Source organism: Amaranthus tricolor, chromosome 14 (genome assembly GCF_026212465.1).
Source record: "Amaranthus tricolor cultivar Red isolate AtriRed21 chromosome 14, ASM2621246v1, whole genome shotgun sequence".
NCBI classification, from domain to species: Eukaryota; Viridiplantae; Streptophyta; class Magnoliopsida; order Caryophyllales; family Amaranthaceae; genus Amaranthus; species Amaranthus tricolor.
In genome coordinates this window covers 7,394,080-7,523,277 of record NC_080060.1, presented here as the reverse complement: position 1 = coordinate 7,523,277, position 129,198 = coordinate 7,394,080, and the positions used below count along the sequence as shown (strand labels likewise).

The 129,198-nt window shown below is 32.6% G+C and overlaps 11 protein-coding genes and 1 pseudogene across 18 annotated transcripts; 7 read left to right on the top strand and 5 right to left on the bottom strand.

The window, feature by feature from the left end:
- The first annotated feature begins 4,499 nt into the window (after window positions 1-4,499).
- LOC130799917 (protein LURP-one-related 11-like) lies at window positions 4,500-5,596 on the top strand (annotated as a pseudogene).
- A 5,419-nt stretch (window positions 5,597-11,015) lies between these two features.
- Window positions 11,016-17,079, bottom strand: LOC130800099 (uncharacterized). Of its 2 annotated transcripts, XM_057663452.1 has the most exons (9): window positions 16,619-17,079; window positions 16,250-16,450; window positions 15,879-16,001; window positions 15,739-15,788; window positions 15,517-15,628; window positions 12,698-15,283; window positions 12,353-12,508; window positions 11,579-11,670; window positions 11,016-11,491 (listed from the first exon to the last, which is right to left on the bottom strand). In XM_057663452.1, exons 1-9 carry the CDS (start codon window positions 16,685-16,687, stop codon window positions 11,263-11,265), a joined length of 3,618 nt encoding a protein of 1,205 aa, XP_057519435.1. In that variant the 5' UTR covers window positions 16,688-17,079; the 3' UTR covers window positions 11,016-11,262. The 2 variants fall into 2 exon arrangements, with proteins under 2 accessions (XP_057519435.1, XP_057519436.1); XM_057663453.1 differs by lacking the exons at window positions 16,250-16,450; window positions 16,619-17,079 and having other exon boundaries at window positions 12,698-15,278; window positions 15,879-15,967.
- A 2,583-nt stretch (window positions 17,080-19,662) lies between these two features.
- LOC130800100 (DEAD-box ATP-dependent RNA helicase 8-like) lies at window positions 19,663-36,544 on the bottom strand. The gene is made up of 10 exons (XM_057663454.1): window positions 36,000-36,544; window positions 25,982-26,042; window positions 24,732-24,966; window positions 24,365-24,603; window positions 22,949-23,200; window positions 22,695-22,875; window positions 21,313-21,401; window positions 21,151-21,224; window positions 20,979-21,078; window positions 19,663-20,136 (listed from the first exon to the last, which is right to left on the bottom strand). Exons 1-9 carry the CDS (start codon window positions 36,326-36,328, stop codon window positions 21,000-21,002), a joined length of 1,539 nt encoding a protein of 512 aa, XP_057519437.1. The 5' UTR covers window positions 36,329-36,544; the 3' UTR covers window positions 19,663-20,136; window positions 20,979-20,999.
- A 3,454-nt stretch (window positions 36,545-39,998) lies between these two features.
- Window positions 39,999-49,163, top strand: LOC130799237 (acyl-CoA C20 Delta5-desaturase-like). Its single transcript, XM_057662344.1, has 7 exons — window positions 39,999-40,380; window positions 44,639-44,779; window positions 46,004-46,102; window positions 46,892-47,023; window positions 47,680-47,786; window positions 48,027-48,230; window positions 49,109-49,163. The coding sequence occupies exons 1-7, from the start codon at window positions 40,066-40,068 to the stop codon at window positions 49,161-49,163; spliced, it is 1,053 nt and encodes a 350-aa protein (XP_057518327.1). The 5' UTR covers window positions 39,999-40,065.
- A 2,536-nt stretch (window positions 49,164-51,699) lies between these two features.
- Window positions 51,700-72,817, top strand: LOC130800538 (uncharacterized). 6 transcript variants are annotated; one of them, XM_057664131.1, is made up of 10 exons: window positions 51,700-51,903; window positions 55,491-55,586; window positions 57,011-57,118; window positions 57,894-57,998; window positions 59,992-60,090; window positions 61,148-61,294; window positions 61,716-61,814; window positions 61,968-62,066; window positions 62,380-62,526; window positions 70,306-72,817. In XM_057664131.1, exons 1-10 carry the CDS (start codon window positions 51,823-51,825, stop codon window positions 72,439-72,441), a joined length of 3,117 nt encoding a protein of 1,038 aa, XP_057520114.1. In that variant the 5' UTR covers window positions 51,700-51,822; the 3' UTR covers window positions 72,442-72,817. The 6 variants fall into 6 exon arrangements, with proteins under 6 accessions (XP_057520114.1, XP_057520113.1, XP_057520118.1 ...); XM_057664130.1 differs by having other exon boundaries at window positions 61,716-61,820; XM_057664135.1 differs by lacking the exon at window positions 61,148-61,294 and having other exon boundaries at window positions 51,730-51,903.
- A 997-nt stretch (window positions 72,818-73,814) lies between these two features.
- LOC130800537 (uncharacterized) lies at window positions 73,815-76,028 on the top strand. The gene is made up of 2 exons (XM_057664129.1): window positions 73,815-73,966; window positions 75,407-76,028. The coding sequence occupies exon 2, from the start codon at window positions 75,410-75,412 to the stop codon at window positions 75,638-75,640; it is 231 nt and encodes a 76-aa protein (XP_057520112.1). The 5' UTR covers window positions 73,815-73,966; window positions 75,407-75,409; the 3' UTR covers window positions 75,641-76,028.
- Window positions 76,029-77,490: 1,462 nt separating this feature from the next.
- Window positions 77,491-81,592, top strand: LOC130800536 (bifunctional UDP-glucose 4-epimerase and UDP-xylose 4-epimerase 1-like). The gene is made up of 9 exons (XM_057664128.1): window positions 77,491-77,843; window positions 77,951-78,000; window positions 78,668-78,803; window positions 79,335-79,436; window positions 79,537-79,764; window positions 79,848-79,929; window positions 80,540-80,622; window positions 80,718-80,809; window positions 81,267-81,592. Exons 1-9 carry the CDS (start codon window positions 77,649-77,651, stop codon window positions 81,349-81,351), a joined length of 1,053 nt encoding a protein of 350 aa, XP_057520111.1. The 5' UTR covers window positions 77,491-77,648; the 3' UTR covers window positions 81,352-81,592.
- A 1,656-nt stretch (window positions 81,593-83,248) lies between these two features.
- Window positions 83,249-87,897, bottom strand: LOC130800535 (DEAD-box ATP-dependent RNA helicase 47A). Its single transcript, XM_057664126.1, has 2 exons — window positions 87,712-87,897; window positions 83,249-85,426 (listed from the first exon to the last, which is right to left on the bottom strand). The coding sequence occupies exon 2, from the start codon at window positions 85,335-85,337 to the stop codon at window positions 83,700-83,702; it is 1,638 nt and encodes a 545-aa protein (XP_057520109.1). The 5' UTR covers window positions 85,338-85,426; window positions 87,712-87,897; the 3' UTR covers window positions 83,249-83,699.
- A 2,089-nt stretch (window positions 87,898-89,986) lies between these two features.
- LOC130800534 (RHOMBOID-like protein 2) lies at window positions 89,987-95,369 on the top strand. The gene is made up of 5 exons (XM_057664125.1): window positions 89,987-90,676; window positions 92,721-92,884; window positions 93,019-93,182; window positions 94,094-94,344; window positions 95,002-95,369. Exons 1-5 carry the CDS (start codon window positions 90,384-90,386, stop codon window positions 95,111-95,113), a joined length of 984 nt encoding a protein of 327 aa, XP_057520108.1. The 5' UTR covers window positions 89,987-90,383; the 3' UTR covers window positions 95,114-95,369.
- A 2,591-nt stretch (window positions 95,370-97,960) lies between these two features.
- LOC130800532 (uncharacterized) lies at window positions 97,961-109,776 on the bottom strand. Of its 2 annotated transcripts, none has more exons than XM_057664123.1 (15): window positions 109,161-109,776; window positions 103,261-103,642; window positions 103,064-103,168; window positions 102,904-102,966; window positions 101,858-102,344; window positions 101,660-101,700; window positions 101,495-101,563; window positions 101,318-101,418; window positions 100,677-100,755; window positions 100,483-100,581; window positions 100,321-100,389; window positions 100,107-100,156; window positions 99,743-99,824; window positions 98,676-98,770; window positions 97,961-98,563 (listed from the first exon to the last, which is right to left on the bottom strand). In XM_057664123.1, exons 1-15 carry the CDS (start codon window positions 109,427-109,429, stop codon window positions 98,446-98,448), a joined length of 2,109 nt encoding a protein of 702 aa, XP_057520106.1. In that variant the 5' UTR covers window positions 109,430-109,776; the 3' UTR covers window positions 97,961-98,445. The 2 variants fall into 2 exon arrangements, with proteins under 2 accessions (XP_057520106.1, XP_057520107.1); XM_057664124.1 differs by lacking the exon at window positions 109,161-109,776 and adding an exon at window positions 104,568-105,376.
- Window positions 109,777-116,015: 6,239 nt separating this feature from the next.
- On the top strand, window positions 116,016-124,439 carry LOC130800531 (plant UBX domain-containing protein 8-like). Its single transcript, XM_057664122.1, has 11 exons — window positions 116,016-116,381; window positions 118,833-118,894; window positions 119,008-119,548; window positions 119,655-119,702; window positions 119,808-119,920; window positions 120,973-121,210; window positions 121,383-121,580; window positions 121,649-121,792; window positions 123,424-123,567; window positions 123,801-123,857; window positions 123,931-124,439. Exons 1-11 carry the CDS (start codon window positions 116,298-116,300, stop codon window positions 124,036-124,038), a joined length of 1,737 nt encoding a protein of 578 aa, XP_057520105.1. The 5' UTR covers window positions 116,016-116,297; the 3' UTR covers window positions 124,039-124,439.
- A 2,191-nt stretch (window positions 124,440-126,630) lies between these two features.
- Window positions 126,631-128,533, bottom strand: LOC130800530 (protein DETOXIFICATION 49-like). The gene has a single exon (XM_057664121.1). The coding sequence runs from the start codon at window positions 128,404-128,406 to the stop codon at window positions 126,736-126,738; it is 1,671 nt and encodes a 556-aa protein (XP_057520104.1). The 5' UTR covers window positions 128,407-128,533; the 3' UTR covers window positions 126,631-126,735.
- Window positions 128,534-129,198: the final 665 nt, after the last annotated feature.

Sequence of the window (129,198 nt, the reverse complement as noted above, 5' to 3'; positions counted from 1 at the left end):
AACTTTTAAAAAATCCACGCGGTAACCTTGAGGTTTACCAAATTGCTCCACCATGACTTTTTGCACATAAAACGTTAATTTCGAAGCTTTAAAGGTTGCTGTACGCCTATTTATGCGATTCACCATTTCAAATTCAATCAGTTTCAACCTTTTCCCTTAAAATATAAACCCTAACTCTACCATTTTTCATTCAAATCACATTTTCCCCCAAATTCAAATATAGTATTGAAATGGTGAGTTAGGGTTTATGTTTTGGGGAAAAGGTTGAAGCTGATGGAATTTGAAATGGCGAGTCGCATAAATAGGCGTACTACAGTCTTAAAGCTTTGAAATTAACGTTTGCTAACATTTTATATGAAAAAAGATCACGAAAGAACAATTTGATAAACCTCGGGGTTACCGCGTGAATTTTTTAAAAGTTTTTGGTTACCACATGAAAAACCCAAAACTCACGTGGAATTTCAAAAAAAATAAAATAAAGATTGTACTTCACTTCGATAAAACAATTAAAACTACTTATAATTAATACTTCTTTATATCTTTTCATTTAACATATAAAGGTTATTAAGTTTTTAGAATTTTTGATGAACTTAGATTATTTTTTTAATTTAATTATAAAAATAATACAAACTAATTATATGCGTATTAATATTGGACCTATATATTAGAAAAAATATATTTTAAATAATTTTTATTGTTTTAAAAATATTTCTTAAAGAATTATATTTATAATCGTTCAATCTTATTCTCGAAAGCATGTCATTTGAAATATTCATAGGAAGAATTTGACATTAATCTTATATCTATAATCTATAATTTATACTCCACTATTATCAAATAAAAAACGATGACATCATCAACACTAAAAACTTTTTACGTGTCAACTTTACATGAGAAAATTGCATTTCAATTTTATTTAATTGCGTCATCACCAATTAAACTTACAAAGCAAGGAGTTATGATATTCACTACTGTATTATTATTAACTTCACTTGGTATCTCATTTTCCAAAATTATGGAAAATAATATATTTTACACTAAGTATAAGTTCATGATAATTGCAATTATTTGCCCACATTATTATCATTTATATGCTTCTTTTGGGTGTTAAGTGGCGTTTTAGGATCGTTTTTAACTTATTTGCTTTAAATTGATACTCCATGGCCAATTTATGGGAAAGTAAGTTAATTATGACAAATTTTAGTTGTTTTTGTGGCTAATGTTGTGTAAAGGACTCAAAGATCAAATCAAGCCGTTGATAGTATCAAGCCATGAGAAGTAAAAGAGCAAAAAGGCCAAGTTTTCTAAGTCATTCCCTCCAGAGAGCAAAAGCCGAGTTGGCTGAGGAGTGACTTTGAGCCTCGACGACTCGGAGGGAAAGATAGAAAACCAATGCAGTTTCCAGTGACAAAAGCCGACTCGGTTGTGGGTGAGAAAAGACGACCACCAACTCAGCGGTATATGCTGACTTCCATCATTTTCTCCGAAAGACAAAGTCGACTCGGCACACAGGGAAAAAGGTTGACCGCCGACTCGGCGGTAGGGGCTGACAATAATCCAAATTTTTCAGAAGCTAAAGCCGACTCGGCTGAAGGTATACATTCACGAAAGCCAACTCGGCGGCAAGCCTTTTTCAGCTCGGTTTGTTTGCGGCGCGTTTTTCTTCCGGTTTTCTCCTAAGGGTTTAGGTTAAACTTCTTAATTAGTATAAATACACCCTTAATTTTTGATTAGGGTTTCTCTCCTTCTCCCTTCGTCTAGACTTAATTACTCCTGTTTCATTAGTTCTACTTTTAATTACATCCTTTAATTTAGTTTCTCATTAAGTCCACCATTAATCTCTCTTTGAGCATTGTAAGTTTTCTTTAGCATTTAATTTTCCTTGTCTTTAATTCCTTGTATTAGTATTAATCTTCCTTAAGTGAACTTTAATTATTGTTATTAATCTTTTTTTAATAAAAACTAGTTATTGTTCTTCATTTATTGCTTTTTGGTTTAATTGTTTTGTCTTAGTATTTAATTATTGTTTCTCTTGAGATTTTGCATTATTTTCATACTTAGTCATGTCTAGTATCATTTTAGGATTTGTGTTTATTGCTTTTACCATGATTAGTGAGTAGATTTATTTTCCAGGGTTAGGGTTTGAACCTATATGTTAAATATGATTTGATTATTGAAAGTTTCTATGAATTAGGATTAAAGTGGTTGAATAATTGTGCTGATTATTCTAAACTAAATATGCTTTGTCAGACTAGTCAATAGAATTAGCGTGTGAGATTGGGATCGACTTTGCTTTAGGGTAAATTTTAGTTAAATTTTTATTAATTTGTTCAATAAAATTAGCGTGTGAGAATCAAATTAGTAGGTCTAAATCTAATAGCAATCAACAGAGGGAGAGTTTGAGATAACAAAATCATATTTAACCACGTAATTAATCCTACATTTCATAGATACTAATGAGAATTTGATCATACCAGACTTTAGGGGATTCCCGACACCCTAGATCTCTTCATCATATAGCTTTAATTCCTATTTCTTATCGCATTTGTAGTTTAATAGATAAACAATCAACCAAACATTTTTCATCTTGAGTAATATAATTAGTAGAAATTAACAAGTTTCTTGTCCTATCCTTGTGTTTGACCCGCGACTACACGTACACCGTGTGCTTGCGGTTATATAAAATTTGCACATCAGTTCACAATTAATTTGCAAATTTAATATAAAAACATAATTATTTTTTTGGATATTATTATTTTTTATATTTAATATTTAAGTATGCCATTAATAATTGAAACATTTGATATAAAATAATATTTATTTTTATTACCAAAAATTGATAAGTCATTTTATTAAAAAAAAACTCATAATTATGGATTGTATAGGTACTAACCATTTCACCCTTTATTAAAAAAAAACAATTAATATGATCATATATTTAATAAATAATCAATTCGTTATCATTTGGTATAAAAGAGAATATAATTACAATGTACAAATTATCATTGAATTTTTTTAACCTCATATTAATACAATATAGAAAATAAACAAAGTCCTACATTGCTCAATGTACTATCTAATTGATTACTATTTGCTAAATAAACCAATTTGTTACAATGGAGCAAAAACCTATTATTCGAGCACTGCCCTAAAATTAAGGGACCATTTTCATTGGATTTGGTAATCTATGATTAGATATATATTATGATTAAAAAATTGTTGAGACAAAGGGGATTTCAAGTAATTAGTCAATACCATCTTCCAGCATAGCTTATTCACCACATTAAGTGCCTTAAGATTTTCTTTTTTTTTTTTTTGGCACCTTAATTGGAATATGTTGTCTTGTTACTTTTGGAACTTGGAAAAACGGAATAAGAAATTTTCCTTGACATCTAATTGTACACAAATAATTTTCAATAACCAACTTAATCAAAAGATTAAATTTATGGTTGAGGCCCTAAAATATGTTATATACTTTAATACGCTCCCTCACACAAAAACCTTTTGAGCTAGAAGTGTGGATGCAACACATGTTCTTCTCATACCTGATGCTAAATATTCCACTTTAAATGAAGGGTTGTTAAAATTCAAACTCATGACCTCTTGTCACGCTGGCTCTGATATCATATCAAGATTATAATTCAACTAAAAGTTTAAATTTATGGTTGAGGTCCCAGGATATATTATATAATCTAATAATAATTTCATTAGAATTCATTATATAGCATACCATTTCATACCATCATACCTAGTAAATCCCTATTTATAAACCTAGAGTTTAGGGGTAGATGACGAATAAACCATACTCGTACCCCTTCTAAGAAAGGGTAGGAGATATGTAGTCAATTAGAATGCTTAAATATTGGGGATCAATTAATGGTCTTTTTTAGAGGGAGTCGGGCTAGATATATATTTTCTACAGATAAGAAAGTGAAGATGTGAATATTAAAAATCAAATTCTTATCATAAGAATGAAAGAAAAACGAGAATAACTATTAAATTAATCTGAAATTTTGAGGGCTTAGCTAAATGTTGTTGTATTTAGTTGATTTGGAGTTGCTACACGTTGGATGTGTTGCATGTTTTATGGAGTGGAAACATATATACTTCCATTGCTTATCCATTTTGTAGCGTTGATTTGACTTGGCCGGTGGCTTCTTTTGGGCACCTTTTAGTGGCTGGTGTTTATTATGGTCTATGGATAATGCATGTAATTGCTGACGTTGTGTAATAATGATGAGGGTTTAAAAAGTAAAAGCAGAAATCCCAACAATTCATGTAACTAATTCGGACCTGTTTTCTTTTTTTTTTTTATTTTTAATTTTCAGTTTTTAAAAACTAAAAACTAAATATTATAAATAGGAAACCACAAAAAGTGATATTTACTTTTAGTGGTTAGTTTTTTTAAAATTATCATATTCTTAATAAATTTATTATACGATATACATATCACATGGTTTTAAAATAAAAAAAAATCAAAAATTAAAAAACTACGATAATACCAAACGGAGCCTAATTCTTTTGGAACTTGGAATATGTTGTCTTCTTTAACATTCCCTTAGAACCCTTAAAAATTTGGACCCGACCCTAAACAAATCTCTCTAAACTCATTCTTCATCAATTTATATTTGAAAGTTCTAAACATAGCTCTTGTATATCCATGGCGAAAACTCACCCAGATCTTTTACCTTCTTCACCTTTGTATTCTCGGTCCGAAGAGAGAGAAACATATACAGTTTGGATGAAGTTTCTTATCTTCAATAGCCATGGTTGTACCATCTTTGATTCTTGTGGAAATACTGTTTATCGTATCGATAATTATGACACTAAGTGTGGCAACCAAGTATTCTCGATCGATCTGAAGGGGGAAGTCTTAACCACTTTCCTAAAAAAGATAATCATATAAATACCCTATACCCCTACATCTATGGGTGGATTTGTGGCCCGTTAATATTGTCTACTGACAACATTTAACTTATGTAAAATACCATAAACTAATTAAATGAATGTTTTTATAATCTATATACAAATCACTTAGATATAAGGATGTATTAATGCTTAAATTTAAATATTGTATGTATAATTTATATTATATATATCCAGGGTCAATTTAAGATATTAGTATAGGATAGACCGAACATTCATATATACACATGTGATAAACCAACATGATTGTCACTCTTAGTGTTATTGTGATAATAATTAATAATAGTTTTGTTATAAATTTGTAGAAAATGAGAGTAAATGAGCATTGGGATGGCTACAAATGTGACAAAATTAAGAATGAGAAGCCATGGTTTCAAGATAAGAAGGTAAACAAAGTTTTTAATAAGGGGGATGAATTTTCATGTCAAGTTACAATTGAAAGTGATGATTCTCAAGCATTATCTTGTTTTAGAATTCAAGGAAGTTATCAATAATAAGAGTTCAACATTATTAGAGGTGATGGTCTAATGGTTGCACAAGGAGGAAACAATCAAAGGAAAGAGTATTGTTAGGAGATGATGTATTAAGCTTGGAGATTGAGCCTAATATGGATAATTCTTTTATAATTTCACTTCTCGTACTTCATGGGTTAATGTCTCATAAAATATAATCTCATATACAAATCAAACCCTTCAATTAATTACTCTCTTAATCTCCAAAAAAAGCCCTAAGAATGGGGAAAAGAAAATATGTAGTAGTATTATTTTTGTTCCTTTAAATTTACTACTGAAAGTGACATTATATCACTTTAGTAGCAACGCACAGATAATTGATTATGTATAATCTAACAATTCTTTTAAACTCATATTTTTGTAATCATTCTTCTTCCATTTTTTTTTACTTGCACTCAAACTAACTTTTGCATTATTCACCAGAATATGGTATTTTACATATTATTCTATTTGCCCTTTAGATTTTTCTACAATGATTTTCATTTTGAGGTGTACTTTTGATTTTTGTTTTACAAATCAAATTTCTGCAATGGTCTCATATTATTTCTCCTAATTTAATCCACATATTTCTTCTATCAAAAATTCTTACTTGAGATTGTCTTTTCTAAAGACGGTTCTCAAAAGTCTAGCCCATTATGTTAATTTTAAAAAAACTGATGCGCGCGTGTAAGGGTAGTGTGAAAAGTCACATAATATATTGGGGTTATAACATAATATATTTGGTGTTATACCAACATATATTTGAGGTTTATAACATAATTTATTTTAGATTATAACATAATATATTAGAAGTTATAACAAAATATATATATATATATATATATATATATATATATATATATATATATATATATATATATATATATATATATATGTATATATATATATATGTATATATATATATATGTATATATATATATGTATATATGTATGTATGTATATATGTATGTATGTATATATGTATGTATGTATGTATATATATATATATATATATATATATATATATATATATATATATATATATATATATATATATATATATATGTATATATATATATATATGTATATATATATATATATATGTATATATATATATATATATGTATATATATATATATATACATATATATATATATATATATATATATATATATATATGTAATATATATATATATATATATATATATATATATATATATATATATATATATATATATATATATGTATATATATATATATATATGTATATATATATATATATATGTATATATATATATATATATATATATATACATATATATATATATATATGTAATATATATATATATATATATATATATATATATATATATATATATATATATATATATATATATATATATTTGAGGTTATAACTTAATATATATGGGGTTATAACAACATATATTTGTGGTTATAACATAATATATTTGGTGTTATAAAAATAGTATACCCTCAAACACAGACCATTATATACCGAACTATATATTATATAATAACCCCAAATATAATATGTTATAACCACAAATATATGTTGTTATAACCTCATATATATTATGTTATAACCTCCAATATATATATTGTTATAGCTTCAAATATATTATGTTATAACCCCAAATAAAACATGTTATAATCCTCAAATATATGCTGGTATAACACCAAATATATTATGTTATAACCCCAAATAAATGTTGTTATAACTCCAAATATATTATGTGACTTTTCACATTACAATTACACGCGCGCGTCAGTTTTTTTTAAATTAACATAATGGGCTGGGCTTTTGAGAACCGTCTTTAGAAAAGACGGTTTCTCAAGAGAGAGGCCGTTCTTCTATCCACTTTTATATTTTTATTTTTTTTTACCAAAAGTTTATAAAGCAAATATATACTCTTGTAACAAAATAAAAGAAACAAAAGAAGTATGATTTCTAACAGTTTTTCATGATATTGAGAAAAGATATTGGATCCATCCATAATTCTTGACTTAATAAGCCCTATTTATTATAAATATTAATTAGTTTGGTATATTTTTCATTAATAAAAGTATATATGTTGTATTTTGAGTTCTATTTTTATCAAAGATTCAAAGCTACCTAAATATAATGGGCATAGTCATCTTCCCACCGGCATTCATTATCGGTTTATAACCGGAAGAAGAGGTCAAATTATGACCTGCTCCACATAAGTCATCTTCTACCTTTATATTTTTGTCTTCACCATTACTAAACCAACTCCTTTTATTCTTTTCATTTCCATGTAAATTTCTTTCTTTTTTCTTTCTTCCTCCATTTTTTTCCCTCTTTCATTTGCTCTTATTTTCTCCTAATATTTTTATTCACAGTTCCTTTCAACTCAAAAAAGACAATTTATCTGGCATCCCACCAAGATACTCTAACCCTACAACTCCATTTCGAATGCCCCATTACACTAAAACTTCAATTTAATTTACTCACAAAAAATAGCCTAGAAACAAACAAAAGTCAAAATTATATCAATTGTGGATTAAAAAGATTCACCATTGGAGTAAACAAGTAAAACAAACTTTAATTTTGATTTGTAAATAAATTTGGAGAAAAATAAACCGAAAAAGAATGAATAAACTAACTATTACATATTCGCGTTGTTAAAGGTAATAATTTAGCTTGGTGATCTTTGTTGTTCCTTCTTTGTCCTCTTTGGTTGTTCAATGATCAAGAAAATTATAGTAATTTGAATGAGGCAGTAAAGAGGGTGAGAGAGTAAAAAGACTTTATTATTTAATTCTTAAATAAAAAAGAGAGTAAAGTGATTGTCTTAACTGGTTATGGGTAAAAAGGCATGCTGGTGGGAAAGTGAAATTAAACTTTGTATCATTCAAGGTTAATTGAACGTATGTATTATTATAGAAAAATTAGTAAAGTTTGTATTATTATAGGAAAATTAGTAAAGTTTGTATTATTTATGATAATTTTCTTTTTGATTTTTAAACCTACTTTTAAAATTTCATAAATTACCATTAAGATAACCATACTTATACATATTGATTATATGTATATTGGGATTATAGCCATGCTATGCATGGTGTAGGTTCACTTTTGTTTTTATAAATTGTTTAGGTTAATAACATGTAGGACCTTTTACAGAACTCAATAAAGTCCTCATATAAAATCTTTCACCATTTCCTGATAATGCATGATAATTATCAATTAAGCATTAGCAAATTTATACTTGGTGTAATCATAATACATAATAATACTTTATTAAAGTGCTAATGATGTTATCATGCATAGTGATATAGTTGAATAGTAGTATGATTGGATATTACCTCTTAAATTGAATGCTAGAATTTTATCTTGGAAAGAAATACATAAATTAATAAAGTTGTATGTTTTTTATGACCATTAAAAGTAGTAGAAGTTGAAAATCTACAATTTACCATATATTCATACAATCGTACCATATATGACGTTGTACTAAGGGTAATTTTGATGATTCTTTTATTGTGAATTTATAAGCTAAAATTAGATTGCCTTTTTTTTTGTAAATTCTCAATTTATATTGCATTGCATTAGGGAATGTGAAGGGACTAGTTAAAAAAAAAACTAACATAGATTAGCTTTACATCAATTTATGAGTTATATTCTCTTATAAATAAATTGGGCGCAGATATCAGTTGGGGGGTTTCATGACTGCGTACATCACTCTTTACTCCCTCATTGGGGAAAATGGTATGATTTGTCCGCATCTTTTAGGAAATAGAAAAACCCCTCACCCGAAACCTGCCTTGTGCAGGATACTAGGAGTGCCCTTTACCTTTACCTTTTCCTTTTTTATTCTCTTATAAAGCTAAAAAAGACATTATTAATATTAATATTAAGTGCTTTCGAAATACATTGTATAGTGACACTTGACACAAAGTGCTTATGAATAAGTAGATTGTATGATGATGATGATATGATGATTATTAATATTAATATTAAAATTGAAGTGCTTTCAAAATGCATTGTATAATGACACTTGACACAAAATATTTATGAATTAGTAGATTGTATGATGATGATTAAATATGGTCCGAATTGACTATTGATTAGTTTAGTTGTGTGAATTTTATATAATTGATATAACCAGCGATTTAAAATTTTAGTTAATCAAAATGAGGGACGGATTAATATTTAGGCTAACTAAAACTATTTATTTTTTAAAAAACCAATTGCATGCAAGTTGCTCGAATGAGTATAATCCATTGAGCTTCATCAATAGAAATGCTAACTAATCATAGAGCTAAATAAACTTTAATTTCCTCTAAGAAACAAAGATTATGATGTCCCAATGCTGCATGCAAAGCTAGCTCCCCATCAAGTAGTGCCATAGGGGCGGTTTTGGGGTGTGTGGAGTGTTCAACTGTACAGGATTCTAAAAGTGTAAGGCCTCCTATATCTAAAAAACCATACTCTTATTATAATAATAATATTGTAATAAAATAAAGTAGGTGATTATATTTTTACTTAACATATCGATGATTATAGGATCAAACCTATTAATTACTTTTTTCTCTAATTTTTCAATCTCTTTTTAAATAAACTCTTTAAACTTCATAACATTTTTTTTTTCGTCATATTTAATTTTATTTTTCAACTCTTTAAACTATTAATTACTTGCCAACTAGTATTAGATTCAAATCCATTATTAGGTATGATAATTAAGTAAAATTTTATCCCCATTGTATCATATTTGATTGAATTGGACAAATATGATTATGATTTTGGTAATTAATAATTGGATATGATATTATTCTCATAACTTATTTCTTTAATATTTCAATATCCAAACATAATTCCCATTCAACATTGTAGGGAACGATAATTTCCATTTTTCCAGATGAATTTTTATTATTATTAAAGTTTCAAGAGAAAATCACCATCTATAAAATTGTTGAACCGCTATCTAAGATGATGATTTGTTTTCTGGTTCTATCATTAAAAAAAATGAAAAATTACCAAATCACCATCTCAGATGACGGTTTGGTTCTGAGTTAAATAAAAATTGAAAATTAAGAGCATCAAGAATCAAACTCACAACCTCCATTCTTATTTATGCGTTTCCTCAACACCAACTGAGCTAGATGACTTAAGTATTTTGTTACTTAGTAAAGAGATCAGAGCAAGCAAGCAACCAACTGAGCTACAATGTGCGTGTGTGTGTGATATTTTCTAACAATTAAATACAAAATCTCTTATTCTGCCAATATAATGGGCAAACTGCCATTTCAAATAGCAGTTTGCTTATAACTTTTTTTTAAATGTATTTAAACCGAACTGTTATTTTAGATAGCCATTTACTCAAATATTTTTTTTAACAAATTTGTTTAAATCATCTTAGGATAATGATTTGCTTATAAAAAAATAGCAAACCACTATCTTAGATTGTGGTTTTTTTATAAAAAAATTTGCGCACTGTCCAAAGGGAAATGAGTTTTCTTATAATACACAATGGGAATTATGTTGTAAAATAACAAAATTGGAGGAAAAGCTTCTTATTCTCACCAACACAAAGAGGAGAGAAAAACAAATAAAGAAAAGAACAAAAAATATGTACATAAGATATTATTCTCACCATAATTAGCTCACTCACCCAATTTTTAGTTTTTATTGTTTTCCAAACCTTAATTATACACCAAGTATCTTAATGCTCAAAAACTTGGACAAATTTGAGGGAATCGTGTTCTCATTTCTTAAGGTTGCACCATTATTCTCAGTGATGTCATAGTATACTTAAAAACCTTTACAATACTGTTTTCAATACGGTGATGCATCCTTGTTTTTGCACTACGGGCTACACACTTTCAACATAAGTTGTTGCCGTTCGCCTTCTACCTCTGCGAATTTGACGCTTTTCTCTGAGTACCTCTCCTGCATTTCATTTAGTTCAGTTTCCATGGAATTATTCATTTGCTTTAACAGGACCATCTCCTTCAGTAAAACATCTATCATCTGCTGGTTTTCAGAATCATTGTATGAAGGCATTGGTTGGCTATCAGCTCCTGTTTGATCATTTCTGGAAAAATTCGGAGGGCGAGGGAATCATCTATATCCTGAACAAACAATATAAACAAAGATGTATATACCTCAATGATCAGACTACCTGTTCGGCTGCATATTGTTGGAGCTTTGGTCTGTGACCGAGAGGGTATCTTCATTATGACAGCCTGCTTGTGTCCCAATAGAAACCTTCTCCTGAGTTAGAAAAGAAACAAAACATTCAAGGGCAGTTCAGACAGATGTTGGAGAGGACGGAAAGTGAAAACTGAACACCATTATCGGGGGAATAGGAAACACCATCATATCCAAGAACCACCTTTGAATCTAATACCATATTAGGCCGTAACAACTCTTTACATGATCACCCGGCCCACTTGTGTGGACACACCCACAGAGCACCCATGGACTCGGGCCCACAAACCCACAAATAATGAGCATTGACTTGCACACAAGACTTGAAGAGTTTTACTATTTCCCAACACCATATGATATTAAGAGGACAAACCCAATATTTTAGCTAGGATTTTCCGAAGTATTTCCAACAGGTGTTCCGGTTATTGATAACAAAAAGTAAGTAAAGACGGCATTAAAAATTTGTTTGATTTGTTGAAACAGAATGTGAACTCCAAGATTCTTGAGGACGAATAGCATTACTAGACTTTCAAGCAAAATTGTGAGTTTCTTTGGATTTCTGAGTTTCAAAAATGGAAATGTGACCTTCTTGACTACATAAAAGCAATTATACTCAACAAAGAAAGCATAGAGAAAATGTTAATGTCGGATAGCTGATCAAGTAGAGTCAGTCATTCACAATAGATGAAACGAAACATCTATCAATTATAGAGTAATCGCCAACAGAAGAAACAAATCCACAAACCTGTGGTATTGCATCATGGCCAATGTACCGGTTATCATGACCAAGTATTCTCAATTTACTTTCTAGTTCCATAATTTTTCCATTAAGACCCTTCTCTTTGGCCAAGAATGCATTCGCGGAGATCTCTAAGGAAACTTCTTTCGACTTAATGTGCCCCTACCATAACAGAACACAACATCAGTTCAGAGTATTCAAGGATAACAGTCAGTGTTTAAATGAATAAAGTGATTTTCATGTCAATATACTATATAGATTGAAGACCAAAAAGAAGTATACCATGTAATTCTGTTCACATTCATGAAAATATGCACAACAATTTTACTAAATATTGAAAAGAGTTTTTACCTCAAGTAATTTTATTCTTTCTTTCAATGTGGCTACTTCTTTAGAACCAACCTCTTTAGGACTACGTTCAAGTTTTGAATTTTTTGAAGTCGGTTTCGATTTGTGTTGATCTATGGCTCTTGCATTATACTCCTTGAACTTCTTCTCAATGGCAGAAATTGCTTCATCCTTCTTATTTAAATCAGCTTTAAGTTGGAACACCTGCTTCCTTAATGTCTCCTTCTCCAACTCATCTTCGTGTAGAGAATGCTTCAAGCTGTCACACTGGGCTCTTCGATCTTCCAGTTCTAATTTCAGACTCATAACTTCGTGCTCCTTCTCATTCTTGATATTTTTCAGCATGGTCAAGACCTCAAGTGACTTTCCTGCCACTTCTGTGTTCCCCTTTTGAAAAAGCAGATCTCGTTCTTTGGTCAGTGCTAGCAGCTGTTCAGCTAGTGACTTGTTTTCTGAGGCAAGTTTCTCTATCTCTGATTGATGATCCGAGTGCTGAGCTGAAATACCTCTCTGGAGTTCATCAGTTTGTTTTTTCTGGATTTCCATTTGGATGGTCTTCTCTTGAATTTCACTTTCCATTTGCTCTATAAGAGAGCACTTCAATCTGATTTGGAGATAAAGAGCTTCTAGTTTTGTATTGTATTCATCTTTAGCTGACTGAAGCTGTTCATTAGTTTTCTGAAGCAGATCTTGCAGATGACGATTATGCATCATTAAATCACAAGCTTCAGTCAACGCTTTGCTCGAAAGCTTCTCCTTCACTACAAATGATGAATGTATCTGTGAGGACAATCGTTTGAATTCATCTTGAATTCTTGCAGCTGTATTAGCATTTCTCCACCTCACCAATCTAAGCGCTTCTTCTGCTTGAATTGCTCGCTGCTCCTGCTCCACTTTGGAACGACTAACAGTTTCCAGATCAGCTTCAAACCCTTCTGCCTTTTTCTCTAGTTCGTCTTCAAGGTTCTGTATATGAGATTCAAGTTCCTTCACTATAGTCAAATTATTTGTAGACTCTTCTGAATGCTTTTTGAGTTCGGTCTCCAGCTTCTTGATTTGGGTTTGAAGCAGATTCAGAGTAACACCCGAATGGATAGCATCTTCTTCAGCTTTCAAAGCACGCTCCTCCTGTTCCTTTTTTGCAAGCCTTAAAGATTCCATATCAGCTTTAAATCTTTGCGCTTGTATCTTGAGTTCTTCCTCCAGATAACAGTTGCGACTTTCAAGATTGTTTATGGCAGCAAAAGACCTTGACAACTCTTCTAAAGTGTCCTTATGTTCATCATTCAACTTCTCAATTTCAGCTTCAAGTTCACTTATGATAGCATCAGATTCATCAAGGGATGCTTCTGCTTGTTCAGCTCTCTGCTGCTGTTTCATGTGGGCACTTTTGACAGCTTTCATATCAGCTTCTAATCTTTGTTCTTGCTTCCGCAACTCTTCTTTCAGAGTTATATTATAAGCTTCAAGATCTTTTATTTCTGCTAAACAATGTGACAGTTCTTCAACTTTTACATTAAGTTCAAATATAAGCTTTAGTCTTTGATCTTCTAGTTCTCTTATGACAGCATAAGTACTAGATCCATCATATAGCATCTTTAGCTGTTCTTGGAGATGATTTTGCTCGAGTCTGGTAGAGAATTCATGTTTCTCTTGCTTCAATATTTCATAATCAAGCGCAAGCTGCTCCATCTGAATCTCTAATTCATCTTTATCTCGCCTATACATTTCGATTTCACTGCACAGGTCCATGATCTTTTGCTCAAGCATATATGTCTCCTGAGCATCACTATGCTGTCTCACTAGATCTTCCAGAGCTTTCTGTGCTTCATCATCATCACTTTGGCTCTTACTTTCTTCCGATATTGTTCTGTGTGACAAATGTGATACAACTTTACTGTTCTTCTCCAACATCTCCAAATTTTGTACAGCACACGTAAGCTCTTCATTGGCGTCCTGCGTCTTCTGCAACTGTATCCGAAGACTGGCATTCATTTCCTTCTCGTAATTGAGCTCTTCTCTGCTTACTTCAATCAGATTCCACGGATCCCCCTCAAACTGATAGTTGCTTTTAACTTTTAGATCATCAGAACAATTACGTGAGGCCTTAAGATTTTCACACTCATCCTTCAGTGCATTTCTCTCCTCCTTCAAGCTGCTAATTTCTTTCAACAAGTCCTGGCTCTTTTTGCTCTCCTTCACTATCTGCTTTCGCAGAGTTTGCAACTCTAACTCCGAAACTTCTGCCCTCCTAGATAAAGCAATAAGGTCGGCTCTGAACTGATCAACAGAATCCTTCAAAGCCATCGGAGATCTCAAACTAGGAAAGAAATATCTAGGGCTGTTCATCGAAAATTCAGTACTCGAGTCATTGATTGCCATATCTCGCCAAGTTTTCTGCTGTTCTTGATAACATGGACTGTATAAAGTCTGATTTTTACTGATGTTGGCATCTGTTACAAGTTCTCGTGGAGTATTCAGTCCCGAGCTGCTATCGAAGCTCGACAATGTAATGTCCGATCCATTGGACCCTTGACGTATACCATTCAACCCCACCGATTGAAATGCCTCCTTTCTCAATGAACTGTCCTGGATACATAACAATCCTCCCCAATAAAATACCAAGATTATACTTAAATTAAATCACCAACATTGCCACAACCTCAAAAAATCTAATTAAATTAGAAAAAACACAGTATAACAATTCTGAATAAGTTGATTGCATTTCTTCATTTCAATAAAAACATGTTCATATTGTTCAATGATAATAAATCTCACAGAAAACCACATTCAGTCAAAAACAGTAAAATGAGAGAGCTTACTTCAACAGAATTTGATTTGCTCCCTTGCTCAACATCTTCATTGCTAAAATGTAGTCTCAAACTGATATTACGGTCCTGCTTATTTCTTACACATTCATTTTCTTCAACATCTCTGCATTACCCACATTCCATGTCAAGAAACAAAATTAAATTTTACAATTTTCCTGTATCCTTTGTATTGAAAACCAAAAAAGAAATGCAGCACAAAAATATAACACGAACCTCTGAAGTTTACTGATATTACTATTTTCCTGTATCCTTTGTATTGAAACCTACCACATTAACCAATCGCATCGATAAATTCACCCAGAAAAGTATAAATCATTCAAAAACTTTGGAGGAGACAGAAAGGGATTACTAACATGCAAATAAGAGTCGGACTTGGAATTCTTAAATGGAAAAGCAACTGAACAAGTTTTTGATGCTCCTATATAATCTGAAATATTTACAGAAAACTCTCCAACTAAACTAGCTTTAGGGGATGCCTGCAAAATAATTCATTATACAAAATCAATCTCTATCAGAGTGAATCTAGGCCTTTGCATGTATAGGTCATTGCTCGAGTCTTATTTGGATAGAAAATCAGTCATATTGAATTGTGTAATGTATAGCACAAAAGCTGAATTGATTCAGCGTACAACCATGTACCGGTATCCTGAATTCGTGACTGCTACCAATGATTTCAATTTTCAACGATATACAAATACAAGTGCTAAAATTTGGAAAAACGTACGGTAGAGATGAGAAAGTAATAGATTCTCTCCTGAATCTTTCCAGTTTTAGGATCTTGAATAAATTCAACTGTTTCATAAACTGCATTCTCCCAAAAACACCCGTTTTCTTTCACAACTGATTTCTCTAGTCTTGCTGTTGGTTTCCCGTTCTCTGCTGGGACTATTGATACCACCAATCCATGACCTCCATACTCAGATACCTAAAAATTACCCATAAACCAAAATCAAACAGCATCATCACCATAATAATATATTAGTCTGAAAATCATCACTTAAAAGTAAAAAGTAAATAATGGATTAATTAAAATAATGAAGATAAATGAATGCTGCCGTCTGCCGACACTTTGTAGAGGAGTAGAGTATAATACCTGAGTAGCATGAAACTGTAACTTGAAAATGGCAATGATCCTACTTTTCTTACTTTTCCACTTAAACATTTTAACTGGTTTTACCTACACGCCGGATTAGTTCTCCATTACCGGAGCTCCGGAAAGTATAGCCGGAAAATGCTTGTAATAATGGAAAGGGTAGCACATTCCGGCATGAAAATAGCAGATCTAGACAATGTGAGAGTAAAACGAAAACTCTTTCTGAAATCTTTGTTTGTTTCTCTCTCAAGAAGTAACGTTCGAGCATGCAATAGTGTTTTCATTGAAATGGACGACTGAACATAAAATAAAATAGAGGAAAATGGAGATGGTGGACGGATTAAAATATTGGTGAAAAAGCTTCTTTTACTCGTACTACTACTATTTGTCCCATTGGTTACAATTGAAAAATTTGAGAAAATTAGATAAAATAATATTTTATAAAAAAATAGAAGAAATAAAATATAAATGCAAGTTAAAAGAATATAAATAAAAATTTAAAAGGAGTGTGAGTCATGTCAAAAAAATAACAAATTTAATAAAACAGGCTATAAATAAAAATTGTATAAATTTTGTAGAACTAAGGAAGAGAGTAATATCAAAGTGAACTGGTGATGAAAATTAAGAATTTTGAATAAAAGTGGTAATAAAATAGTTATATTTTATTAAGTAGTGAAAAAAAGTATATGAATGAAATGAAAATTTAAATTAAATGCACTGAAAATCACTAATTCTTAAATGAGACGATTTTACAATGAAATTATCTTTATTGGTTGGCCCAATATATATTTTTTGTCTTAAGTGCTCACTTTAACGTTAAAGTGATTACTTATAATTTTAAAATAATTACTTTTAATAGTTTTAAAGTGAAAACTTATTCTTAAAATGATCACTTACAATCTTAAAGTAACTAATTAAAATAATGGGCTAATTATATGGGTCTGTCTTATGGTGAGATGATCTCATATAAGATAAACCGATTCAAAATTAAAAAAATATGAATTAAAAAAGTTGGGTTAATTCTATGCACATGAAGTATTTTTTTTGAGTGCTAAGCTTTAGGGTTATAATAACATTAGCTAATTGGACTATTGGAGTGTTGATGTGATGATTGGGTAGAGAAATGAGAAGATGTATTGGAAAAAAGTAGTTGACGGTAAAGTAGGAAAGTAGTAGAATTAAGAGTAGACAGGAGTATAAAACTTCAAACTATAAACTATGGAGTAAAGTGAACTAGTGGAGTACATTTAGAACGAGATAGGTTGCGAAGTTTAGTGTAACCAACGGTTTCTTGTGATCAACTATTTCTGAAACATAAAATTTATCTCACCTCTTTTTTAATTTATTTCATCTGCCCAATAGAGTAATAAGGTTATAGACTTGGGGATGCTGATGCCAAGATGGTATGTTATAAATTTTATCATAAAAATACATTTTTAATGTGTCAGCCAATTGGATTTTTTAAAAATAAAAAAAATAAAAAATAGTGTAACTATATGCTTATTCGATTGGGTTTTAGGATATTTCAAGTAAGCTTTTAAAATATGTTAAGTAGGGATTTCACAGTATGTCAAGTAAGTGTTTTAAACATGTTGAAGTTTTCAAGTAGGTGTTATGTGCTGTAACTGTTTAAGTTATTTGTTATAAGGGTATAACCGTATAAGTTATGTATTGTAGGTGTTTTTATTATGTGATGTAGGTATTTTGTTATGTACTGTATGTGTTTAAGTTGAATGTCATAGGTATTTATGTTATGTGCAGTAGGAATTTATGATATGTGCTGTGAATGTTTAGATTATTTGGTGTAGGAGTTTATGTTATGTGTTGTAGGTGTATATGTTCACTTCAGTATATAAAATACCTACTAAAAATTATAGCAGGTATTTTGTACAATGTGTGCGCATAGTAGATGTATTTTTTAAAATAATTTGGGCAAAACTTTTGAAAGTCCTCTCTCAAAAAAACGATCTCTCAAAAGACCTACTGTATAAACTTTTTCATATTTGTGTTGTATGGAATACTCTATTGGTCCTTTAAATTTGTCTCAATTATTCTTGGGTACAAAAACTAAAGCCCCCTTGTATAGAATGAAGATCAATGGCTAATCTAGAATTTTAATTATGAAGGGACCATTATAATCACCCTACATGTACGAATAGACTTGTATGGTTATTTGTGACTTTTACTTTGCATCACTAATTCACTATATACAGTTAGTAGTATTTTAATAGGACCTCTTATTGTATTTTCTTAAAATTATTTTTTTTCCATTATAAATTTTCATTTTTTTATTTTAAATGAGGTCATAACACACTAGAGTCCCTTCATAGATTCATTACTAAAAAAATTAGCAAGTCATCTGAAAACCCAAGCCATTCAACCATTTAATGCATTAAGTGAAGAGAAACATAACAAACCTCGAATGGTCATCTAAAAAACCTAGTCATTACAATTGAAATTATAAAAACTAACAGGATTCAATGGACCGAACAAGTTATGAAAATGGAAACCACAAACCAAATTGAGGAATTAATTAATCATTGTCATATAATTTACTAATTTTCTTGCGAATTGCAAATAAGAAAAAGGAATTATGGCCAGTTTTGGAGTATTATTAAATCACTTTGAGCGAATTGCGAATTTATTAAGCGAATTAACTGGCAAATACTTTAAACAGCTTATGCAAATAAAATTTCACAGCATCAAGGGGTGACATCTACACCACCTATCCTCAACCAAAAACCGCTCACGAAATTTATGCTCCTATCCAAGCTTCATAGACTAATGGTGTCTTAGCAGTTTAAAAGCATATCAATGATGGTGGAGAAACATAACAAACCTCAAATGGTCAACGATAAGCATGGCACTATCCAAGATGCACTATTTGATGATATTCGAGGACATATGATAAGACAAGCAAGCCTTGAAGAATCAACGAGGAAGTTCGATCACAGCATTAATTTGCTCAGGGAGCTCTTCCTATGATTGAAGCAATCCATTTGCGGTATTTTATCCACAGAGGAACTTCCTAACCATGACCATTATAACAAAATGCTGCAGTTTTGCTGAAATAAATATGTATCACATAACACTGTATCCGTCTTCAGTTGATATGCAAAACAGATACAATCTTAAACAATTAACGATACACAACGAAACAATAGCTCCAAGGGGCCTCTACATGCAACGAGATTAAATACTAGCCTACGCCTACATTTTTATTGTTTTTGGGTTTTTCTATCTTTTTTTTCATTTTTTAATTTTTCAATTTTTTTTCCCTTTTTTTTTGGGGGGTGGGGGGGGGGGGGGGGGATTGCAGTATACATAAGTAAAACGGAAAACACCAAAGTTACATAAACCTTTTTCACTGCTTGGAAATCTGATCTTCATAAATAGTATTCAAGCATTTTTGAACTTCATTAGTTTCAACAAAGTCCAATGGACAGCTCTCAATCAGCAGATATCTGCGGCTGACCCTAGTATAAAGATTGCTATCTTCTCCATCCATCCATTGATCTCTGAACCAAAAACAAGCTCTACTTTAAGTGCACCCCATTCCAACAAAAATTAGGAGGCACGAATTCGGAATCAACATAAAAGCACAATAAAAGCGCCTTAAATGGAAAGGGGGAGGGGGTCCGGAGTTGGACAAGGGGCGAGAAAACAAAAGCTTCACCACAAAATATAATTTAACTACAGCAAACTCGATGCTTACGGAATATAGAAACCAGATATTTGCAGGAACCATGTGCAATGTAGGTAATAAATCACTTTAATGACCAACATAAGCTCAACCAACCCAAGCAATTGACAAGAGTAATTTATTACAATTGTTATGTTCTCTTTTTCTAGATGTTGAGTCCTAACACAAACACAGGGCAAACACAGTAAGACATGACGGTGAAAACAACCCAATGAACACATTAGGAATAGGGGCATTACTTGTATTGGGAGTAAATGTTTAAGGGGGAGAAAAAAGTCAAACTATGTAAATTAAAGCGAGTATTGGTGCATTTGAAAGGGAAGAGGAAGGAGAGAAAATATAAAATGGTACGAAAAAGATGAAGGAAAAGGAGCTTATTATAAAGGGGAAATATCTCCCCTCCATCCTACTAGAATAAATATATTTGCCCCTAAAATGAAGGGACAAATTTTTCCATTCCTCCATCTCCATTGTTTTGCAATCATTTCCTCCCCTTAACAGTTGTATTATCTTTTTTTCTATTCTGTAACAGTCTTGTTTTCTTGATATGACTTTTATTTCTCCCATAAATATTTACGCTTTCAATTCAAGCATAGCCTAGGAAGTCAACATTTGAGGAAATAAAGAAATTGCCAATATTTGTTTTCACTCACTCACCATATGACAATGTCTGCATTGTCACCTACAGTAGATACCCTGATCTATATGCGGAGGAATTTGCTTGATTTCAGTCCCAAGCTCCTGTTCTATTTTGTATCTGAAAAAAAACAAGACTTGCTTAGTATCCCAATTGAAGTTGTTCCCAAGAAAGCCAGTTATCAACACTTACAAATTAAAGCGATCCTCATATGTAATTAGATTAACAGCCAATCCAAGGTGTCCATATCTTCCAGAACGACCAACCTGGACGGCACATAGATTAATAATTTATAAAGTACTTATCAGAAAAGGCAAACATCTGACCAAAATAGAAAGAAAGAACATAACGTACTCTGTGCAGATAGGTTTCAGAGTTCTTTGGGAAATCAAAATTGATTACAACATTTACGGCTTGAATGTCTATACCTCTGGTAAACAGATCTGAGAAACCAAGAACACTAACTGTAAGAATATAAGTTGATGCCACAAAGTACAAAATTAAGGAGCTACTCAAAACCTTGCAGCACAAAGCAGCAGTTAAACATGCACTTTCAGAAATGTCCAAATAAGCAGTTAGAGGTTCACAAACTACAAATGGCTTTCATCGAATATATTTGGTAGGAATTACAAATCAAAACTGAAGTTTCATAAGATTTGTATCAGTAGATTTCTTGCACATTGGTATCCAACTTTCACTTAGATTAGTAGATTTCTTGTCCATCCATCCATCAAAGGCCACACTCATCAAGTACACAAGTCACAACAATGCTAAAGCCTAGATCCCATAAAATTGGATTGGCTACATGAACAAATAATTCAGTGCCAGTGATAGTCCATGTAAAATCTCCTCCTTCTTGCACATATATCTCTTTTAATATGGACTTCTAGGCTTAAATATCTTATATCCTTTATCACGCCAGTCAACTAAGTCATCTTTAGCCTCCCTCTTCCTCCTTTTCAACCTTTCTTAATTTGTTCTTGATAGGTTTCTGTTGAATATAATGATACTCAACATATGCACCATCCTAGTACTCAGTGAGATCAGCATATGAGGGACACCAAACTACAGCAACAGCAATATTATACCAGGGTCAGCAGCTGATGCAAGGAGAAGCAGAAGATCATGATCACCAATATGCCTATCAAGCCACTTGTGCAAGGGTTCCTAGTTCAGCATCTAATAAGGATATGTGTTACATAGCTGAGTTAGTTATTAAGGAATTACTAAGATAGGCATATTGTTAGTTAGTTAGAAGTTTGTTACAACAATAAGTTTGTTATAACTGATTTTTGTACTTCTGTCTTTTGCCTCCTTGTCTTATATAAGGGGCCTTGTACTCTTCTATTTGCATTTCAGTTTTGATGATCAATAAGAGAACTCTTCTTTTCCTTTAGCTACCATTTGTGACATGTTATCAGAGCCTATCAGGCCATGAATCGTTCGATCAATCAGAGGTTTGAAGGAACAAGTCGATTACAAAAATACCAATATCCTCATGGACAAATCACACAAGTCACTCATTAATTGTTATTATAACTTAGCAAAGGAACAAGTCGGCAAACATTCAACCCACTAACACAAGCGGAGAAAATATACAAGAAATTCCACGGGCATCTAACCAAGTACTACTGTTGAATTGAAATATTTCAGTGACCATAATAGGAAAAGTGCAGGCGTCAAAACCGAAAAATATTAGGCTTAATTGAGATGAGTCATCATCTAAATTGAATTACCTGTGCAAACAAGATTCCTGCAGGCACCATTACGGAAATCATGAAAAACCCTGTTTCGGTGGTCCTGGAGCATCTTAGCATGAATGTAAAAGCAAGAATAGCCAAGCTCTGTAATTTTCTTGGCCAACAATTCGACTCGATTCACAGAGTTGCAAAATATAATGGATTGATTTATTTGCAGCTGAAATTCAACCCATAACAAAGTTAGAAATCTTTCAGGCATAATGTGGACAAAACTTAAGTTGATGGCAGACCTTCGAGAAAAGTGTGTTTAGGCAGTGGACCTTCTGTCTTTCTTCAACAAAAGCATAATATTGTGTAATACCTTTGAGGGTAAGCTCATCCATAAGGTTGATGACGTAAGGATTTTGCAAATATTTTTCTTTGAAATCCTTGACAGTTACAGGAAAAGTAGCTGAGAACATCAAAATCTGCCTATTTTTAGGCAGAAAACGAATCAAGTGCTCCACCGAAGGTTGAAATTCAGGAGACAATAGTTTATCAGCCTAAAGAGAAAAGTAGCACATCAGATACATCAATACCAATAGAGCTCCCATCATTCAGTACTTGAATTAAAGAGCTTCAAGAAACCTTTCTCAAAAGCATCTGGAGCCATAAAGCCCAGAAATTGTAGCCAATATGGAAATGACATTAATGCAATTTTACAAAATCAGTTAGATGCATATTATAATATTTTTAAAATGTAGAGTTATATATGGCCATGGATTATCCATTTTCAATGGAGCCAAAAATCATAGTTCTTTGGTTTATGTTATGTGCAATTTTTATTTATGTAAAATGGCAAGGGTCACTTGGATAAAACGTTCTTTCTATTACAAAGGTAAAGTTGCATATATCCGAATTCCGAACCCCCAAAATCCTGACTAGTTGGGAGCTGCTCAATGGCATTTATGTAATGGAAAGTTGTGTTATATACTGATTTTTTTTATAGAATTTGTCGGGAAATAATTTCAGGAAAGTAAATGCATTGCAATAAAAGCATAACTTCCAAAATATCGTCACCCAAAAGTCATTTCCTAACTGACCAGTTACACAATTATTAGAAAGGCTAAAGGAGTAGAGCACAAAAGTGGATGGATGGAGCCATATACGGGCCCAGTTGTAGAAGACAAAGTAGAAAAGATATATTGGGTTTTTTAAAGTGATAAAATTTCCAAAAAGAAAGATGAGGCAAAGAATGTTTTCCTGGAAGAGCAACACAATAGGCGCTTACATTCTAGTTACAGAAAAAGGAAACTAAATAAACAATTAATCTGAAAGAAGAACTAAGAGTGAATTTTCTATTGATAGAAGAATCAGAATAAAGGACAAAAATAAGCGAGAAACCAAGGCTTTTACGTACTGGATGCATTTTAGGAGTTTTGCCATCTGTCATGTTTTGGAAACACTATGTCATAGATATTTCTATGAATCATTGATCATAAAATTCATCAGCCCTAGAATGATCCCCGATTCAAGACAAAATTCTCATCGAAAGTAAATAACGGTCAGCGCAAACCAGGATCCAATATGAAAACAAGTTCAATGACAAAGTGATTGGACAAATGTGCATTCATGAAGGGCTTGAGGTAACAAGGAACTTGGAGGGGCTTCAAAATGCAAAAAACTAGAGGGAATCACAACCAAAATTCAGATCAGGTTACAATTACCTCATCCATTATAAGCATGGAACAGTCTTTCAAAACACAGATACCCTTCTTTGCCAAATCTAGTATTCTTCCAGGTGTTCCAACAAGCAAATGCACTGGTTGATGCAAACGCATAATATCATCCTTCAAACTAGTCCCTCCTGTTGTAACCATAACCTGAATCTTCAGATGCTTTCCAAGCTCTTTGCATACCTGTGATGTTTGAAGGGCTAACTCTCTGGTGGGAACAAGTATAACAGCTGCAGTGAGGCAAACCAGGACAACTATTGAGCCACTAGAAACCGATGACAAATAGATTTTGCAGCTGAGGCAGGTGCAATAAATATTCAGAATAATTAACATATCAAATCAGTTCATTAATCATCACCTTGAATCACATTGTTGTCTTGGTCAATTTTTTCCAGTGCAGGAATGCAAAATGCAGCTGTTTTACCAGTTCCATTTTTAGCTCTAGCAAGAATATCTCTTCCAGTTAAAGCAATTGGGATACTTTCTTCCTGAATTGGAGAAGGACGTTCAAACCCCTTCTCATAAATTCCCATAAGCAGTTCGCGTTTCAAGAAATAATCCTCAAATTCATTTCCCTTTGTAGCAGTAACATCCTGAAAAATGTGAAAAGTAAATAAGCAAAAAAATTCAGCCAAAAGCATGGAAAAGGAGAGTCTTAAATAATTAATCTCAATCAAAGTTCATAAAAAGAAATAACACTTAAATTAATATTTAGGAGTGATTGATAAATATGAATACATAGCATTAGATGAAAATACTCTTGCATTGAGTTTCTCCAAAAATTTGGGGCTAATTATAGCTAAAACCCAAGCAAAAGACAAAATACCTGATATTGGAAACAGATACATAAAGCATCTGGTTTACAATAAATTAATTCACTTAGTTCACTACAAAGAATCAAACTGGCATGAATTCTCATCATTAAGTATTTTGTCTTTCATATAGTCCATGCTGAGTTTTTTGCATGTTGTTTAGATAAGAAAAATTCTCCATCCAAAGGCCAAGCTAAAACAGGCAAACATAATGAAGTCAATCAATTAGCAACTGGGAACATCCAGCACACCCCTCTCAAGGAAACTGTAACACAAAAGCAAAAAGGCCCTAATGAGTACAATGTCTTTGCCTAGACTTCATTTAAGTTATCCATGAACTTCCTAAGAAAATTTACTACAGATATACTAAAACCTGCTATCCCAATTGCATTTAAGCTTAGCCATTCTTATTTCCTAATCATACCACAAATTAGTTGCAGGATTTCTAGGACACCGCTATTCTCCTCTAAGACAGTCGAAAAGAATTTTGCAACACCCTATATTGATCGGAAACAAAGTTCAGAAAGCAACAATGACAAAGCCTTACTCACAGCATATGGAGTCTGTTAGCTAAAAAACTAATGAATGTAAGAGATCGTTGGTAACTATCTTTTCTTATGAAAATTTACCAGGTTATGTTCCAATAAAATTCACTGATGCAATTTAGTTCTTAAGCTCCAAAAACAATCAATCAACTTTCACTACATGAACAACAGATATCCAGGTTAACTGATTCAATGATCATCATGCAACTGATGTCAAACAAGCATTGTATTACAAAATTACTATAGATTACCTCTGTCTTGTAACGAGTGTCAGGAGGTGGAAGCTTTAGGCTCGCCTTCCAATCCTGAGAGCTGAAACAAAGGTAACGATGAAATCACATGAGCTGCCTTCATAATTAGATTAAATTTTGTTTCTAAAAAAAACTACATAGTTTTGAATAGTTTTTGGCCCAATTTGATATCCATAAGCACATAAAAAGAATTCTCAATGTGGTGACCAACAGGAGTGATACTTTCTGCTTTAAATAAGTGACGCTTTCTTGACCATGATATATGTCAAATAGAGCGACAACATTATATTTCTCATTAAGTACATTATCAGGATTATAATCAGACTCGCCTATACCAAGTAAAGTCCCAACCCCCACCCCAATCCCACCTCCCACATACAAGAAAAATGCATTGTCTCTGGTGTGTGGAAGGAAGGTTTTGTAACCAACCATACTTTCCTTAAACTCTATAAAAATAATGTATCATGTACGTTGTATACAATATGAATCTATGAATATGCTTCATTGAACTTCTCTAAGCACATTTTCCATGAAACTCAAGGTCAAACTCAGTTTAGCCTCAATGAGTAGATATAATAGCACTATAGCATCTCACAGCGTGACAGCGAGGATAAAGTTAGAAGACAGGGCACCATACAAGGTTATAAGGATCACAGTCCTACTTTGGATCGGTAAGGGCGCATAGAACTCGTAAATTCATATTATAATTATAATTATAAAATATATATGTTGATAAAAATACAATTCATATATGTTAAATTAATATCATATAAGTGAAAAATAAATTTCTAATACTTGCACAAATGTTGAGCTATAAGATATTAATAGATACTACACACTTATAATCATTCAAACATTAGTATTTAAGTTATTTTAGTCTTTAAATTTATGAAAGGATGATAATAAATATGTTAAAAAGTGAAAAGAATTATTAATACTATATCCTTTTAAAATACTTGTCATTATATTTTGCTTGTATAAAAATATAAGTGCAAAAGAATAAAAGAAATTTTAAAAAATGAAAAAATAAGTTGCTTGTAGAACTGGTCGCACCGATTTTAAGTGATATGCTTGTCTCCAATTCTATGACCAATTTGGATTGTTTGGACATGAAAGGATCGTGGAATTGTACGATCCCACGATTCTAACAGTTATCGAGCCATAAGAGAAAAGAGACAACATTTTATTATCCTAACAATGACAATAAAAGCCTGTTTGGTTAGTGGTAATTGATGGGTGGTAATGGTAATGAAATTTTCATTACCAACTAAGTAATGTTTGGTATGCTTACACAGGAATAAGTTTAAGTAATGAAAAGTAGAAAAAATGCTTTATTACCTCCAAAAACTCTGGTATTAGGAGTCAATGGTAATGGTTTATTACTAGAGACAGAGCAAATATCTCAGGGGTCCGATTCAGTTTTATATTTACATTTAAAATAGGGTCGTATATTAACAATGAAAAGTCAAATTTTCAAACTTAAATAAATACTCAACACTAGATATATCATCAGATTATATTCAAAAAGTAAATTACTAAAATTGTAGCCCCTAATACCATTCTTGAGGAGTTGACAAGTGAACATAAAAAGTTTTAAAGTTAACCATCTTTGGGGAAGTATAAGATTGGAAACTTGATAGCTAATGCCAAGGTGCATAAACAAAACTAATTTGATCTTTACGAAAGCATCATGCAAAACAGGACTTTGAACAGAGATAAATCCCTATCACTATTAATTACTCTCTCCGTTCCTTAATGAAGTTCCCATAAGGAATGTTCAAGAGAATTAAGAAAAATAGAACCTTTTAAATAGTGGATATATCATTTTATTGAATGATAAATTTGATGGAGGAAAAGTGGGGACCATAAAATAATATCAAAAGTAAGTTAGTGTAAAAAATATGAGGACCAAAACAAATAAAAAAAATATTCTTTAGTTACTAGCAAACATGTGTGGACCATAAAGGAATATAAAAATGTTAAAGTGAAGTTAGTGGAAGATATGTGGAGACCATAAGCATTATTAAAATATTAATGAGGATGAACAAGGTTATTTTTGTCCAAAATTTATGATATAAATAGAAAGATTTTTTATGGGAACAACAAACTGAACACTCAAAATGGTAAATGAAAACTTCTTTAAGGAACAAAGGTTAATAATGCAGAGTATTTTAATGGAGTATTTATTGTTCGATAAGTTTTGTTAGAATTTGAAAGGAAATTTTAACAATATGATGTCAGATACAAGTAAATAGTGTGAGAATAGAGGAGAAGAAACACTATGGAAAGAGATGCAGTGAAGAGATGAAAGAAAAGAGACAAAGAAAAAAATTCAGCGATATGCATGACAAATAGGAATGTGAAAAGTCATAGTGTTGTATACTTATTATTTCCAAAAATGCTAATAAGGGGATTTGAACCTCGAACCATTTGTTTGTAAGGTGAAATGTCAACTGGTTGCTATACCACCTTCTAATGTTATAGTGGTGAGTTAATTATATACGAGACACCTTAATTTGGAGGCACTGTGCGATTGAGCGCGTTAAAAGTGCTTAGAACTGCCCCTTTTTATTACTAATAGAATGGAGGCACATGCACGTGACTTCATTCAGAAAAATCTGCTCCTCATTTCTTCATTTCATTTCATTGTTTCTTTGTTCTTTTCTTCATTTTGTTTCTCTCTCTACTCCCTATTTTCCCTCTTTTGTCCTCACCTCTCTCATAAAACGTAATTTCTTCACCAAAATCATGGCAATAGCGGTAGATTCAAAGCAGATAGCCAAAATCTCCATCTAAGGTACGTTGTTCATTCTCTCTTTCAATTTTGTTGAATTAATTAAAGTTGATTAACTGATTAGAATAATCTTAAATTTGCTCATTTATGCAATTTAGGTTCTTCCTTTTCTATTTGTGCATTACATATATGAAAGTTCATTATTCTCTTTCATATTGCTCTATTTATTTCAGATTTATGCAATAGTTCTGAGTTAGTAGATGCATTAATTTATTGAAATTTTACTGCATGTTTTCAAACACGTGCGACATGAATTTGAAGCGCCAACGTATTTGATGCATCACGTATTGTGTATAAGTATTACTCTTTACTCTAATTCTCAAACTTAAATGTTTAAATTGTAATTTCAATGGATGTTATCATGTTATACTGGATGTTCTTCAACGTATTACGTGATGTTGTATAGGTTTTTCTTCAATTTTTACACTTGAAAAGATCGCTTATGGAGAATTGATTCTCAAACCATATAGAAATGCCACTATGAGAGGTCATAACAAGAGTATTGTGTATTAACTCTTTAATTTTAGCCTTGCAATAGCTGACCCAAACTGCTAACTCGACCTAAACCTAACACTGAATAACTGGGTTTGGGTTGTTGAGACTTTTGACCCTATAGATTAAATAGGTCGACCCAATCTGATATGTTTATTAAATGGATTAGGTTCAAGTCAAGATTTTAAATTTAAACAAAGTTGTATAACTCATTTAATTAAACGAGTTAATTTTGAGTTAAATCTATAAGTATTACCTAAACTAAATTCATTTAATATTTTCTTATTTTCCATAGTAAAAACAAAATAAACAATTATAAACAAAAAGTTCAAAATGAAGGCCTTAAAAATTAGATATAAATATGTAATTAATGTGAAAAACCTTAAAATTAAAACAAAAATCTTTAAACGGGTTAAGTGGATCAAAATCAGGTCGACCTAAGTTAGGTCAGATCAAGGTTGTGATTTTCGACCTAATTAACTACACGGTTTAGGTTTGGTTCAAAGGGTTTTCGACCTCTTTATATATGACCAGAACCCGAATTCAACCTAACCTGATCTGGGCTACTTTATTTTGTTTCTTGCAGAATTGGTGATTAACCACAATATTTACATTTTGCTAGCTTTACAAACTATTTTCCTAGTGATACACAGAAGACCGAGAAACATGTCATTTTTACTTTTTTCGATGAAAGGACTATTTATAGAAACACCTTAGCTACAGGATTGTACAACTCATTCTTGGCGAGGAGGCATTAAGAACAGTTATAAAAACTTGACTTTGTTCTTATAGTAAATTCTTTCTCTAAAATACTTGATAGGCCAAAAGCATCGTATAGCTTCGAACAACATTATCGGCTTGTTCTTAAAGAAATTTTCTTCTTTGCAATGCTAGGCTATTTTTGACTTTTGATTTCAATATCCTTTGTTTCCCTAATTGTGTGAAGAAATGCTTTGTAATATATTAGATTTTGTTTATTTTTGTGATTATTTGCAAAGTAAAGTTGAAGCAAGTGTTATTCTTGATGTAAGTGAATGAGCACTCAAGTAACCAATAGTATAGAACACAAAGATCATATGAATTTTCCTAGGATGCATGTTGTTCCATGAATTGATATTTTGTTTGATTGAAGATTGACCCAATCATTTGTCACAATTTCAAATGGAAGATATCATCACTTTCTTCTTTGTAAATATTTTTGACTTAATTCATCGACTGTAGAAGTGCTTTTGTATATGTTAGGATTACGCATTGAAAGTGAGACAAAAATGGGTGATGATGTTCGAGGTAGAGGAAGAAATAAAAGAATGTGGATTTCACTTGAGGAGAATGCTCTTGTGGACATTCGAATTGAGATGCAGCACTCAAACTGGAAGTGCGACACGGGTCACATTGTGAAGAAAATGATTTGAGAAATTCCCTTACAAGGGTAAGCCACATGTTGAATCAAAAACTACGATTTTCAAAAGACAGATGGGATATATTCTTAAAATTCAAAAGCAAGTCAATGGTATTGAAGGGATGAAGTCTTCATGAATTCGTGGGATGGCAACTGTAAGAACTACTTCATTAGAATTCTAAGGAAACAATTGTGCCATAAAATCAGCCTCTTCATCCACATACAGAACATAATATTTGGAGCAACAAAGATTTGGTGCATTGTTAGTAAATATAATTTTTTCTAATTTTCCATATCATTCTATCAAGTGCATGGCATGGATACATTACTAGGCAACTCTTCTTTTATCATTATTAGAATCTTTTTGTTTCCTTCATCTTTCAAAGACATTGTAGGATAGCCTTCAAAACCACAAACAAAAAAAAGAGATTAGATCAGTATTGTCTCTGTTCCAAAGAGATTCTCACACTTTCCTTATCAGTTGGTCCCTTTTACTTAATTAGAATTTCCTTTCATCGAAATGCTTTCACCACTTTCTTATATTCTCATCAACACATTTGAACTCTCATTTAATATCATCCACACAGTTCAGATTGTTTACAATGTTAGTATGTTAGCAAAGTGTTGCGTTATAATTTTATTTATAATGCTCAGCGGAAAGGTGGAGCTTCCACTTTGTATTGTAAGCCTTTTCCTCTTTATGAGAAGTTGTGTGAGATTTAATCCAAGGATCGTACAAACAGAAGCATGTGTAAGCGGATGGAGATAATGAGGTTGAGAAGAATGGGGATGTTGCTATAAGCTCTTCAAATGTGGCAAGTGGTCTTTCAAGTGATCGGGGAGATTGTAGAAGAAGGAAAATGGAGAACAAGGAGCTTAGAGAATTGGAAACACTGACATCATTGATCGATGTTAATAAGGAGTCAACTTTAATCTTGATTAATATGAAAATATCATGTATGCAAGATGTTGAGATTGGTGAAAAGAGAATCAATCTTTTCGGTGTTTTGAGTGAACTATAAGAATTGACACCAATAGAAATCGTTGACGCAGAAGATGGATATCTTTTACAATGTACCAGATGAGTCTAAGATTAAGTTCATAAAAGCCTTACTGAAAAGAGCGGCAACAACACTAGTTTCTATATGTAATAACTAATACACTCATCACAATTTTTCTGTAGAGATTTTTGCTTAATTTCATTGAGTAGATAAAATAGCTATAATACTCAAAGCTACATGCATGGTTGTAATCTAGATCATTCTTCTCCATTTGTATTTTAATTTACCTATGATGAGTAATTGAAATCTATTTACAGTAATTGTTTAATTTTTCTAATTTAATTTTTGTTGCAATTATTATTTTTTTGGTATAATAGCAATTATTTGTTTAATATGGTTCAAACAAACTCATTCATAAATTAGTAATTCAAAATTTTAGTAGTGTTAGGAATTGATGGAGTAATCTTTTTTGACATTACTATCAACCAAAAGCAACAAGGAATGTGTCATTCCATTACCACACCTTAGTGATGCATACCAAATGAAGAATTTCTATGACCAAATCTCATTTCCATTCATTCATTACCATCTTCGTTACTAAATTTCATTCTTATTACTTTTTTACCAACTACCAAATTGTCGTAAGAGAATCCCTTCTAGGCTCCCACCTAGGTAGAGCCTTGGGGTTTGATGTACACAACCTTATTCTTGTAATAACAAAAAGATTGTTTGTGATTGAAACTTGATACTCTACGACTTCACATAGACAAGAAGCGCACACGATTCAATGAGTCAGTTTTACTTTAGTTCATTATAATATGAGATTAAAGAGCTAAATACTTGGCCTCATCGAGAATGATTAACCATACGAGAAGAGAGAAGTTCATAGTTTGGTTACCTCAAATAGAAACAAAAAACAAGTATTTAACCTTATCAAAAGACATTTGAAATAAGAGGTAGATTAGAGTCTAAGTTCAATACTCAAACTCTAATATCACCAAGATCGAAAGGTATGTAGTACCTTGATGAACGAATCATAATTTCAATAAAAATGACAATGTTTATAGGAAATAAAACAATCCAAAAAGAACACAAGTATTTACGAGGTACGCCCAATGTAAGCTACGTCCTCGGAGGTGTGTAGTATCTTTGTTTATACTATAACAATGGAGTTTCAACAACTCTTACAATGAAAGATTACAATTGAGAGTAAAAGATTACAGGCTATATGTTTAGGCTATGGGGTTTGTGTTTGATGTGTTTGATGATTACAAATGAGCATATAAGCTCCCATAGGAATAATTGCATTGATGAGTATACACAATTAAGGCCTTGAGTTAATAACATAATAATCACCATTAAGCCATATGTTTAAGACATACTTTAATGCCTTCATAACTTCATGCATTGAATCCCATTCTTAAACACCACTTTAACACCCATCATAATTAACATCTTAATGCACTCTATTAAGACACACTTAAATACCACTTTAACTCACATTTAACTCACACATAGGATTTCACATCTCTATGCACACATCAATGCATAGACTTTATTTGTGCATTCAAGTCACAATTACTTCAAAAATGTTAATTATAAGATAAAAGCATACACGTTTGAGGATGGGGAATTATTGAGAGGAATAATGGCTTTAGGTGATCTGACCATTTTTCTTATGTTAACTTCAAGCTACAAGGCCAACTTGACCAAGACATAATAGATGTCTTTCACACGTCTTATTCCCAATATGCCGCCTTACAAACAATATCACCTACGTTTCTTCCATGAAGACATGAAATACTTTCTCCATCCCTAAAGAAACTCCTGGTTTTCAACATCTATCCTAAATATTAAGCTCTCTAATTATTCCAAGAAAATTTAAGCATATGAAAAATGTTCCCAACCTGAATCCTCAACATTAAGCAAGAAACAAACGTTTCATTATACCCAGACATGTTGTGCGGGTAGAAAGTACGCAATTTACTCTTGTAATATTACTTGGCAAGAAATGCGTTAAAACTCTTGGTGACAAAACCAGTCAAACCAACCAAAACACTACATGATAATAGACAATATCTTCATATTAGACCTCAAGCAGATTAAAACAAAAGATATTTATGATAATCTTCGACTGTACCTAAATTTTTTTCTTGGTCACGAACAAAATATGTTTATGCTTATTCAAATGTCGTAAAATAAAAATCTTCCAATTACTTACGCGATTAATTTAATAACATGAATTCCAAACAGAGTACTAAGGAGAAAAGGATGACAAAACAATTACATAGCTTCAAAAACATTAGTTTCAAAAATTGTAAAACCACTAAAAGATCAGATACATGTTGAATACAAGCAACATATGTGCATTCACCAACTGAAAGGATTTGGAAAATTAACAAGCATTTATAATTTGTTATCAATGTCATTCTAATGAACCACTGACAGAAAAAATATTAGGCAAGCACATAAGCAACTTAATCAATTTCATCAAGAAGTCATTCTCATCTTAAGAATAATATCCTATAGAGTCTGCATCATGAGACTATGCTTTAATAGCTTAACCATGAAAATAATATAGAACTCTCCCATAGAACGAGAAATCTAAACCAAATTAATTTAGATTGGACCTTATGATCAAAGGAACCACAATCATTATAACACGCCTCACAATAATCTCATTACATTACATACTCTCATTTTGCAAATTCTCATAAGTGAGGTCTTAATAATTGAAACCCTTATATAGGACTCACTTAAACACGCACTCATTCTTAACACATAAGCATTCACACACTTGGCTCATACACTCACACACTTCGCTCATTTAGCACCCACAATACCTCACTTAGACATGAGCAGACTTGAAATCATTCTCGTGCTCACTCTCCATGCTCACTTGGCTACACTAGCACACTTGAACTCTTCATCAAAAAAATTATGTTAATCACCACTGTATAAGGGTGCATGTCGACAAGATGTTTCTCGCTGGAAAATGAATAGTCAGTGCACATACTAGTTGATGTTTTACATGAATTTGTCGACTATTAATTAAAAAGCCAAAAAACATCACAAATACCCTCAAAAGCTAGATATTTTCACTAGCATTTATCATAAGACGTTGGATGTCATTTTATCCACGTATTTACAATATTCCAACAACTGGTTCCTTCAAGCCTTCTCTAAAACTTTCTTATCCTCTTTTTTTAATTTAGTCATTTTCAAAAAAATAATTAAAAACTAGTACTTGGAATTTCTGGTGATTATCCAAATGAAAAAAAGCAACTTATTCAATACAAGGAAATTACAACCAACACGTAACTTGGCCATTTATTAAGAGGGGATAAAAACTTTGTTGAATGAAGGACAACACTCAAAAGAAGTAACAAACCTACCCCTAGTTAGGAACAAATCCTCAAGCACCATAAAATCCTACCCTCTACGATCATCATATATGGGTGTCATACAGAGAACTCAATCAAAACAATGGTTGTTAACAAAGGAGGTGAGCTGCTGAAAAAGGCAAGCATCTAATAACTTCCCTCATTTATATTATATACACTCAAATCCAAATCAAATGGACTAAAACGCTAATCAAAAACTTCCTCATTGTTCTAATAACCCCTAAATAATGTCAAACATGAAAATTCCACACAAAAAGGTCCAATCTTGATAAACTTTCCCTAAATAACAGGGTTCAAACACTCTCCAAGAGACAAAGCCTTCCATACAACAACAAAACCAAAACCTTTTGGGTTCGCCTACATGAACCAAAACAAATCAACTTTTAAGATTGTCCGCAACTATCCTTTTCGACATATATAATTCTGTAGGCCTAGTTCCCCTATATCCTTCTTCATCAGCCATTGATCCCTTTTAGCCACTTTAAAAGTCTCTGCCCTTCTATCGCCCAATAACTTTACTAACAAGATCGTTACAAAGTCCTCTATGTTTGACAAAGACATATATAACATGTAAATAAGAACTGTGATCATGCACTGATACACGCACCAGCAGAATAATCTAGGCTTGGGCGTGCTTCCTGGTAAATTTACAAAAATAATAAAAATAAAAATAAGAACTGTATTGATGTTAAATTACGTATTATGTAACATATAAAACACAAGAATGAGTTGGCTCAGCCCACATGCAAATTTAAGTGTTCGACCAATTGTGGATTCGCCAAACAAAAACATCATCTCTCTTTTTCTACAACTAAAAACATCACACAACAGCAAGGACAACAACAAAACCTTAATAAGAAAGCTAAAAACATTACAAAACAAACAACAAGCCCTAAAATTGGGACAGAGAGCGCGAGATAAAGAATACCTAGAATCAAAATGAGATTGAGGAGATTGAATAACTTCAGTAGATGTAGACTGAGTAGTAGCAACAGAAGAATTACTATCAGTAAAATTAGCAGGACGTCTCATCATCCATTGCTGCTGCTGCTGTGGTTGTTGATGTTGATTTTGGTATTGATTTTGCTGCGTAGAATTTTTCTGAACATAGTGAGGTTGATTATGGTTTTGCTGCTGATGATGATACGGAGGCCGACTTTGAAAATTAGGGTTTTGATGCGCATAATTTCCACCAACACCGCTGCCGCGGCCATTTCCGATCCCTGGTGGATACCGAGGTCGAGAGTTGTAATTCATCGGAATCTTCCAAGAGAGACGGCCGGAAGGAAAAAGGAAGAAAGAGGTCAAAGGCAAAGCAAGTACTGAATTAACAATGGCTAGATGATTTGGATCTCGGAAGAAAAGCAATAATTTTTTTATTTGATATGAGTAGGACTGTAGTCTGTACTCTGTAGGAGTTATGAGTGTTTAAAATGAAACATAATTGGGAGTTTCCGAGTTGAGAGTGCGTGTAAAGTGGGTAATGCCATTCAGTCTAAACATGTGAGAACTTTAGATGAATTACGTTAAGAGTGATAAATTATAAAAATTTGATATCAATAATCTTTGCAATGACACGAATTAAATAAGATTTTACTTGACTATGTTTTAACCTAAAGATAAAAACTAATCACTAATTAAGAGTGATAAATGAATAGTGTTATTTTGTTTAATGTTGTAGCTAATTTGGAACGGAGGAAGTATTTGAGAGCATAAAAATGATTTGGGGCAAATTATAAAGACAACAACCAACACTTAATAAGAGTAAAAACTTCAAAATAGTAATTAAAAGAAAATTGACAAGAATTTAACGAAAAATGCTACGGCAGTAAGATAATGCATAAACTAAATGCTATCATGTGGAAATATCTTACAAAAGTGCTATCACTGACATTTCATGAAAGTTAATTCGATGTCAGCATGTGGAATTTCCATATTTTATACTACATTCAATTATATTTATTTTTTGTTTTTGGTTAAATTAAAGAGTTTTCATTATTATAATTTAATTTTTAAAATATTTTTCAGTGAGAATTCTAGTGACTTTGCTGCAACTTTTGATGATAGTTTGGATTCAGTGAATAAAAATGAGACTGCAACTTTTGATGATGAACAACTTGTAGAAACAACTCTAAAACTCGAAGTCAAGAAGAAGAAGAAGCAATTCAAGAAGAATAATTATTTGTAGTCTTTTCGTTCTGTTCTTTTTATTTGGAATATTCTACTTTAAGAAAAAAGAAATTTAATTAAGGTTTTTGAGAGACATATCAAAAATAGCATATATCCATATAAGATCTTATTAGATTTGTCTTAATATATATTTTCTTATCATATTTTTTTACAATTTTTATGATGCATATTTAGAGATATTGTGACTCGAAAATTGCTTTGAAAATTTTACAAAAAGTAAATGAAAAGAGAAAAAAAAAAAAAAAAGTAGTATTTTAGGATCAAATGCAACCTAGCTCTTTGATTACCATAGGAATTTCACATTACCATGTTGGTTCTTTTTGGATCACTTTTCATGTAGAATTATCGTTAAATCTTTAATAAGATATTAATTGTGTTCTTAGGGAAGGAGATGTTTTTTTTTCTAACTAAAGAGTGCCCGTGAGATGCATGGCTTTATTAATTTTTTTTACTATATTTGTATAAATTAAGAAATTAAATTGTTAAAAATAATTTGTACATCATAGTTATATTTTGTTTCACTCTGAACAGTTGTGTACATTACGTACACTACATCATATTTTGCATTGTGCGCAATATAATTATATTTATAGTTTTTTTTTTGAATAAAAGAGCAAATGGATCGTACGCTGAGTACAATACGAAATTATGAGTTTTTTTTAATAAAACATAACATACTAATTTTTGCTAACAAAAATAACTATTACATTAATTTATAGAAGTATTAAATATTATTACTATTAATATAACACACTTTAAAATCAAATATAAATACATAGAAATATGTAAAACTATTTTATTAGTTTAAACGACAAAGATAATTTTTTCTCATAAAAAATATAAGTGACTTATATACAGATAGTCACAACCTAAATCATATTAAAAATAATCATTGCATTTAAGTAATCAAGAGTATAAATAACAAAAACAAATCCTAATAAAAGTATATTATGTTTTAACCATCTTAAAATATTCAATACACTAAATAATATTCATTTAATAAATAAAATTGAAAACATTTTATAAATAATTGAAATAAATGAAATATAATATATAGTTTTCTAATACATTAAATACAATTTGACCTAAAAAGTAAAAAAAACAATTAATAATAATAATAATAATAATAATAGTAATAATCTCAAAATAAGAAAGTAGTAAGTCAAAGATAAGCATAATAACAATGAGTCAATGACATCATCATTAAATTTTAGGGGGAAAATTGTTAATGAATAAACACACGTAAAAAATTTTAAAAGTTGATAATGTCAGTCGTATTTAATTTTAGTAATAGTTATAGAAGATAAATAGATTAGTTATTAATTTACCAATAACATTTTACTTACCACATTTTAAATCAGCAATGAACCCAATATTTTTATGAGAACAATTTTCATATAATACAACCATCAGATCAACACAAAACATCATAGTTTTCCCTCAATTTACTAGATTTTTAATTCTTACACAAGATCTATTAGTTTTAAAAAAATTAAGTTTAATTAAATTTTAGTTTTGAATTTATCATTTCTATTTAGAAAAAGTAAATGTTATTCATGTCACTGGTTAGAATACCCAATGAAAAAAATGACTTTCAAAGTTCAACCCAACGTATGCGATTAGAAAAGTTCAGTGTATTAGTATTAGAGGGAGCAAAATCGAGCCCAATTACAATAATATGTCTAAGAGACAATTACTCGTTAATCCGACTCTCATATTGTCCTACAACAAGTAACACTTTCATGTAAAGTCTTAGTTTCGATCCTCATTTAGGTCCTTTTCTTTCGAAGCCGACTTTGTAATAAAAAAAATAAAAAACCTTTCTCTCTCTCAATAAATATGCTTCATTCCATTTTAATCCGTCTAGATGAATTTGTCTAAATTCTATTTTTTGACATGATTCCATCACTTTTACTCTATTTTTTCTATTATTTCTAAATACTCCACTCCCTCATATTCAGTCAAAGTGTCTCATTTGACTGCATATTTGCCAATGCATGATTTCTATCATTAATACATCTAATTTTGTATAATTAATAATCATAAAAAAATTAATATTAGTATCTTTATATTGAGACGAATCAAATAACATCTAGCATTATTATGTTATAGCTTATAAATTAAGAATAAAATACAATTTAATAGTAATTAATTAATAATATCAAAAGTCAAATGAGACACTTATGCTGATAAAAAAATAGTGCTATTATTTTAACTCATTATATCCAATTTATTATCCTCCTCGTCATTTAACAAAGAGGCAAATTCATAAAGATATATGGGGCATTTAGATGTTGGTTTTTACATTGGTTGTTGACTTATTATCCATTTTTTTTCAAATAAACAGTCAACAATCACTAACTATATTTATCAAACATCTCAATAAATAATTGATTGTTTTCAACTTGCTTTAAAAGACAACAAAAACAGTCAACATTTTCGGTTGATCAAACAAATCAACTAAAAACCAACAGTTAACAGCAAACAATAACCAACAGCTAATTGTCAAACTCCCATAATCACATAAGAGTAAATAACAAGTATATCATCCACATTGAGTTGCATAATGGTGTAATTTTTTAGATAAATTCAAGTAATAGACGCAAATAATGTTGATCAACCTACATATCTACTAAACCAAATCTATTACTCAACCACTGCCATATATACATAATCACTGCCATATTTACAGAACTACTACCATATTTACTGAACTACTGCATCATAATTATTCACTATATATTGCAACATTTTTACTTGAATATAATCGCATAAACACAAATAAAGAGCAAAGAAATAAAGAAATGGAATCAAAATCCCATAAAATTTGGTGGTCTAAAGTTACAGTGAAGAACCCTAAGAATGTGTTTTTGGGTAAAAGGAAATGGAATTCATATGATATTGGGAATTTAATTCTATTAATAGTATTCCATGGATTAGCTTTGTTTGCTCCATTTACCTTTAATTGGAAAGTTTTTTTGGTGTCTGCAATTTTAACTTTCATAACTGGAGTGTGTGGTGTTACCCTTTCTTATCACCGTAATTTGTCTCATAGGAGTTTTAAGTTGCCTAAATTGCTCGAGTACTTCTTTGCTTATTGCGGCCTTCTTGCCTTCCAGGTTTCTTATTTTCTACTCTTTACGTATCACTTATTTAATATCATTTGTTATTTTGGTCTATTTTATTCATTTTGTGGAGTATTATTTTAACTGGGATAGAAATTCATGCAGTAAACGAATTTTTAAATATATTAATATTTTAATTAAAATTTTAGATTGCAAACCATACTTTACATTTTTACTAAAATTCATAATTATAATTATGGTAGTCTAACAATATAAATGACTGATTTTAATGATCAATAAATTAAATTTTATGTTGTTTTAGTTTTAAATGACAATCGATGGAAAAATGGGCTATTATGTACTCCCTCCGTTCTTTTTTGATCTTTCATATTACTATAACGGGTAGTTTCAAAAGTTCTTCCACTTTAGAATACTTTCTATTTTTAGAAAGTTTTTATCCCACTTTTACCCCTTAAAACCTCTCATTTTCTTTTAATGTACCCCTTTTCTTTTATTTATAATTATTTTCTCTCTCATACTTTCAATACAATCATTACTTCTACGCGGTGTAATTTCAGAATTTTATCAGACAATATATAATGTTCTACACAGTATATTATATATTTTCCCTTATAATTTTTTAAACAGTGCATATATATACAACTGTCTAATTGAAACAAGGGAAATTCCACATGGTACCATCAAGTTTTTATGAAACGTCAGTAGTACTTTTGTAAGATTTTTCCATATGGTAACATCCAATTTATGCACTATCTAAGTGTCGTAGCATTTTTTGTTAAATTCTAATTAATTTCTGTTTAATTCATCATTTTATAAGATTTTTCCACATGGTAACATCAAGTTTTTGCTCTCAAATGTTTAATTCACTACTTTAATGTTTAATTCACCGATTAATTTATCAATGCTCTTAAATATTGGAACAATTAAGTAGATATATATTAGTGCTTGAAATGCACCTTTTGAACTTATGAAATGCACCCTTTAAGCTTATAAAATGCGTCTTTTGAATTGTTTATTAGTGTTTGTAATGCACCTTTTGAACTTTATAATGCCAATAATTTGAATAAAAATAAAATTGATACAATATTTAAGGGTGTTGATAAATTAATCGATGAATTAAACGTGAAAATGGTGAATTAAGCATTTGAGAGAAAAAATTGGATGCTACCATGTAGAAAAATCGTACAAAATGATGAATTAAACAGAAATTAACAAGAATTTAACGGAAATGTTACGGTAGTTAGATAGTGCATAAACTGGATGCTGTGGGAAAATCTTACAAAATGCCTACCACTGACGTTTCATGAAATCTAGATGCTACCATGTGGAACTTCCCTTGAAATAATTGTGATTTATTACATCCATTAATGTATGAGTTTTTTTCCAAAAATATAAATTTATAAATATGATAAGTGTACAAAATGCAAATCAGTCAAATTCCATTAATACTAACCATTGAAAAAAAGACAAATGACATTCTCACAATTAAACTTCCTTTTTGCTATTATACAGTAAAACTAATAGAATGTATGATTTTCCCCAATTTAATTCTCCCTTCTAGTTTAAGCACAAATATAAAAAAAATAGGTGGACCACCTAAAATAGTAGACTCATGTACAATATTGAGTATTTTAATATTAAGAAAATGAGGGGACACCTAAAATAGTAGAGCCATGTGGAATATTGGATATTTTTAATATTAAGAAAATGAAAAGACCACTTAAAAATGTACTTATGACTTAAAATGGAAATGGGATAACAGAGGTAAGTGCTCAAATAACAAAATGGAACAACTAAAAAGGATTAGAGGGAGTATTATATTATTAGACATAGAAGAATTTCTGAACATGTTCAACATATTTGATCGCTTAAGGCCTCAAGTATTAAATTAAGTAGTATATGTTAAGAGTTTAAAGATACAAAGTTGTAAGAAAAATGTCATTATTTTTTGACAATAGCGCACCACTTTTTCCTTAGCTCTCTTAATTTCATTCTTATAATTTACTAGTAAAATACCTTTGCAATGCACGGTTTTTATGAAGTTTAACATTTATGAATACTCATGCGCAAATGTAATTCATGACTATTTAAGACTTGTAATTTTGAGTTTATGAAGTTTGATGGTCATGTATTTAAAATCATTTTTATATTATTGAGTAATCAATACTTTAATAGATCTTATTAAGTAACAGTTTTTTTAGGATAAAAAAATAACTTTCTATTAATTGAGTATAATGTAAATATTTATGTAAGTAAATCAAAATAAACATATAAGAAAAATCACATATATATCTAACATTGGTAATATAAATCAAATATTTGATTTAAATTTTTTGATTTGCTAGAATATCTTAGAAAACTAATATAATATAATTTTTTCTAATTTTAATACATAATTAATACTTTACCAACATTCACAAAAAGTCAATTGGGTTTATTTTGGATTTAAGAAGACTTTATTTTTTACAATTATTTATACACTCCAAGTTAATTAATACCATATTATTATTAAGTTAATTTATTTTTCCTTTATTTGGTTCAATTATATATTCTTATATACATTCAAAAAAATAAATATGAATTTTTATATAAGTACAACATCTATTAATGTTGAGTTAATTTTTTTAATTGTGCTATTTAGACTCACACTTATATGACGCATACATAATAAATATTAGATTAAAATTTTTTTAATGTCATATACTAATATTTGGAATCAAATATTATATTCCAAATTAGGTATGCATAATGATATATCGACATTTTAAAAATATACTTTATTTAAACTTACCATCAAAGTAATTTTTTTAATATGGAAACTATTTTTGTTGCTTCTAATCCAATTAAATAATTCCAATTGGAAAGATTCTTATAATTTTACCATTTGTCATTTTTCTTCAAAATTAATAGTATTTATGATTCTCTCTTCATTTACACAAATTCTCATATGAGACGGTTACGATCTTTAGTGGTTGACCCAATATACATTGGTTATTTTAAAGTAATAACTAATAACCTTAACATAATCACTTATATTTTAAAGTGATCACTTTTTATAATTTTAAAGTGATCATTTACAATATCGTAGAGTGATACTTAGAGAAATTAACTAATTATATGGACTCATCTCATTGTGAGACGGTCTCATACTGTTAGGCCCACTTATCTGGACACACCCACGGGACACCCGTAGACTTGAGCCACAAACCCACGAGTAATGAGCGTTGACTTGCATATAATACTTGATGAGTTTCATTCATTCCCCAAAAACCATATGGTATTAGGAGGATTACTCATCAAGCATTATTTGCAAGTGCACAACCCAATATTTTAGCGATGTGGAATCTTACTCATATGTGAAGTATTTCCAACACATACAAGACGAGCTACTTCATTTATAATCAAATATCGACATACACATGCACCTCATTTCTCTTTGCTACTAGTTCAAAGGACATGATAGTATTTATACATTGTACCCAGTAATTAAATAGACAAGAACTACCTATTTGTTTCATATTATTTCACACATTAATCAAAACTGTAAGATCTTTAAAAATTATGTCTTGTCTCAGTTGGAAAGTAAGTAGTACCATTTCATTTAAAGTCTTAAGTTTGATTCTTACATGGTTATCCCTTTGCTGCAGCCTACCGATAATAAAAAAAAAATTATAAGCTCTTTTAAAGTGTAAACATAGGAAGTAAATTAATAAATATAATTTTTTTGTTAGAGGCAAAAAGAATATAAGAAAACAAATTTAAAAAATGCTTTAAATGGAATTTATCAATTTATAAAAGATGTATACATAAATATTGCATGTGATAAAATTGTAACATACACAAAGTTTATGTTAATCTCCATGATATCTTCATGTAAGTAAAATAAAACATACAAAATAAAAATATAAAAACTGATTAGTTTTTGATTCTTAAAAAATGATGATGATTTTAAATTTTTAATTATAAGTGGCTAGATCTATAAAGGCAGATCTAAAAACAAAAATCAAATGATGTTGACAATATAAAATATTGTGCTTAATAAGGGTTGAACATATAACAATATTGTTCATTTGTTACATATCAAAGCTCTTATCAACTGAATTAATCAACACAGATTAGTATCTCTCGGTATATGATTGTAAATATAAGTTGAATGTTGTTAGTTAATAATGTCATTGATTGGACATAGATCCACCCACTATTTAAGTATATTTTCTTTATTCTAATTTTAATAAAAATTATCATTTATATGTTGTTATATTTATGTTTCAAATTGTTGTTAAACCTACAGGGAGATCCAATTGGGTGGGTGAGCATACACAGATATCATCATCAATTTACTGATTTAGATCAAGATCCACATAGTCCAATCAAGGGATTTTGGTTTAGCCACTTCACTTGGCTAATTGATACCGAGCCCACTGCTAAAAGGGTAATATTTACTACACATTGTTTTTAATTATACAATTTTATTATAAACTAATATAGAAACTTGTGCAATTTATAAATTTATTAATATAAAATATACAAAATATAACTTCAAAAAATAATGTATATATATAATACATGACTTTTTTAAAGCAAAAAGTAAATACTGATTTTTTTTTAAGTATTTATCGAATATATTAATTTTTCATTCCATTACATCTATCAAATTCTAGGTTAAGTGTACAGAATTGCTATAGTAAATTATATAAGTACTTTATCCAATTTAACTCTAATATCAAAAAAAAATCAAATTCTAAATTAGGTAAATATTGTCATGCTATTAACTATTGTTCACTAAAATAATTCTATTTGTCAAAGCTCTCTTAAAAAAGACATTTATCATTTTCCAATATTTTTATTAATATGTATGATACTTTTTATCTTGCTCTTTAATTTGCTTTATATATTTGTTAGTACTAAGTCTAGTTAGAATTATTGCTACGTTTAAATAATGGTAAAAGTTAACCAAACGCCCTCCGAGCGTATGTTAACAATGATAAGTAATATATTAGAATATGTGATTTGGTGATAAATTTAAAATTTTATGGAGTACTTATATTAGGTGATATATATAGCTAATGTTTATATAATTAATAATTACAAGTTTTAATATATTTTTGTGTAATATATAAAATTGATTTTATTTTTAAATAATAACTACTTACAATGCATCAATTTAAATTATTTTACTTTTTATTCTTTATACATAAGAAAAAATATAGTCAAGTTAGATATTTTCTTAATGATTTTTCTAACCTGTGCACTAGACAATAAATTTGGTAACTAATTTGAACTTAAAACAAGATATCTTCTCAATTAGGTAAAAATAATAATATTTTAGAGAATATTCTAAATAAAATTTCAAATATTTACCAATTTTATTATCTAAACATATGCCCCTGAGCATTTATTAAAAAAACCGTTTTCTTAATATCAAGTTTTTTAGAGTATAATTTTGAATTTACATAACTAAATATAGTGATTAACAAAATAGTGCACTAGATAGTGTACGTGAAAGTAAGAAGTATAGCAAATAATTTTAGTGAAGAAACATAAAGATAATCATGTATGTAGCTTAGAAATTCAGGTTTTTTTTTTTTTTTTTTTTTTTAATGATAGAAATTCAGAGTGTAAAACTTGTTGTTTGATTTTTGCTTCCAAATAATAGCCTGCAGGAAATTTTGGCGAAAACAAGCCACTGTCTCTCAAAAATTCTAAACCCCAGCAAGGCATATCACTTTTTGGTTTATCGTTTGGCCACCCTGAGGTAAGAAATGTAGCTTATGTGCTAGTTTACAGTAAATTAGTGTACTCCAATTTTAATATTTTTCCATTTTTTTAATTTAAGTCACTTGAATTTACTCGTTAAATGGAAATATTTTAGTGTAGACTAAATTCATACAAGATTTATTTTTTTAATTTGTACCCAATGTCTGTTTTAGATTATCTAACGTAGTTTACAAAATTTTCTCTTTTGGGTATGGTCTATGTATGTAATTTTTTTTTAATCTCATTTATAAATTCATCATCTCTTTTAATCTCATATGCTTATTTTCTTACTACCCAACTTGTTAGTATTTGTGTTATTCACACTACAAATTACTAGACTTGTCGATTCGATGAAATTTAACTCACTAGGACATAAATTTATTATTATTATTTTAATCTTGTCGTTATAAAGTAGTTAAAAAAAATACTATGTTCATTTCCTATTATAATTTTAAAATTAATTTTTCTTATTATAATAGGCCAAAAATAGAATTCTAAATCACAATTGTAAAATCATTTAATGACGATGGACAAAAGAATCACATTAAGTTTAACCTCGAAAATATAAATATAAAATTCAAAAATTTATCAAATGTTATAAAAATAAATTAAGATGAGCGAGCCAGATTCAGTTGGGTTTTTGGGTTGGTCGGGTCAATCAATTAGAGTTTTCGAATCGGGTTAAAACTTGGCAGGTATATTTGTAAACTAAGGTGGTGTTAGGCAATAAAAGTCCATTTATACTATAATTATTTAATTGTTAATTAATAATATATTGTTTTTGCAGTATGGCAATGTGAAAGACATGCAGAACCAGCCTTTTTATATGTTTCTTAGAAACACATATATTTTACATGTACTTACATTTGGACTGCTTCTTTACACTTTAGGAGGATTTCCCTACTTTGTGTGGGGTATGGTAAGTAATTTATTCAAAATTATTTTTTTTATTGAAGATTTATATCAATACATCTCATATTTGGGTGGTATATGTGCTAAAAACCCTCAGATATAATCTTTGTGTATAAGATCTTAACCTAATGATTTCATGTTCTAGTTACTTGTTACTTTTACTATTTTTAATTTCAATCTAAACTATATAAAAAAGAAAATTTAGCAAAGGGATAAAAAAAGCAACATCCTTAAAACCCTCCCTCACTCTATACAAGGCAACAGTTCAATTCGTATTAGTTTCGGTCTGGTTTATGGTCCGATTCAGTCAAAATGAGACATATTTTAATTGGTTCTCCATCAATTCCGGTTTATTTTGGTTCTATTTTCAAGGCTCCAAGTGGAATTTGTGCAAGTTTTGACTGTTCCTGATCGGTTCACACTGGTTTAGCATTGTTTTCAACCTTTTTAAAAAATATTAATTAGCAATAAATTATAATTATTATATATATCAATTCAACAATGATATAAAATATACAATAATTCATGTATAGCTCTCTCTCTCTCTCTCTCTCTATATATATATATATATATATATATATATATATATATATATTACTACATAAAAATAAAAAATAAAGTTATCATAAATTCTAAGAGATATTCTTCAAATTTTATTTGTAGGGAGTACGATTTGTATACTTGACTCACGTAACAGGACTTTTGAGCTCAGTTTGTCATGTGTGGGGAAATCAAATTTGGAATACCGATGATTTATCCAAAAACAATTGGTAAATATTATCTTCTTTACATTATAAATTGTCGTATTCATACAATTAAAACATCAGCTCATTTTGTACCAGATCGTCGCACTATGAAACGGGACCATGTAATTAGTCAATTTTTCTAATTAATCACTTTAAAATTATGAGTAATCAGTTTAACACATTAAATGTATATGAGTCAGCCTCAATGAAAATAGTCCTACTATCATAAGTCCGTCTTATTTAAGAATTTGTATTAACGCTTAGGTGGGTTGGATTGGTTGCGGCCGGTGAAGGTTGGCACAACAATCACCATGCTTTTCCATACTCTGCTCGACATGGTTTAGAGTGGTGGCAAATTGACGTAACATGGTATATTGTGAAACTTCTTCAACTTCTTGGTCTTGCCACAGATATTAAGCTTCCTATTGAAACTCATAAGCAACGCTTGACTTTTAAAACTGAGAAAATGTAAAGCTTCATGAAATATTTGTTGCATTTTAAATGTTGCCATGTATAATTATTTTATTTTATTTTATTTTATTATAATGCGTACTTATGCAATGGTATTGTACTAAATATTCAATTTGAGTCTTAATTATATTTATTATTTGAATGATTACCTAGGTTATATAGTATGGCTTACTTATATATAAAAAGTGAAATTATACTCTTAAGGAACAACTCAACTAAAAGCTTAAACTGATGGTTGAGGTCCACGATATGTTATATACTCTAACATATACTTATATGTTGTGTCAACCAAGGTTGTTAGGATCGAGATTCTATTTAGGATCGTTGAAAAGGTATGATCGAAATTGTTAGAATAGATCGTAGGATCGTGTGACCCTACAAATATGCATTAATGTGCTCTGGATAAGTTATTATCAATAATATTTGTTCTTTTTTTAATGATTTAAGGTGTAAATAAAAACTTATCAGACTTCATCTATTAAATCTTAAAATAAAATACTTTTAATAATCATTTTAAACTGCGAATCAAGAAAAACTTGAATTTATAATGTTATTAAAATAAAGCTTCAGAAACAAAAGAAGCGAAAATGAGATGAAGAAGAAGGAAGATTTTAAGAGTCACGTGAGTGTCAACGGCCAAAAGTAACGGTCAACAAACGAAATCCGTTAAAAGGTAGTCTTTTGCAAAGATTTGTATTATATAAGGTAGTTTTTTGCAAAAACTTTTACATAAGGTAGTTTTTTAAAAAGGGGTATAGATTAGGTAGTTTCTTATAATTTTGCCTTAAAATAATTATTATATATATACACACACACACACACAAGTGAAAATTGGATTATATGAAAATATTTTACGATTGAAACTACTCTTGTAGGATCGGATCGTTGAATCATAGGATCGTAGAATCGTGTTTTGATCCTACAATCTAAATTCTTGAGCTAAATTCTACCAACATTAAGATTCTACCTACAATTTAGATCGGTCGCCTATTTTTGGATCTTAGGATTGTAAATTTGTTGATTTGTGGATCAGGATCGGGATTATAATAACCATGGTATAAAGTATCATTTTTAATTATATACATGTAAGAGGAAATATAATAGGTGAGAATCAAAGTCAAGAGTTAGAATTTTATTACTTGCTTCGATTAAGACAAAATCAAATTCTAAATTGCAAAAGTATCGTGATTGAAAGAATGTGACCTGAGTGTCTTGTTACTCAAGTTATGTTGTTACAAGACAATTGAAGTGTAGAAGTTTTTGAACTCTCAAAGGTTGGTGCAACAAACCTTATGCAAGACCTTGACATTATCTGAAAGGTAAAGACACTCATGACTTGGGAATAGTACACACACAGTTGGTGTGTATAAAAGATGTACATGGAGTGCTTTAAATGGGATTAGCCTTGATCACTAAGGCATATTATTTACACACACCAGCTGGAGTAAGCCTTGGAAGCAAAGAGGGGACCAAAGGATCACGTGGCAAGATTAGAACGTGGACTAGAAAATGCCCTGGACCACATGCTCGAACGAGCACCTTGGCTAGAGGCCCTTTTGGCCTTTTCAACATTTGCTTCTCTTTGTATAATACATGCCCTAGTTTCCCCTTGTCCATGTATATGTTTTATATGCTGTATGTAGTAGTTGAAGAGCCAAGCAATATGCTTGAGCCTCTCATACTCTATCCTTAGCACACTCATTAATTCTCTGCTCATGTATAGCTCACACAAACACTCATTCCTATTAATGTAATCTATTTAACTGTGTATTGATCTTCAAGCTCCTATCTCCTCTAAACACATAATAATACACTAATCTAGAATGGTGATGTAGCCTCCTTAATGATGACCCACCTTAAGTCATGGTGTTAATGTTTGCATTAGTTTTGCTGCTTAAAATCACCTTAATACTTGCAAAATGCAAATAACCTTAGATTGTTTTATTAGTGCACCTACAAGCCATGATCATTAATCCTTCTTGGCACCTTTAGGCTACTCTAAAAATGATTAAGCTTATTTATACCTATAATAGTTCAACTTAGGGATTTCACGTCTCAAATATAGACATATGGTCAACTGGTCAAGTATGATCAACAAGTTGGCAACAATTATGGACAAGCACAACTTACTTAAAAGACGATCACTAACGCGTCAAAATCTAAATTGCAAATCAAATTAAAAAACCAAAGAAAAAAATCATAGTAAAAAAACTTTTAGGGTTTATTAAATAAAGTGCAGCTATGCAAGTGAGTAAAATTTCTTTTTAATAAATTTTAGGGTTCGATTTCGGATTTACAGGGCGGGTCTAGGATCTAGATTCAGAGATCGGGTCTGGGTCCATGTCTTGGTCTGAAGGTTTGGACCCAGATTCAAGCCCATTATTTTTTTGGAGATCTAGATCCGACCTAAATTCGATAGGTCTCAAAAAAATCAAACTCAAACCTTTAAAAAGGGACAGATCCGAGGCAGGTCCCATAAAATCCTGAGCCTATGAAAATTCCTAAGCACCCGCTATAAAAGGAAAAATGTTGACGTTTTTCTTTGATTTTTTTTTTTTTAAATTATCGATATTACTTGCTGTTTTTATTTTTAGATTCACCTGTTCTTTATTACATCGAAAAGTAATACGTCGCATGCAAACAACATGCTCCCAGATTAATTTAGTATTAATATAAAAAAGTAAAAACATGGTTCAATTAATTTGTAGGTGTAATACCATACATCAAACGAAGATGTTTATTTCTGAATTAATTAACCCCAAATTATTTCTAAATCATCTGTATATCTCGTTCATATATATTAAGAGATTTAACATACTTCTAACATATAGTATCAAAGATAAAATTTGTGTTTTTATTAAGGAAATTGTTATTTTTTTTGTAATAAGTGAACATAAAAAATGAAATATAAGGATAAAAATTAAAATTAAAAGAGATTTAAAATGTATAAATGAAATTTAAAGAAAATGATGGATTATTATCCAAAAATTAAATTAAATTAATATATTAAAAAGACAATTTTTAAAAAATATGCTAAATGAGAGACATATAATTACGAAAATTATCAATAGTACCCCTGAGTTTTGGCACCTTATCAATGGTACTCCTAAGATTTTTTATTTTATCAATGATATCCTTGTATTATTGAGCGTCTTTTAACCATAACCTTTTTTTTTTGAAACTTTTTTCTTCCAAACTTGTCCAAAACATTTAACTTTTTTTTATTTTATTTTTCAATTTGAAATATAAAAGAAAGTTAACGATTTTGGACGGAAAAAGTTAAAAAAAGGTTACGATTATAAGATGCTCAATATAAAGATATCATTGATAATAAAAAAACTTTAAGATATTATTAATAAAATAGCAAAATTCAAAAATACCATTGAAAATCATTTGGTACAAATTAAAAAAATAGAAATGGCAAAATAAATGGTACTTTTGAGTTCTGACCCTTGACTTGAGTATTGTTTTATAGAAGCTGTCCGAATTTGGATCCTGTTTTTATTAATTTTCACTTTTTCATATTTTCTTTCTCTCTACAGTCAAAACACTGGAAATAATGAAGTGAGAATTCACAAAAGATCTTTCAATGGAGTTGAAGAAGAAGTCAAATTGGCCTCCTCCTGCTTGGAAAGAAACTATTAAGGTTAACAATGGCCGTAGATACAAGGTATTCTTTCATAATCATTGACTTTGCTCTTTTGTTTCAGATGGTTTTGTTATTGCTAAATTAGGGTTTTCTGTTTTCTGAATTTTAGGGATTTGCCCCCTCTATTGAGTTTCTTTATTTGAATGCTTGTATATTGAGATCGATTCATTGAAATAATTGTCAAACTTGAAAATATCAGGAGTTACACCAATATATTTGCACCACATTCCATTTTAGTTTGTCTGATGGATTTTACACTCTTTCCTTTTTTTTTTTGGCAATGGTTGCACCCTCCTACTTTTAATCTATCTACAAATTTATAGTATCTTTCTATCTTAACCAATCATTTCTATCATCCACTTGCTTTTTTTCATTTTTCAACCCAATTCTTCTTATTATTAAATTTCATGCATTTTGCAACTTCTGCAAAATGAGAGCGGCATAGAGAGCAAATGTTTGTGGTTGAGTATTCTTATTAATGTTAAAGTATATATACAAGTTATTATGGATCATGCATGAAACGACACACTTGTTGGTCGACATAAAAAATATCCAACTAAACACCGATTGAGTGTTGGATCTTCATATGAAGGTCCAGATTCATGGCTTAGCTTGCCGGAGGTATGTACATAAGTCGGAGAAGATTTTCTTGAATTGCAGCTTGACATGCCTACACGCTCTAGTATTTCAGGGAGTAAGAATGATATCATCGAAGGATTATATTCACTATGCCAAGACAATAGCTGAGAGGCTCTAAATTTGTCATGGCATATTCAGAAAAACCAATCTTAGCAACTAAATCGACAAAGCATTGATATCGTGTTTGTGATGCTTGCTTATGACCATATAATGACCGTTTCAGCAAACCAACATGATTACGAGTTTATGACAGTTGGGACCACAAAAGCCCATAGGTTGATACATATAAAAAATTTCATTTAAGTTTTGATGAAGAAAAGCATTCTTGTCATCGAGTTGATTAATGGACCTAGACCTCGATAAGGCAATGCTTAAGACTAAGCACATAATTGTTGCTTTGGCAATGAAACTGGAAGTTTCCTCGCAATTAATTCCCTCACATTGAGACTTATCATCTCCAACTACTCGTGCTTTATATCTTTTAAATGGCCTATTCGCTTTTTTGTTTTATACCAAAAAATCCTTAAAGAGCGAATAACTTTCACATCCCGAAGTCACGGAACTAGTTCCTAAGTATTATATTCAATTAAAGAATTATATTCATCTTGCAGAGTTAGTTTCCAGATCAAGAAGCACTGTCATGCGTTTTAAGGTAGAGGGGAATGGAAGAAGAGCTGGTGTGTTTAGTTAGGGTTGGATTCATGGAATACAAACTCCTATGCTACGTACGTAACTCCGTTATATAACATATTTGAAAGTTGTCGTGACATTAAATCCCGTTATATAATAGTGCATGAAATTTCACAGTCACAACGCCGTATTGAGTGTTATGTAATGTATAACGCCCGTTATTTTACCGTTATAACGATATTTCACCGTTACAACGTTGTTTGTCTTCCTATTAAAATTTCACTAATACCCATTAACTTTAATTATTACAATTACTTAAATTATAGTTACTCATAATTTTAGCTGATAAATAAAATACATAACTTATAACTAATAAGTTAATTAGTTATACACTAAAAGAATCGCAAATATTGCAATTGTAATAGCTAGTTGCATATCATTGCATAATAATAGTAGCTCACCAACAAAAATGCAATTATAAGTTCAAAACTTTGTTGATGAGATTTTTTTTTCAAAAATCACACCGCATCGGTCGCGATTGGCGTTATTTTTCCGTTATAGCCGTTTTCCACGACATCGCAACCATTTTGAAAACGCATTTGCATCGGCTGGATTTGTTTCTGCCACGTTGACTGTGAGTAGTCATGCGTGGTGCTTGTAGAGGAAGCGTGGGTTGTGTTGGAGGATCGCTTTAAGCGGGTTGGATAGGGCTTCCACTGTTGGGTCCAATACGAAGATGAAGGGGCGGGGTTGTTATGTAAAGTGGGAGTTGGGGAAGGAGACATGGAGACATTGGTTGGACTTGCACATGGAAAGAACACTTGGGGAGCACGAGGCTTGTGGATTCAAGTTTGAAACTCGGGGTTGTGGGCTTTAATTTCCAATTTCATATAGGAAATGCAAATTTGGCAAAGGGAGATGATTCTAGAGAAAGGAAAAGATGACTCGTCAAAAGTCAAAACCCAAATGTCGAGCAATAATCCTTTTTCGACTTGATAGATCATAACACTTATATCTTCTAAGATTTGGGGGATACCCCAAAAAGATACAAAGGAGTAGATCGAGATTAAAGCTTTTAGGAATGTGTTTAGAGTAGAAGAGAGGAAAATAAAGACACATGAACACTCGAAGGTGAGAATATTTAGGGACTTTTTGATAAAGAATTTTAGTAGGACTGAATTTCAGATGGAAAATTGTTATTTGAGACGGATCTTCTCTTAAACTCAACTATTTTCCCTTTCTCTAAATCCTTAAAACCCATCATATGAACAATCAATATCATTTTGGGAACTCCCAAGTCAACAAATTATCTATATAAATGGTTAGAGCCTTGAAAGGGTGGAAAGAATATGAAGAAGTACCGAAAGATAAGGACTTTGCTAGAGAATCAAAATTCTTAAAAACCATTGATTTGGAGAGCCAAAGTTCCAAACCCAAGTCACAACGAGGTCTTCATTGCAATTTGATCTTTCATTAATGGAGAGGGATAAAGATTGGGAAGTTTTGGATACTTGTTTGAGTTCTAATGATATGAGGCTTGTTAGTAGTGCTTATGCCTTTCTTAAGGATATGAGGCATAATTTAGCAGCTATCCTAGGATTGGTTCATTAATGGAGAAGGATAAAGATCAGAAAGTTTTGGATACTTGTTTGAATGATAATGATATGAGGCTTGTTAGTAGTGCTTATGCCTTTCTCAAGGATAGAGGCATAATTTAGCAGCTATCTTAGAATTGGTCATAGTAGACTCTGTTTCTTGGCGGAACCTGTTTTGCTTGAATATCTAGTTATTGGCCGCTATATATGCGTCACATCCTTGTCCATGAAATTGGACATCTTTTGATTGCATCCCTTAAATTGTTTTGTATTCTATCGGTAATGTAACGTAGTAAACTTGCGATTTACATGCATGAAGTTGAATACTTGAAAGGATGTTTACAATGTGGTTGTGATGGGTAAATGCAATTGATATGTTGCACTATGGTTTCTAGTAATCTATAGACGGAGGTCGGAGAAAGGATGTCAATGTCTAATACACTATATATTTGTAATCGATATGATATATCTCTGAGATATAGTCTTGTGCCTGATTCACACTTTACAATGCTACGTCAATTCAAAAACACGACAAAAATTCTACGCAAAACCTAATGTGCTTCAGTGCATTAAAGATGGATGCGTCAACATACTCAACAATGTAAAGTTTTTCATTAGTGAGCACGCTGAAAAGAATTCTGCAAAGGAACAGATGCGTGTGAATTGTATGATTGTCATTTTATCTGTTTTGGTCTTGTATTTTTCATTTTTTGATTTGCTGATGACTTGATTTCATGTGTTTAGGTTGTTAAAGCAGATTGTCCTGAGTGGTTACCCACCAGTTGGCTCATAGAAAGGAGAATCCGGAAGAGTGGTACCAAAATGGGAATGGAGTATAAGGTACCAAATTCGTGATTATGGCAGTTATATCTCTTGCTTGTTTCTTTTGTTGATAGTTGTGAGCTTTGGCTTGCAATAGAAGTTTTGATTTGAAAACTTTACTCATTCATAGAAATTTCATTAAATGCTTTATGGGAAAGACCTACGGTTGGTGCTTCTGTTGATAAGTCTTGTATCTATGTTGTCAAAGGTCTTTTATAGGTGTTGAAAGTTATGTTAAGCTTAGTATAAAGTGCAGAGCTTATTACGTAGATGTTGCATAATTCATCTGTTGTATTTTTGGGTCGTTCACCTGTACTGTAACACTGTGAAGATGTTGGTGTGTACTAGACAAATGTTACTGTTTAAGTTGTTTTAAGACAGGGTTCTCTGTGTTACTTTTAGCTTTATATTATTCTCTGCATTTATTGCAACTTGTGTCAAAAACATTATAAAGGGTGGAAAAAGAATGGACCAGCAAGGAGGTGGATCTTAGGAAAGTAGAAAATCTATTCCTTTGGATAAAAAAAGATGAGCGAAGGAAAAGTAGGGAGCTGTTAATATTCAGATCTTCTTCCTCCGTGGGACCATGATGTCTTGCATCGAAGTGATTTTGTTATCCTTCCATTGCTCCTTCTTCGGCCAAGGTCTTGCTGTCACAGACACAGTTGCAAACTCTAATATACTGTTTTGACATGTTGCTGCCAAGTCGTATCTGATGGACTAGCTAGGATTTATGTTCTGATTTTTAAAAAACTGCTGGATGCAAGACTACCTGTAGTCTTTTCTTTCTCGTAAATCTCTCCATTTTCTCCATTTCCCTCGCACCCTTAATATGCCATCCAAACATGTGAAAGCACATTCCTTTTTTTCTTCTCTTCTTTTGCCTCCTATTTCTTCTATCCAAACAAAGTGCTATTAATCTTCCGAATTTTCATTTTAGTCCATTCAGTATTGTAATTCCTAATTACAGTTATTCTTATTTTTGCACACTTTCCCTTGTATGGCATACCTTTTTCTCTGGCTCTCTCCCGAAAAGTATGTATGTGGAGCCACTCCCTCATTCTGTATTTTCCAAATGGAATACTTAACTTGAAATATCAATGGTGTAAAATATGTTTGGTCATTCTTAAAGGAATGTTTGGTTTGGTTGGAGTTCACCGCAAGTTTTGGAAAATGTATTCCCACAAAGAACAGGTTGTGGTATATCTTGATAAATTGTTGCCAGGAAATATGGTTTTATGGGTTTTCCTTTCTGTTTTATGAATCAGTTCTTTGTTTTTACCTTAAACGGGAACTTGTATGCCTTATTTTTTTCGATATCATGAATTTTGTGTTCGTATTTTCCCTTGTAGAAGAGATAATGCTGTAACTTGCACCAACCTGCTTTTATAAAGAAGGAACTGTAAGGGTGTTGTTCGCTTAATGTACATATCTCTTTGCAGTGTTTTATCGATCCATCTACTGAAGCTAAATTCTTTTCGAAGCCTGAAGTATTGCGATATCTTAAAAGTAAACAACGCAGTGCTGGATCATCTAGAAGAAAGAACAAGGTAAGTATCAGCCACTCTTCCTGCAATGTTCGTTTCATTATCTTTTGAAACCATAAGCTGATTGACTTAGCTGTTATTATTCTGCTGCAGTTTGTATGTACTATCTTTGTTTCCCTTCCCTGTATGGAACAAATTCTTTTGTTCTCTGCATCACAACAGATTTTTGGAAATTTATCTTGGATGTAGGATTCAGGACAACTTGTTATAATATGTTCTTATTTCCAATATACCTGTCTCATGGTGTATAATTTTGATGTGACGATTTTTGCAACTTTATCAGTCTCACTCATGATTTGGATTGAGATATTTATTAAATTTCCTGTCATTTGTGTATGTAATAATTCTTGCATCTCAAATCCGTGAACAATGATCATAATTGGGATTTGAAGATGTATGGCCACATGCATAAAATGCCTTTTATGTTCTTTTCTTCTGTTAATGAATGTTAGGATTGCCTATCGATATTGCATGTAATAAGTTTAGTTGTAGGTAATATTGTGTACAAACTGTTCAATAAGAAAAAAAAAATGTGCGTCAAGTTTTTTTTATTTTCTTTTAATTGTTTCCAATTTTGGTTGTTTAGGAAAACATGAAGTTTTTTCAGATGCTATTAATTTTCAATATTAAGGAATTCAGTATGCATGTCCTTATCTGAAATGCCTATGTACTTTTGTTTTAAGAGAAATGTGATTGTTCTTAATCTTAAGTAATATAGCTAAATGTGATTACCTATTTTGTTTGAGCATTTCTTACATGAGTAAGTTTTTCATGATAGGGGTTTATTGATCAACCAAGAGTTCTCAAGTCCAATTTAGAGCGAGAAGTGCCAAAAGTCATGAAAGCACGTGTTCGAAAGAGTACTCCTTCAAGGAAAGTAAAGGTTGGGCGTATTCTCTTATTCTATATATATATATATATATATATATATATATATATATATATATATATATATATATATATATACTAGTTGTGTGGTCGCGTGCTACGCACGCGGTCCCCCAAGTTATTTTACACTTTTATTAACAAATACGAATAAAAAATTGAAATATCAATGTATTACAAAGATGTGAAGTATGCAAGGGCTGCAGGTGTACGTTGGGGTGTCGCTGTGTAGTTGATGTGTCATTGGTGCACAGAGCTGGTGCGATGGGTTGAAATGATTGTGAGGAGATGATGAGAACTGGTGTGTTGTTTAACGTGAGCATGTGGATAATTTATACTTATAGGAAAAATGGGTAATGGTTACAATCATAGTTTTAAGCTTTTTTAAACATCATAATAGAATGTTCTCAGTATCAACAAATCAAACTTTAGATCAATATGGGGTCCAAAGAAACCTATAAAAACCTAACTGAAATACCGAATGTGATCATACCAAATCAAAATTCACAGTTCAATGTCCTCCCTTTTCTGCATTTGTTTCTCTCACATGAAATGTCACTCCAGGGTGCAAGCATCGGAACCATCAAAACAAATGCCAATGTTTGCTGTGTTCCGTTTCCCACAGATTTTGGACCTAAAAATGCTAGTAAATTAAACAAAATAATTTCAACACATTGATTTTCAAACACCCAAAATCAAATCCTAGAAAAACGCAAATCCAACCCACAATGAAATTCAATTGACATAATTGAAAAGAAAATCCCAGAAAAACTTACGAAAACCTAGAAAAAGATATTGAAGCAAATAACCAGATTTGAGTTATTGTGAGAAATATAGAAGTAAATAAGATTGGAGAAATTGAAGCTAATAATCAGACATGAGTAATATTATATTGATTTTCAAACACCCAAAATCAAAACCCAGAAACACGAATGATTTCAACACATTGATTTTCAAACACCCAAAATCGAAACCTAAAAAAAGCAAATTCAACCCACAATGAAACATCAATTGAAAAGAAAAACCCAGATATAAATTTACGAAAACCTAGAAAAAGATATTGAAGCAAATAACCAGATTTGAGTTATTTTGAGAAATATAAAAGTAAATAAGATCGGAGAAATTGAAGCTAATAACTAGACATGAGTAATATATACATTGATTTCCAAACACCCAAATCAAAACCCAGAAAAGCAAATAATTTCAATACATCAATTTTCAAACACCCAAAATCAAAACCTAAAATAACGCAAATTCAACCCACAATGAAATTCAATTGACATAATTGAAAAGAAAAACCCAGACATAAACTTACGAAAAGCTAGAAAAAGATATTAAAGCAAATAACCAGATTTGAGTTATTTTGAGAAATATGAAAGTAAATAAAATTTGAGGAATTGAAGCTAATAACCAGACATGAGTAATAATTTAAGCTAATTTTACGAAAAGAATTAGATTTGAGGAATTGAATAAGATGAATACAAAAAGATAAATGAATTGAACATAATGAAATTAGGGTTCATCAAAATTAAGGATACCCTCAATGTCAATTTTGATTTCAATCTCATATTAGCACAAATAAAAATATATATTTAAAGTTTCAAAAAACTTGAGAATGAAATGGAAAAAGCGAAGAACAAGCATGAAAATGAGAGGATAAAAAATGAAAAAGTAGAAAAATAGGAGAAAAAAGAGAATGAATAGTGAAAACCCTATTCATTTTTGTTGAAATGAATAGTGTTTTCACCTTAGCCATATTTTATAGATAATAGAAATAGATAATAGATAATAGATGATAGATAATAGATAATATATATATATATATATATATATATATATATATATATATATATATATATATATATATATATATATATTTATTTTTTTTTTCAGTGTGTCTGCTGCTGTAACTCTGTAACTTCCTATGAGGCCAATCTTTGAATTAATGCTATTTCTAACTATGCAACTATGTTCTTGGAAATGTTATGTAGTTTGTTTTGGAGAAGACTTCAGATGAAGAGTTGCCATCGGGATGGATTAAGGAAACAAAAATTAAAATGCGTGGGGATAAAGTTCTTAGGAGAGATTCAGTAAGTAAAACCTCCCTTATGAAACCAAGGTTTGCTTTATATATATATATATATATATATATATATATATATATATATATATATATATATATATATATATATATAGGAAGAAGTTAACTATTCTTATATGAGAACCATGAGAACCAATCTGCTTGACAAAAAAGTGTTACTTTTTTACTAAAAATGTGCTATTTTTAGGCAAAAAAGTGTTACTTTTCCTTTGACATCAAAGATGATACTTGTAGGCAAAAAAAGTTACTTTAAGAAAAAAATTCTGAAAAAAAACTCAGAATAAGGTGTCATTTTTACCATAAAAGGTGTTACTTTTTGAAAAAAATGTGTTATTTTGTATTTATATTTTTTTTTCTAAAAGTAATACTTTTTTGCTAAAAAGTACCAGATTTTTTTAAAAACAAAAGTAACATTTTTTTGTCCAAAAGTAACACCTTTTATTTGAAAAAGTAACACATTTTTATCAGAGAGATTGGTTCTCACGGTTCTCATATAAGCTTGGTTCTCATTGGAACTTGACTATATATATATATATATATATATATATATATATATAGGGAAGGGATCCAATAAGAAAGGTGTTCGAAATAAGAAGGATAAGAAGTATTCTAAACCCTTAATTTCAATAAGATAAAAAAACCTATGGTCATGATCGATTCGAGCCAAAAATACTTTATTGCAAAAGTCACTATGTACACAGAAAAAGATACTATGTTATAAATATGAAAAAGTGTTCTTAATTTATAATATACTATCCTTTTCTGTATAAATATTAACTAAAAGGAATCCTTCTTATTTTATGTATCCTTTTTATTTAAATCTACATCTCTCTCTATATATATGTCAAACACATTTGTGTTGAAGTGTGACATGGCTATTTTATGATGAACCTCCTGAGATTTTGAACCAAATTGAAGTGTCCAAATGTCTAGCCCATGTCCAATTATCAAGATTTCGACACGGTTACTTGGGTAAAAGTAAAGAGTTTCATTTCATGTTACTATAAACAAGATTTTTAGCTGATTATGAATCAAAATTATTACAGTATTTTCTTGATCCTGTCAGTAGACTGGTTTTTCAATCGAAATTGGAAGCACTGCGCTATGTGGGAACGGGAGAGATTAGTAGATATGCATATCGGAGGAGAAATCAGATCAGTGTTGTAAAAGATTTTGCTGATGGACACATCTCTGTAAGAATTTTGTGATAATACTGAACAAACTACAGCTACCTTTCTGTTGTGTAGTTCAATTAATCTCAATCGAGGAAATGCCCTTGAAGTTGGTTTTCGAGCTCTATGCCTCTACATGATGTTTGCAACTTTGTGGTTACTTGCATTTGAGTTACCAAAAATTGTTTGTTTTACTTGGAGACTGCTTCAGTAAGGTTCTTGCATCTGAGCTATAGGTTCTTATTACCCATCTTTTGTGGTAGTTTGCTTTTGAAGGATTTCTTAATCTGAATATCTATTTTGCATCATGTTGTTGCTCTTTGTTTAATGCCCGTGTACTTTTGTTTTAGAAATGTGATGTTCTTAATCTTAAGGTATATAGCTAATGTGAGTTACCTATTTTGCATGAGTTTTTTTGAGATGAGTATATTTTCCATGTTAGATGTTAATTGGTCCACCAAGTGTTCTCAAGTCCAATTTAGAGCCAGAGGTGTCACAAGTTATGAAAACACGTGTTCTAAGGAGTACTCCTTCAAGAAAAGTAAAGGTTCCCCTTATTCTCTTTTGTTTCATATGTATACTTTTTATTTTCTTTGGCTCAGTGTGCCTGCTGCTGTAACTTCCCATGAGGCTGGTCTTTAATTTAAAGCATCACTAACTACTCCGCAGCTGTGTTCTTGGAAATGTTATGCAGGTTGTAATGGAAAGGACTTCTGAAGAAGAGTTGCCATCTGGATGGATCAAGGAAACCAAAATTAAAATGCTCGGAGATAAAGTTCTAAGGAGAGATTCCGTAAGTAAATTATCCCTTATGAAAACCTAGGAGGTTGATATGATTCATTGCATTGTCTATTCAACTCATATTAATAGGACTCTTGTATTTAAGGGCATGTCAAACACATTCGTGTGTTAAGTGTTTGACATGGCTATTTTATGAGAACTTCCTGAGATTTTGAACCAAATTGAAGTCCAAATGTCTTGCCCATGTCCTAGTGTCAAGAATCCGACTCGTACTTAAGATAGAAGTGAAGAGTTTGAGTAACAGAGTTCATTTCATGTTGCTATAACCAAGATTTTTAGCTGACTATGAATCAAAATTATCACAGTACTTTCTTGATCCTACCAGTAGACTGGTTTTTCAATCGAAATTGGAAGCACTACACTATGTGAGGACGGGAGAGATCAGTAGATATGCACGTCGGAGGAGAAATCAGATCAGTGTCCGAACAAATTTTGCTGCTGGAAACTCTTCTGTAAGACTTCTGTGATAATACTAAATAAACTACAGCTACCTTTCTTCTGTTTTAAGTAGTCCACTTTACTCTCAAATGAGGAAATTCCCTTGAAGTTGCTGCAAGGACTCAACGGGGCCAGCCCAATAAACCACCAATCTTATTCACATATACAAGGAAGAGGACAACTAAGAATTAATTATTTAATATTTTGAATATATTATGATATCATTATTTTGTTAGTGATGTCAGCAGGTTGTTATTTTAGTTCTGTTTAAATACCTGATGCATGCATTGTATTGGGTATCAAAAAAGTTTGTTATTTAGCTTGCTCAATTTTGGGAGAGAGCCTCCTCTCGAAGTGAGGTACACTATCCTTGTTATTCCATATTCACAGAAATATACTCATACAATCTTACTGCTTGCTTCTGGAAATTTTCTTTCTGAATATCTTATATATTTATATAATTGATTCGTTACAAACCTGGTATCAGAGCATCGTCGATCAGTGAACAGGGACAATGGCACCTTCCACAGTGAATCAGAGGATCGAACAACTGGAACAAGGTATGACGGAGATGCGTTCAATCGTGGCTGAGGAGATCGCAAATGCCCTAGCTAATTCACGAGTTGAGCAGCAACAACAGCTATTTGAACACCTCCGGCGAGGGCTGACTGTCCTTTCACTACAGTTGGAGGGGAAGGTGGCGCACAGTCGCGAAGATCAGGAGTGTTTCCAGCGAGAGGTGCGTGACTCGTTGGGAGCCCTACGCTCTCGTTTCGAAGGTGAGTCAGGAGAATCAGATGCTAGGGCACCACCTCGGGGTTCGCCAAATCAATTTCGTAATCATGATGATGGGGCTATGGGTTCGAACCATGTTAACAACGCTAACTGGAGGTTCAAGAGGTTGGACATGCCCGCCTTTAATGGTGAGAACCCAGATGGGTGGATCCTCCGTGCTGAACGTTTCTTTAAGTTTTATCGGCTCTCAGAGGAGGATAAGTTGGAGGCAGCGGTGGTGGCGCTGGAGGGTGACGCTCTATTTTGGTATCAATGGGAGCACAAGCGTCATCCTATGACCACTTGGGGCGAAATGAAAGGATTAATCCTGAGAAAATTCCGATCCACCTCCACCGGCACACTCCAAGAACAGTGGTTGAACAATCGCCAGTTAGGAGAAGTAAATGAGTATCGCAGAAGATTCATCGAGCTCTTGGCTCCATTAGAAGGGGTTCCTGAAGAAATAGCTATGGGGCAATTTATAAATGGTCTTAAGGAAGAAATACGGGCCGAAATAAGGTTGCTAGGCCCAATAACCTTAGACCACGCAATGGACTTGGCGGCAAAAGTGGAAGAGAAATTGAGACTTGGGCCTCCTCGCAAAAATACAGCCCAAAACCTGACTTTCCCTCTTTCAAAATATAACCCAAAAACCCTAAATACCTTTCCCTCATCTTCCTATTCCACGAATCCTTCCTCTACTTCTCATAACCAAATTATACCCCACCTTCAAAGTAAAACCTTCACTCCCACAAATATAAACCAAAAACCTGGAGAAATAAGGAGATTAACGGAACGGGAAGTCCAACAGAAGAGAGAGAGAGGATTATGCTTTAGATGCGACGAGAAATGGTTCATTGGCCATAGATGTCGTCGAAAAGAGCTTAGTGTGTTGATTTCACAGGATGATGAATATGGAGAGGAGTCGAAAGTAAATATAGAGGGGCAAACAGAGGAGATGGCGAATACAGAGATGACGGAGGAACTACAGCCCGAAATATCCTTCAATTCGGTGATGGGATTTACAAGCCCTCGCACTCTGAAAATGCTGGGCTATATAAAGGGCAAGGAAGTAGTAGTGATGATTGATCCGGGTGCTACGCACAACTTCATATCAAGGGAAGTGGTCGAAACGCTGGGTGTTCCACTTTCCCCTACAAAATCGTTCGGCGTGTCATTGGGAACAGGGGAATCCGTACAAGGGACAGGGCTGTGCAAAGGAGTTAGTCTGCAACTCCCAGGTATGGCTGTCATCGAGGACTTCCTTCCTCTTCCCTTGGGAAATTCTGATGTTATTCTAGAGATTCAATGGCTGGAAAAGTTGGGAACCATAATGACTAATTGGAAAACCCAAACCTTAAAATTTCAGCTGGGGAGTGAACACATAACTCTTAAGGGGGACCCTTCACTGGGAAGGACTAAAATTTCATTGAAAGCCATGATACGAACCTTGCAGAAGGAAGGGGGAGGGTACTTAGTGGAATTTAACCAAATGTCAAGTGATCAACATAAAAATGATGAGCTGGATATGGGGCAAATTCCCTTAGTACTACATGTGGTTTTGCAGGAGTTTAAACACGTTTTCAACATGCCTTCGGGTTTACCTCCTAAGAGAGCCCATGATCATGCCATAGTACTCAAAGATGGTACTGATCCTATTAGCCTGAGACCTTATAGATACCCTCAAGGACAGAAAAATGAGATAGAGTCCTTAATTGCAGACATGTTGACAGCGGGAATAATTCAACCCTCACAAAGCCCCTTTTCCAGCCCGGTTTTGTTGGTGAAGAAAAAGGATGGGTCATGGAGTTTTTGTGTGGATTACCGGGCACTCAACAAGGTAACTGTCCCAAACAGGTTTCCTATTCCGGTCATAGATGAATTATTAGATGAGTTGAGTGGTGCTACGGTGTTCAGTAAACTTGACCTAAAATCCGGGTATCATCAGATACGAATGAGACGCGAGGATATCCACAAAACTGCCTTCCGTACATACGAGGGTCACTACGAATTCTTGGTGATGCCATTCGGATTGACCAATGCTCCTGCCACATTCCAAGCAGTTATGAATGAGGTGTTCCGACCTTACTTGAGGAAGTCTGTATTGGTTTTTTTTGATGATATTTTGGTTTACATCAAGTCATGGGAGGCACATAAACTGCATTTACAACAAGTATTAGAGTTACTTTCTAATCATCAACTATTCGCAAATTGGAAGAAATGTGACATCGGGAAGAAGGAGGTGGCGTATCTGGGGCATGTTATTTCACAAGCTGGGGTGGCGGTGGACCAAACAAAAATCTCAACAGTTACTTCATGGCCTGTCCCTACAAACATTAGGGAGCTCCGAGGATTTTTGGGTTTAACGGGCTATTATCGCAAATTTGTGAAGGGTTATGCCTCCATAGCAGCTCCCCTAACTGCCCAACTCAAGAAAGATCAGCTCGGATGGAGTGTTGAGGCCACCCAAGCCTTTATAACCCTAAAGCAAGCTATGACCCAGGTGCCGGTTTTGGCCATGCTAGATTTTAATCAAATGTTCATCATTGAAGCAGACGCATCTGGTTATGGGGTAGGAGCGGCTCTTATGCAACTAGATCATCCATTAGCCTTCTTCAGCAAGGTATTGGGGCAGCGAGCTCGGCAAAAATCAGTATATGAGAAGGAGCTGATGGCAATCGTCCTGTCAGTGATGAAATGGCGCCAATATCTTTTGGGAAGGAAATTCATTATACGCACAGATCAACAAAGTCTCAGGTTTCTTATGGCTCAGAAAGAAGTGGGATCGGAGTATCAAAGATGGATGAGTAAATTATTGGGTTATGAATTTGAAATTCAGTACAAACCGGGGGCTCATAACAAGGTGGCCGATGCGTTGTCCCGTAAGGAACAACCCGAAATAGTTTGCAACACTCTTATTTCAGCTGGAGGAATCAAATGGGAAGAATTCCAACAGCAACTACACACGGATCCATTTATTCAGCAATTGGTTAATGCCATTCAACAAGGAGAAGTGGTGCCTAAAGGCTATAATATTGAGCATGGTAATCTTAAATACAAGGGCAGGTTGGTCATTCCTGGTGATTCGAACTTGGTCAAGAGATTGTTGGCGGAATATCATGACTCAGCCATAGGTGGTCACTCGGGGGATTTTAAAACTTATCAACGTTTGGCTAGAGAATGGTATTGGCCGGGGATGCGGCGTTGTGTATCTAAATACGTATCCTCCTGTGTTATTTGCCAACGCAACAAACACTCAACCCTTAGCCCGGCAGGATTACTACAGCCTCTACCCATCCCATCTCAGGTTTGGGAAGACTTGACTATGGATTTCATTGAGAAGCTGCCAAAATCTCAAGGTTACGATACGATATTGGTGGTAGTGGATCGCTTAACTAAATATGCTCATTTCATTCCTCTAAAGCATCCGTTTACGGCCCAAGGGGTGGCAGCAGTGTTTGTTCACGAGGTTGTCAGATTACATGGTTTTCCTTCCACTATCGTCTCAGATCGCGATAAAATTTTCATGAGTCACTTTTGGCAGGAGTTATTTCGCCTTCAAGGCACTTACTTGAAAAGGAGCACAGCGTACCACCCACAAACGGATGGTCAGAGCGAAGTGGTGAACAAGGGGGTTGAAACTTATCTTAGGTGTTTCATTAGAGATAAGCCTAAGGGCTGGAGTAAATGGTTGGATTAGGCAGAGTATTGGTATAATACTTCCCATCACAACTCAATATCATGCACGCCTTTCAAAGCCCTATATGGTCGAGACCCTCCTACCTTGATCCGTTTTGAGAAGGGTAGCACTGCAAATTCATCTCTTGAAGAACAGTTGCAGGAACGGGATGCCATACTCGATGATTTGAAGGCTCATTTACTACGGGCTCAGCAAATCATGAAACACCAGGCTGATGTTAAAAGGAGGGATATGGAATTCGCTGTTGGGGATTTGGTGTTTCTGAAATTGCAACCTTATCGCCAAAAATATGTAGTTATCAGGCTACATGAAAAGCTTGCTGCTCGTTACTTTGGGCCATTTGAAGTATTGGAGAGAATTGGGAAGGTGGCTTATAAGTTAGCCTTACCTCCCGAAGCCAAGATACATCCGGTCTTCCACATCTCGTAGCTCAAGAAAGCAGTAGGTTCTGCTCAGGTGAACCCTACTATTCCTACTCCACTAAATGAGGATATGATGGTGGTGGCTGAACCAGAGGAAGTGTTGGGGGTTCGTAATGAGTCTATTGGAGGAGCTGTAACTGCGGAAGTGCTGGTCAAATGGAAGGGCCTTCCAGAATTTGAGGCCACTTGGGAGGACTATGCTTCTCTAGATGCTCGCTTTCTTGACTTTCACCTTGAGGACAAGGTGGCTCTTTGTGGGGGAGGTGATGCAAGGACTCAAATGGAAGGGCTCTTTGAGGAGCTGTAACTGCGGAAGTGCTGGTCAAATGGAAGGGCCTTCCAGAATTTGAGGCCACTTGGGAGGACTATGCTTCTCTAGATGCTCGCTTTCTTGACTTTCACCTTGAGGACAAGGTGGCTCTTTGTGGGGGAGGTGATGCAAGGACTCAACGGGGCTAGCCCAATAAACCACCAATCTTATTCACATATACAAGGAAGAGGACAACTAAGAATTAATTATTTAATATTTTGAATATATTATGATATCATTATTTTGTTAGTGATGTCAGCAGGTTGTTATTTTAGTTCTGTTTAAATACCTGATGCATGCATTGTATTGGGTATCAAAAAAGTTTGTTATTGAGCTTGCTCATTTTTGGGAGAGAGCCTCCTCTCGAAGTGAGGTACACTATCCTTGTTATTCCATATTCACAGAAATATACTCATACAATCTTACTGCTTGCTTCTGGAAATTTCCTTTCTGAATATCTTATATATTTATATAATTGATTCCTTACAGTTGCTTTTAGAGCTCTGCATGATGTTTGCGACTTTGTGTTTACTGTAAATGACATTTACATCTAGCTTAATAACCAACAAACGGATCAAACAATCCAACTAAACCGGCCAATAACCCATTGCTTAACACCCTATTGGTCTTGATTGGTATCGTTTTTTAAATAAGCAAACTAGGGTTTGCCTATGATATCTTAACTTTCAATTATGACCAGCAACAATATCATCATTAACCATATGTTTCTAGCTTCCACGTGCGGCGCATCATCTCGGGAGTAGCGGAGATAAAAAAAGTGATGTCAACAATATAATAAAAAGAAAATTCTCATTTAACAATATTTTGATTTGTCAATTGTTCGGTACGAGCAAATAACCAACTATTACATATCACATTATGAGAAGGCCGGATGTGAACTCTTCATCTTCCGATACAAGAATATAACAAACTTGTCAAAGAAACCAACTCAACCAAAAACTTAAGCTTATGATTGATGCCTCAATGATATGTTATATACTCTAACAAACCATCACATATCACAAACAATTGCATAATCCATTTGGTGAAATTTTCTTACTAAAATATAATGGTTAATTAATTGCTTTGTATTCAAGAATGAATAAGCATAAATGCTGAGACGAAGCAAATCAAGAATTAGATAAAAACTAATATGGTCATATTCATTTGAAATTTAAAAATAAGCAAGAGATTAAAGTAAAATATAAAATTACGGACCTACCCAAATTTGATACTCAAATCGAAAAACGACATACTTCTAAACCAGATTAACTACTAATGCAAGTATAAAAAAGTAATAGAGTTTAGGGGAAATTAAAACAGAAAAACTAGAAGATTCTTGAGAGAAAGAAGCTGTCCTGCGCCATCAAAAACATCGACAACCAATGGTGAAGCCACGCCAGGAGAATGCAGAATTCAGTGAGCAGTGAGACAACTGCCGACTGGAGGAAGTTTCAGTGCCAAGGGAGTTTCAGTAGGTGGGGAGACATTAGATAGGCAAGCGAAATGGGTCAAATGATTTAGGGTTAGCTGTTCAAATGTTTTAAAAAACGAAAACATAAAAAAGATCTTAAAATGAGTCGCACGTGGTATTCGGAACTGAGTACTCTTGGTTACCATAGTTAATGTTTTACCAACTCTTATAACTTCTTATGTTATTCTTTATTACTAGTTTTTCATCTAAATTTAAGTGTTGTCAGTTGCCTACCTGTATACCCAACTTTATCAGTCCTGAGAGGGAGCTCATTTGTATGGAAGATATTCTCTTATGGACTTTGACATCATGATCTGTTAGCTTGTCACTTCACCTTACTTTGACTTTTATTCTATAAACTACCAAAGTAAATGAATGTTGAGTGTTCAACTTTTATTGAAAAAGGAGTAATGGATAATATTGATGTCATTCCAATAAAATTGTACTTCCTTTGTACTTTTTGCAATGGAAGCATAGGAAAGGGCATCATAGTGCAAAAGCAAGCCGCATCGATCACGTTGTAATGGTTTTTAAAAAAAGAACCGATATTTTCTGCGCTTTGAAGGTGTTGTGTTTTAGACCGTAGCAAGGGGTATCTCATACTTTTGATATATATTTACGTTACGATGACTGCATCACTGCCGTTAGGCTGTTACTGCATCACTATTCTGCTATCGCAGCTGTGGCTGTTATCGCATTTTTGCACTATGGGAGACATAAATTAGGATACCATGTGAGAAAAAGAAATGAAGAGTGTTAAGGATGTGATGAGGGGATAGAAAGAATCTATTAGCCAAATGAGGTCGTAAAAAGGAAGTGCCATAATTTTGGAAGTATAAACTTCGTGTACACTATTGATGTCTAATTTGTTTTGGTCATGTTTATCTCTGTCATAATCATTTGCACTCTACATGTAAATCTTTATTGGTATATAATTGACCAATTTAGTATAGGATTTTTGACAAAAAATGTCTTTTTGTTATACTGGGTCTTTTCCTGATAAAAAATCTAGTGGCCATTTAGAGCTTTTGAGCCCCGTCTGTGTGAGCACTTCTGTTTGGGTATTACTTTGGCTGATACCTGCATTTTTTTTGCTTTCTTTTGTTTTGTTAGACATCCTTTTGTAACTTGGAAGAGGCTCTGGACAGAAAATCCACTATACAGCTCTTTGCGATTGAAGGATGTAGTGGACCAAGTATCCAAGTATTGCCAGAAGCTGGAGTCATTGAAGAAGCTGGAAGCAGAAAACGCAAAAGCTCCTCCAGAGTAGGGAAACGGCCTTCTGCTGGTGTTTCTACTCGTAACCGGAATACTGTCTCATCTAGATCCACCGGTAATTCCAAAGAGCTTGTAGTTGTGAGACAATTGCTGGAGAAGGATTCTACTACTAGGGAAGCTGCAGATGTTACCAAATGCACCCCTGTAGAAGTCCAAGATACTGATGTAAAATATGCCTTTCCCCGAAAGGGTGAACCCTTTTCATCTCCTTCAACTGGTGTATTACTCTTGGAGAGCCCTGGTGCTGTTTCTATACAAGATGGCAATGGTGGGAAAACTCAAAGTAGCATAAAAACTAAGAATACGAAACTTTCTTATGTGCCTTCTCGGTCCTCTAAACGACTTGCTGGTGTTGATCCTGAAGTAGTGTTCCACAGAATACCCATTGAGTATGCTCTTCGGTCCACATCTCCTTCAAATAGTGTATTACCCTCAGACAGCTCTGTTGCTGTTGCTATACAAGATGGCAATAGTGGGAAAGCTCAGAGTAGCAAAATGAAAACAAAGAATGTGAAACTGCCTTATGTGCCTTCTCGGTCCTCGAAACGACTTGCTGGTGTTGATGCTGAAGTAGTGTTCCACAGAATACCAATTGAGTATGCTCTTCGGTCCACATCTCCTTCAAGTGGTGTATTACCCTTGGACAGCCCTGTTCCTGTTGCTATACAGGATGGCAATAGTGGGAAAGCTCAGATTAGCAAAAAGGAAACAAATAATGTGAAACTGCCTTATGTTCCTTCTCGGTCCTCTAAACGACTTGCCGGTGTTGACGCTGAAGTAGTATTCCACAGAATACCCATTGAGCGTGCGCTTCGGTCCACATCTTCATGTGGTGTAGTACCCTTGGAGAGCCATGGCAATAGTGGAAAAGCTCAGATTAGCAAAAAGAAAACAAAGAATGTGAAACTGTCTTATGTGCCTTCTCGGTCCTCTAAACGACTTGCTGGTGTTGATGCTGAAGTAGTGTTCCACAGAATACCCATAGAGCATGCTCTTCAGTCCACAACTAGAAAGATGTCCAGAACCAAGCCCGTCTCTTGTTTAGGATCAGCTCCAAACGAATTACATCAAATGCATCAGGATGTTGACAGGAAAAATTTGAAAGAGGATGTGCTTCATGCCACAAGTAGAAAGTCCTGCACTGTGGAATCAGTCCTAAAGAAGTGTCATGAACGGCATCAGGCTTTGGATACACAAAATGAGCTTACTTCTCAAGAAGTAATTCATCACCCAGTTGATCTGAAGACAGATTTGCTTGCAGCTCAAGGAGAACAGTCATTGAAAAAGTTCGATGGAACTTTCCAAGAAAAAATGCATCGCACGGACATTATGCTTGCAACTCGTGAAGAACAACCGTCGAACAGAATTGATGACCTGACATTCCTAGATAAACAACGCCACACACTTGATATCAATTTGCTCCCAACTATAGGAGAATCATTGAACAAGATTGACGACGTACCATACCAAGAAGAAAAGCAGTTCACACTTGATCTGAATACGATAACTGTGCATGCAACTCGAGGAGAACCATGGAACAACATTGATAAATCAACCAAAAAACCTATTCTAGTGGATCTCAATGATTTGCAGTTGGAGACTCCACCTGGCTTCTCTGAAAATATGAAGCAATCATCAGAGCTCTCAACGGATACATTGCTGAGAAATAAGGCTAAGAATGTACTCAAGGGGCAAACAATGCCAGAAGATCGATCACAGGAACAACTGACCAGTATTGACAAGCAAACTGAGCAGCCCCAATTTGAATCCTTCTTTTCAGCAAGCTTGTGGTCTGATCCGTGCCTTGATTTTGCCTTCAAAACTCTTACTGGTGTAATACCAATTGATGATAATATGGCTTTCAAGGATTATATCCAGCAACAAATCCGCACTTCTGAGCCGTCCCCAAGAAATGACAAAACAAAGGTAGTAACCCAGTCAACAGAAGGGTGTAAATTTCCCAAATCCTAATGGTTGTGGCTCACCAAATATGAAGCAGATGAAGAACAAATGATTATCTTAGAGTTGCTAATCCATGTAGGATACTGTTGTAATTTTGTATTGTACAAGTATATATATAGTGTTTTACCCAAAAGGGTGCAACTAGGCCAAGTTCTAACTGTTGTAATATCTGTAAGTCTCTAACCTCCCATCTATTTGCTTATGGTAATTTGGAAGATGGGTGAATGCTGCTTCTCACCCTGGACTATGCTGGGACCTCGCGCCTCGTCTATCACAAGCAATAGACTATCAGTCTGTTTGGTAGTCGGTATTAAATAGTGGGAATAGTAATGAAAAATTAGTGTAATTTTGATAGAAAAATCTCATGATACTTGTTTTACTTCAATCATCTTGTTTTACTTAATTTGGGTCTCTTCATGAGCTGGACCGTAGGCGGTTGCATCTCAAAACTACTCTCACGAATGGCTCTAAATGAGAACATTTATTTTATTTGTTTTGACAAGAAACACAAAGGTATTGCTTGTGATAGAGTCTACACATTTAACTATTTTTTTGTCTCATCCACAAATATCTCTCAATTCCCTTATAAAATATTCATTTGCTCCCCCCCATTGCTTTGATTCGATACAAGTCGCTAAAAAGCTAATACCTCACTGCTCCAATCCCCCAAAACTCCCTTTCCTCCCCACTAGTTTTTCATTTCACTAACCTACATGAATCATTCATTACATGAGATGATACATACGATAATTGTTTGATCATGTCATATTTTTAAAGTTTTGATGATCAAACAATGAATGTAATTGCTCTTAATACATTCACTTAGGATTCATCTAGAAAATTCAGGTGAGATAATGATTTAATCATTCTCTCACTCAAAAGAACAAAATATTGATTAATTCGTAAATGTTATTGTGTCACGTGTCATGATTACATTAATTTTTTTCCATCTAAATATGAAGTTATTATTAATAATTTACAGTAATTATTAGTAAAAATAACCTAGAATAATTTAATCATTCACTGATTTCCTTACAATAATCTCAACTTTTGATTAACTATGAATAATCTCAATTATAAAGGGTCTTTGCTATAAATGCACTAAGATTACCTCTTACCTATCCTACAAGTCATTTGATTTTTGGATTTTTTTTGTGTGACAATTAACCTGTAAAAATCGGTCACAATTTAGGCAATAATGTTTTTAGCTAAGTAACTCTAAAATTCGGATTATTTATGATCAAAAATTGGTATTATTATAGAAAAATCAATAAAAAATTAAATTATTCTAGCTAAATTTTCCGAATTATTAAGAATACATTAGCATAATATCCTTAAAGTTAATTTGAATATCATTAAAAGTAATTCCCTCAACGAAATTAGTCCATCATCTGATAAGAAAAAAAAAATAAATTCATGAAATTATTTTAATTACTAGCTTCAAAATTTCCCTTCGGTGAGGTGGTGATTATCATTTGATCATTCTTCCTCTCACTCCTCTAACCTCTACAGATCTCAAAGCCTTGGTCGCGAGGTACTCATCTCTTTCATCCCTTTTAATCTTCCGATTTTCGTTGTTTTTTTTTGCTGCACTCAGCAAATCATTTTAACGTTTTGATGTAATTTGTTTACAATTATTGCAATGAATTTTTTTGCGCTTTTTACTTTTCAAATAAGATCCGTTTATTTTTGCGCATAGTTCCCAATTTTTGGCGATTTCGTGCTTTTCGATTTTAATTTCTTGGTCTTTGATGTGTTTAACTTGATTTAAATTTTATTCCGTATTTGTAGGATTTAGATCACTATATATATATTCTTGATTCTTGCAATGCTGTGTATTAGACAGAGAAAATATATTGGAGTACATATGAGTTTGCAAGATTATGTTTTTAACTTTGCAATTGTTGATGCGATCTATAACTGCTGAGCATACCAGATGCTAACTCTACACAGCCACCAAAAGGGCCAGGATGCTACTATAATTAAAGATAGATTTCATCTTAATATTGATCCTTGATTGCCAATTTGGTCGTAAATTGAGAGGGAAATGAGGTATTGTGGGAGCTTTCAGAGTGACAACTGTCTGAATGTCTTATAAAGGATCAATTTTCATAATTTATTGTAGTATACTCACAGCACTAAATGGCCGGGAATGGTAATGTGAAGATTAGTGTAAGTTTTATTGGAATATCTCTTGACAATAGTCATGCTTTTTCTTCTTTAACAATCTTATTTTCTTCACAAAGTTCATTCTATTACATTACCATTTGATTATATGGTATTACTTGGTAATGAAAAATTGTGAAAAAAAATAATTTTTTATGATCAAACTTTCATTAACATGGCCATGGGAATGTTTTGATACATATTATGAAAATTTACACTACAAATCATTCGCATTACCACCAATTAGTACTGTTTTAAGCAAATGGAAAGTTCAATTTTGATGTTAGTTGGTTCCATGATCAGGGATTTAATGATGTTATACTTACATTTCTTTATGAGATAAGCATTGCAGAGGTAACTAGATACTTATTGGTTTGAATTTGGTTTGAAGCTGGACTTGTCGGGTTGAAGCTGCCTGCATTATATATCAAGTTGATTGAAACTGTCCTGCATTATATAAAAGTGCTTTCGTGCGCTTGAATAAAAGCCGGAGCTGCTCAAAAACAATTTGACGACAGACAGATACAGAACAGTGTCATTAAGCAGTCAAAATCTGGATTGTTTTGTTTTGTAACTCCATTTGATTGATTGGTTTATTTACGTTTTGATGCCAATGTAGCATGATTAACAAGCTAATTTGCTTTTGAATTAGGGATTCGTTTAAAATGGCTAAACAATTTACAAAAGCTGACCATAATTCGCTTTTAATCTGCAATTTGAGGGAAGATTTGTGAATCATGTTTCAATGCTATGTTGTATTTTTGAAAATTTTCATCTATTCAGTTGACAGAATTCTTTTGGTTCGCAGTGAATGGGTTTGTGGACGCTGATTGAAGGGCTCCTACTCTTTGCAAATGCATTAGCAATATTGAATGAGGATCGGTTCCTTGCACCAAGGGGGTTGAGTTTTGAGGCTATAGCGGGCAGGAGAAAGTCGCTTAAACAACGAGCTGTGGAGCTTATATATTTTGCTCAATACATGAGATTGCCCTTGATTATCACAAACATTGTCATCATCGTGTTAAAGCTGGTTTCTGGATGAGGTAATGGAAAATGAAATTCAGCAAATACATCTGGGCATATTGTATGAAACCAGTTGACATAAAACTCATTGACATAACTGAAATGGAGGCAAGAATTCTGTTCTTGGTTTGTAGTATTTTGCTTTGAATCAATGTATACCAGAATCTTAATAGCATCACAATTTCTTTTACTTGCAAGAATAGGCGTTTGTAGAATTAAAAAAAAAAATCTAAATCAAGGAAAAGGGCTAAAGGGGTAATTAGGAAACAGGTATTAGGCGGACATTCTGTTTCAGATGGGATTCCTTTAATATTTTTTTTTCTTTATTTTTTTTATATTTTTTTTATTATGTTGATTATATTAATTTAGTTTAATTAATGTGAATCTATACAATCTGTTAATGAATGCTTTTATTTGGTTTATTAAATATATAGTTTTACTAAATGAAAAATTATAAAAATTACATATTAAAAAACTGGATTTTTAGAAAAATAAAGCAAGATTCCATATGATTATATACTATTTCTTATATATGATTCCAAAATTATGGAAACAAGATTTGAGATGAATGGCATTAATATTGAAATGTAGAGTATTATAGACTGAAAAACATAAAATTTATTTTTTTTTCAAAAATAGCTTGCCTATACAACAAAAATTAACGAAATGAATCAACGAGCCAAACTCATCAAAAAAATTCACATTTGAGAAAGAGCCAGTATGTTAGTATAAAACCAAAGAAAATATTTGATGACATAGAGTGGTTCCTGTTTCCAACCAGATTTTTTCCCAAAATAAGTTTTTTCTGCAAATTAAGAAAAGACAGAAAAAAAAATGAATTTTTGAAAATATTTAAAAAATAAATACTCCGTTTGAATTTGCAACAAAAATTAAGAAAATTAAGATTCAATATACTTTTATCTATTTTATCCTTATTTGGATGGTAGGTGAGTAGGGTTGTAAGTTTTCTTTGGTTTGATTCAATACATAACTAAATAAAACCAAATTAAATTCGATTTTGATTTTTTCAGTCTAAATCCAAATTATATTTTTTTATATAATTCAATTTGAACAAAATCGATTTATAAAATGTCAATTCAAATTGAACCAACTTAATCGAGTTTGATCAAATTGCACATAATTGATCGATTTAAATCAAATTGATTAATTTGCACCGAAACGACTAATTTGCACTATACATTTAGAAATTTATAACAATATAATTGTGGTACGCAAAAATTGGAACAAAATATTTCAATTAAACTTCTAATTGTTTTTCAATTCCCATATATAACACCAAGTTATAGATCAAGCCAAATAAAACTCTGTAAAAAATTTCTCATTTTAAAACATTATCAACACTTTCACGCTTTATCGATAATTGTTGCTTCACAAGAAAGAAACTACCATTGTCCACTAGTTTATATTTTTTAAGACTTTTTTAATCTTAACTTTATAGACTTGTATTTTATAAACCCTAAAATCCTACTTGGTGTTATATTTTTATGATTTACAAAACTGTAAACCAAATTCAAATCGAACACTGGAATGAATTCAAATTTCAGTCCATATTAAACCGAACAAAAAAATAATCGAACCAAATTTTTTAATTAATTTGGTTTGATTTGGTGTTTAGTTGTTTATGAGTTTATCAAGTATGTGATTTGTGAGCATCCAAAAAAGAAAATAAAGACAGGTATTATAGCACGAAGAAGTAGTGGATTAGATAAAAAAATAAACTAAATTAAATGTGTAAACATCAATTAATTATAAAGAAAAAAGATGGATTATGACAAAAAATTAGAAATTGAAACAAAATAGTAACATCTCGTGACATATTTTACTATATTAGTGCCTCTGTCTTGCTGTTCTTATCTAGCCTTACGCAATAAAAGCGTCAATCTTCATAGTAATGCTCACATTCCCTTTCATTGCATTTTCTCCCCTGTTTCCTCCTCCCAAATCCCAATAATAATTCTATTTTATCTATTTTTTTATCATTTTTACTTAAAAAAAGACAATTTAAAATGGGTTTTGAAAGGAAGAACATTCTGGTAACTGGAGGTGCTGGTTTCATTGGTACTCATTGTGTTGTTGTGTTATTAAAAGAAGGATTTAAGGTTGTTATTATTGATAATCTTGATAATTCTGTTGAAGAAGCTGTTCATCGGGTTCGAGACTTAGTGGGTCCTGATTTATCTAAATTTCTTGAATTTCATCTGGTAATTATTTAAATAATTAAGTTTATCTTTCTGGGTTTTTCAATTTTTGGCAAATTATGCTTCTAAATTAAGAATTATTGCTTTTAATAGGGTTTTTTTATTTGCAGGGTGATCTCAGAAATAAAGATGATGTTGAAAAGCTCTTTTCTGAAAACATGTATACTTTTTCAATTCTTCTTTTTTAGTTTTTTCTTAATCTTGTGTTTTATGGGTTTTGTTAATCATAAAATAAAATACACAAGTAGGAGTTGTTCTTTTGAGTAAAGAGTCAACCTCCTTCAATAAGGACATCTGGTCGTATTGATCATATGAACGAGATACACCGGCTACGAAAAAAATATAGAGAAATTTAAATTTGAAAAATTGAACCTCAAAAAAACTATCTCCTTTAGAAATATCATGGCTTGAGCTCATGAGAAAAATAACATTCTTACTTTTTAATATATCGTATTACTAATAATAGGATATATTAACAGCAAGCTAAAACAAAAATAAAGGTAGGATTATTCACTAACGAACTAAAAAAAATATTAAATATTATTAGTAAATAATCTAAAAGTAAGATTATACACGGCAGATAGATGAAAAGTTGGATTATTAATTTTAATTTTTACTTACTTTATAATTTCTTAATATATAAGATAAATGGAACATTAATAAGTATTTTATTAGTTTTACAGAAATTGTCATTATTTATTGGAATTTCTTTGAAAAATGAAAATGATGTTCTATTTTTTAATTTATGTGATGGAGGTATAATTTTAGAAAAATCTTAGATAGATTAAATGTGTAATAGTATTAATGGTTATTGTTGCCTATAACAGATTTGATGCAGTAATTCACTTTGCGGGACTTAAGGCTGTGGGGGAAAGTGTTGCTCATCCATTTCGTTATTTTAATAATAATTTGATTGGATCAATCAATTTGTACCAAATAATGGCCAAATATAATTGTAAAAAGGTCAGATTTCTGCTCAATTTTATGCGCAATTGTCTAAATTATTATTACGCTTTATGATCGAGTATATAAGAAATCATGAGTCTTCGACCAGGAGCTTAAATTTTAAAGCCCACGTTACAAAAAATAGATTCGAACCTCACTTAAATATTAAACGCCAAGTATAAATAGGGTCTACATACACATTTCTTGCCCCAAATCATTCTCGTGTGAGAGGGCGTGGAGTCTTAATGTATCATGAGTTTCAACCATCAGTTTCAGCTTTTGATTCCTTCGAAATTTTATACATACTAAGGATTCTGAACGGGTGAAACTAATTCGCAATATGACCCTAATATATCCCAAAACAACCATAATTTCATTTTTTTACCACAATTCGCAAGGAGATTAGTGTATCATGTGACAATTTTCTTAACAATTATTAGATTTTTGAAAGAATGAACAAATTCATCTTTGTTGTTGTGTATTAGCTCTTATGATAAACTACTTTAATGCAAATAATGATAATTGAAATTTAGATCATCGGATGTATAGTTGGTTTTTTCATCTTCGGCTACAGTTTATGGACAACCAAAGAAAATTCCATGTGTAGAAGATTTTGAATTGAAGGCTATGAATCCATATGGTCGCACCAAGGTATCAACTCGAAAAGCTCTCGATGTTTCTCATCTTCGAAAAGCCCAGTGCCGAAAATGATTGGCTCATTTCGCCTATTTTTCCTTTTTGCGATTTCCAGCTTTTCCTTGAAGAAATTGCCCGAGACATATCAAATGCAGACAAAGAATGGAGCATAATATTGCTAAGGTACTTCAACCCTGTTGGGGCACACGAGAGTGGTAAACTCGGTGAGGATCCTAAGGGTATCCCAAACAACCTTATGCCTTACATCCAACAGGTTGCTGTCGGGAGGCTACCTGAACTTAATGTTTACGGTACTGACTATCCTACACGGGATGGTACTGCGGTATGTAGTATGTTATATTGCTTCTGTAATGGTTAGCCTAGTGATTGAGCGGTTTAGTTCTGATAAAAAATTTCTGTTCATAGATTCGAGATTACATCCACGTGATGGACTTAGCTGATGGTCATGTTGCTGCTTTAAGGAAGTTGTTTACTTCTAAGAATATAGGTGATCTTAAGCCACTCTCTTGAAAAAATGTTAAGAGTTTTCAAGTGGTGAAGGCACTATTTCTCTTTTGCTCCGTCTTTTTAGTAATCGTTACCTCTGTTAGAGTATATAAGATATTCTGGAGCTTCAACCATCTTAAGCGTTTTCATCTTAAGCGTTTGGTTGAGTTGGTTCCTTGACATGGCATTAGAAGCCAGTGTGACAAGAGGTCACGGGTTCGAATCTCACTTGTCCCTCATTTAAAGTGAAATATGTAGCGCTAGGTATAAAGAGCGTCTATGATGCATCCACGTTTCTAGCCCTATCTTGAAAGCCTCAACCGTCGACTTAAGATTTTGGTTGAGTTGGTTCCTTGACATGGCATCAGAAGCCAGCGTGACAAGAGGTCACGGTTTCGATTCTCAATTGCCCCTTATTTAAAGTAGAATATGTAGCGCTAGGTATGAAGAGAGTCTATGCTGCATCCAAGTTTCTAGCCCTATCTTGAAGCCTCAACCATCACCTTAAGTTTTTAGTTGAGTTGGTTCCTTAACAACCTCCCACATGAACGTCATCTCTAGTATTCTTTATGTTAGTCTTGTGATCTCATATTGCATCTTGTCGATTCTAGGTTGCGATGCCATTAATCTAGGGACGGGTCATGGTGCTTCGGTGCTTGAAATGGTTGCAGCGTTCGAGAAGGCTTCAGGAAAGGTAGTTTTTCGTTCTGTTTCGCATTCGCTCCCTTGCAAATACTCGTGGTTTGTTTGTTCAACTTATACTGTTACTTTTCTAAATGGTATTTTCAGAAAATTCCACTTAAAATGTGTCCTAGAAGACCAGGGGATGCAACTGAAGTTTATGCATCAACAGACAAAGCCTATACAGAACTTGGTTGGAAGTAAGTGGTTTATAATCCTTATAAGTTACTTGGTTACACTTATGCTTTTTACCATCTTTTTTAAGACAACAAATCGAAACGAAAATTTTTCCGAATATCAGCAAAGCATTCAATATTTCTGTTGTCGATTTGATAATATCATATTCATAAATCAAACAGAGATTGGGACCAAGTTTTATAATTTTTATGTTAAATTTGTTATTGGGCTTGTACACAACAAGACCCGCATAAGAGGAGAGTTGACTACATACAAACCCAATGAGGTTCCATCCTAATACCAATTAGTAATAGGAGGAGTAACAAACCCGATGATTTTTCATCCTAATACCAATTAGTAATAAGAGTAACCCATTAAGCTTATATGTTAGTCAATATCTCTGCAATCTTTCGATGTGGGATTACATATGGGTTATTTTTCCACAATCTAATGCTATTGGTTTTGCTGAATGTGTTGCAGGGCGAAATACGACATAAATGATATGTGCAGGGACCAATGGAAGTGGGCAAGCAGCAACCCATGGGGCTATCAAGGAAAACCCTAACAATGAAATGTGTGTATTTGGTTGAAGATTGCTAGTAAAAATTACCCAAAAACAGGAGATTGATCCTAGTGTTCAAAGCTCTTTGTCTTGATGAGAATAGTTTCTTCTTTTAAGTTCTAATTAAAGGTCTAAGTGTTTATATTATGACTTTTCAAAAGTAAATATGTCCGTCTATTTATTTGTATTTATTATCGTAACAGTATTGAGATAATGTAATGTTGTATTAATATTTCAATCCAAATCTGATGCTTTACAATTTATATTCTAAGACCCACTTAAAGATCAAAAGTACTCTATTGTCACACTTTTTTTAATCTGTTCTTTTTATTTTGCTACTATTTTCATTTATGAAAAAGTTTCAACTACTTTCTTTTATTTTTATACATATATTTTATATTTCTTTTAATATTATTCACACATTTTAAATGATCTTAATTTTTTTAATCTTAATGTAAAATTTCATAGTCTCACCAAGTATTATAACTAAATGTTGAGGCTGAGTCATTGATGAGATATAGATGTAATGTACTATTTTAAAGTGCAACTCCAACGTACCTTTTTATCCAATTTTGGGAGAGTAGGCCATGATGTCGTTTAGATAATCATGTTATCTGGATAGATGCAAACATCATTATTTTTTCTTGTGGCTTGTCATATCCAAATCCTATTACAAGTGTGAGCTTTGTAAGCATGCTAATGAACATTTTTTTTTTCCTACTCAGCTGTACATATTTAGAATTACTTATGTTAAAAGGTTCTCACTTTGTAATTTGATATGATTTAAAATGAATATGACAAAAGAGTAATTTGTTATATTTTCCTCTAACATGTTTGGAAATCAATCGGGGTTGACCCTGAAATTTATGAGGTCCGAGATGAAACATTAAATATGGGTCGCTAATAACTAAATATACTATTATGGGTCTCTATTATTAACTATTAAAGCATTGTTTTTCTAATATTTTTGAATGGGTCTAGTCATAGGCCCCTCTTACTATTATAAGTTCAGTCGTGATATAAATGTAGGAAGGAATGAATAGGAAGAGGAGAGGGGAAAGGAAGGAGAGAAAAAAAATGAGAAAAGTTAAAAAAACAAAAGAGATTTGAGCATTAATAAAATTAAGAAACAAAAGCCTTTAAATTCTTTCTTTCAAATCTTTTACATTTAAAATTGTTATCCAAACTAAGAATTATACATCTTTTGATTCTTGTTTTTCTTTATCTTCAATTCCCTCAATCCAGATATAGTGTGAAAGTTACATGAGAAAATGCAAATGTAAGAGTTAATGGAATGAATGGAATATAAGGTAGTATATATATATCTCCTAAAAAGTAGTTGATAATTATAGAAAGAAATGTAGATATTCCTAATAATAATAATAATAATAATAATAATAATAATAATAATAATAATTATTATTATTATTATTATTATTATTATTATTATTATTATTATTATTATTATAATCCCTCTGATTTCAAATGTTTTTTCCATTTCCTTTTTTGTCAGATTCCAATGCAAGCTTTTAAATTAAATAATTTTAATTGTGAGTTTTTAAAAATTCTAAAAAATTGATATTTAAAAAGTATATATTGAAACGAAACTAACAAGATCCCACATAAATGTGTTTTTTCTTATAGATCAATGAGAAATCGTAGTCAAAGTTTGATGCTAAAATTCATAAATTCTGTTTGAGAAGAACATACGAAAACGAAGGGAGTATTACTTTTCTAATGGTGAATCAATGGAAAATTATTGGTTTATTCTAAATAAATTGATAAGGTAAACCATTACTTTGCAAGTTGTTCAAACTATAATTAATAATAAATATGTTAACAAATGATGGTTTAAATGGTTAATAAAATTGACTTTTGTCTCGATTGAAGCCAGTAATTCAAAAATGATTGAAAATATATTACCAATCAATAATATATACTTTTCAGACACATTTTGTAATAATTTATTTAATGCTAGCTTATAGAGCTTAGAAGTAGTACATTCCCCAATCTTTTCATAGATATTTGAAGACATACAACTTATTTTTTACTTCACCTCAAGAAAAATACACAATTTTTTAAAGGGGAAGCAAATGCATCTAAAGGGAGGGAGAAGAGTGATTTGTAAATAGTTGTATTGTACCAACTTATATAAATGGTGTCTCAAGTCTCTACCAATATTAATGCTGCTCTATATTCAGGGCCTTCTGATCTAGACACCATCCATGTTCAGTACTGCACTACATCAAGTTCGCATCAACGATTGCAATTAATATGATCAAGCGAGCTCTTCATATGACGAAAAGCTCGTTTGCTTCATCTCGCTAATTCTGATCTTCATATGAAGTATATCAGACGTTCTCCTGCTCTTCCTCGACAAGTTTACCTTCAACAAACTCACAGGGTTGTATCGTTACACCCAACTGCTTCTGCAGTTTCTTCACCACGAAGACTTCGTGCTGTTCACATATGCTTACTACATTACCCTTCCTACCAAGGCGTCCAGTTCTTCCTGCACGATGCGCATAGTGAATGGAATCTGTGGGTAAGTCGAGATTGACTACAAGATCACATTCTGCAACGTCTAAACCTCTAGCAGCCAGTTCATTTGTGACCAGTATTCTTAAATCCCCATTTTTGAATTTCTTTAGCACAGTAGATCGAGCAAGCTTGCTAAGATCCCCGTGTAGTTCTGCAGCATTGATTCCCCGAGCTTCCAACTTGTAAACAGTGTCCTTTAGCTGTCTATTCTGGTTCATAAATACTATGACTGACTTGGCATCAAGAGCATGAACACATCTCCTTAATGTGTCAACCTTGTGTTGCAACCTGGTAGTGCAGTAATAGTGCTTCAAAAGTGGAGGTAGGCTCTCCGAAACTACTTGAGATGAGGAATTCGAATCTGATGAAGAATTAGTTACGGGACTCAGTGTCGAGACAGATTCAAGTGCACTAACACTTTTGGCTCTGACAAGAACTGGGTCTCTCCCCCAGCTCCTAGCTGCTCTTACAACTGAAAATGGCACTGTTGCAGACACTAGAATGGTCTGGCGTCCGTTTTTCTGGACAAGAGTACCATTCCCAGATTGAGAAGCAGCTCCTGATCTCCTCCCAACGTGTTCCAAAATCCTATGCATATCTTCGCGGAAGTTGAATGCAAGAAGCTCATCTACTTCGTCTAATACTAGAAACCGACAACCATGCGTACGAAGCTTTCCGGCTGCACTAATCTCAGCTATGCGCCCAGGAGTGCCAACTACAATGACTGGTTTGTTTTTCTTAAGTGCTTCCTCTTGCCTTGATCTATTAGCACCTCCTACCAGTTGCTGAACCATTCTCTTGTCAGCAGGTCCCAAGAGTTTCTCAACCTCCCTCACAATTTGCATCCCCAATTCTCGAGAAGGAGCCACAATGACTACTTCTACATCGCCCTTCTTTCCAGATTCCTGTTCAGCAGAAGAATGGTTCTTCAGAGGGCCCACTTCAGAGAGGATCGGAAGTAGATATGCAAGAGTTTTCCCAGAACCAGTATATGATTGAATCACCACATCATGTCCTTTCAGAATTGTTGGAACAGCAGTTGATTGGACATCAGTAGGAATGGTAAAACCTTCCTCTTCTAATCTCTTTAACAACAACGCAGGAAGCCCAAGTTCAGGAAATGACTGAGCAGAGAGTGGAGCCCCCTCTATCTCAATTGCCTTCTTTCTTACTGGCTCCTTAACACGTACCAACTTTGTTTTCTTTTTAGACACTTCATTTGCAGAATTCAGGAGGCCAAGTCCATCAACTTCGCTCTTTTTACTTGTTTCAGCTCTATTTCTAAACCCAAGGCTAGCAAGGGTGAGAGGGCCATCATCATGGCTGAACCTACTCAGAAAACGTACATTTCTGTGGTAACAAGCGTTCCTGGAAACATTGAACAATCTCCCAAATGGTGAGGATTCTCCAATAAGAAAAAGCAAACGTGATGAAACTATTGTCGGCATCTTCAAGAATCTTTGCTAAATGTTATATAACAGTTTCATAAAAGCTCAAGAAACTGCAGTGGTAAAGGCTACCCAGAACTGTTCTCCGCCTATAGAAAAAAAGGGTAAGGAAAAATAAGTATAAAATTAGCATAAATAATCAATTAAACCATCTAAAGATGAACAACAATAAAAAACATCACTCAAATTGAACTACAATCACTAAACCCAATGGCCACTAGTGTTTAAGCCATAAGTGTATATATACCCACAATTTCATCTAGTTTGATGCAAAACAATATCTGTTAGAGGACAATTAATATGGCATCTAAAAGAAAGATTGTAGAGAATAGAGAAATTAGAAAGAGAGTAGACAATAGAGATAGATGAGAAATATATTTTTTCACTGATTGATTCTAAAAACCCATACAAGCTATTATTTTTACTATTATCATGTATTAGGCACATGCTTACTAACTCATATTACTGTCATGTGCTAGGCACATACTTATAGATCTCCCATAACATTTCATCCCTTAAAAAGACTTGTCTCAAGTCTTAGTTAAAGATAAAATACAAGAAATAGGAAACTAAAACGAAAATCTACTTCAGTAGTCAAATTATTAAATGAAATGCCTTCCAACAATCTCTGTTGTAGCTATGCAAGTAACTTGATGTCAGAATTCTTGACAACTTGTAAATTCCTTTTGGATGTAACCTCTGAATTCTCGTCATAACAAAAAAATAAGAGAATTCATCCACGTAGAGTTGTAGACCTCAATCTACAACTCAAAAATTAGTGACAATATCTCCTGTTGTGCGACAGCGGAAGCAAGATTGATGAACAATAATGAAACAATAAAGAAATTCAAACAATACAATAAGAAAATGACACAAGAGATTTAACGTGGTTCACTATCAATGTGATAGCTACGTCCACCAGCACTGAGATCGAATAATTTCACAATGATCGCAAAGAATTTACAAGATGAATCAAATATCACTTACAAATAATAATGACTCTCTTGTGATCTCTCTCAATTTGTGAATAATTAACCCTAGTACTCACAAAGTAACCGCCCAAATGAAGGAAAAGCAAACTGCTCCCGTGAGAATAACCGCAGCCAAGTCGGCTGCCTTGCCACCCACACACCCGCCAAGTCGGCTTCATAGTCTGACAAAAACTCCAAGAAAACAGACGAGTTGGCGCTGCTCTCTGGAAAAAGCCCTCATTTCAGCAGCCTTCAGATGAGTCGTCTTCCTCATTGGCCACATCGACGCCGAGTCAGCGTTTTCTACTGTTCATCACCTTAAACTATGGCAACTCACATGTTTGAGTCACCATTAACAACATCTCCAATACCCCAAAGAACACTACAAATAACTATTTGCACCTTCAATGAACATATCGTTAATATTGGCCACAAATACATATGGTCTCCAACAAAGACTAACAGCACAGTTTTATCCTTCATCCTCTCCACACATTTTAGTTCAGCTATGTCACCCAAAGCAAGATATGCATGTGGTTGATCTTCTAACTCCATTAACATAAGTCTAACTCCATTAACGTAAGTCTAGTAACTCCATGAACATTTGTTGGGTCTCTCAATATTTTTGACATTAGAATGAAACTTTTTTGGGTAATCAATCTCCCCATTGAACAAAAACTTCTCACTAGTGCTATTATCATGAATTAACTTTCAATGGTTACATCAAGAATTTCACCGTTAGACAAAGTGTTTTAAATGATGCCATTATGAGGAAGAAAACCTTCAACAACTACATCAACATTTTTGTTCTCTAGAATGTTTAAATATAATTCATGAATGGTATTTGGTTCAAGCATTTTATCAAACATCTCCAATGCAAGCACATAATCATTTTCTTGATCATATACCACCAAAAATCCCCAATTGTCACCACTATGCTTGCATTTATATTCAAGAATTGGCTTATTACACCATTCAAACAATCCCTTGTCTCAACTACTAAAACATTCATCATTCAAAAGCTTCTTTTGTTGGAACTCTTCAAGTTGTGGGATAATTGTTTTTTTTTTAATTGAAGGGTGCTGTATAAATCAATACTCCTCATGTTTCAATGCACTAGAAGCAAAGAACTAGTTCACAAATGACCATAAAAAACGCCAAAACGCGACATGTGAGCATAGAGGTTAAGAAATTAAAATCAGTCCACCATCATCAGATTCCAGCATTCAAGATGCACGTAAATAGATAGTAATATCCATAAAATAAAACGAAAATCGACAAAGATCAAACTAAATTTACAAAAAATGGGACAAATTAAAATAATCAGCAAGTAGGAAGTAATTGAAACCGAAGAGTAAATGATACCGAGTAGTAATTGAAGAGAAATGAACAAGATGTATTACCTCAGTGAGAAAATGATGGAAGGCGAATTGAAATGGAGAACAAGGGCGGCAAACTCAGAGGTGATAAGTTTATCCTATCATTCCTAAACCTCTTCTTTTGTTCCACCCCCTAAAGCTAAAACCCTTTCCAAAGCGGTGTTTCGGCTAGAGATATTCATTTGGATTATCATATCAGTTTTGGATAATGTATTTTGGGTCGGTTTAAAATCAAATTTTGTATCCACATCAATTTTTACATAATTTTATACTCATATTGAAGTCAGGTCAAATCAGGTTCGGTTACGAAGTCGAGTAAATATCGGAACATCTGGTCTGCTTTGAACACTAGCTATGGGATTGGCTTGTCAAAATCAAATTTTGCCTTGGATATTGATTTTTTACATAATTGTAAATCTATAGTTAGAACTTGTGTTTAGTTATACAAAGTTGGCTAATAATGAAATGAAGTTTGTTTTGAACATCTCTTTATACTTCTACTATAATTAGGGTAGATGACATAATTTTATGTGCAAATTGAGAAATTTGTGAATATGGAATTTACGTGAAAAAGGAAATAAAATAAAATTTAAAAAAAAAATCCAAAATAAGCTCAGGAAATTTAAATCCCAATTTCCGTATCCAAGCTTAAGGTTAGGATTTGCTCGTTATTGTTAACAGCGAACAAGGAAAAAAATTTGTAGCATTACAAACTCATATCATTAGAAATAGAGAACAAGAGTTTTTCTAGAGATAAGGACAAACCCCATTTTGATCGATCCCTAATGATTTTCATAAGGAAAATCCTCTTTGTCGCCTTTAACTCTTTTAATTCAAACTCTCCCTTCGACATATCCTTCAGCTTCTTCGCCTCAAACATACCACAAGCATATCATCAACATATAGCATAAGAGATAACAAAGAATTGTTAAGAAACTCTTTTAGGTAAACAAAACAATCATATTCGCTTCTTGCAAAACCATGTTCAATCATACATTAATGAAACCTTTTGTACCATTGTCGGGGTGATTGCTTAAGACCATATAATGCCCTTTTCAACAACACATGATCCTCTTTACCCTCAACAATATAACCATCGGCCATCAAATTGCCTAATATAAATTTCTTCTTCTAACTCACCATGCAAAAATGCGGTTTTAACATCTAATTGTCCCAACTCATAATCATTAAAAGTAACAATAGTTAAAAAAAAAAGCATAAGCGGCCATATCCTCAAAATCAAATTTCTTTAGAACTTCAACATCGGGTGCTTCAATTTTTTCCTTGCCAAACCTAGATCGTCATCTTCAAAACCCAACCAAAATAGAGCCTTAACGTGTCTCTTAGGTCTCCTTTGGACAATACTTCTATCTTGCACTATTGGTGATATGTCCCAAGAGGTAGTGACCTTCCAAGCTCAAAAGTGATGTATCCTCAAAAGTAATTATTTTGAGTTCAAAGGGAATGTTTTAATTAATTTATTTGGACTGTTTAGATCAACTAAATATTGTCACACGATGAGACCGTATGAAAGTGAGAAATTAGAGGCTCACAAGAGAAGCTGTTTGATTACAAATTGTTGTACGAGGCGATCTCACTATGTAACGCGTCGAATACATTGGTTAAAAGTCCAAACATAAACTCCATGTTTAGAGGTCAGTCTCATTAGTGAGGGTGTGTAAAATAAGGCCAGACCGGTGGTCCGAACCGAAACTGGTTGAGACCGGACGTAAATAGGACTAGACCGATTGCATTCGGTCCAGGCTCCCAGTCTTACGACTACTTCATTTCGGATTTTCGGTCCGATGTGGTCTAAGCCCGAAAAAATTTGGGTTAGATCGAATTAGACCTAATATATATATATAATTTCACTATAAAACTCGCATTTTTGAGTTGAATACTCCAACTAATACAAATTATGAAAATATAAAATTTCCTAAATTATTGTGTGAGACAGTCTTAACGTAATACACGTACAGCTAGTCTCTTGAGAGACCATCTCGTTGAGAGACAAATCTCAAGTCCAGCCCATTAAAAATTAATGCCTATTTATCGTATTCTTAATGCCTACTTACATTATCCTTAATGCTTACTTACCGTATCCTTAATGCCTACTTTCAATATCTTAAATGTCTACTTACATCATTCTTAATGCCTACTTACAATATTTTAAAACATATATATGGGTCGGTTCAATTAGTAATGGTCTTTCAAAGAGACCGTCTTTTACAAGAATTTATGATACACTAATAACCCAATTAATACAATTCTTAACGTTTAATCTCCTTATTTTGGGTTCCTAGTAGCTCTCACTTTTTTCACAATTTCTCGGAAGATTTGAATTTGGAGTTGTTGACGACTAGCTAAGCGAGTCAGCGTGCCCAACTCAGCTTTCTCCATTATCATCCTTAACAAAATTGTCTGGAAAGAGAGGAAAAGAAAGAAAAACGCGGTAGGGACACGTCACACGCTATTATCATGCTTAAGTTACTCTGTTTTGCCTTCTATATCTAACTTCCTTTACCACAAATCCTATTACCAGTTACTACTTACTACTTACTACTACAAACCTCCATTAATTTAACTCCATTCCCTCCACCATCTTCACCTTCTCCCTTCTCCCTTCTTCAACCCAATCAACACTTGCTATCTTTTGTATTTTTTGTATACGATTTCCAGTTCTTAAACAAACAAAAATGGCGAGCAGAGATCTTGAAAAGAATAGAGATGGCAACTACAATAATTACTCTAATTACCCACCTCAATCTTCTTCATCTATCTATCATCTTCATTCCTCTGAAAGACAATGGACTTCTTGGTTGGTTCCCGTGATCGTTGTTGCTAATATTGCTATGTTTGTTATTGTTATGTTCATCAATAATTGCCCTAAAAATCACTTTGGTTTTGATACTTGTGTTGCTCGTTTTCTTGGTCGATTCTCTTTTCAACCTCTCAGAGAAAACCCTCTTCTTGGTCCTTCTTCTAACACGTAAATTTCCATCTTTTTTACTATTTATTTTGCTTTATTTTGGTAATTTTGCATTAGGGTTTGTCTTTTAATGTGATTTATTTGAATTTTTGTGAGTGATTTATTGTGGGTTTTTGAAAAATTGATTTGGGGTTTTCTTTTTCTCTTGCATTTTGTAGTTTTCATATGGGTTTTCTATACTATGCTTGAATTTTTATTTTTTTGATTTCTTAGTGGTTTTGTAATTGCAAAATTATTTGATTATTCTCTTAATTATCCATAAATTTACAGCATTTTTGCTTGACTTTTATTGCTATGATTGTGGGTTGAGCTAAGCTTATTTATTAGATTTTGACAATTGTTTTCTGAGAGAGTTGATTTGTTCAATTTGGGTATACTGAGCCCTGCATTTCACCCAATAGCTTCTAGGATTTTACATAATTTTAACAATAGAAATCCAATTCTTTGTGATATTAGGAGTTTTTCTTTGTTATGTAAACTGTTTTGTTTCCTTGATCTTTATGTGTTGATGCTTTTGATTGATTTGGACGGTCGGGATCATAATCAACTCATTGAAATGAGGCTGTCACATTCAAGTTGATCTTATTGATGCCACCCATGTGATTGATCCTCAATTTTTGCCTTCCTGAAATGGGAATAATTATTATGAAAATGCTTCCTCTATTATCTGAAATGCTTAATGTTATTTATATTATTATTATTCAAGCTTATTTTATATATTGCGGCTAATGGGTAAGAAAAGATAGTCAAATAGATCTTGTTTGAATCGTATAATTACATATTTTCATGATATTAACTTTTTATAATTTTTAGTTAAGCATAATTCTGATCAAAATAATACATTGAATTACCTAAGAAGTCAAATTACTTAAAAAGTCAAATCTAACAAATAAAATAGAACGAAGGAAGTAATTGACATTTTGTTAAAACGCAAACATATCATCATTTTGAAAACGTGCTCTCTTGATCGTAGTTAAATTTGTCGCTTGTATTTTGTAAACATTATAAAAGCATTATAACTTCTTGGATTTTTGTGGTTATTTGGTTGAGATTGAATTTTCTTCCTTTATAGTAAACATGCCAAAACGCCACTATCCCATGTGGTTGAGTAGAAAAATCAAATTCTTGCAAGTCAAAGAATTTCTGTTGAAATAGATGTGCGTTTATGGAAGGCATTTGTAGTATGAACTTTCTAGTTTGAACTAAGTCTGCATGAGCTGATGAACAGTGAACTTACTGAGGGATCTCAGAATGAACTCAACATAGCTAATCATTTCTTACCATTAAAGACTATGGAGTACAAGTTTAGATCTAGTTCAAAACAATCCCCCCTCTGTTCCGATGAATTAGCCCCATTTGATTTTGACACACATATAAATTATGTATAATGGATTTAAGTATTGGAGTATTTAAAAATAAGGGAATATTTATGAAGATTAAAAGTGATGAGGCCATGTCTATAAATAGAAATTACAAATTCATTGGGACCGAGTGAAATGAAAAATCGGGCAAATTGAGGAGTAGTGTGGTATCTGTTGTATAATAGGATATAGTAAAGATTATTGATTGGGTCATGCATCTATTTTTATTTCTTTAATAGGATAACAGCGTGTATATTAAATGGAAGGATACAATAGGGTACCTTCAACAACAACAACAACAATGGCAAAGCTTTAATCTCCAAAAGATTTGGTTGGCTCCACGTACCAAAAGATCATAGGGTAGCTTCAATGTGTACAAACTATGTCTTTTGTTGTCAAATTCTAGTGTTTGTTGATTTAAGCATTGATTACAAAAGACGGTTGATTTTGTGATGCAAAATAGTATCTTTTCTATGAACACTTGAAAGTTTGTGAATGTACTGATATACTTACCAATGTAACAATTTGTCAGTTTATTCGCTTTTTGGATTCACGATTCGCTCAAAATGACCATAAAATAAGCCTAAAACTGAATATGTTGCTATATTTTAGCTTACAACAAATATGTATCCTGTTTAGAAATGAAGATGTCCTTATTTTGTTTTGTCCCAATTGACTTGTAGATTAATGAATCTGGGAGCTCTTAAGTGGGAGAAGTTAGTTCAACATCATCAAGGATGGAGACTTATTACTTGCATCTGGTTGCATGCTGGTGTAATCCATCTCCTCGTGAACATGTTGAGCTTGGTTTTCATTGGTATTCGCCTTGAACAACAATTTGGATTCGGTATGTTTTCACGCCCAAAACCATAAATAATGCGATGTATTTATCTTTTAAATCAAGTTTACACCCTTGATTGTAGTTATAAAGGTAGTTCTACCAGAATGCCAGTTACTTACGATATTTTTGTCTTGTTGCAGTGCGAATTGGAATACTCTACTTAATTTCAGGAGTTGGTGGATCTGTACTATCTGCACTTTTCCTTCAAAAGAGTATATCTGTGGGTGCCTCTGGTGCCTTGTTTGGACTGCTTGGTGCAATGCTTTCCGAGCTTCTTACTAATTGGACAATCTACGCGAACAAGGTAAACACTTTGTTTCTTTAGAATTTTCCGGACTATTCTTATCATTATAACTACTTTCGGAGAATTCGAACTATACATGATAATTCAGTAATTCAAACAGAAATATTCTTTTCCAATCCAGATTACTCGGTTTGATGCAAACAGAAATTGACCAGAGCCAAATTGAATTCAAGCTAAACTCTCCATGTAAAAATTTAGTGTGTTAATAGATTGTCACAAAACCTACCTGATTTAATGGAGCCATTTGCATTTCCAATTGTTAGGCCATGACAATTTGTCACATAATCACCACGTAAGCCCAGTCGTATGGACATACCCACGGGGCACCGATGGGCTTGGGCCACAAACCCCATGGGTAATGAGCATTGACATGTATACACACTTGATGAGGTTCACTCTTTCGCAAAACCATATGTTCTAGCCTTATAGGAAGATTACCCACCAATAGAGGGGTTCAATTGGGTTATCGGTTCAATTTCGGATCCAATGTTTCGGGTTAGTTCAAAATCGATTCTCTTGCCCGCATTAGTTTTTACTTAATTATAAATTTGCTTTTAAGTTGGGTGAAATCGGATCGGTTACGAGGTCGGGAGAATATCGGATCGTCGGGTTTGTTTTGAACACCGCTACCCACCAAGCATTATATATGTCCATAACCCACCATTTTATTGATGTGGGTCCGTGGGATATTCCTCACATGTGAAGTATCTCCAGCACCAACGTTAATCGAACAATAGGTTCATGTTGTATAGGAAACTCGTCCACTTCAGATGCATAGGTGGTCACTTGTATGTACTCAAGGATGAACATAGGAGAATGCTATGCATGTAAATGTAGTTAACAAAGATATAAGATTCAGAATTTTCAAAATAATATTGTACTGAGCTCTGCAAACGGTTGTGTTCTTGCAGGCTGCTGCTCTCTTTACACTTTTGGTCATGATTGCTATCAACTTGGCTGTCGGAATTCTTCCTCATGTTGATAATTTTGCGCACATTGGAGGGTTTATATCCGGATTTCTTCTTGGATTTGTGTTGCTCATACGTCCTCGTTTTGGATGGCTTGAGCGTCACCAACTGCCAGAACATGCGCGTGTGAAATCCAAATACACGCCATTCCAGATTATTTTTTTCTTTGTTGCTGCCGTGGCATTGATAGCTGGGTAAGACTAATCCATCATTTATTGATCCAAATTTTCCATTACATGCTAGGAAGATTGAACTGTTACGTGTTATTTGCAAACACTTGATAAGTCTTTTTTTTAAGATGTTCAAAAATGGGTGTAGTCCTTTCGATGAAGATCATACGATGTGTCCCTTTGAAGTTCCAGCCTTTTCTGATTTTTAGTTTAGTGACATATAACATTTCAGTTATAGTAAATGTCGTAATAAAATTGGCCATTTGTCCGATACTTCTCGAGTTGAGGAACTCTTTGGCCGCGCTCTCCTCTATGGTATGAGTTGCTGCCTTCCTTCCCTCTCAGACCCTGCTCATAGTTTTTATATGGGCGGGTTACAATGGGTATGATGATGATGATGATTAGTTCGATACTAGCTATGAACTCTGAAGTGTTAGGACACATGACAAGACAAAATGAAGTACCGGTTTCTTTTGAGGAAACAAAAAAACTGTTTCGGTAACTATGATCCTACAATCTTTTTAGAAAATCAGGCAATTAACTAACCTAGTTCGCAACAATACGAGAAAAATCTTTCGATTTAGTCCTGCTGTATTTTGTTCGACACTGTATTTTGTTCCGTATAGATTACGAGATCAGTCAAGTAAACGTCATGCTTATCGAGTTGTTGTTTCACTACAGATTTACTATTGGATTAGTAATGCTTTTCCAAGGGAAGAACGGGAACGACCACTGCAAATGGTGCCATTACCTAAGCTGTGTGCCAACGTCAAAGTGGGAATGCGGAAACTGAGTAAACGCTTGAACTCATACGCCGTTCCTAGATTCATCGCCTTATATTTTTTTCACCTTTCCCGCCCTTCGATTTTCATTTTAGAGATGGATTTGTTGATCATTGTATATGAGTAGATAGCAATACATAAAGGGTATAGTTTTTTTGATCTATTAATAAGTGTGTTTATATTATAGAACGATAGAATTATTTACTAAATGAACAAAGCTGTGTGAATGTTGTTGATAATATACTCGTATGTTTCTGCCTTGAGCCATTACATTAAATTGGACGTTGATCGAATATGTTGTTGCTTTGAGTTCATGCTCATTTTTGGCGTTATATTCGTATCATTTGATTCCGCTGTCTTAAGCATATAACGTATTGTGGTTACGACTAGACTTGCACAATGATTTTTGGCTATCAAGTGAGTCATATTAAGCGGGTTTTAAACGGGCGAAGTTTTGTTTGGATTCTTCATTTACATAAATAAATAAATAGTTTCGTATTAATATCTATAATTGTAAGTAAATGATTTTTATAATGAAATTTTTATTATTTATTAATGCAATTTAGTTCAAGTTAATTTGATTTATATGATAATGTAGCAATATCTAAAAGACAAAGCGAGTATTTGTACCAATGGTAAACTTTACATAGCTGCCTTTAAATACTACTCATATCTTTCTATCTTTTTGATTTTGCTACACCAAACCCTGGAGCACTTACTTTGATTTATATGTAATGTAGGAATGTCTAAAAAATACAGAGTGAGTACTTTGTTACTAAAATCCTAACAGATTATGATAAAAATTGTAAAAGATTAGAAGTTACATAGTCTTTAGTTTCGAAATTCAATGAATTAATAATAAAATGACTCACTAAATCATATGCGCTTTCTATTTATGTAAAGTTCCACATAATATTAAGTCAATTGAAAACAATCTCTTTATTAGTGTTACTGTTACACTAATAAAGGTAACGTTGCTTATATTTGAACCCTCTACATCCCACTCTATATGAGGAGCCACTTATGCATAGCATTGACATAATATAATATTGTAAAAGAGTAAAAGTTAATGATAGTAGAGAATTTGGGAGCAGGGGAGTGACATTAGTTAGGCTAATTAGATCTTAACAAACACAAATTTCTTCTAGTTAAGGTACCCACTATAGCAACCCAAACCTATCCAATCAACGAAAATTTGAATAAAATAAGATTATTTAACAACTTAATTTCAAAAATAGGCTTCGTGAAAACTTAATTCCCAAAATAAGCGTCCGTACATCCAAACCTAGCCTTGGAGTAAGTCGCTGTTACTAACAGCGAAAGACAAAAAAAAAAAAAAAATTAAAAGTCATAAGTCGCTGTTACTAACAGCGACTTTAAGGTTAACTGATCAACTCCTTAATCTCGTAGGTTGGAATGAGGAAGTAACTAAGAACTGAAACTTAAAATTCATTAAGTCGCTCTTACTAACAACAACTTAAAAAAAAAATTATTTTTATTTTAATTTTTTTTTAAGTCGCTGTTAGTAACAACGACTTAGTCCAAGGCTAGGTTTGGATGTACGGACGCTTATTTTGGGAATTAAGTTTTCACGAAGCTTATTTTTGGAATTAAGTTGTTAAAACATCTTATTTTATTCAAATTTTCTCCAATCAACCTGACCCACGATGGGCCTTGCTAGTAAAACTATAGTGCATAGCCGAAACCCTTTAGACATTTCTTTTGGGGTAATGCTGACCGTCCGGTGTCTCATGTGCAGCATATCTTTTGGTCGAATTGATTTTTTCATACTAAGGCTTCTGCTTTGGCGCGCTTAGAGACCTCATTTTAGCCTTGGCGGACTTGGTAGAAGCCATTTATAGCTAGGACAGTCATAGGAACCACCATGCATGCTTCTTCAACCATCACTTTTGGTAGGAGTAACAATCCTCTTTTTGTACTACCCCTTAGATGCAGTCGAGCAGTACTGTGGGCTACTTTCTGCTGTGTAATATGAGCAATACTGTTAGTTTGGCTTATTTCACTTGATGCAGCGCTTTGGACAATTTGATAAGTTTTAGAGTACTTTATGTTAGAGTATATAACATATGTTATATATTCTAACACTTTAAGGTGGTATATTTGTCGCTTAATTGGTGTGATAATGTTAGCAATACAACAAAATGATGGGAGTGTTTAATGAGGTTTTTCCTTGTGAGAGTGTGATGGGGTGGTATTCCTGTGTCAATCTCAAGAACTTTGTTTGTCCGGTCTTTGTCTGTGACATATGTTCTAGTGGAGGGCGTTGTGCGTGGATCCTACATTGGGTCATCTATTGATGAACCAAAGTTTGGTCTATCTTGGTTCATAGAGTTCATGTAGGCACTTGGTTTTGAAATGTTCCTCTAAGGTAATAAGCAAAGCAATCAAGTCAATAAGGGGCAAATTTATATTGAATCAATGCTGTCATTTTACAGCATTTCAGTTATGGGTAAGACCATATACCAAAAGATACTAATTTATGTGTCGATTAAAGTGATAAACGCTTTTTTGTTTGGCATCGAATGTTCATATCTTTATCTCTACATTTTTTAGGTTTTATTACCTCTCTATTCCTTAAACACAAGTGAGCATAAAAGTTGAGATTTTTGAATATCATAGTAAAGTACAAATTTTTATTCATAATTGACTTAAAATTGAGATTTTAAAAATCAATTTACTTAATTACAAGGCTACTCTTTCATTCCACCTATTTTGCCCTATTTATTTTTGGCACGAATATTAAGAAGTTGAGAAAAGTGAGTTAATTAATAAAATGTTTAAAAATTAGAAATAAAATATAAAAAGTAAAAAGCGAGATTATATTCCGTTCATTGAAACAAACTAAAATAAAAATTAGAGCAGATTCATCAAAACGGAGGAACATAAAGTAATTTCAACCCATTCAATATTTTTGTTACCACTAAATGACACCAAAACAAAGCAAATGCTTGCACAAAATGCTCATAAAGCTGTAGGCGATATTTCAGCCATTAAACAGCTAATTATTCTCTATAATAAGAAATAATTCCATAGCCCCAAAAAATAATAAATCCCTCTAGACTGTTAAATATTTGCGCTGATACAGCCGAATCTAATACTATCCATTATATACGTGAATGAAACATTCAATTGCCAGAAACGTTTATAAACTTTCGACAACTCGCGCACACGGCACACAGCAAACAGCAGTAAAGTGATTATAGGAACCACAATTACCGCATAATGAACCAACTTTCAGGTGCACACATTAGGCAGACAGATCGGTAAACTCTTTTCGTGCAGCTCTTTATGTAATATGCTCGTAAACACACATTGTGTATTCCTATGATGGTAAGGATAAGCTTTTTCGAACAGGAGGGGTTGCTGATGTAGTGTTACTTTGAAGTATTCCGGTCATTCTCTGAATAATGTCTTCAAATGAAGGGCGCTGCTCTGGCTTGCTGCTCATTGATTATTGCGTATGCGTATGATGTATTCAGTTGTTCTGCTACTTTGGGTTTCAACAACTTTAAATTGAAAAGATTGGATACAAGGAGGAGAAATAATGCTTACCTTTGCCAGCATTCTTGAATAATTGATGAAATGCGTGGATCAAGGCCTTCCGGTAGGTCTAACCTTCTATCCATGAATCCTACTACTCCAACAACCTTTCCAAATGAAAAGAAGACATCAATAAGAAATAATTTTTTTTTTCGTTGCATTTTTATTTGGAAAAATTACCGTGAATAATACAATCTTACGTTAATTTGCCTATAATAATATCAAATTTTGATTAACCATGAATAACACCAACTAAGTGGGTTTTTTCCTAGAATAATATAAACTTTAGTTTGTTAACTAATTTACCAATTTTTTTGTCATATAATCTCCTATAGTTTGATTTTTAACTTGTTACGGATATTTTAGAAAAACACCCCCTAGGTTGGTATTGTTCATGGTTAATCAAAAGTTTGTATTATTATAAGAAAATACGCAAAAGCTTGTATTATTCCTGTAATTTTTCCTTTTTATTTTGGTATTGATAGCATAATTAGAGGCTCCCTTATCGCAACCTCCTCGTGATGAAGGAATTAGTCTGCCTTCTTTCCCACCCTCCCCAGACCCCAAGGGTGTTCAATGGGCCGGGCCCCCATTTTGAGCCCTTATCTGGCCCGTTTTCAGAAGGGCTTTGTAAGGGCCGGACCAAAAATGGGTCTGGCCGAAAACGGGTTATACTATAATTAAAATGAAGTTATAAAAAAAATTTAATAAGGGCCGAAAACAGGCCTTTGTAAATAGCATAATTAATGTATAATTTAAATATTATAAATGATAATGTCAATAAAATTATTAATATTTTTTCAATTTAATTATTATACATGATAATTTAATTGTTATAAATTGATAAATAGGGATGAAAATAATTATAATAGTAAAAAAAGGCCGGGTTGGACTTTGAAAGCCCGGCCCATTTAAAGCCCATATTAATTTTATAGGGCCCTTATCAGGCCCATTGAACACCCCTAGGCAGAACTCATTGGGATGATGATGGTGATATTGATAGCATTAACTAACATCTTCTCTAATTCATATTGAGATGCAAGAAATAGGGAAAAATTTGAAATGAGGAGAGCATGAACCTGCAAAGCATTTAGATTATCCCAAGGGATTTTCACCGTTACCAGTTCCCATAAGATGACACCAAAACTGAACACATCTGACCTGTTCAAATCAAACAAGTCAATTCTTTAGTAGAGCCAGAATAGTGTTTTTTTCGCTAGTGACATAAGAGGAAGTCGGGCAAAATCATAGTTCATCTTTTATCTTCATTTCAATATGAATAATCGTATATCTCAAGTCATTTTAGAAGGCCTAGCTTCCATAGCAATCTCTGAAGTAGATTTATGCAAACTAATGGATGAAAATAGAACTTCAGAAGAAGTAGATTTACACAACCCAATCGATGAAAATAGAATTTGAGAATTTTCAGGAAAAAATGTATACTTTTCATTGGAGGGGTCATTCCGCAAGACTTCTGGGGCCATCCATTGAGGCTGCATGATTATGACAAAGGAATCAAGTAAAAAAAATAAATTTTGAGTTACCATACTCAAAAGGAAAATCGTAGTAACTAAGACCACCCAGACCTAGCGTTTGGTCCATTTTCATGGTGGGTATTGAAGATTGAACTTTAAATTTGAATTGAAGGATATCTTACAGTTCCACCTCCAGATTTTGCCGTCAAGAAGGTTGCATTCTTCAATTTTGATAACCCAAAGTCACCCACCTAATAAAGAGCCTTAGAGTGAGCCATGTTTTGAGTTTCAACAACTTAAAGCGTCACTGAAACAACAGAGGAGTGACATTCAACACGCAATACCTTCACATTCCAGTTCTTGTCAACCAGCAAGTTTGAAGATTTCAAGTCCCGATGAACTATAGGAGGGTTTCTACGATGCAAATAGTTCATGCCCCTAGCCTGCAGCCATATAAAGAGTGAGAGATGCATCTCGTGCTTAAAATAAGCGAGGACAAGACAAGAAATAGTGTGTTTTAATCTGAGCAAAGTCGTACAACATCAAGGGCCATCCTCAACCGCCGTTTTAAATCCAACACCTGATTGCTTCTGTGAAGTATCTTGAAGAGACTTCCCCTGTAAAATTGAACAAATTTTAGTTCTAGTAGCATGCCCAATCCCTGAGCGGCTGAACCACTTATCTTTTACAATAGAAGTATTATGGCAATAATAGCATGCGGTGTTGACAACTTGAAACTGTTACATTTACACACATCTAATCACAGCATTCCTCCAAGAAATATTCTTTCTAATGGAGAACAAGAATAAAGCACCGCACTCCGTAGCTATATCTTCAATATGGTTCATGACAAAACACGAGTAACCATGGGAGACCTAGAACAAAAGATGTCTACCTAAACTAGTTTAGGTATTACTTCCTCCATCCCTAAAATTTTGGTACATTTTACTTTTTCATGCTGTCCAATACATTGATTTAATAGTTAATACATCTAATTATACATTATTAAAATTATAAAAAGTTGATATTAATAATTCTTGAATTGAGATGAATCAAACGTAATCCCACTTGCCTATGTTTTAACTTAAAGATTAAGAATAATATACTACAAATTAAGACCGATTGATTAATAGTGCCCAAAAAACAATTGTTGCAAAATACTAGGGATAAAGAATGTACCTCGGAAGAAACTCGGTAACAATAGCAAGCCGTTCCTGCGAATAGCAAGCTCCCATGAACAGCAAAACATTTGGATGCCTCAATTTTCTCATTATGCAAATCTGCAGTCACACCTTATAAGATTTGACCTCATTTCTACTTGAGATTCATGAAAAGCCCACATCTCAAAATACTCACCTCTTTTTTGTAGTCCAGTAAAGTTCCCTCGCTGTAATCTTTACCATAGTAAACTTTGATAGCAACATCCTACGTAGCAGGGGTAAGATATTTTGATCTTGGAAGCTCTATTGTTTTCTTCTATATGTCAAATAGCTCAAGATTCTAGACTAAAGTTGAACTTACCGATCCATTCCAAAGTCCATGATATACCACAGCATAAGAACCTGAAAATTAAAACAAGTAACTGCTTATGTAGTTTTGAGACCTCAATAGATTAACAGATGTACTTCCGCCTCACAATCATGAACATTTACGGCACCACGAAGGAGATTGATGACAACATGATATGTGAAAAAAAAAATGATTCAATGATCTAGTTACCTTGACCAATTTCCTCACCCAACTGTAGGTCCTCCCACCGAATATCGGAATCAACCATTGAACTTGACTCACCATCACCTTTGCTTGAGGAGCTACCAGAACTTCCAGCGAAGTTGTCCCCTGAGCTCGGCAAACTTTTAGCTCCTGCTTGTCGTTCGGCTGCATCTTCTGTTTCTGCAGGCTCTACATCTTGCAAGGAAGTGGGATTTCTAGGCTCTTTAGAACATTCATGGTAAACTTCAAGAGAAGGAGCCTTTTCTAAATCATATGACTTCTTATTTTCGTTTACATGTGCAGTTTTACAAGGAAAAGGGAAATGTCTGATATCACAAGTACAATTTTCTGAATTTTTATCTTTTGAGCCTCTGGTAGAACATATCTCATTACTTGTTTTTTTCCCTAGTCCGTTTTGTACAGCTCTGCAATCACATGTTTCAGCATTGGTTCCAGCACTCATCTTCCGGAATTTTGCCAATAGTTTTGCTGCCTGCATGAATCCCACATACACTACTTATCAGAAAACTCGTTATATAGGTGAATACCGACTTGAATTCTTACCAAGATTGCATTCCGAGTTGTACAAACACACAGTTTTATCACAAAGAATCATTATATTTGTATCAATTTTAGACCTTAGTTACACATAACGGATAGTGTCAAATAATTCAAAATAAAAGCAGACACTTTATTCATGTATGATTATCGATCACATAGAGCGCTCATTTAACAAATAGTGAGGCATATCTCTTAAAAAGCTCACGTGACATTCACAAACTAACTTCTTTTTTTGAATTGGCACAAACTAACTTCATTAAACAAAATGTAGAGGATTTATAGTCAAGCATATGTTATGTAGTCGTAAAGAGAATAATTCCAGCGCATATTCTCAGAAAATTGCATCCCTAGATAAATGAAGTATATTACTGTAGTTCTCTTCGAACACAATGAAAAATACCTCTGCAACAGGAGCATTTTCAAGAAGCCTGACAATGAGTAAGCTGACACAAAACTAGTCAATCACATGGTAAAAAAGAACAGAGATATACCGCTTTTACAGGTTGGGAAATCACTGATTCCTCTGAGCTTTTCCTTTCGCCGCAATTCTTAATCTGCAAGCAAGATATCAATGAATCACGGCACAAAATTATAACTATTTCCAGCATCATAGTTATACTCATGGAAAATGGGCAAGAACAATAAATATACATCAGTTTCCTGCCTATCTTGAGTCACATCATATGTGACAGATGTAAATCCCTCTCCATCCGTGAAATTGTCATCTTTGCGGATTTTTCCCATTACCTTTGAAGCCTGATCAACCACATTATCGCTCGTTCAGTAACTGTAACAGAAAGAAACACGTAATAAAGAAAAGAGGGTACGTTACAGTAATATGTAAGCACCAGATCCATAATAGAAGAAGCCATCTGTGGCACCGATGCAACCTGTGGCCTTTGTTGCCAATGAACCCTTCTCGTGTTATCCCGTGGTACCTTGCGTTGTTCCGAATATATACTATTATAGACCACTGCATCGCTGGAAACAGTGACAACACCAACAAGCTCCCCATCCTCATATAACGGGGTCTTGGTTACAAGCGCCATAAAAATCTCACCGGATCTCTTCTTAAAAGGGAATTGACCTGACCACGATTGGCCATAGAGCAACTTTTCCCTGATTTTGTTGATATATGGCACATATTCCTCGTCCATAAGAAGATCCTGATAACATCGCCCGATCACCTCATAGTCCTTCCATCCATAAAGCTTCTCAGCAGCACGGTTCCTGCAACACATATACATGTATAAAACATTTTTAAAAACCATCAAACTTAATAAGAGTAGTTTCAACGAATAGAAGACCTAGTGAGTGGAAAATTATAGCGCTAGTCGAGCATTCTCAAGCAAAAGAATCACACAACACCTAAAATGCCAGTGCGTACGTACCTATCCTCGATCCAAGAACACAAAGTTGCACCACTTTAGATTTCTAAACCTTTGTGACATGGAAGGGAAATGCCATCTACTTGAAAACCACTACATCAAATTTGATGTTCCTTTTTAACTATAGGTAGTAACTTACTAACTTGCACTCCTCGTCGTCCCAACACTCGAAACCTTATATTTTGGAATCACATTATATCATATAGCCTTAAAATAACAGTATAACATCTTGGTGATAGTAAATCAAAACTCCATTAAAGAATCATTGTTAGCTTCAAGAACCCAACATTCATTCAAAATCTTCAACTTATAGAAGTATCCTATCTGAAATAAAAGTCCATCACTGAATGCAAGAAGCTGAATAATTGGTTACAACTTCATAAAGTAAGAAATTAGCCATTTTTTCAATTTTCATACTGTTTAAAAGAGCTGTCTTCATCCAATAAACAAGACACACGAGAAATACTCAACAAGACAAAAATCGAATATATTTAATACCTATAACAGGAATTTCAATAAATAACTACAGTTAAAATGTGTAATTCTTCTTAAGTTAATCTAACTATAAATAGAAAATACCCAATTTTTCAAACTACCTAAATTTGGAAATTTCTAACCATCATTAAATATTCACAAAAAACCACATATAATTCCCATCTTTTGATGCAATAAATTGCAATCCTACAAACAATCATAATACCATTATCTAAACCAAATTCAGTTGACTAATCAGTGAAAAAGAAAAAGGACAACAAAATCCAGAATACCAGTAAATGATCTCGCCAGAAGAAAATCGAGTCACGTAAACAGAAACATTGATCGATTGAAGCACTTGACTGTAAGGGCCACTACTCTTGAAGTTTCCAGGAAACGTCATCTTACCGGAAGATGACGTCACATCACTACCACCAAGGTCGTGGAGTTGAGCTTTGAGAGTGGCTTGACCCGCTTCCAACTGAGCGCATCGATTAACGAGGAATCGGAGCGTATCCGGGTTGGAATCGTCGGAACCCATTTAAGCCGGAGAATAATTACCGGTGATCGTTGAAATGGTACCAAAACGCAGCGCATAATGAAGCTACCCAACCCACATTCGCTCTTCCCAATATACGACTTTTTTTTATTTATTTTCATATTAAAATGTAAAATAATTAGTTGTATTAATTTAGATAATTAATTAATGATTGCTTGTTGCAGAGTAAACAGTGAAATTATTAATAATTTTATTGTTCCAAGATGTATTTTGTACTTGGAGATGATTAAATTATTTATTTAATGTTAGAGGAACGAAAAGGGAGATGCCATCTGGCACGTGCTGGCCGAGAGAAGCAAGCAATGAGAATTCAGACTCGTGCCTGCCTCTAGTGTTTGGTTAAAATCTAGACTAAAAGTGAAAAATGATATAAAATACATAATGTGAAAAAATATTACTATAATAAAATGAAAGTGGTAAATAAAATACTTTTGCCAAATGGCCAAATAAGTCAAATTATTCTACAAACTATTTTACTAAATATCTCATTTATAAAAAATAGTTTTAATGTTAATTTTTACAATATACCAAATTGAAAAGAGCACAAAATAAGCAAATTATCTAGGACAAAAAGTAAATATTTAGAGAGAGAATGAACTTTATAAGTAAAGATGTTCAAAACTGATCAAACAATTTGATATTTACCTGACCTTGTAATCGAATTTGACTTTTACCTAATTTTAAAATAATTTTATATTATGTAATAGTCAATATAGACACAATATTCGATTTTGAACCAACTAAAATCTTTTGATCTAATATTGATAACATATCATAAAAGAATATACCTCTATTTGTAAGTTATTTGAAAAGATAATATGAGGATGGAGACCAAGACTAAAAACAAATATAATAAAATCAGAAAAAAATTCGAATGCGAAGATTCAATTGCTATGGTTGAATTAAAAGAAGAGTAGAAATTCTAAAAATTGTTTTTATTTCCAAGAACAAAAGATAATTTGTTAGATAAAAGGAATACCAATGAAAATGAGCTTGTTGCTTTTTATGGATTAGGAATTTGGTAATGGAAAAGCACGAAGTAATATTATCATTTAGGGATGATAATATCTTAGATTTAAGTCAAGTTTACTAAAATGAAAATTTAGATATATTTATTATTTATAGACTTAAATTTAAATTCAGAATCATAGGTTTGAAAATTATAGACTCAAACTCAAATTTATTGACTGTGATGAGTCTATGGTCTTTCATATTGAGGTTGATATCAACTATTTTAGTATGTGCTAAAACCAAGTAAGACTTTCTTAGAAATTTCGGAGCAGAATTTATTATATCCTAAGAAAATATACATATATATGAAAGTTGAGTCAAATTAAAAATTCCAAATGGAAAAAGGCACTTAAATGAGAGATTGTCTTCAACTCCCCACTATTTTGTTTTTTATAATTTTATAAAACGTTACTTCCTTCATATTACAATTTTGCTATATTTTTCATTTGGTTTATTACATGGGATTTACGGGATTAAAAGAGAAAATTATGTATTTAAGGTTCCTTCCAAGCTCAAAGGGTAAGATTAAAAACAATGGGCCAGCCAACTATAATTGCGGGCCAAGTAAACCAACTAGAAACAGCTCATACACAACTGCAACAACATCAGAGATCAAAATCCAGACAATACAAATTTTTGTATGAGACGATCTTCTAGAAATGTACTTTATATATGAGTTAAATAACTAATTTCATATATATTATAAGAATATAGACTCTATATTTTGGGTCGTCTCACCTATAAATAGTCTCTTCTAAAAATAACTCAACAGATAAAATTATCATATCAAGCAATCTCACTACGAGGGATGGTCATTCAAACCGGGTCAAAATATAAACCGAAATATGGCCGACCAAACAGCATATTAACTGCCAGAAGTCAATAGGAAGTAGTCTATCAAAATTCACATCCTTGTTTGGTCAAAAGGAGTAATAAAGTAGCCACCCAATAATACTTATTCTTTGGTACTCATAAGGATCATATGATCATACACTAATCTGTGACATGTGCTTTCATCACATACACTAACTATTGCCAAACTTTTTATTTTCCACAACGATTTCCATCGTTTAAATCACCTCTAATTTAAAAAAAAATATTTTAGGTTATTTTTTATTTTGTAGAACACTAACAATAAAATTTTCCCACAAAAATACGAGTGACTAATATAAAATTATTATAACCTAAATGCAAGTAACTCGTAGATAAATAGGAGTATATTTTACTAATAAAAGCAAACGCAAATACAAGTATATATTATATATGAAGAACGTAGTTTATTTTCAGATGTTTTAAATGTTATCGTTTAAAAGCTCTAACATTAATAAGTATAAATAAACAATAGTGTAGTAATGACTTATAGTAAAGTCATAATAATAATAATTACGATAATAATGATGATAACATTTGAAAATTTTTCATGAAAGTACATGTATGCATTTTGATAGAAATTGATATTAAGAGTGTTTTTTTAGTAATAATTAATAGTTAATTAATTATAATTATTATATAGATATAGATATTATTGTTAAGTTGATAAAATCAAGGCCTAATATATAAAAGATTTGTAAATAATTTCTTTATGAGATTGTCTCCCAATAAAGTGTTATTTTTAACATTTGAAATGATATATTAAACATTAAACAATAAAAAGTGAGTAATTTAAATACGAAAGTGAAAGTTTTAATCAATTTAAAAATAACTCACAACTTTGCCTTGATTTTTTTGTAGTGTGGACCAGTTGAAGCCATTATTCATGTTTGCTAAGTAGAATTTATTTTACTTAATCAATCTTTGAAGTTTAACGGAGTGTTAAGATGAGAAAGTTTTGTATGGATTTGATCCACACTATTTTAGTGTGCACCAACCTTAAAATATATTAAAATGGTAAGTATTTTTATTTAACAAGTATAATCATTGGGAAATAATAGTTATTACCAGGATGGTAAGGTTATTATTCGAACATAAAAACTAAGAGGGGCTAAGACAAATACGAAAGTGAATGTTTTAGAAATAATTAATTTAATTTAATTATTCACTCTAATTTGAGACACTCACAATAAAACAATTTAAATAATATTTTTTTATACTCCATTTTTTTTAGAATATGTTTATACGTAAAGAATATATATATATATATATATATATATATATATATATATATATATATATATATATATATATATATATATATATATATATATATATATATATATGAATATTGAATATGTAAAAGACACAGTGTGAGTATATAGTCAAATGGTAGACCTTGGTTACTCTAGGCTGCGTCCAATTGTGCTTAACAGGACATTCCCTCCAAATGAAGTTTTTTTAGTTTGCCTCCTAAAGAGGGAAATGTCCCTTAAAAGAAAACCTCGTAGGCAAGCCGACAAAATTAGGTAAATGGAAGTTCAACCATATTTAACTCCATCTACTTTAAAACCTAAAGTTTCATTACTCACTTTATCTCTTACAATTTAATACTTACTCTTTCTAACTATCTACTCCCTTTGTAGAGAGAGAAAAATATTGAATTTTTTTTAAAAAAAATGAATATTGCATTGGTAATAAATAAAGAAAAGAATGAATTGCTAATAAAATTAAAAGAGAGTTAAAATATATTGTTGAAATTAAAAATATAATAAGTCATAGTTTGAAAATAGAGTTAAGTAAAATGAGTGAGACATATCAAAAATGCAAAATGAGTGGAACGGAGAAAGTATTTTACTACATTAGTCTTATGAGTAGTAGCTTAGATTATCTTGTTTGAATCGTCTAATTATGTAATTTTATAATATTAATTTTTTATAATGCTTAGATTAAATATATAAATTAAATGATCAAAATTAAACATCGTTTAAAAATAAAATATAACAAGTATAACAAAAAGGAAAAATATACTTTTGAGAACCAAGGTTTGCCGAATCTAACAAGGGTTTATTTCTCACGACTAAACTTACATTAAGAAATAATCACCATCTATTATAGATAATTATAAGTATTATTTTTTTTGTTATCTACCGTACTTTTCATTGAAATTAATTTATAGTGGTATTTCTTTTACTCATTTGTTTTTATTTTATTTTCTTACTAAAAATTACACAATTTAGCAAAACGTTTAAGTGTCTAACGTGTTGAGAACAAACTTAACAAAAAAGTTTAACTGAATAGTTAACTCTAACACACTTTTCATACGAGTTTTCATACGAAAAACAATTGAGTTAGAAATGTAAATGTAAATGTAACACATTTTCTTTCGTATATACTTAACATAAACTACGTGAAAAAAAAATAGTAGTGAATACTGAATACTAACCAGAAAAAGATATGGGCAGATGAAATAGTGGTAACAAAGAGAGCATGACCAAGGGAATGTAGCAAACTACTATACGGCTTGCTAAAATTTCCCGAAAAAGGACGAGAATACCAATCACGTCCAAAATCGTCATTGTTTCTTGTTTCTTGTTTTTCCTTAAGCTCTTTAGCTAACTCCTTTATTTGAGCTTCCATGCTTGCATAACATGCTTCTAATTTCGAGCATCGTCGCACCAAAACTGAGTACCAACCCGGCTTTTTCTCTCCCATTTTCACTTTTTTTCGCTCCAGTATGATTAAAAGTTAAAAAAAAAATCAAAATAAGAGTATATATAGACTTGGGAAGATGAATATTTTAAAATGAAATAATGGGTTTTTGTTGGAAAAGGGAAATTGGGTGGGGGGTGATGATAGATAGATTTGTATTGGGTCTGAAAATTGGGAGGAAGATCAGAGGATGACATAAGACATGAGCGAGCAGTAAGTAGTAACCACCTGGCTTAAACCGGCATGGTGGAGCTAATTAGAGGAACACGCGTGTAAAATTGTTAGTTTTTTGGCCAACTTGTGGGCGAGATTTCGATTCTGCGTCTTTTTTCTATGACCGCAAAAAAGATTTCCTTTCTCTTTGCAATTTGCTGTGATCGTGTATTTCTATGCAGAATAGACCCTTTTTCTCATTTGTTAAGATTTTTTTTAAAAAAAAAATTATTTAGAAGAATTTAATTTTGTCACTTTCCGTTTAATTTGCCATTTTGACGGAAATTGACAGGATTAAATTATTCTAGATAATTATAAAAATAATAATCAACACTTAATAAGGATAGAAATGTCAAAATGGTGAATTAAACGAAAATTGATAAGAATTTGAGGGAAAATGCTAGAGCATTTAGATAAGGAATAAACCAAATGCTATCATATGAAATTTTCCTTCAATCTTTTCATGATTTTTCTATAATAATCACACCTATTGATTAACTTTGAATAATTTCAACTTTATGGGGTATTTGCCTATAGCAAACTCGGGTAATCGGATGACCTACTATAGCAAGTAATTTTTAAAAAAAAAAATTAAAATGACGAAGAAAATGTTAAAAACTTTTTAAGAACTTTTTACGTAAATTTTCAAAAATTTTTTCTAACTTTATCTTAAGTTTTTTTTGGTAAATTACCTATTATAGCAGATTATTCGGTTACCCAAGTTTATTCTAGGAATACCCCATAAAGTTAGAATTATTCATGGTTAATCAATAGATGGGATTATTTTAGAAAAATCATGAAAAAATGGATTATTTTTTTTTATTTGAATTTTCTCATTGAATTTGTTTAATTATTCATCGGATTTCATATGTTCTTCTTTAATAGCATTTACAAATTTTAGTGTCTAACTTTGACTATGATTTCTCATAGATATATATATCATCATTATCATCGTCTCAATATGTACTTTCTAAATATTAACATTTTAAAATTTTTAAAAACTCAAAATTAAAATTATTTAATTTTTAAGTTTGTATTAAAATTACCAAAAAAAAATAAATGAAACAATAAATGAAAACAAAAATAGTATTTAAAAACATGAATTTAAGGACTACGAATTTTAGGAACTTATAGTATGAGCTATGAGGTATGCATCTTGGAAAATTGTGATGTTGCTAAGAATCTAAAAGCTGTACGTGTTCAATGAATGCCTTTAAAAAACTTTTTGCTTCTTTTGTCCTACATCAATTGAAGAAGAGTAGACTCATGATAGTATGATTAAAATTTGAGAAGAGATGAAAAATGATAAATTATATCCACAAAAGAAAAATATAGTTAAAAATTTTTTTTTCTCGAAAATACGGTTAAAAAATCTTTTAATTCGAGAAAAATTTGCAAAAAAAATTAAAGTGAGACAAAACAAGACAAAACAATACAAAATAAATATTGAAACTAATAATACGACTACAAAAATAAAAACAACCATAAAAGCTAGATAAATAAATAATACATAAGTTAATGAAGCGTAGTTGATCTATCTCAAAAATTTTAATCTTATTTCTCTATTATGAAGTTAAGTTTGATAAAATATTAACTTGACCCATAAAATCGACTATTAACTGCATCATACTAATAGGTTGACCCAAGGCGTGATATTTTGTAATCGACTTGAACTTAATTTAATGTTGACCTACTACCCGACCAATATAAAATGATTACGTTAGATTTATAATCGACCGACATCCAACTCAACATCGACCCATACACGATATATGTGATGAAGCTGACATTAACTCAGTAGCTATTCTACTTCTTTCGTTCATATTACTTGCACCAAATCAATTTAAAAAAATTTTATTAATCGATTTCGAATGTGAGATATCGGATTTTTCAAATATTTAATTTGAAATTTTCAACTTATCCTCATTGACATCGAATATCAGATATTTGATCCGAATTTTTTCGGATATCAAATATCAGATAGTGAAAATGCCAGTTTTAGGTATCGGGTGTCTGATCTAACTACATCAAATCAGATATCTGAATTTGCTCACATCTACTAATTTCCATCTACTTGTACTTTTACCTTATTCTCTGATATAATCCAATTTAGTTATCCAATAAAATATAACAAAAAGAATACTATGATTTTTACACCGCATAAATAAATTTGAAACTCACTTACTCTTATTAGTATGTACTTCCTCTGTCCTTTTTAATTTGCACGTCTTTTTATTTTAGTTTGTCCCACTTATTTTGCTTTTTTTTCTTTTTTGGCAATAACCCAACTTTTTTTCTTTAAAATCTCACCCATATATTTTAACCATTTATTTCTATCATCTATTTGTTTTTTATCTTTTCTTTAATCAAATTTTACTTTGCATTAAATTTCATTCAAAATATTTTAAATGCATTCTATAACCACAAAGAGAGTTCTACTAAATCCTGATATTATGACACATGTACAATTATTGTGACAGTTGAAAAACATATGAGTGATATGTCAAGAATTTGAGTACGGAATAAGCCAATGAAGAATAAGAAGCCAAAAAGAGAGTAAAGAGTAAAGAGGTTGCGTCATATGCGCTCGGACATCATGGTGGGCGATGATCTACTTCGTGACAAAAGCAAAGGAGATAAGTATTGATCAAAAACCAAGACCGGCCTACAAGGGGCAAAAGAGGCATGTGCACCGAATCCATTTAAAAAATAAGAAAAATGACGCTTTAATAGTTTGAGACATATAATAGTATATTTTGTAATTAGAGATCATATTTAATATTCTGCCCCAAGTCTCTAAAATTTCAGGGTTGGTCCTGATTAAAACTTTACTTGAATTTTCAGCTTTATATATTTTGTTGTCTACCTGAACTGTAGACCACGTTATCATTTTGTTTCATAGCCACATAAGTAGGGGTGTGCATAAGTTGATTGGACCGATAGTCTAGATCGAAATTAGATGGAACTGAACTTGAATTGGACCAAACCGAATGCATTATGTCAAGTCTCCAAATCTTATAAATTAAGGGTTTCTATGTAGTCTGGTCTAACCCGGAAAAATTCGGTTTACGCCGGAAAAACATATGGCTTAATAGGTTTTTCCATAAGCAAGTTCACAAAGGCATTTGGCTGATGTATCCTCGAACTTCTTCTTCCCTCCTCATTTTCTCTTCATTAATTTCTATGCCATGCCAGCTTTAATAACAATATATTATTGCTTTTAGAAGTCAAATACACTCGTAAAATTGATTTCATTCACTGTGGTTATTTATAAATTATAGCCGCTAAGTTTTAATTATTTATAAATTATAGCTCCAAAATTTATAGACAAATGTGTATTAAGCTAGTTATAGGCATTGCTGGTGGGTTATCATTACCTTCATATGTAATTGTTTACTTTTTAACAAGTTCTTTTAGATGCTTCAAGTAAACTACTTATAATTTTTAGTTTTCTTGATTTACTTCTTTCTAGTCTAACTAAATGATATTTGTCTCACATAAATGGGAAAAATTGGTTGTACAACAAAAATAGACTCTCAAAATCAAACCCTTTTATTGTTTGATACTTTGGTCATGATATAACGCGTAATCACAATTTAATTCATTGTTTTAGAAAAGATTTATAAGAAGGGTTAAAGATTGTGCGGAGTATATTTCCTTTTTATGACATCCTTGAGGAGATATGCCAAAGACAAGGCAACAGGTGACATGAGTGAATCTTTTATAGGAGCAATTAACAATATAAATGTTGAAATCTCAAAGAAGCTAAATTTCATAGAATGTGATGAGGAGGAAGACGTAGATTTAAGAACTCAGTTAATACTCATTGTATACAACCTAAGAGTGTTTGATTAACAAGAGAACGATACTTCAACATCTTCAAATAAACCTAAGCTCCATGAATTCAAGGGAAAAGAATTCAAAAAGAAAAGTGATGTTAATAAATTGGTTTCTTCTCTCCATGATGCTTCTAAGAACTTTGGAATTTTTGTTGATAATATTAAGAGAAAATTCTAACAAACTACCTATTCTATACATGAATTTGCAAAAAACTACCTTTTCAATTTTTTTTTGCAAAAAACTACCTTATGTAATGTTTTTGTTTGCAAAAGACTACCTCTTAACGGATAGGTTAGTTTTGACCGTCAAAACTAACTTTGACTATCACGTGTGACGCACGTGACCCATTATTTAGCAAATCTTCTTCATTGCTGCTGTTCATTTCAGAAACTTTGTTCATTGCTGCTCTTCGAAAACCTTATCTTTTCTCTTCTTCAAAAAAACCGGGTGTCAAAGCTCTTCAATTCGCTCCCTTCTTCCTTGAGACATCTTCCAGCTGAAGCATCTAACATTTAGAGGTATGTAGCACCACTCAATTAAGGATCTTTTCTTCGTTGTTGATTTTTTTTTTTTGTCTGTAATTTCGCTCCTTTTGAGATCTGGGTATAGCAGTTTATTGTTTACCCAGATGAAATTAATCAAAAAAACCCACAAAATTGACGAAAATGGTGGTATTTCCATCGCCGGGGAATGCTCTTCCGGTGAAAACGCCGGCGGGAAGACGGTTATTGTTGGGATAAGATTAGACCAAGAAAGTAAACAACTTCTAACATGGGCTTTAATGAAAATTGCTCATCCTGGAGACCGTCTTCTTGCTCTTCATGTTCTTCATCACTCTTCTACTGGTTTGTCCAATATATTTTTCTGGGTGAATTTAATTAACTTTTTTGATTTTAGGTTTTTGAAATTGATCGTGGGTTCAATTTATTTTGCTTTAACTTACCTACATTTTTATGGGTTTTGATTTTTAGGTGTTTGAAACTATTGTGTGTTTTTTCGAAGAAGAGGAATGAAATGGGAAGAAGAGCAGTACTGAATTGAAAAGCAGCAATGAAGATGGTTCAAATATTAATGGTCACGTGCGGCACACGTGAGAGTCAACCGTTAATTTGAACGGTCAAACTCTCATATTCGTTAAGAGGTAGTCTTTTGCAAACAAAAACATTACATAAGGTAGTTTTTTGCAAAAAAAATTAGAAAAGGTAGTTTTTTGCAAATTCATGTATAGAATAGGTAGTTTGTTAGAATTTTCTCTAATATTAATGTCAAACTATGGCTAGTGCGTGGGCCAAAATCAAGGAAAGAGAGCAAAATTGGATGAAAATAAAGTTTTTGAAGAGACTATGGAGTTGGATGATGTTTCTTCCTTCGAGGCTTTAGAGCAGCTACAATTCTCACTGCTGAAGAACACAAATTTCATACCTTTATCAAGGTCAATGAAAACTCAACAAACACTATGTGCTCGATTTTCTCAAAAACATAAAAATGTTCTTTTCAAGAAAAGTCAATGAAGAATAAGCAAGCTCTTTGTTGTAGTTTATTCATGGTGTACCCAGAAAATAGATAAAACTATTGGCATTATTTTCTAGGTTTTGATGTATGTGTAGAAGATTATAATTAGCTTTTGATTTATCTCTATCTATTTCCTTATTTTTTGTTATTTGAAATATGAACAAGTCATGTTGGTTTTGAAAATGTTATTGGATGTCATGAATTAATACGGAGGAGCACGAACAAGATTTTAATATATTTGATTACCTTAATTAGATGTGCCAAAACAACAAAAATAAAAAATAAAATAAAATATTTCCCTTACATGATTATATCAAACAACCACAAACAATAACCCATGAGTTTTTTTCATTCTCTTTCACTCCTTATACTAAACACCCCTTACTGTGGTGGATGAAGCCAACTTACATTCCTCCTTATGACCAATGAATTTGTACTATATATCTTCATTCACAGTCGAGAATATTTTATGCATTGTGTAAATTGTAACGCAGTGTTATGTGTTGGTATATATTGCTTAATTTCGAAACATCATAAAAACAAATTTTGCAATTATAAAACAAGGGAACAATTGCTAACAATTTTAACATTTGTTCAAGAAAAATCTTTGTACAATCTCAATGGTTTTGATTTTGAACAACCACAAAAGTTGTCATATTGTTTTATTTATAAACTGCTGATGCCTGATAATATTAGCGTAACTATATGCTTCGTTTTTTCTCAAGCTCATTCGGGCCTACGTGGACAATATGTGCTTTTGTATTGCGTCATTATTTGGGGCAAATGTGTTCAAAATAGACCTGACGATTCGATTTTCACCCGGCCTTGTAACCGAATTTGATTTGACCCGACTTAAAATGTATTTATAATTATGTAAAAATCAATGAAAATACAAGATCTGAATATAAACCAATCTAAAACATCTTATCCAAAATCAATCTGATGACTCGAATGAACCCGGCAAAAGTCACTAATAGAGCAAGAATGAAGATTTGCAATTTGATCCAAAACCAAGGAATTGCTTTTCTCATGTCCTTAACTTGTCTTCTTTTACTTTACTAGTCTACTTGTTTTGCAAGGCAATCTCATTTCGATTTGTGTAGAACAATTGAGAGAATCCTTTCTAATATCAAAACCCTTCATTGTTCATCCCCATTATCTATCAATCTACAAACATAAATTAAGAATCACAACCAGAGAGTACTAGTATAATTTTACTTTACAAAGACAACCTTCTTATTATACCCTTTTATCAAATCAAAATTCTTTCTCATTTACTCCCAAAATTCTCTGAAAAAACTCTACAATGGCGACTCCTAATCGTGAAGCAATTGACACTTTCATGGGCATCACCGATGCTCCTGAGTCTGTCGCTATACAAAAACTCCTGGTATTAGTTTAACTTTTTATAATTTGATTTGGGTTCTCATTTCTTTTCATTTACAGTTATAGAATGCATTCTCTTGATTATTATTTGGTTTAATTAGGGTTTTTGTGTTGAATTTAGTTGCTAGCTAATTATTGTTAGATGGGCTTGCAAAGGATATAAAAGGTGATTGTTGGTGTAATTCTTTATTGGGTATTCTTTATATATTGGGTTGATTTAACAATAGTTGTTTTTGGTTTGATCGGTTGATGATAGTTCTTGTTTATCTATTTCTGGATCAAGTGAAATTGAGAGTAATTGTATTTCTGTTGTGGAGTAATGATTATGGGCAGTTTATATTAGGGTGCTAACTAATATTTGAATAGTGTTTGTTATCTAAACTTAACCTACATTTGATGAAAATTATCCCTTTTATGTATGTTGTATTCGAAACAGAGGGAGGAGTTGTTTTTAGTTACTGGGAGTAATTGAGGAGTACATTTCTATTAATTGGGGGTTATTGTTTCTTAATATGATGAATTTTTACACCTTATTGATAAATTCTGTCATCGAGATCGTGTTAGAGTTGTGTTTATCAAGATTAGTGAGAGTTGCAAATGGGAACAAATTACTGTGGAGGTTTTGGTATTACGGATGAGCTGACAAGTTGTTGCAAGTTCTTGATTGGTTAGAACTTTTCGGTGAAACACTATATGAATGAGATGCGATTCCGTTTGGCTCCTGGCCATTTATTTTTGGGAATGTCTTGTTTGTAGTATAATTTGAATTTTTTTTACCTAGATGAGTAAGGTGCAAGGATTGTTTGTGATGTAGGGTGTGACAATCCCAAAATTGTGCTTATAATTGGCATTGGTCGATATATCATTCTTTTCTCAAAACAAAAAAAAAGAGAAATTATGGATAAACTAAGCCCTAACTCGTTTAAGAACAATAGAGTGGAGCTTCATGTAAATACCGTGCTATTTGGAGATCATATAAATATTCCATTTCTAAAATAGAAACAATTGGGATTTTTTGGAGATCGGATGCAGTTAGAAATTTTCATTCTCGATTTTCGAGTGGGTTATTTGAGGCCAAAACTTGTTCCCTTCTTTATTTTTGATGTTTTCGTGCTGACGTGTATGAAGGTATTTACGCTCAAAAGTGTGCAGAGTGCTGAGTGCTCAAGGGGAGAAAGATGGACATTTTGTTGGGATTTATGGTTTGTAGCAAGTAAAGGAGTATATGGCTGAAAGAGTGTTGATTGAAGATTTTTTTAGACATTTTAAAGATAAATAATAAAGCTAATACTACAGGTAGCATTATGTTGGAAATGACAGTGTTAGAAATGCTGCAAATTTTTTTGTTAAAAAATGTTGCAAACTTATGATGTACTTTATTTCATCATATAACAAATATGATGAATGTATAGTTTTTACTTTTTAGTGCATGTATTTAGGAGTTATGGACTGGAAATGACAAACAAATACCAAAAAGAGGCAAAAATAGCCGTATCTTGGAGGCAGAGTGGTAATTCTGTAACTATTGAGTGTTTGTTTTCTGTTTATGTTTTTCATTTTCTTAGTTTCTATGTATATCACCCCCTAACATTTACTATGCTTCTTTGAGATGGATATTTGATGGTCCATTGATTGCTACACCTATGAATCAATATAATGAACTATGTATCATATGCCATAGAAAATAATTTAAAGTAATGTGTTACCTTATGATACAGATTACAAAGCAGAGTACTCTTGTTCTTGCACAAATAAAGTATTTGTAATTTTTCTTCTTGGCAAAGTGGAGTTCCAATTCTTATGATCCGTTCCTTTCTTAAAGTGGACTTGTGCTTTCGTTTGGAAGACTTAATAGACTATCCTTTCTCTTTCACAAGAAAAAGATGGCCATGTTGATCTCTGTGTATTTTTAAGTGTGACAAATGGATATTTGTGGGTTTGTGAACAACATGATATTTTGTTCACGGGTTAATTTAAAATTTTCCCCTTATATTGTTGATGTGTTTTGAGTGCTTTTTTTTTCCCTATGTTTTCTACTAGTATCTTGTGCTCAAAGGCGCTTTTAGTCACCTAAATGTGTAGTTTCTCTTTATTGTGATGAATTGGGTCATAGGGTTCAAGGGCATTATCGACATTTCACTATTAATTAGATTTTGTATTTTGTTAGTTAGAATAGTTGTTATTTTTAGTTGCCTTTTGGGACTTAGGCTATATATAGAGCCACCCTTGTAATGTTTAGAGAGCTTTTTGATAATAAGAATAAGGAAAAGTCCTTTTGGACTCAAGAGCAGACTCAAATTGCTCATATCTTGTGTCACTAATCGGTTTTGGTAACGGGTCAGGGCTGATCTGTTACATTTTTCTAAGTTTTAAGATGTCAAGTTAAGGTATTTACTTGTAGATGCTTGTTGAGTTGTGACCTTTCTTTTTTATTTAATTTCAAAATCTTTTGTAGGAATATGGTGGCAATCTCAATGAGGCTGTCAATGCATATTTTAGTGAAGGAGATAGAAATATGTAAGTTTGTACCACTTTTCTTCTCAACCATTATCCTAATCTTAGCTTCTTGTTTCTAACATAATCATTGTAAATGTAATTACTTAATTGCATTTGTCTTTTGCAATATCTAGTTTGCAAGAAGCCCCTATCACAGGTACTACCCCACCAAATGATCTCATGGATATAGATGATCCTCATGTAATGGAGGCTCGTGATCCTATACCACTATTATCAGCTACGAGAGGGATGAATCCCTTTTCTCATCTTGATTCATCCTTTACGGAGAGTCTATTGGATAGTGGAAGCCTTTTTAATACCAGGACTCGGCTCTTCGGACGTGCCCCATTTGTGTCTCAGCCAAGAGAAGTTAGGGAAATTCCCATAGAAGTCAAGGATGGTGGCAATAATTTTGCTGTTTCTTCTGGTCATGGTCCCAGGATTGAGGACGTTACAGACAGTGTTGATACAGAGGGAACTGAAATACGTGGAACTGTCATTCTTGAGGATGATGATGATGTTATGCCATCAAGTTTGGGTGGCAATACGGATGATGTCAGACCTAGTGCACCTCAATTTGATGAATTGCCAGAATATGATAATGATATAGAGGAAGAAATGATTCAGGCTGCCATTGAAGCTTCCAAAAGAGATGCTGAACTCCAGAATAATCAAGTTGGCGCTCTCTTCCTTCTCAAATTTGGATTTGTCATAAATCTGTCTTGTTTAATTGCTTTCCCTGAGATCTATGCTGAAATAACAAAATTCCTTTTTGTTACAGGGCTTGCATGATGCTGACCCGCTACAGAGACCATCTCAGCGTGACGAGGTTGATCTTGAACACTCAGTATTATGATTTTGACAAAGTTGTAAACTTGTAAACCTTTCATAAACTGATTGTTTGTTGTCATACTATTCTGTTACATCAATACAGACAGCAGAGCAGGGGCAAAGAGTGACAAATCTCAAAGCTGGGGTATCTGGTGCAATTGCCAATGAGCCTATTGAGGTGGAAGAGCTAGGGAGACTTGTTGAACCAAACAGCAGGTATCTTTGTAGTTGGTGTATTTTGGCATGAATTCTTGTTGACTAATTGATGGGTAGACCTGAAACTTCAACAATACTTAATTACCTGATCTGTGTTATCTGGACCATATCAAAATCTTATCCGAAATGAGAAAATTGATTTTAACCCAAAGCCAATTTGACTTGATTTTAGTAAAGTGATGCAACATTAACATGACTAATGATGGTGAACTTGCTGATATAATGAGATGATCTACAGTTGATAGGTTCGTATTGAAAATGCCTTTAACTGAATTGGAGGTGAAGGGAACTTTTATCGCTTAGCATACCTTGAATTAAGTTGACTTGAGGAATAACTAGCCTTTTGATAAGTACTAGGTTCCTTATTTTTGTTGGGTTTGGTCCATCGAGAGGACTACATTTATCAACTTTTTATGATGTTGATGGTAGTAGAATGGTAATGATGCTATTTTGTGCTAGTCAATAGTACTTTTTATGCATATTGAGAATTGCAATGGTCATAGGCTGGTTTGTCCTTATCTTCTCTGAAATCTTGTTAACTTTAATGGAGATTCTACCAATTCAGTTCCATACTTAAGAAGAGGGTTCTTTTACTAGCTTCCTGTAGTGTACCATTAAATTTTTTTGGGAACCTACTAAACCATCTATTTCTGTTATCAGATGGTGTGGTGTCTAATAATCCTTATTATGACCAATATAACATAATTCGCTTGCTAATTTACTTTTTGAATTCGCGATTCGCTCAAATTTGTCCAAGAATAGCCCAAATCCGTCCATAATTCTCTTTTTTTCGATTCGAGATTCGCGAAGAGATTAGTGAATCATGTGACACATTTATGACCATAGACTCCTATGGCTCTTACTATTGGTAATAATTTTGTGGTCTTTCTTTGATGCTTAAGTGATATTTGAAGTTGTTTCTCATAAGCTCCTCATGTGTTGATGTTTGCCTCCCTCTGGGCCCTTCCCCATGTGCACAATGAAAGAGTTATCCATTGATCTCTATATAAACTTTAACTCCATTGTTTTGCATTTCTTTTTCAACCTTGAAGACAGGGTATTGGTATTTCAGAGTCAACTCATTACACAAAAGAAGCTGGGAGTTCCTTCATCCAAGAGGAAGTTGATGAGTTGGATGAGCTCCCACTGGTTAGAAATAGGTCAAGACGCAGGGCTCCAAATATGGCTCACAGAGAAGTAGGAGAATCAGAAATTAGTCCCATTCCGAATCCTCCACAGCCTACCGTAACTGGCCAGTCACATCTTAATGGAAATGAATTCCCAGAGGAGGTAATAATTTTTCTTCATTCCATGATTAAAACTCAAAAGGACATATTTGGTACACATTTTGATGAAACCATAGAAAAATAATTTGGAAAAGTAAGGAAGTTGAAAGCTGTAAAGTTTTCTCTCATCAACTATCAAATCCCTTTTTTTTTTATTTTTTTATTTTTTTTTGCAGTGGGGAGGCATATCCTCTGAGGAGCATGATGAAGCAGTCATGCTGGAGGCTGCCATGTTTGGTGGAATTCCTGAGAGGGGATACCATGCACCGTATGCTCCACATCAACTGAGGCACCCTGACGCTGATGCAATCTGGAGAATGCCTCGCCCTCCATCACCAGGATTAGTTGCTCAGCGTGCAATTCGGGACCAGCAGGTATGAGCTTGAGTTCAATATTTACTGTATTTTTTTAAATACTGATTTTGTCTGCACCTTACCTGCAGGATGATGAATACCTTGCTGCATTACAAGCTGATAGGGAAAAGGAAATGAGGGCAGTAGAAGAAGAAAAAGCAGCTAGGGAGGCAGCATTGGAAGAACAGAGGAAAAAGGACGAAGAATCGCAGAGGAAACTCGAGGAAGAACAGGTGACATTACAATTTCTTGGTCATTTTTAGAAGTCAATCTTCATTTTTAACATGTGGAATCCTATTCGCTTCTGGAATGATGTTTCTTTGCTGCTCCATTTTTTGTTGAAACTTTTGGGTTGACTCACATGTACTTTACGATAATGATGGTTTTTTCGACTTTTTACTCTTATTAGTTTTTTGTTTCCCTAGAATCTGTTAACGTGGATCAATTTCTTCAAAAACACATTCTAGATGTTAGTAATTCAAGTTGGAGTTTTGATGGGTTGGATTGAGACAGCCGAATATTTTTGAACTAGGAATTTTTCTTATTTGGAGATACTGCCTTGTATTACTCTTTAAAGTCGATTAGAGACGACCTCTTTTTTCTTACAAGGGATTAATTGCGTACGTTTGACCCCCTACCTCGCTTTAGTGGGAATCACATTCTTGTCACGGGGGTAATTTGTTGTGATTTTACAAATAACCGATTTGACAATGTCAGGGGTTAAGACTAAATATTTACTTCTCTAGTCCCTAGTTTTGGCAGCAGAACAAATATACAAGTTGTGTTTTACACTTTTTGTGTGTATTGTACAAGCCATTGGGCTACCACACTAAATCATGTACGCTTCTTATTGGTGCGGAGCTACATATGGTGTTGTATTACAAGGTTGATGCTCCTTACTTCCATTCCCCCTTCCGTGTTTAGGTGGGAGTCACTTTAGTGCATTGGGGCATTGTCATGATGTTGTATTAGGTTGTCAAACTTACTTGAGCTTTCTTTATTTATACTTATGTCTTGTGGTAGAAAAATATGGATCTCTACAACCCGTATTAAATGGGTTGTGTTTCGTTGATTGCTACTAGGGGTGCTCAATGGGCCGGATAAGGGCCCTTTAAAATTAATATGGGCTTTAAATTAAAGTCCGGCCCGGCCCAACCCGGCCTATTTTTACTATTAAAATTATTTTCATCCCTATTTATCAATTTATAACAATTAAATTATCATGTATAATAATTAAATTGAAAAAATATTAATAATTTTATTGACATTGTCATTTATGATATTTAAATTATACATTAATTATGCTATTTACAAAGGCCTGTTTTCGGCCCTTATTGAGCCCTTTTATAACCCACTTCATTTTAATTATAGTATAGCCTGTTTCGGCCCAGCCCATTTTGCCCGGCCCTTACAAAGCCCTTCTAAAAACGGGCTGGATAAGGGCTCAAAATGGGGGTCCGGCCCATTGAACACCCCTAGTTTCTACTGTGTAAAGCTACATAAATTTTGTGAAAGTAATGTTCTTGTTTTCATTCCTTTACTAACTTGTTCATTTATTCTCTAGTTTCACATAGTACAATGTGATGTTCAAATATACAAATTCTTATATGAGACGGTCTAACTGTGAGATGCACCTTATAAATGAGTTATATAGCCCAATAACATAAATTACTAGCATATGAAATTCTTGTTTTGAGGTTATCTCACCGAATGACGGTCTCACAAGATATAGTTATTACTTTTTCACCCCATGTGTGAATTGTCTTAACAAATTTTGATGCTATTGAAAAATGTTTGGTATTGTTTGTGGAGAATAGCATTTATATCAGTATTTCCAAGTAATTAAATATTTTTCTCTTCATAGGAGCTTGAGAGGCAACTGGCTGCAAAAGAGGAGTCTCTTCCCGAGGAACCATCTGCTGATCATGAAAATGTTGTGACTCTTCTTGTTAGAATGCCTGATGGCAGTCGACGTGGCCGCCGGTTCCTCAAGTCTGATAAATTGCAGGTATATTCTGTGCAGTGTAACATAATTCGCTAGTTAATTTGCTTTTTGAATTCGTGATTCGCTCAAGTTTGACCAAGAAGATCCCAAAACCGATCATGATTCGCTTTTTTCAATTCGCGAGTCATGAGGAAATTAGTGAATCATGTGACACTGATTCTGTGAATACTTGCTTCTATTTGGATTTGACGATACTAGTAATCTATTTGATGGCTAAATGATTGTCGGTTCTGCAGTCTCTCTTTGACTTCATTGATGTTGGCAAAACCGTCAAACCCGGCACTTACAGAGTGGTAATTGTCTACTTATCATTTGCTACTTGTATGAAAAAATGAAAAATGTACCAACGTTACTTGTCACGGACAGGTAAGGCCATATCCACGTCAAGCATTCGGCAATGAAGAGAGCAAGTTAAGCTTTAGGGAGCTTGGCTTGACAAGCAAACAAGAAGCTTTGTTCTTAGAGTTGGTTTAAAGATGACACATGACACATGAGACCTCTGTTGCTTGGACATTTTACTACCTCGAGCGTCTGTCTGTGTTGGATCCTTGACACTTAGACATCTGGCATGGTGTACGAATCCGAGGAACATACCATTTAGACCACAAAATTTGTAGAGATTGAAATTCCATATTTTTATCCATTGGGTTAAGTAGTGGAATATGGAAAGTTTATATGTTTATCTTTTGACTGCCTACTCCCATAGTCCCTCCCATGTGTCTTTGAGCAGGAAATGGAAGAGGTTCATTTGGTTGGATTATAAATAACTCTAAATGTCTGCTATCTGCTGCATTTTGTATATCATGAGGCGCGACGGCGCCTATAAGAAAGATATCCAATTCTACATCTAATCATCAAAGTATGTTGTTTTAGAATTGACTTTTGAGCAGATCCTTATTTTTCTACTTACTACTCTGTGCTTTTGAATTAATATTAAAAAAAATTTAAATTTAACTAAAAGATGGATATTATTAGTAATAGAGAACTGTGTGAATGAAAAAAAAATTTTAGAGTGTTTAGATTGAAAGAAACAGAGGGAAAGGTTCTTATTTGGATAACAAAATAGAAAGAAAGAGATTTAGAGGGGAGGGGTTTGGACGAAAATATGAATAAGCTTTGTTAAGAATACAATTTCTTTCAAAAGTGGAAAGATTTAGAAGAAAAACATTTGTGTTCCTTTTTCCTTTCCTTCCCCTTTAAACAAGCAAGATATACTCTCATTCCTTACCCCTTTCCTTTCTTCCCTTCTTTCTTTTCTTTTTTTTCTTTTTTCTTTCTTTTCTTTTTTTTTCTTTTATAATTTGCCATCCAAACATAGTGTAAAGATATGTATAAGATTAAAAGAAAATAAAAGACGTATCTTGTATCAATAAGTCCTGTATATTTTGTGGCTGTCCTATGCAAATTGCAAAGTAATCATTCTTGAATCTGCATAATACTACCTTTGTCCACCACTTGATCTAATGGCAATTAAATATTATTGGGAAAATTAAAAAAAGTAGGTAAAATGATATTTTATGAGAAAACGGAAGAAATATATAAATAAAATAAAAATATAAATTAAGTATTTGAGAAATAAAGGAATATAAAATATAATAAAAAATAAAAATAAGATAAATTTAAAGAAACGAACTAAAAACTAGACTAAATTTTGTGGGATAGAGTTTTTTCTTCTACCTCCTTTCCCTCGTCACTTGGGTATGTTTCTCTTGTATTTTCTTCTTCTCTCACATTCATTAAAATATTCGATTTTATTGAAATTCCAATCAAATGAGACTTTGCCATTAATCTTGGATTTTAAGAGTGATTGTTAACTTGAATCTCATCCCTAAAAACAATAAAAATGAAATCTAAAAGCAAATAGAAATATGGACCACGAACTCACTACTCGTTATGTTAAAAGGAATTTTCCAACGTTAATTAGTGCTTGAGTTGACAAGTGATTAATGTTTTGTCATCTTAGCAATATTGAATTTTTGGCTTTTTTATGTGGTAGACAATAAATTTACGGTGATCCTAAGTTACCAACTTTTCTATATGGTAGAAAAAAAGTTAAATTTTTTGTTAAATTAAGTACTCCTTTCGACTGAATTACGAAATATGTGGCTAATTAGGTGATCGCAACATTTATTTTTCGAAAAAAAGTCATTATGTTTATAAAAAGCGTAAAGTAACAAAAATACTTCCCTTTTATCTAGCATGTGGAAAAGTTGAAAGCTTTAGGCCACCATGTGAAATAAAAAATAATGGTCTACTACATGGAAAAGCCAATAATTCAGGATTACGAAATATGTGGCAAATTAGGTGATCGCAACGTTTATTTTTTGAAAAAAAGTCATTATGTTTAGAAAAAGCGTAAAGTAATAAAAACACTTTTCTTTTATCTAGCACGTGGAAAAGTTGGAAGCTTTAGGTCACCACGTGAAATAAAAAATATTTGTCTATCACATGGAAAAGCCAATAATTCAGTATTATCTTTTTTTTTTGCAGAATTGTACAAATTGGTACTTTTAATTTAACAATAATGAAATAATCAATTATCTAAACAAGTCTACGGAAAATACATGTATGATTCAAAACGAAAAAATACTCAACACTAAAAAAAGCTCTGTATGTAGCAAAAGGAACACTATAATACAAATACAAATCAAATGTAGTAGAACTAATCCAAGAATTCAACTTTAGTACGCAATTTGAATAGTATGAAAAATGAACTACTTTAGACAATTTCAGTGACATGATCTTATAATAAAAAACCTATATGTTTATAATTGTATTAATAGGCCTATTCAACTAATTTATAGAGAACATCTCCCAATCAAATCGTCTAACATAACAAATTATCATAAAAATTTAGTTATATAGCTAGTTTTTTTTTTTTTTTTGCTCCAAAATAAAAGGAGGGTTATAGGAGAAAGAGAGCTAATAAATTGCTAGACTATGCTAATAAAATTTTTCACCAAGATGCTATGTAAATTACTTTATTGTTAGAGATCCAACTAATATTCTAATCTACACTTTATATATAAAAAATTTAACTTCAGGATAATTTATTATGTAAGAAACCATATCATGCAATGTAATATATCCCACTCATAAAATAATCAATGCAACATATAATTGCCTAATTTTAATAAGCTAATTATATGAGATCGTCTCATAGTAAGACAGTCATTCAAGACTTACCGTAAAATCTATTGCATAATCACAAACGTCGCACCCAAAATTATCCACATCTTGGGTTAACTCCTGAGCCCGTTGGGCATGAACCTTCCAATTAGTACGAACCAAGACGAGCAACATCGCGATCACACATGTTACTTGGGCCGAAAGAAGCCCAAGCCATAAACCCTTAAACCCAAAGCCCAAACTAAACCCAAACCATAAAGCCATGGGCATGCCCACCAAATAAAAACTTCCTAGATTAACAGTAGCCCCTAATTTGGGCCTAGCAAGCCCTCTTAACACCCCACATCCTGTTGTTTGTGGGCTATTACCAAGCTCACAAAGCCCAATTATTGGTAAAACTGCACAAGTTAATGTTATTATCTCCCCATCATTTGTGAAATAACTTGCCCATATCTTTCTCACCATAACTGTGAAAAACAGAGCAGAAAATCCTATAATAAAGCTAAAAATCAGGCCTATAATTGTGACAATTTTGGCTTTTTTTGGTTGGTTTGCACCTAGTTCATGTCCTACTCTTGTTGATACACTTAAACTTAAGGAAGATGGGAAAATGTAGATTAATGATGTGGTTTGGATCAAAATTCCCATTGATGCTACTGTAGCTTGAGGATTTGATAACAACCCACAGAGTAAAATCATAATTTCATACCACCACCATTCTAGGCATACTGAAATACAGCTTGGGATTGCTAAATTGGTTAGGGTTTGCATTCCTTTTATGCATTCAATTGAGACTGCACACCAAGTGTTTGTTGAAATGCCTGAGTGAATAATGTAAATGATAAGTGTAATTACTAGGATGAAATTGGTTAGAACCCCACTTAAAGCTACCCCTTTTACACCATATTCAAGGTATACAACTAAGAGATAGTTGATGGGTATGTGGAGAAGGATAGCTAGTGCGGCACAATATGTTAATGGAAGAGTTATAGATTGAGATCGTAGGTATATTCGTATTGGGTGTAGAAATGATTGAGCAATGAGATCAGGGAGGGATAGAAGAGTGTAAGAAAATGCCTCATTAGCAATATTTTCATCTTGGTGACAAAAGAGTAGGATTTTTTTCATGTTCAACCAAAGAATTGAGATGGGTATTGTAGTCAAGAGGAGTAAAAGGATTGTTTTTTGCATCATCAAGCCTAGAAGTTTATATCTTTTAGCCCCGAAAGCTTGCGCACAAATCGGTTCCATTCCCATGGCTAGGCCGGAGAGGATGGAGTAGCCGGTTATATTAGCAAACCCTATTGCTAGTGAACCACCCGCTAAGGCAAGATCACCAATGTGGCCGAGGAAGAGCATTGAGATCATAGAGCGCGAGTAAAGAATAAGACCGGTTAAGACTAATGGAAACGCGAGTTTCATGATTGATCTTGCTTCATTAAGAGCATGAATGAAGTGGGTTTTTTGTGAGATTATATGATCAAATTCATGTTGTTTTTGTTGGTAACATGATGATGGATTGTTGGGTAGCAAAGGCTCATAGTCATAGAGTCTGTTGTTGTTGGGAGATGTATTGGATGTAGACATGATTAAGGGGCTTAGAGTGTTATTAGGTAACAAAGATTGAGTGTTTGAATGTGAGGGATTAGGAGGCAATAATGTGAATTTAAATGAGAAATTTTGGCTTGTCTTTTTCCATTTTTTTTTTGTCATTTGTTCAATTACAATATCATAGCCTATTTTTTAGGGGTTTAGATAGGTAAAATTAAGCATTACGTCTATAGTACATCACAATTTACAACGCGTACATTAGAATTGTTTTATCTAGAAGTATGACAATTTGGATTATGGTTAGTCAATGGTGATTACATTATTAAAAAAAGTTTATCTCATTTGTTAATTATCCAGTGGGCCTACTCGTGTGGATGTATTCACAGGGCACTTATAGGCTCGAGTCTACAAATTCATGAGAGCATGACTTGCATACATATTTGATGAGGTTTATTCTTTCTCAAAATCATTAGGTAGTAGGAAGATTACCCATTAAGCACTATATGCAAGTCGATAACCTAATATTTTACTAATATGAGAGATCTTCCTAACATTTGGAGCATTTTCAACAATTAGTATTTCAAAATGTGTCTTTTATTTTAATGAGACTAAAGATTTATAGTTCTTTGATTCACTATTAAAATGGATTATAGTAAAATGACATTTCAAATTATGAGAATTTCTTGCTTACGTGAGAATGCAAATGATATTTGATTATTTGCTACCATTAATCAATCAGAATTAACTTTTTTATTTTCATCAACATATTACGTACATCTCATTAATTATTTAATACGTAACAAAAAGTAAACCGTATATATTTGGGTGTATTTATGTCATATAAATTTGTACAAAATTTCAAACAACATGCCAAATAACCAAAGCATAGTCTAACAATTTAGAAGTTTCGCTTTACCAAAAAAATTTAGCATGGAAAATAAAGGTGAAGGGAGG

Bases quoted from the DNA above. Each gene is read 5' to 3' on its own strand.
- LOC130800099 (XM_057663452.1), bottom strand. From the start codon at position 16,687: ATGTTTAAGTGGAAAAGTAAGAAAAGTAGGATCATTGCCATTTTCAAG. The intron at 16,451-16,618 runs GTATTATACTCT...GGTAATTTTTAG, and splicing joins TACAGTTTCATGCTACTCAG to GTATCTGAGTATGGAGGTCA. The intron at 15,789-15,878 runs GTTAGTAATCCC...TTAATGTGGTAG, and splicing joins AGTCCGACTCTTATTTGCAT to GTTTCAATACAAAGGATACA.
- LOC130800100 (XM_057663454.1), bottom strand. From the start codon at position 36,328: ATGAATTACAACTCTCGACCTCGGTATCCACCAGGGATCGGAAATGGC. The intron at 24,967-25,981 runs GTAATCTATAGT...CACATTTTTCAG, and splicing joins ACACTCGTTACAAGACAGAG to GATGTTACTGCTACAAAGGG. The intron at 21,225-21,312 runs GTACGTTATGTT...TGTGCCGTCCAG, and splicing joins CTGAAACCTATCTGCACAGA to GTTGGTCGTTCTGGAAGATA.
- LOC130799237 (XM_057662344.1), top strand. From the start codon at position 40,066: ATGGAATCAAAATCCCATAAAATTTGGTGGTCTAAAGTTACAGTGAAG. The intron at 44,780-46,003 runs GTAATATTTACT...TCCAAATAATAG, and splicing joins CCGAGCCCACTGCTAAAAGG to CCTGCAGGAAATTTTGGCGA. The intron at 46,103-46,891 runs GTAAGAAATGTA...TTGTTTTTGCAG, and splicing joins TATCGTTTGGCCACCCTGAG to TATGGCAATGTGAAAGACAT.
- LOC130800538 (XM_057664130.1), top strand. From the start codon at position 51,823: ATGGAGTTGAAGAAGAAGTCAAATTGGCCTCCTCCTGCTTGGAAAGAA. The intron at 57,119-57,893 runs GTAAGTATCAGC...TTTTCATGATAG, and splicing joins CATCTAGAAGAAAGAACAAG to GGGTTTATTGATCAACCAAG. The intron at 61,821-61,967 runs GTTCCCCTTATT...AATGTTATGCAG, and splicing joins CTCCTTCAAGAAAAGTAAAG to GTTGTAATGGAAAGGACTTC.
- LOC130800537 (XM_057664129.1), top strand. From the start codon at position 75,410: ATGGGTTTGTGGACGCTGATTGAAGGGCTCCTACTCTTTGCAAATGCA.
- LOC130800536 (XM_057664128.1), top strand. From the start codon at position 77,649: ATGGGTTTTGAAAGGAAGAACATTCTGGTAACTGGAGGTGCTGGTTTC. The intron at 78,001-78,667 runs GTATACTTTTTC...TGCCTATAACAG, and splicing joins AAGCTCTTTTCTGAAAACAT to ATTTGATGCAGTAATTCACT. The intron at 79,437-79,536 runs GTATCAACTCGA...TGCGATTTCCAG, and splicing joins ATCCATATGGTCGCACCAAG to CTTTTCCTTGAAGAAATTGC.
- LOC130800535 (XM_057664126.1), bottom strand. From the start codon at position 85,337: ATGCCGACAATAGTTTCATCACGTTTGCTTTTTCTTATTGGAGAATCC.
- LOC130800534 (XM_057664125.1), top strand. From the start codon at position 90,384: ATGGCGAGCAGAGATCTTGAAAAGAATAGAGATGGCAACTACAATAAT. The intron at 92,885-93,018 runs GTATGTTTTCAC...GTCTTGTTGCAG, and splicing joins TGAACAACAATTTGGATTCG to TGCGAATTGGAATACTCTAC. The intron at 94,345-95,001 runs GTAAGACTAATC...GTTTCACTACAG, and splicing joins GCCGTGGCATTGATAGCTGG to ATTTACTATTGGATTAGTAA.
- LOC130800532 (XM_057664123.1), bottom strand. From the start codon at position 109,429: ATGGGAGAGAAAAAGCCGGGTTGGTACTCAGTTTTGGTGCGACGATGC. The intron at 102,345-102,903 runs GTATATCTCTGT...GGATTCATGCAG, and splicing joins TTTCCCAACCTGTAAAAGCG to GCAGCAAAACTATTGGCAAA. The intron at 99,825-100,106 runs GTATACATTTTT...TGATTTGAACAG, and splicing joins AATGACCCCTCCAATGAAAA to GTCAGATGTGTTCAGTTTTG.
- LOC130800531 (XM_057664122.1), top strand. From the start codon at position 116,298: ATGGCGACTCCTAATCGTGAAGCAATTGACACTTTCATGGGCATCACC. The intron at 119,703-119,807 runs GTTGATCTTGAA...ACATCAATACAG, and splicing joins GACCATCTCAGCGTGACGAG to ACAGCAGAGCAGGGGCAAAG. The intron at 119,921-120,972 runs GTATCTTTGTAG...TCAACCTTGAAG, and splicing joins CTTGTTGAACCAAACAGCAG to ACAGGGTATTGGTATTTCAG.
- LOC130800530 (XM_057664121.1), bottom strand. From the start codon at position 128,406: ATGACAAAAAAAAAATGGAAAAAGACAAGCCAAAATTTCTCATTTAAA.